The 141,083-nt window shown below is 46.2% G+C and overlaps 7 protein-coding genes across 13 annotated transcripts in view; 3 read left to right on the forward strand and 4 right to left on the reverse strand.

The window, feature by feature from the left end:
• The first annotated feature begins 3,063 nt into the window (after positions 1-3,063).
• APOBEC2 (apolipoprotein B mRNA editing enzyme catalytic subunit 2) lies at positions 3,064-15,450 on the forward strand. Its single transcript, XM_081093610.1, has 3 exons — positions 3,064-3,350; positions 11,773-12,336; positions 14,978-15,450. The coding sequence occupies exons 1-2, from the start codon at positions 3,208-3,210 to the stop codon at positions 12,314-12,316; spliced, it is 687 nt and encodes a 228-aa protein (XP_080949736.1). The 5' UTR covers positions 3,064-3,207; the 3' UTR covers positions 12,317-12,336; positions 14,978-15,450.
• Positions 15,451-15,587: 137 nt separating this feature from the next.
• Positions 15,588-23,335, reverse strand: OARD1 (O-acyl-ADP-ribose deacylase 1). Of its 4 annotated transcripts, XM_081093612.1 has the most exons (6): positions 23,231-23,335; positions 22,353-22,432; positions 21,885-22,029; positions 20,611-20,669; positions 19,497-19,609; positions 15,588-17,894 (listed from the first exon to the last, which is right to left on the reverse strand). In XM_081093612.1, the coding sequence occupies exons 2-6, from the start codon at positions 22,389-22,391 to the stop codon at positions 17,792-17,794; spliced, it is 459 nt and encodes a 152-aa protein (XP_080949738.1). In that variant the 5' UTR covers positions 22,392-22,432; positions 23,231-23,335; the 3' UTR covers positions 15,588-17,791. The 4 variants fall into 4 exon arrangements, with proteins under 4 accessions (XP_080949738.1, XP_080949740.1, XP_080949739.1 ...); XM_081093614.1 differs by lacking the exon at positions 22,353-22,432 and having other exon boundaries at positions 23,231-23,329; XM_081093613.1 differs by lacking the exons at positions 22,353-22,432; positions 23,231-23,335 and adding an exon at positions 23,004-23,048.
• A 297-nt stretch (positions 23,336-23,632) lies between these two features.
• Positions 23,633-51,771, forward strand: NFYA (nuclear transcription factor Y subunit alpha). 4 transcript variants are annotated; one of them, XM_081094374.1, is made up of 10 exons: positions 23,633-23,743; positions 31,766-31,913; positions 33,627-33,713; positions 36,684-36,830; positions 40,245-40,376; positions 40,807-40,912; positions 42,365-42,531; positions 44,191-44,364; positions 45,571-45,672; positions 49,232-51,771. In XM_081094374.1, exons 2-10 carry the CDS (start codon positions 31,839-31,841, stop codon positions 49,283-49,285), a joined length of 1,044 nt encoding a protein of 347 aa, XP_080950500.1. In that variant the 5' UTR covers positions 23,633-23,743; positions 31,766-31,838; the 3' UTR covers positions 49,286-51,771. The 4 variants fall into 4 exon arrangements, with proteins under 4 accessions (XP_080950500.1, XP_080950503.1, XP_080950502.1 ...); XM_081094377.1 differs by lacking the exon at positions 33,627-33,713 and having other exon boundaries at positions 23,701-23,743; positions 42,383-42,531; XM_081094375.1 differs by lacking the exon at positions 23,633-23,743 and having other exon boundaries at positions 31,801-31,913; positions 42,383-42,531.
• Positions 51,772-52,659: 888 nt separating this feature from the next.
• Positions 52,660-93,862, forward strand: LOC308521896 (adenylate cyclase type 10-like). The gene is made up of 32 exons (XM_081095049.1): positions 52,660-52,842; positions 53,644-53,748; positions 57,383-57,421; positions 58,160-58,303; positions 62,442-62,647; positions 62,936-63,026; positions 63,120-63,208; positions 63,884-63,958; positions 64,632-64,753; positions 68,318-68,394; positions 68,501-68,690; positions 69,175-69,230; positions 69,962-70,115; positions 70,278-70,467; positions 72,045-72,131; positions 73,515-73,786; positions 74,257-74,393; positions 75,069-75,197; positions 80,055-80,327; positions 81,155-81,484; positions 84,048-84,111; positions 85,292-85,511; positions 85,844-85,969; positions 87,421-87,593; positions 88,172-88,328; positions 90,364-90,568; positions 90,654-90,750; positions 91,328-91,446; positions 91,705-91,822; positions 92,257-92,455; positions 92,967-93,180; positions 93,676-93,862. The coding sequence occupies exons 1-32, from the start codon at positions 52,686-52,688 to the stop codon at positions 93,771-93,773; spliced, it is 4,713 nt and encodes a 1,570-aa protein (XP_080951175.1). The 5' UTR covers positions 52,660-52,685; the 3' UTR covers positions 93,774-93,862.
• Positions 93,863-100,587: 6,725 nt separating this feature from the next.
• TREML1 (triggering receptor expressed on myeloid cells like 1) lies at positions 100,588-105,430 on the reverse strand. Its single transcript, XM_081094795.1, has 6 exons — positions 105,348-105,430; positions 104,827-105,159; positions 102,467-102,599; positions 102,017-102,102; positions 101,495-101,547; positions 100,588-101,141 (listed from the first exon to the last, which is right to left on the reverse strand). The coding sequence occupies exons 1-6, from the start codon at positions 105,388-105,390 to the stop codon at positions 100,830-100,832; spliced, it is 960 nt and encodes a 319-aa protein (XP_080950921.1). The 5' UTR covers positions 105,391-105,430; the 3' UTR covers positions 100,588-100,829.
• A 2,980-nt stretch (positions 105,431-108,410) lies between these two features.
• Positions 108,411-113,013, reverse strand: TREM2 (triggering receptor expressed on myeloid cells 2). Its single transcript, XM_081094878.1, is given in 5 exon segments — positions 108,411-108,589; positions 108,592-108,625; positions 109,604-109,694; positions 110,977-111,327; positions 112,918-113,013. Coding segments are annotated over 5 exon segments (693 nt in total). The 5' UTR covers positions 112,958-113,013; the 3' UTR covers positions 108,411-108,412.
• Positions 113,014-138,933: 25,920 nt separating this feature from the next.
• The window catches only part of TREML2 (triggering receptor expressed on myeloid cells like 2), a gene marked incomplete at its 3' end in the record, with an annotated part of 9,327 nt that continues 7,177 nt past the window's right edge, over positions 138,934-141,083 (reverse strand). The window contains exons 3-5 of the mRNA XM_081093957.1: positions 140,514-140,922; positions 139,341-139,447; positions 138,934-139,118 (exon numbers count right to left, since the gene is read on the reverse strand). Of these exons, the coding sequence (XP_080950083.1) occupies positions 138,934-139,118; positions 139,341-139,447; positions 140,514-140,922 (701 nt within the window). The remainder of the gene's footprint in view (positions 139,119-139,340; positions 139,448-140,513; positions 140,923-141,083) is intronic.

A 141,083-nucleotide genomic window follows, 5' to 3' on the forward strand; every position in this document is an offset into this window, starting at 1 on the left:
CACATCACTGTAGCTGTTGGTAATGGTGTGGAGATATACTCGTCAGAGCTAGCTGGGTGCAGCCCTGGAAATAGGACCTGGGCTCAGAAGACTGGACTTGCCTCGTGTAATCTTGCACAAATCCCTTCACCTTTCTGAGCCGCAGGTCCCTAACTCCCAAAACAAGGCCCATAGCTCACGCCCCGTGTGAGAAGGGTGAGGGGACTGAGATCATGCACCATGGGCTGCCTGATGGTGCCCGAAGGTTCCAGAGACTGGGAGCACCTGGTGAGCCGCGCCTTCCTCGTCTCTGTGTTCCTGGTGTTTGCCGCAGTGCCTGGCATATAGGAGCCCTCAATAAACGTGGATCGATGGAAGAATGAATCAATCTTTGCATTTCAGTGCTGTGTGTTTGTGTGATGATAATAATAATAATCTGTGCTTGCTGCTTAGCAGCTGGCGCTTCCTTTCCTTGTGGACACAGGCACTGCTGTCACCATCCTGTGCTTTTACCCCGGAAAATGCCTGAAAAAGATAATCTCTGGATAAGAATGCCTTTAGTAATAAACCCAATGGGTAGGGTGACATTATAGTTTTTTGTCTATACAGGGCCAATTTGGGAGTGAAAGGGGCACTGGTAGGAATTATGCCTGGACAACAGGTATAAACCATGACTATCCCAGGCAAACAAAACTACCTGGGCACCTTTGGGCACCATGCCGCTCAGCGCTCTCAGGAGAAGAGCGCCCCAAATCCTCCGAACCATCCTGACTCCTATTCTCCAGTCAGACCGTGGACAGGGTCCCCCACCTTCTTATCTCCACCAGCCAAACCTATTGGGAGCTGTGTTCAGCCCAGGTCCCCACCCTTCCATTGCCCTGAGAGTGTTCTAGAATGTTTGTGCTGTTCCAGATGTGAAAACCTGTGGCACCTGCTAAGGACCTGTGGTGAGCACTGCAAAGACATCTATCCATCCATCTCCCGACACTGTGCCAGCTCAGGGATTTCTCGAGGGGCCCCATCTCTCGTTAGTTTCCATAGGCTTGTGACTGGTCCCTCTGCTTCTGCTCTTTCCCACTTTTGGTCTATTCTCAACCAAGCAGCCTGAGCAATTCTGTAAAAACATAAGTCAGATTATGCGTCTCATCTGTTCAAAGACAGCAGCTCCCCATCTCACTCAGAGAAAAACAGCCCATAAGGCCCCAGCCTATTTAGCCCTTAATTATCTCTCTGGCCTCATCTCCTAGGACTCTCCAAACACACAGGTGTTCTGGCTTGTGCCCACCTGAGGGCCCTTGTGCCTGCTCTTCCCCTCCTTGAAACACTTGCCCCTTAGATATCCATATTATTATTTCCCTCACCTCCTTCAGATCTTTTCCCAATTCTCTCCTTTTCAAAGTCCTTCCCTGGCCATCCTATGAGAGTGTAACACCCTCCCTTGTCACTCTGTCCCCCTTCCCTACTTTCTTCCTTAGCATTTAGCTCGCCAAATAGATCATATGTATTACTTACCATGTTTATTGTCCAACCCCCTCAGTCTCTGTGAGAGCTTGGTTTTCGTTTGTTTTGTTCTTTACTATATCCCTGGTATCTGAAACAGCACCTGGCACATCGTATATGCTCAATAAATATTTGTTAAGTGAATAAAGAACTGACTGAGAGGAAACATAGCATTGTGGTTAACGTTTGGCCTCTGGAGTAAAACTCCTGGGTTTTAATAAAATACATAGAAGAAGACATAGGTACTACATTTATAGACCTTGGTCTCAGGGAGGGTTTATGAATTTGACCCTAAAGGCAAGGGAAGTAATAGCAAAAACAAATGAATGGAACTATATCAAACTAAAAACCTTCTGCAAAGCAAAAGACACCATCAACAAACAAAAAGGCATCCAACTGAATGGAAAGAGATATTTGCAACAATACTTCTGATAAGGGGCTAATATCCAAATTATACAAAGAATTCATACAACTCAATAACAACAAAAAACCCAACCAATTCAAGTAAAAATAGGCAGAGAACATGATTAGACACTTTTCCCAAGAATACATACAAATGGGCAACAGACATATGAAAAATACTCAACTCCACTGGCTATAAGGGAAATGCAAATCAAAACCACAATGAAATACCACCTTACACCTTTCAGAATGGCTATTATCAATAAGACAAGAAACAAGAAGTGTTGGAGAAAATGTGGAGAAAAAGGAACCCACATACACTGCTGGTGGGAATGTAAATTGATACAGCTACTATTGAAAATAGTATGGAGCTTCCTCAAAAAATTAAGAGTAGAGCTACCATATCACTAGCAATGCCTCTTCTGAGTACCTACCAGAAAAAATTGAAAACATCTATAATAATCAAATCGACTAAATGGCCGAACAGCGAAACGACCGTCTGGACGACCTTCTGGACGAAGCCGGGGCTGCGAGGGCCTACTCTTGCATGAATTTCATGCATCAGGCCTCTAGTTTATCCATAAAGATATATGTACCCGTATGTTCATTACATCATTATTGTCAGGGGTCAAGATATGGGAACAACCTAAATGTCCTCCAATGGGTGACTGGATGAAGAGGATGTGGTACATACATACAATGGAATAGTACTCAGCCATAAGAAAAGATGAAATACTGACAATTGCAATGATATGGATGGATCTTGAGAGTATCGTGCTAAGTGAAATAAGTCAGATGGAAAAGGACACGAACCATATGATTTCACTCATGTGGAATATAAAACAAAGCAACAAAAGAAAAAAAACAAACAAGCAAAAAAAAAAAAAAAAACAAGAACAAAAAAACCTTATAGACACAGACAACAGTATGGTGTTTACCAGAGAGGTTGTGTATGAATACATATGTCAGCCAGCGAGGGAGGGGAGAGAGAGTAGGTGAAGCCATCCCCACCTGCCAGCTTCCTGTCTTTGCCTACTGATAAATAGGGATACTCATGGCCAGATTTTCCATTCCTCCCCATCCTGGTGCCCTCTGTCACTCAATTAAAAAAAGATAGGAGAGGGCCTGGGGGAGGGGCAGACAGCCTCTGCCTATAAAGCCTGTCTCGGTAGCAGGGTGAGCGCACTCAGCCGGCCTGCCCAGTCCTCTGCCTGTCATCCCCAGCAGATTTAGCTGCTGACAGCTGCTTGGGACTTTGCTGCCAGGCCCTGGCCCAGACCGCCTCCTCTCCTCTCCTCTCAGTGACTCCCCAGCCACAGCCCCGCCATGGCCCAGAAAGAAGAGGCTGCCGCCACCACCGCCGAGGCGTCTGCGCCTGCCTCCCAGAATGGCGAGGATCTGGAGAACCTGGACGACCCCGAGAAGCTGAAGGAGCTGATCCAGCTGCCTCCCTTTGAGATCGTCACGGGGTGAGAGCTGGTGTGGCCTGGGCCCTCCTCCTTAGAGGAGCAGGGGCTGGGGACAGGCCGGGGGATTTAGGACAGTAATAGCAGGAGTCAGGGTCAAACTGTGAGGGTGCGCAGGTGTGCAAGGTTCGGGCTGCTGGAGACACAGCAGCAATCTCGCTTGGCTTCTTGCGGTGACACCCTGGACCCTCTAGTCAGGGGAGGTAGGAGGAGTTCCTTGGAGGCAGTGCAACCACCGCTGAGGCCTCCTGGTATTGGGACATCACCCGCCTCTCTGTTCAGTCCCAGGGAACCTATAAGGACACTGGCACATTTAAATGTGGCCCCAGTCATAGGGCCTCCTCCCTCCCTTCTCTCTGCTTCCGAGTGGGCCTCTCCTCTATCTGCATGTCTCCCTCTTTGGTTCTCAACCTTCCTCATGCCGCAGCCCTTTAATACAGTTCCTCATGTTGTGGTGACCTCCAATTTCATTGTTACAAATTGAACATAATTAAAGCATAGTGATTAATCACAAAAACAATATGTAATTATAGATGTGTTTTCCGATGGTCTTAGGCGACCCCTGTGAAAGGGTCGTTCGACCCCCAAAGGGGTCGCGACCCGCAGGTTGAGAACCGGGGCTTTAGGAGGAGGAGAAGATCCTAAAACAGGATCATCCTTCCCCAGGCCTGAGTGAGAAGCAGTTTTGTCCTTGTTCAGTCTTTTCTGAGCTTCCCCAGGGGCTGTCCACCTCCACCCCCAAGGAAACAGGTCCCAGTACAGATAACAGAGGCTAGGCCAGGAGCTTCTGGACAGAAGAGGGACCCCACCCCTGTAGCCACAGCCCAGCCCGGAGGAACCAGGACCCAGAGCCAAGGGTGAGGAGGCCCCACGCAGGGGCTGCTTACAGGGTCCTTCTGTCTTATCCACATCGTGCGTCTCTAGGAAAAGCACCAAGTGGTCTTCCTCCTCTTCCCTCTGTGTCCCTTTAAGAGAAGACCCTGCTAAGTTTCTAAGCAAAGAATAAGAGGGGGATACGTGAGGCCACATTTCCTCCTGAGCTCAGGTTCCCCCCCCCACCCCCCCCCCGGGGTCCAGCAAGGCGCACAGGCAGAGGACTCGCACTAAGGGGCGTGGTGCCTTCAAGGGGCAGAAGGATCCCTGGGTGGCAATGTGACCTGCCACTTTAAGCTTGGCAAGTCGCTTTCCAGTCCTGCCTCCGTTTTTTTATGCAGGTTATGCTAGCTGATTTCCAAGTTCCCTTCCAGCTCAGGAATTTTCCAATTTCTAAGCGAACCCGAGGGAAATGCATCCTAATTCCAGAGGCAAGAATTCAGGGTAGAGCGTTCACCCATGCCCAACCAAAGCTGCCCTCAACCTAGGATTAAAAAAGCAATGGGCACAGATGAATATAGACATGGGGGCCGCCGAGAGCCGCAGGCCAGCAGAGTCCTTGGTTCCAGGAGCTCGCTATGAAAGGAGACCCTTTTTCTGTCCCCTAAGCACGCTGGTGCATGCTGTCCTGGCCACACAGAAGAGCACACACGTGCCCACTCGATGCAGGCTGTGATCTCCCCACACAGGGACAGGGTAGGCTCTGAACAGAATCAGACTGTGTTTGTTGAGTTAAATAGGCTTTGGAGTCCCAGGGTGGCGGGTCCTAAAGGGTTAAGTCCTCTCGTGTAACTTACATCTGTCCAGGTCTTTATAAGCATGGCAAACGTTCACATGCATGAGCTCATTCAACCCTCAGCACAGTACTAGGAGAGGGAGCTATGGCATTGCCACTCTCAGACGGGGAAACTGAGTGAGGGAGATTGAGTGAATTGTCTGGGACCTCAGAACCAGTAAGTGCCAGGTCGTCTGACTCCAGCCAAGTGACCTTTCCACTGTTCTCTTACTCATTCTGGTTCCCAGGTTTACCAAGCAGAGCTCCACCTGTCTCCATCTGCAGGGCAGCGTGGTTCAGAGGCTTTCCCTGACCCGTGGCTCAGAAAAAGGGTCACAGGTTGGGCAGCTTTCTGGGCAGCTCAGGGGGGAGGTGGAGCCCTGAGTGTTTCCTGGCCACAAGTGACAGCTGTGGAGAGCTGTCTCCTGGGCCCCAGGGGTAAACAGGCAGCTTAAAATAGCCCAGAGGTGCAGCTATCTCTATGCAGGGACAGGATGAGGGAGTGACTTTCCTCTCCTTCCTTCTCCAGATGCCCTAGAGTCAAAGGGGTCCCAAGCAGGTCCTCTCCTAGCCTGTCCCACAGGGGTGAGTCTGTCCATACTATTCCTTAGAAGTGTCACAAACTAGCAGAGAGCAGGTGGCTTTTTAGCAAAGAGTCTGAGGTGAGAAAGGAGTACTGGGTAGGAATAGAGAGAGATACCCTGCTTGTCATGATTCTAGTTTGAAGAGGGCACTCAGGATAGAAGCAGACCTAAGACCATCCTATATAATAAAAGCCTAATATGCTAAGTGTCTGGTCAACCAGTAGGCCATTCAACCAATCAAAGCATAATATGCTAATAATATGCTCAGGTCTCTCAACCGCTCGCTATGACGTGCACTGACCACCAGGGGGCAGATGCTTCGACTGGTAGGTTAGCTTGCTGCTGGGGTCTGGCCTATCAGGACTGAGCAAGATGGGCTGGACACGCCCTGGAGCCCTCTCACAGTCCCCTGGCTGGCCAACCTCTCATGTCCCTCCCCAGCCCTGATTGTGCACCAGTGGGGTCCCTCGGCCTGGCCTGTGCCCTCTCACAATCTGGGACCCCTTGGGGGATGTCAGAGAGCCAGTTTTGACCTGATCCCACAGGTCAGGCCAAGGGACACCACTGGTGCATGAATTCATGCACCGGGCCTCTAGTTATCAATAACTTGGAGGAAAGTGTTAAAAGGGGATCTAAAGCTAAAGTGGTGGGCCCCCACCAGCTTACATTGGCTGAGAGTCGACTGTGCATCTCTCTTCCCAACTCCGAGTTCTTGAAATCACAGTAATGCGAGTGTTTATGACAGAAGTCAGCAAAGTTAGAAATGAGGGTCTTTTCACTTTCTCTCAGTTTCCTGGGTGCTAAGCTAGCACCCCACTGAAAGACAGGAACCTCTGAAAGTGCGAGAAAGAGTAGAGAAGGGCTGAGGTTGGTAATGCTTAAGATGGGCTCTGAGGGTTAAGATTTGAGGCCAAAAAAAGGCCCCATCCATCAATGCTAGGTCTAATTTTTGGGCATCAGCAGTTGTTCAAAACCTCAGGGGTTCACTTACTCAACCTATCTTTCAGATGAGGAAACCAAGCCTTGGAGGGATGAGTAATTTGCCCAAAGCTAGTGGATGGAGCGGGGCGTGCACCCCAGGACCGTCTGACTCCAAATCGTCACGCCGTGTCTAAAAAAGCCATAAAGAGGAGTCGTTTATAGTCAACAAATATTTATTGAGTAGGAATCATTTCTTTGCTGCCTGTTTCCTCCACTACTATTTAACTTCCATAAGGATAGGGATGTTGCCTTTTAACTGCTTTGTCTCTAGCACCAAGAATAATACTCAGCCCATGCCCAACCAAAGCCACCCTCCACCTAGGATTAAAAAAGCAATGGGCACAGATGAATATAGACATAGGAGCTCGCTCGCTATGGAAGGAGGTCCTTCCTTCCATAAGTATTTGTTGGTAATAAATATTTGTTGTTGAATAAAGGAGTGAACTAATGAGGAGCACCTATTGTATGCCGGGCTCTCTGCAAGGCATTGGGATAGGGAATTAATTGCAGGGGAACTTCTCAAGGAGAGAAATTCAGGGTGTATGAAGATCCAGCAGCAGTAGGCCCAGAGAGGATTTCACTGGTCCCTGGCTGCCTCTGGACTCAGCATGCTCTAGGGAAGCACCAGGCCACCAGGATTGGTTGTGTCCCATCTCTCCATCCAGTGATGGGTGACTGACTGTGGCTTAGCCTGGCAGCACCTGTATGTTTGTTTTTGCCTCTAGTTATTTGTTTATGATTTTGTAACAAGCTGAACCTGCTATCAAGGGGTTATTATGGAACAGAGATGAATGACACATGCAGTGATTTCCCTTCTGGACACTGCTTTAGCTTCCAGTAGTTTACTCTGGCTGAGGGACAAGGCAGGGTTCAAAGGAAAGGGACAGGCAAGGAGTGAGGGGCCTTCACACCATTGTTAATGCCACAAGCCCCACACCCCTTACTCTGGACTCTGGAGCATGCTGGGAAGGTTTGGTCCATAAAGAATAGAAGACAGGACGGCATGGCTCAGTGGCTGAGTGTAGACCTATGAACCAGGAGGCCACCATTTGATTCCTGGTCGGGGCACATGCCTGAGTTGCAGGCTCGATCCCCAGGAGGCAGCCGATCAATGATTCTCTTTCATCACTGATGTTCCTATCTCTCTCTCCCTCTCCCGTTCTCTCTGAAATCAATAAAAAAAATATATGGCTCGTATCTCGAAAAACTCGTTACTTGGGACACTCGTAAGTCAAGGCCCCACTGTATATATCAGAGGCCCAATGCATAAAAATTCATGCAAGGGGCTCAGCCCCCGCCACTGTGGCTTCATCCAGAAGGATGATCAGTCTAATTAGCATATTATGCTTTTATTATTATAGACATGTGTGCATATATATTTACACACATGTATATGTGTATATACATACATACATGTATATATATGTATACACACATATGTATATATACACACATTTACTCACATCCCTTCCCCTCCACCAAGCAGACCATCATCCCAATTTTTTTCTAGATATCTGGAGTCTCAGTTTCCTGCCTAGAGAATTGCAATGCCCAGTCCAGTACCCTGGGTCTAAGCAGATGAAGTGTGAATGGCCTTGACTGCAGAAAGTATGAGAAAGTGGTACTTAAAGAGGCTGGGGGTAGGAATAAAGCTATTGGTTTCTGTGCCTGAAGAAGCAACTGAGCCCAGGTAAAAAATTCTACCATCTGCATCTCTCTCCTGACCACCACTCCAACACACACACACACACACACACACGCCACTTTAGCAGTAACTTATCTGCTGGGGTTCAGAGTATAAGTAAATGTGGTCCACCGGCATATCATACTACTTAGAAAAAAATGTTTGTGATAATTTAAGAAGTGTCACTGTTTCCCCTTCTACCAGTGGGCATAATAGTGTTGGCTTAGTTTGTGATTCTGTATAATCACCCAAGATGACCATGTTGTCTTAGCTCCCTGGGGAAGTTTCAGAGCTCTACCAACTCTGTTGCCCTGGTTTCCCTCAGGGGCCCAGCTCTTTCAGTCTGTGGGAAATCCCAAAGAACATCACTTGATCTTTATGCTCCTTCCAGAAGACCAAACTGGAGAAGCCAAGCAAACCCAGTCTCCGAGGAAGCCCAAAGGAAAGGCTAGGAGCCAAGGCCTTCCCTGACTATCCTTTGCCCCTTGAAAGCACTTCCCTCCCTGAGGCATCTATTTTGTCTTTCTATTGTCTCTGCTGAGGGGCAGGGTAGACCATGAGGCTGCTGGCCAGAGGGGTTGGAAAATGATATTTATAGAAGTGAACTTTCCTCCTCTCCCTTGGGTTTCACGTTTCTCTCGGCCCTCTCCCCTTGCCCAGGGAAGGACGAGGGAAAAACACCAGGGCTTAAGAGGGGCTGAGAAAGCAGCAGTCTCAGACCATCAGGCCAACCAGCAATTGCACGCTGGGCCAAATTCATACTCTAGGCTGGACTATACTTGGCCACGTTGGTGCAATTCTTCTGGGGGTTCCAGAAGGAAACCCGAGGGACCACTGACAGCCATTGCTGAAGCCCCCAAGCCAATCACAGTCATGAAAACAGCAGGTCCTCCAATAACCACGTCTTTTTCAACGTTTCATTATAACATTGATGAGATGCCATTGGAACTTATCTTGTTTATATCGTTTAGCCTATGGTAAAATTGGGTTCTTATATATTGTTTTGGTTAAAGTTGCAGAATTTATTGACAACATGAAGTGAGGACTTCTGAGAATCTATCATACAGGTGGCTCTGGATTAGACGCGGGGAGGGATGGGGTGGGGTGGGGTGGCGTGGTCTGGCAAAAGGCCTTGAAGAGCAAAAAAGGACTTGGGAGAGAAAGGTAAGCTCTGTGCTTCTTGGAAGGGAAAAGCCACTCTGGAAGAGAAGGGGTCATTTAGCAACCGCAAAGTTCAGGAGTGGTCTGGTGGGTGAGTTTATTAGGGAGAGCTAATCCCAGCAGGGGCTGAAAGAGGAGAGGGGCAGCATCGGGTCATCCATTCTCCCAGAATACTAAGTCAATAACAAACACATCCAACCGGGGACAGAGGGGCTTAGAGAGCTAAGTATAGCACCCAAAGGAATCCCTGGGGCTGGGTCCTCAAACACATCCATCTCCAAAGTGGAAACTTAACTTGCCAGCAAGGGACACGGAAACTTGGGGAGAATAAAGTTGGTGATGGGAGGAAGGGCACACTGCAGGGCAACAGCTCAAGTTTACTCAGCTCTTTGGCACCTGCTGCTTACCCCTAACAAGCCAAGGCCCTGGGATGCCAGGGATTCCCCGGCAGCCCAGGGAGTTAGCTGACCTCTTTGGGGAAACAGCAGGCAGGGAGAGAAGCAGCAGAGAAGTTAATGGTTGCCTCAGAATATCTTCTGGGGCAGCCAGAGACATTGCACTTTTGTTTTTACTTTTATTTTGAGAATTGTTATGAGTTTATTTGAGCCAAACTGATGACATCTGCTGGGGGGCAAGATCTCAAATGCTTCCCAGAGATGACATTTTTTAAAAAGAAAACATTCAACCTGTTCAGCTGGTGCTAGTCATCCCCTGCTCTCCCTCTGGCACTTTCACGCTCTCCTATTCTAGCCTCCTTGGCCTTCAAACCTGCACAAATCTTCCTATTTTAGAAAAACACCCCCCTACATATGAAGATAGAAACAACCTTCAACTCTGATGTCCTGTCTTGTAGTCTGTCTGCACTTTTCTCCCCTTCTTCTTAACTACTAAACTTTTCAAAGTCTGGCCGCAGTGGCTACGTGTTTGAGTGTCGACCTATGAACCAGGAGGTCACATGCCTAGGCTGTGGGCTCCATCCCCAAAAGGGGGCATGCAGGAGGCAGCCAATCAATAATTCTGTCTCATCACTGATGTTTCTATCTCTCTCTCCCTCTCCCTTCCTCTCTGAAATCAATAAAAATATATATTTTTTAAAACCGGCCTTTTTCTGCTTCTTTCCTTTCCTTGTCATCCATCTCCCCTTGAAGCCACTGGACATATTCACCACCAAGTCTGGTTTCCTCAGACTCTAAGTGGGCTGTCTCTATTTCAGGCTTTCTCCAGCCTCACTCTGTCTGCTGAAAGTCACCACAGTCCTCTTCTGTGGGCATGACTTTTACTGTCTTTCTCTCTTTTCTTTTCTGTGCACCATTCCGGAAGTACTGCAAGAGATAAGCAGAATAGACGGAGCAAGCTCCTACTCCACCTCCCTGCTCCAAAAATTCATTTAATATATCATCCTTGGGTAGAGGCCGCATCGGGTATTAAACTGGTAAGAACAGATACTATGCTCGATCTTAGCCAAAGAGAAGCGATTTATTGTGTCTTTTGTTACTCAAGAACCTGTAACGATTCTCTATTGCCTCCTGAATCAAGGCTAAACTTTCAAGAGCCTTCATATGTCCTTCACTCTGCCTACTCCGTTTTAGCAGTTTTCTATTGTTTGCAGCTGTCTTATTTATATCTCTTCTGTCCAGCTGGAATCTAGCTGCTAGGTTATAAGCATCTGGAGGGTAGGGGCCAAATCTTAGAAGCTAAATCATATCAAGATACCCTTAGTGTGGCCTCCAAGATAAAAATTCTAGGACAACCTTTCTTTCACTTGAGGGAAAAGACAGGCTTGAGAAACAGTCAGTAGGAGAGCGTGGTGGCACTGCAAACTGCAGGCCATTCTGTGGGGAAGATGCAACATACATGAATGACAAGGAGGAGGAACGAAGTATGAAATGTTCTGCGAAGTCTTTGTCCTGCTGTCACGAGAAATTGTATATGCTTGCTACTTTGTAAAATTACTATTTGAACACTGCTTTTCAAACCTGGCCACAAATTAGGATCATCTGGAGAGCTTTTTAGTATGCTGATGCCTGGCCCCTCCTACCCCCAGATGTTTCTGATTTAAATAGTTTTGTGTGGGGCCCAGGCATTACTGGCATAGCCTTCTAGGTGCTTCTAATGTAGAGCCAGCTTAAAGAGACATTGGCTTAGAAATGTAGGCGTGCGTTGTGACAGCAAGTGATGTTGGTTGTTTGGAGACCCTTCCTGATGGGGTGACCAGAATGCACCCCTCACCCCAAATTCTCTTTCCTCCAGAGAAACCCTGTGGGATGCCTTCATGCCTTTTTGTCCCTCATGCCGAGGAGGTCTGGCCCTACTAAGGACTCATCATTCTCTCTTCTTTCCTGTCCCTTTGTCTTCTCCACCCCACAGGGAGCGGCTGCCTGTTAACTACTTCAAGTTCCAGTTCCGGAATGTGGAGTACAGCTCGGGGCGGAACAAGACCTTCCTCTGCTACGTGATTGAGGTGCAGGACAAGGGGGGCCAAGTGCAGGCAACCCGAGGATACCTCGAGGACGAGCATGCAACCGCCCACGCGGAGGAAGCCTTCTTCAACACCGTCGTGCCCACCTTCGACCCGGCCCTGCGCTACAACGTCACCTGGTACGTGTCCTCCAGCCCCTGCGTAGCTTGCGCCGACCGCATCATCAAAACCCTCAGCAAGACCAAGAACCTGCGCCTGCTCATCCTGGTGGGGCGCCTCTTCATGTGGGAGGAGCCCGAGATGCAGGCTGCGCTCAAGAAGCTGAAGGAGGCGGGCTGCAAGCTGCGCATCATGAAGCCCCAGGACTTCGAGTACATCTGGCAGAATTTTGTGGAGCAGGAGGAGGGCGAATCCAAGGCCTTTGAGCCCTGGGAGGACATTCAGGAGAACTTCCTGTACTACGAGGAAAAGTTGGCCGACATCCTGAAGTAGGCGCCTGCGCTCAGCCTCACGTGAGTCAGGGCTGAAGGCTGGAGGTCAGGTGGAACAAGTGGGGTTAGATTTTCCTTGGGAAAGATTTGATTTTTCTGCTTTGGGTTGACTGTAAAAACATTTTAGACCAGCGGTTCTCAACCTGTGGGTCGCGACCCCTTTGGGGGTCGAACGACCCTTTCACAGGGGTCGCCTAAGACCATCGGAAAACACATATAATTACATATTGTTTTTGTGATTAATCACTATGCTTTAATTATGTTCAATCTGTAACAACGAAAATACATCCTGCCTATCAGACATTTACATTACAGTTCACAACAGTAGCAAAATTACAGTTATGAAGTAGCAACGAAAATAATTTTATGGTTGGGGGTCACCACAACATGAGGAACTGTATTAAAGGGCCGCGGCATGAGGAAGGTTGAGAACCACTGTTTTAGATCCTCTCTCCTTTTATTTCCTCTAAATTCCTCTCCCTAAATCCTTTTCCCTCCTACTCTTTTATATCAGACTAACTTTCCCTATAACATGGAATCGTAGGGGGGACAGGAATCTGAAAGCTTTCATGAGAAGGTCTGTATTAAGGTTTAGATGGCACAAGAGCCTACTACTGGAAAACAGCCTAGAATATATTTCAATCCCCTAAATATGCCCCCATGGGCGTGTATCCAGAATTAGTAATGTAGATGCCTTGCTCCCACCTACATTTGCAATGCTACCATTCCATTTTTTCCTCTAAAGCAGGTGTTTCATTCTATTGGGGGTAATTTTTTTTTTTCCATTTTTGATACTTTTGAAATTCCCCAATTTTTGGCCAGAGCAGCTTTCATGTTTTCAAACAAATGATTCTGCTTTGAGGGAGACCAATACTTGCTGTGTGAATGTATAATGCGAGAACATTTTCCCAATGTTGAAAAGACAGAACTCAGAAAAAAATGCTGAATGCAAGGATGGGGATAATATAGCAACGCGCTTTTCCATGCAGGAATGTTTAAAGGGTTAAAAAGATGTTTGTAAATTAGGCCGCCGCTCAGAAGTAGCCTCCTACAGATATCAAGATCTAATAGGAGAACTGGAGGTAAAAATTAGCTATTTAAGTAAATAATTAGGACACAATTAAGGCCGATTTGGCCTCTTGCTGAGGGTAAATTAGACTCTTACAGAAACAGGCCAATTACCCTCAGGAAAGAGGGTAAAGAATTCTTTACTATCTTTTTTTGAATTTGGTCTATTCTACTTTGCTCCCACAGCAATGCTATGTATGACTAAGTCCCTTTACTAGGCCTGAGTTACTGATCAAAGTCCTCCGGTAACAAAATTAAGAAACCTTAATTTTGGAATAACATATTACTAAAACACAAAAGAAGCATGCTTCCATGAAGTTATTCATTTTTGGTGTCTCTCTTAATACTTAAGATTCACTTCATAAACACGTTTTGAAAATATCAATTTCTGGAGGTTGGTGTTGGCAGGAGTGTGCTATTAGACATGCACTCAGGGTGCCTGGTCATCCTCCAGATCAGTGGTCGCCAACCGGTGGTCCGTGAGGTCCCAAAGGTTGGCAACCGCTGCTCCAGATGAGCACTCGCCAATCCATAAAGACACAATTTTCAGCCATTTCTTACAAAAGAAACCAGCACCCATTCATTGAATTCAGTGAGACTATGGTCAGGTAATGTCACGTGGTACTCTATGCATATAAAACAAGACACCACTTTACGTAGTATTACAATCAGATTTCTAAGGGTGACGTTTGAAGATACAAAATTAGCTTTTAAATTCCTTGAAGATTTTATTAGGGTAATTATAAACCCTACATAGATTCTACAGAAAGACTAGTAGCTTAATTTTTAACCCTAGTATACTTCTTAAACATCTTTCAGAGTCATGGGCCACTTCTTCCAGCTGCCTAACTAGCAGGTCCTCAGGGATTTGTGTATGTTGTTGTTGTTTTTCCCTCATTAAGTCAAATGAGATGGCTAAATCTGCTATAAAAATTAAGCATTTCAGGGAAGATTAGAGCTTTTAATTTTAGATAATTGAGGGTTGTACCTTATGCTAATCTAAACAGAAGTAAATAGATAAATCAGCTTGATGGAAAAAGTGCATTTCTAAGTCAAATTCTTCTTGAAATATTATTGGACATTTTCCACATTATAAGCCTCTTTCCACTAGTGGACATACCTATATTATCTGGACCCATTATTAACATGCTTCCCAGTACTCTATTTGAGTTGCTCATGTTCCTGAAGGAAAAGGTTAAAATGTACTAAGTTTAAAAAAAAAATAGAGTTGTTGCCTACAAGACCAAACAAACAACTCTGCTTAATTAAAATAATCCCAAGAAATAGGCATTTGCTAAAGAAAAATTTCCTCATATTTCTTATTCCATCTTTTTAAAAAATGACAGACTAGGATTTAGCCATGTATTCAACTCAAAAGAACAGAGTTAAAACAGATCTCTTCTGGGCTTTTCTGTGTGAACCATACCAAACATGAATGGAACAGATTCAACCCTGGGTAAACCAGAAGTCACAGGACACAATGGAGAAATTCTGGGACTTGGGGAAGGCACACAGAGACAGTAATTAAAACAGAAAATTCTTCATTGTTTGGGGCCAGCACGGCTCTCAGTAACATGTTTTCTGTTTTCTCAAGGTCTGCCTGCTGCCAAGAGATGGCGGTGACATGTATGGGCATCTGGGACACGCCTGACTTCCTAATACCACGTGGAGCTGGACAACATTTAACACCAACCAATCCCACTGCACAAGACCCTCTAAGGACTCAAAATATACTTCTCATGCTATAAATCATTTTAGCGGTGCCTCTCTCTCTAAGGCTGCTCTTGGGAAAGAAGAGAGTTGCAAGGAGAAATAGCAAACATATATGGGCACCAAGTATCATGGGTCTGAGGGTCCTAATTATTCCCCCAAATGGGCTGCTTAAGGCAAAGAGCCTCGGACCCAAGATCTGTGCAGATTTTTTAAATATGTCCAGAAATGCATTTATGTTAAGTTGGTCTTTTTTTTTTTTTAAAGAAAAATAAGCAGCAATAATAAAAGTGGCGTGGTTTTTCTGTGACCAGGTTTTTAAAGAAAGTTGGACATTTAGATGTTAACTATGGACAGCAATGAAGTCCCAGGAATAGGGATTTCCCAGGCTACATTTTAAGTGGGAGGGAAGCTTAAATCAGAACCTGGCTAGGCAACACAGGATACTAACTCTCCCATGTAGACTTCTCATCCTGGTCTTGACCTTCATAAAATATTTCCTTCTAAGATTCCTTAGTAGAGGGTGAAACGAAAGGCATGGGAAATACTTCTAAAATATCCATGTCCCAACAGCCAACTAATAAGCAATTAGCCTCTTGATTAATTAGAGGTGAGTAGGATTTTAATGTTCAGATACACAATATGAGGAGTCAACATGTGGTACTTGATGGTGATGGCAGGATGATGTCAAAGTCTCATTTCTTAAAAGATCTGAGTCCTATGTAGAAGTAAAATTTCACATGTGAATTGCTGGGTAGCTGCCAAACTCTAACTAGGTTTCCAGGAATAATGTGCTTATTCTGATTATCAGGCAATGCCTTTCTCCAGGCTTTGAGTGTGATAAGTCATCGGAATTTGACCCCAGGACTATCTACAAATAACAAAACATTTTATCACATCCCTGCTGAGTCCAGTAATTCCACTTACTGCCAGTTCTCCACAAAACTAAGCTTTGTTAAAAGAATCGTGAAGGTTCTTACTCCGTGAGAAAAAATTGCCCTATGTAGAAGCAGCAATGTTTTCACCCAAGTGTTAAGATTTATGTGCATAGTTTGCAAAATAATTTAATTCTAAGTTTTCTCTTATCACCCATTCTCATTTTCAGTTTTGTGTATTGAGACATTCCTTCCCTTCTTTCCCCCTCAGTTTTACTACTAATAATGAACAGAAGCAAAGCTTCTTCAGGAAAAGCTTAGTCTAAAAGTTTGATCATGAACTTGCTCCTGCCCTACCCCACCCCAACTACATGGAGAGCTGTGTGTTCCACACAGAGGTACAAAAGATGTTGAATACTTTTTTAAACTGCTGCCTCATATCAGGCTGCAATGTGATAAGAACACAAGTCTAAAGTACAAAGGTTATATTTAACCAGTGCTCTCCTGCTGTTTCAACAAGTACATTCTAAAATCCACTTCTTGTCCACTTGAGAAAGCAAGTCCCCTGAAGGCCCAGAATTCACTCAAGGGAGAAAATCAATAGTAGGTCTAGCTGTTTTAACTCATAACACCATAGTACAGGGGACGGGGACGGGGACGGGGGCAGGGGCGGGGGGATGAAAACTCCACTTGTTTTCCCAATACCCCTGATACGGAACCACTGGCTAAATTCATGACCTTTCTTCTCCCACCACAAAAACAAGAGCAGACAAAGTGCTGCTTTCTTAGCTTAAGAAGAGGATTAATATTCACTGCTCTCCCTCCCAGCTGGTTATACCTTAGTGTCCTCGGAGCTTAAAAACGAAGAAACCCGGCCATCGTCCCTAACCCCCCTACTACCAAAATAGAAGTTTTTTTGGAAGTGAGTCTTTTTTGAAGAAGATTCATATGGATTGTGTTGAGAAGTCATTACTCCTCAGTAAGCACTGTGCCAAGCATTTACCATACATTATTTCATGTTTCATGACTGAATTCAGAAAGGTTCAGTCACAAACTATGTAGTGAACAGAAGAGTTCACCATGAGTGGTTTCTAAAATCCCGCCCTACCAGTGAGCTGACCCACAGATGCCATCCATTCCTATTTTTCACCTTGCTGCCTTCCCACTAGACCCCTCTGATTTTTCCAAATTAAATTATAGGTGAATCCTCCGTTATCCAAGTCCAGAACAACACAAACATGTGTACAGAACCTCACTGTAGCCCAAGAAGATATTTATTTTCCCACTTTTCCCCCCACAAATTCCTTGTTAACAATGTAAAAATCCATTTTTGTAATTTAAACAAAAGAAACACACCTCAAAATTCTTTCCTAGGATGAATTTGAGGGCATACGGATAATACAAAGTCAATGCACAAATGACAAAAAATGCAAAATTAACTGAAAGTTATTCTTCCTGAAATTTCTCTGAAACAGCAGAGAAGTAGAATCAATGCTGCCACCTAGTGGCAAGCCAAACAAATTAGGTAGCATCCTGGGGCAAAAAGGATAATAGGGCCCAACACCTGGTTCCCTGCCTAATATCAGGCTATTACCTACCTTCCTGAAAAGAAAAGAAAAAAAATCACAGCAACATTTCCCAAGCAATCCCTCCTTCGGAGTCCCAGTCCAATCATGGGAATACAGAAACCCAAGCATGGCCTGTGACACAGACAATTTCACATGAAACTTTCCTCTGATCATTTTTGAAGTCAGTTTGCCCAGTCCTATGGCCCAGTAGGAATGACACAGGAAAACATGGTCACATCCAAAATGCTCATCTGTTCAGAGTGTGTACACAGTAATTCTGATGTCTGTTGCCTCAAACACCTCCTCAATTATTGTGGATACATTTTCCCATTGCAGACGATCGAGACCACACCCAATCCTGAAAAAGATAAAACATCTCCATTGGTTGCCATGAAGGTGCCTGGGAAATCAATCCTGCTCTCTTCCTTTAGGCTGCATTCCCCCAGAGCATGAGAACCAATGATCTGATCTCACACTATAGGCAGCTATGGTGGAAGCTTGGCATTCCTGTTGTGAGTCACCCAAGGCTGTTCCTGACAGCACCAACATCCCACAGCTGTCACTTCTCTTTTACCTACTTGTTGCCACTTCCCCATTGTCCAAGCAACATTGAGCAACGTGTAACTGCTGTGACACGGGACACACACTATCCTTCTATGTCTGCTGATGAAAACTAGCTGTGGGAGGATGGGGGAAGACTGGCATTTTAAAAATACTTATGATCATGGAAAGTTAAGCAAGATAAAAGAAAAAGAGGACAAAGTACAGGATCTCTGCAAAGAAAGAAGATGGAATGCTGAGAAATGTCAAGCTGACTGCAATTCAGTTCTTTGCAACACCCTGGTGAAAAACCTTCATTGACCCACAAACTCTATTATCTAGCACCTTTCTTCTAAGATGTTGCTTTATTGATCCTCAACATCTCTGGGAGGAAAAAGAAAGGCTTTAAAATGCTAATCTCATGTAATGTGATAATTAAGTCCCTGAAAAAATATTGTGATTTAAAAAGTTTATGATACATAATCCTTAAGTATATTAAAGACCAGTGTAAGACGAGGGACCCTGTAGTCACTTAAGTAACTTAGAGCTTGAAATAAACCCACATGCACGGTCAGCACTGACTCAAAACTAGACTGACAGAAAGAGAGGTGAGCCCAAGCCTATTTCCTGAAAAGGATACAAAGGGCCCACTGAAAAACCCCAACGTCATTCCTTAAGTTCCCAATAGGAAGGGTCTAAGACAGCGATGGCGAACCTTTTGAGCTCGGCGTGTCAGCATTTTGAAAAACCCTCACTTAACTCTGGTGCCGTGTCACATATAGAAATTTTTTGATATTTGCAACCATAGTAAAACAAAGACTTATATTTTTGATATTTATTTTATATATTTAAATGCCATTTAACAAAGAAAAATCAACCAAAAAAATGAGTTCACGTGTCACCTCTGACACGTGTGTCAAGGTTCGCCATCACTGGTCTAAGACATTACCTCGGGGATATATCCTCTGGCTACTGCCCAAGGTGACCATCAACAAGCAGGCAGTTTATAAGGCAGAGATCCTTTACAGCTTTTTTTGCACAGGATTAACAGGTTTGGGACACCTGCAGTGGCCCAGAGGGAAATCACAATTGCTCTGTCTTGGTTCTTAAGCTTACATTGCTTCAGGAATCAAAGCTAAGATTCAGGCAGAGGACACAGAAACTTAACAAATGTGACTGAGCAATGGTTCCTCCCTGCTACATAGGTTGAGGCCGGTGTGGGTTTTAATTATCCTGAGTCACTCAACCCAAGCTAAGAAACGGGTATGCTTTGGTCTAAGGTCTGACGACTGGTTCACTGGTGATATTTTTAAAGTTTTGAAATTTGCCCACCTTTAAGTCTGTATTTTGATTAAGCTTGTAAGTCATTTGTCTAAACCCCACCAATCAGGTCCTCACTTAGGGCCCTGGATTTCCTTGCCTGGGCATGGAGAGGTCTGTGACTCCATTCTTCAGACAATGGGACTTCATGGCCTCTAAACTCTTCTGTAAGTTTTCATAAGTTGGCTTGTGTGAAGCCCTTTTCTTTGTAATCTGAGTAAAGAAAGAATTCAAACTTCTATTAGTCCAAAATGATAGCCAAAGTAAAGCCATCATATCTCCCAACATCCTGATAATTGAAACAAAAAGTGTATTTTTATAGAACAGTCTAAAGCAGGGATGACAAATGTCATACTGTCCCTTCCAGTTATGCGAAGCCTTCAGGAAAATCAACGAAATAGGGCCTGAGAAACCCAGACACTGCCAGGTAATAATCTTTCCTTCTCTCAAGCCCAGGAGGTTAACAGGCTGTACCTATTGTGTATTGTTTCTAAGCCAAGTAGGTGAAAGTCTTTGTGCCACTTCCAAGAGATGAGCTGCATATCTGTAACAAGAACCCATACCACTCAAAAGCGTCCTAAGTTTATTTACTTAGAAACTATGCTTGCTTGCCCTTTGTTTCTCCATAAAAGAACAGAGACAAGCTGGAAGTACTCCAAATAAAACTGAAGTCCCAGCAGCCTTACAGACAGCTTTCAAAGACATGACACCCTTAGTGCGCTGTCCACACCAAGCTCTTAGTGGGCTGGCTGGAAGTCACCCAGCACCATTGCCAAGAAGCCACTCTTTCTGGGGCTGCGGACCATGTGCACAGGGGAAGACTCCCCACTGAGGCAGCAGGCAGGCAAGCGGCTGAGTGCATTTGATGGAGAAGGATGAAAAACTGCTTTGGGCAATCTGTCTCAAGACATGATAGTTTCTCTCTCTCACTTTGAGGAGGAAGGAATTCAAGTACGAGAGGCATCCCTAACTTTTCCAGGTCTTAGAGCACAGGTCTTGGGAAGACGTCACAGTACTCCTTCCCATGGAGCTGGAGGCTTCTCTTCTAACCCGGAGCTCCACACAGCCTCCCCACTGGACCTGAGCTGGCATGAGATCAGACGCTTTTTGACATCGTTGGTTGTCTAGAATGGACTATCATGATCAACACAAATTCAGTGCAGCCTATCTGTTCACCAATCCTTAGAACATATTGAGAATAGGCCCCATCTTACCAAGTAATATATGTATCGCCCATCTCTCTTCAGAACAGCCACTTCTCCAGATTTCTTTTCTAAGAAAAAATCATTTAATAGTAGAAAGAAAAATGAAAATCAAAACACTGAGCTCCATTCTTAGATTTTAAAAAAATCTTTACAGAGTGGTTTACCTAAACCTATTGTCGCCTATGAACACTTTGCTCAGCAGCTTTCCTAAATACTGTATTCCTTAGCATCCAGCTTTCTTAATCATGTTTTCTCAACCCTATTCTCCTCATACCCCATCTCCTGTCCTGCTCCTATTTTCAAGTACACCCTTACTGTTCACTTAAAAACTTTGTCTACTGCCTAGAAATGTTTTAGAATATACAGCATTCTTCCTTTGCCAAATGCATGTTCATTTTTACATACAAAGAGCTAATGTTTAGCCCAGCCAGGTGTAGCTCAGCGGTTGAGTGTCCACCCAGGAACCAAGAGGTCACCAGTTCGATTCCCGGTCAGGGCATATGCCCGGGTTGCGGGCTCGATCCCCAGTGGGGGGCATGCAGGAGGCAGCCGATCGGTGATTCTCTCTCATCATTGATGTTTCTATCTTTCTCTCCCTCTCCCTTCCTCTCTGAAATCAATAAAAATATATTTTTTAAAAAAACAAAGAGCTAATGTTTAAGCATTATGGGGAACGTAAGTGTACAAAAAAGTTTCTAATTATAAGCTTTCCATCAAGAAAAAGTGTCATGTCCAAATAATACAATACAAAGCAGCAAGAAATTGCTTTTTTAAAGGCTGGGATCAGAACCACTGGTGGAGGTGATTGAATAAGCCCGGACTGTGGTCTGAGCGACTGCTTCAGAAGCTCCACATGACTCTACTATGCACCTCTGGTTTTAAATCACTGGCGGGAAGTGACAGGAGAGGTATGTAAGCAAGAGGATTCTAAATTCCTAAAGGCAGTACGGGTAAACAGAGGCTCTTGAATGCCACACTAGTAACTGTGGGTTTTGCTAAGCACTTCAAAATAATTAAGGTTTCCAGAGAAGTGGAGTATTATCAATAGAGCTTTATGGTAGAGGAAGAAAAGAATAGAAACTTTTACAAGAACTTTGGGCGTAATAAGGACCCAAACTAGAGGCTATTTTTGTGGAGGAAAAACTTAATCTGATGAGTAAAATGAAAGTACTCAGTGGTCAGGAACCTCCTGTTTACATGTATATCTTGTTTAATGAGTATAACAGGAGGTCAAAAGATGCTCCCGCCAGGGAATAAGAGTTCAACTGTTTTTCAAAACTCACGTTGATTTAACAGTTCCTGCACCCCTCCAAATTTCTTCTTGAAGAGGACAGCTATCCCAGCGCCCATCCGACAGTCCTCACTGATACAGTGGGCTAGAGAGTCTGTTTTGGGGCATGCAAAAAGGTCTCCTTTCACATAGGTGATCTAAAATGTGCAAAGGGGGACAATGTTTTATTAGCTGCAGAAAAATACTAGTTCTCCTTTACAGTACCCACCACCCCTCCCCACCTTCTTGATCAAAAGCCAACTCCTTAGAATGTAAGCAGTGAACCACGCGAATTAAAGCCGATGTCCAAGGAAAGTGACGGCCGGTCCCTGTCTAGGTGGCATTAGCCTTTCTAACATAAATCAGCTGGGGCGGGGGGTGGGGGGACAATTCAATTATTGGTTTCATGAAAAAGTGTTTATGTTTGTGACCTCAATTATTCTGAATTTCCGTTCACCGTAAGTGAATGGTTATTACGCACTCTGCTTCCTTCTGCATCCTCATTGGGGCTGCTGGCCATGACGCCGAGTTGCTATCTCCAGGATTTAAATGCTTCTCCAGCTATGAGGAGGGAACAGTCAAGAAAAAGGCTCAGGCAGCCTGAGTATATTACATTCTGATCGCCCTGACCACCCACTTCTTCCCCTTCTCCCCGCTAAACGTCTACCCCTGCATGTGACATCCCTGCACGTGACCTCGGCCGGCCCCTAGGACATCACACAAGGCGCCTGGGGCCAGGAGGGGGCAATGCCCAGCCGGGCCCGCTCGCATTTCGCGCCTTCCCGGGGCGCCCGCTCCGCCCTCCAAGAAAAGGCGGCCCCAGGACACGCCTCCCCGGCGCCCGGCGGGCCTAGGGCAGCCCCGAAACTCGGTGGGTTTGGCCTCGAAGAAAGGAGGGACTTCGCGCCCCAACTCGGGAGCGTACGCGCAGGGGAGGGAGGGTACTGCCCGCGCAGGAAGGAGAGGGAAGGCGGCTTCCCAGGCTCACTCCCCTCTGCTGGGGGAGGAGGGCGGAGCCTAGAGGAGCCTCCCACCCTCGTCTCCTACCCCACGGCCGGTCAGCGAGGGTGCACAGCCTGTCCCGGGGTCCCGTGGGGAGGAGCGAGGAGGCTCGCTCTCAGCCTCAACGTACCGGGGTTACCCTGCACCTGAAGTCGGCCGTTAGGAGGTCCCGCCCCGCGGGGAAGGGCTCCAGACCCGGCCCTGGTAGGTGGGGAACCAATCCCGCCACGGCCCTTGAGAGTACGCACCTAAGATGGCCGCCCACCACCCGGGAGCGACGCGGGAACGGGCCCCTCTAGCTAGCTAGCCCGACCAGCACTCTTTGGTGATGGCCGCCGAACTTCCGGCGGTGCATACCGTGCAGTCTCCCGCCGCCACCCGAGCATGCGTAACGAGACCGCCACCGCGAGCGGGAAGAAACGGCGCTTGCGCATTAGCCCGGGGTGTGCCTCCCCTGGTCGCAAAGAAAGGGGTGGGAAGTTGGCCAACGAGCTAGTTAGCGCCTGCGTAGTAATATGTTCAGGGCAGTGACCTAGTCGAAGGGCCTGGCGCGTCTAAAAGACGCCGGCGTATCTTTTCCGTCGGGCGGGGTAGCTATTCCGGAAAGTGGGCGTGGCTTCGGGGACGCCTGCGCAGTGCTCCTTCAACGAGGGGTGGGGCGTGCCCCGAGCAGGGTGTGAGGGGGCGTGGTTTCCGAAGCGCCTGCGCGGAGGCGGTTGGAGGGAGGCCCGATTCCCCTTTGTTCAGATTCGCCATTTTGCGAGGCAGCGGCAGTGGCGGCGGCAGCGGTGGCTGGAGCCTCTGATTGGGTTTCGGAGTCCGGTAGTGGAGCCAATCAGCGCGGGCAGCGAACCGGGGGAGCGAGGCACGGTGAGTATCAGGAGCCAATATCCAGCGGCCCAGAGCCGGCCCCAGCGCCCGGATTGGCGGGTCTCGCTGACCACTCAGGAAAGGCCCAGGCTCCCGTCGAGCCCGGGGAGTCGAGCTGAGCCTAGCCGAGCGGGGCGGCTGGCGGCCCCGGCCCTGACCCTGCGAGCGCCACGGGGCACTCCCGGCCGAGGCCTTCAGAGGGCAGCCCCGCGCGGGGATGGGGCCCCGGGGGGCAGGCACCTCGGGGTCCTGTGGCTTGCAGGGTGCCAGTGCCAGCTGGGGATGCGTCCGGGCGCCCCCGACCCTGAGGCTGAGGTTCTCGGGGCTCCGGCTCGGGAGTGGCGGGCCGGCCTGTCATGAATGTTCCTACACTCAGGTGCGCACGGCTCGGCGGTTTCCTCCGGTCGTTCGGGCCTCACACTGAAGCCCGTCCTTGCACTCCCCGCGCTCCGGCCCTGGGACGGGAACCTGCCCCCGCGGGGCTCGCGTCCCCCGGGCCTCCGGGAGCCGTGTCTGTCCGCCGCCCTCCGGGCTCGGCAGGGGACCTGGGGAAGACGGCGTCGCGGCCACGGGGCCCCGACGTGCGGCGGGAAGAGGGGGCCGGGCCGTCCCGCCTCGGCGCCGGCGGGGCCGCCCCCGCCGTTTCCCGGGGCCGGGGAGTCGGCGAGTGCGCCCACCCTCCCAGCTCTGCCGGGCCCCTCCTTCCTTCCACCGGGCTCGGCTCGGGGGCCCGGGCCGGCGCCGTTACCACCCCCTTTTGGCTCGTCATTTCCTCTCCCCGCCGCGCTCGCCGGGCCGCACCGCACACCTCAGCCCTGGAGCCCGACCAAGCGGGCTCCCCTTTCCTGCGCGGTCCGCTCGTGCCGGGAGCCTCACTCCCGGGAGACGGCCCGCCCTTCGCATTTCTTTCCCCGGAAGCCGCACAACTTGCTTTTCACACTTAGTTCTGCCTCGTGAACTCGTCCTCCCTTGACCGTGTGCATTCCTTTTCCTTTCACCTTTCCGTGTCGCTTTGAACGTGCCTTAGTTCAATCCACAGCTACTCTTGGTTTATTTTTTTCTAATATACTTTCCAATTCCATATTAACGTGTTTTTTCCAGGAGGTATTGTTGGGTTTTAGGGTAAGAAAACCTCTCTGTTGACAACCAAGTATGGGACAGTTAGCAGCGTGTACCGGGCACCGGCACGTTTGATGGGGAAGGAGTGGGCAGATGTGAATAAGAATCTGCCCTGCCCAGCGGAGATTGACAGGTGAACGGCTGATCAATACCTAAGGGCAGTGATGTAAGGGGGCCAGGTTCCGTTCTGTGCAGGCAGCACTGATGTGGGAGCTGCCCACAGTCTCCTGGAAGCTTTCTGTAGCCGCCCCTTTGCTGGGCCTCGGGACGATGGGGTTCCGTCTGACCGGAGAGAGGGGCAGGGGCACCGAGGTGCTGTCAGAGGGGCGCGGGGCAGAGTAGGCAGAAGGCAGTAGTGGTGAGAGTCTAAGGTTGGGAACACAAGGTTCTGACTTGCGGGATTCTGTCCCATAACAGCGGCTTCTTTGCGGGGAGAAAGGGAGATTTCCCTAGGACTTGATAAAAGTTTTTACTTAGGTGAAGCACCTAGTGCAGTCCCTAGCACACAGTAGACCTTCAGTATATGATGCCCGTTTTTCTAATCACATTTACTAAGGTCATACAACCGGTAGGTTTCAGAAAACAACTAATCCAGTGTTGTTTCATTCTTATCCACATTAATAGATGTGCAGTGTGTCTTAGATATTTTTTAGAACATATCACTTTTTAAAAATATGTTTTAATTGACTTCAAGGAGAGAGAGAGACTCATCAATGATGAGAATCATCCATTGCCTGCCTCCTGCACACCCCCTACTGGGTATGGAGCCGAAAACCCAGGCATGTGCCCTCACCGCCGGGCTATCTGATCACTTTAAAGCCACCAAACACTTGGCTAGACTTTCTAAGACAGCGGTTGCCAACCTTTTGGACCTCACAGATCGTTGTATAATCTGGTTACTTTTTTGCTGAACACCTGGAGCTCCCACCTGTCTACAGAAGCACTTGGAATTTTGAGAGACAGTATCTTTCACTTGCGGTATGGGCCTTTCAGTCTGCTGTTGATATGCTGAAATTTGTGTCCTTGTTACTATGTTGGTTGTTCATTTGGAGTACTCCACCCCTTCCCACATCATCACATATAAATCTTGCTTGCACTTGCCACCAGGTCAGATGCCACGTTTTCCTAAAGTATTCCTTGATTTGTCTATCCCCAGTAGAAGAAATCTCTCCTCCAGATTGCCTTATTACTTTGTTTCTTTTAGATTCTAGTACAGATTTTTACTCCTTTACTAAACTTAAAGACTCTTTGAAGTTAGAATATTTGTTAGAGTTTCTTTTTCTAAAACCTTTAAGACAGTGTCTGGGACATGATACATCATTAGTGGAGAAAAGGAGCAAATTCGAAGCTCTGATCCAGAAACCTCTTGAACAGAACATAAAGGAAGAGGGACAGCTGTTAGTTCTAGTCTTTTATCAAAGAACCAGGACCCAGTTGTTGAGTTGTAAAATCAATTTAGTGGGCTAATGCTGGTGATTTTTATAATACAATAGAAAATATCAAAGTGTATATTTTATGTTATAAAAGATAAGTATTCATCACCTGACCAGCATGGCTCCGTGGTTGAGCGCTGACCTATGAACCAGGAGGTCACGATTCAATTCCTGGTCAGGGCACTTGCCTGGATTACTGGCTCAGAGTCCCAGTGGGGGGCGTGCAGGAGGCAGCCAATCATTGATTCTCTCTTATTGATGTTTCTATCTTTCCCTTCCTGGTGGGTGGTGGGGGATATATATGTAAAAGATAAGTATTCATGAACCTTTTGTTTCAGTTACTTTTTTAATGTTTGATAGGAAATGTGTTTCTTACTGTGAATTGTGGTCAAAGTTTGAAAGCTTCTCTTCTAGACTTTTCCTGCTAGTGATTGTCAAATATGATAATTTTGAGGGCTTTTACATGCTTACAGTTGACTCTAGAAGTTTAAGCTTTAAAAATATGTGTGGGTCCACATAAAATGTATTCCTAGTAATTAGCTACATTCCAGGTTCTGTGCCTTGAAGTGGAAAGAAGAGAATTTTCATGCTAGCCAGAATAAACACACACTCTCTGAGGAAAAACATTCAAAACTTTGAGTTAGAAACAAGAGCTAGACAGGCTAAATCTGGCTGACTTAATTTTGTCAGAATCTTGGGCAAAGTAGCACTTGAGGAAAGACAATGTCAGGTGTATTACAGTTCTGTTATTGGTGAGAGGACTAGATCTTGGTTCGTGTCTTCTTGAAGGAAAGATTTCAATCAAGAGACAGAGTGCAACAAAGCCAGCAAAACTCACTTAGGACAGTGAGCCGAGGAAGGGCATAGAAGTAACAGGAGCCTAGGCTGCGCTGCTTTGGCTCACTGAGAAGTCGGAGAAAAGGGGGCCTCGGAGACAGGTTGGGGGCTCAGCCTGGGACAAGCTGCTGCTGCTCATTGCTCCCCTGGTTGCATGTCTCACTGGGTCTCTTACAACGAAGAAGAGGGTCAGGGAATGGTGGGGGGGGTGCTGCCCTGGGGGCGAGCAGGCACTGGATCCTTTGTGTTGAGGGTATTTCTCTCCCTTGCAGGTGGGAATCTCAGGGGAGGGTCTCAATAGAATCCTCATCCGTTCTCCAGGTGCCGCTCTTTCACGGTCCTGGTCTCCACCTGATCAGCCCCAGGGCAAGAGGTCATTAGTGCAGCTGGTCCTGAGGCTGCCGTGGCATGCTTGTCTGGTTTTGCTGCTTTTCTGGGCCTGGAGCGGAAATACAACAGAAGCCTAGATGCTATCTTTAGGGAGAAAAAAGTCAGGAGTCTAAACCACATAACTAAAGGTATGAAAAGTCAGGAAAGGAAAGGTTACCCTGGGGTGAGATTCTTTGTTTTCCCAGTTTTACCCCTTGCTAGGCATCCAGGGCTTTCTGCCCTCAGGAGTTTCTGTACTAGCCCTTTGTCCTTGCTCTGCTCATGTCTGTCTAACTGCCTGTAACAGTTCTGCTAACTGAAGCTCACAGCAGTAGGACATATGGCTTCACTGAAGCTAGTGGTGTTACTGAATTCACCATTAGCAATGAATGCGGGATGTGCCCGCAACCAAGGTACATGCCCCTGACCAGAATCTAACCCAGGACCCCACAGTCTGCAGACCAACGCTCTATTCACTGAGCCAAACCGGTTAGGGCAAGTGTTTCTGACATTAAATCAATTTTATTAATTAACTTAAATATTTAAATCTACTCTACTCTGAAGGGTAAAAAAAAGAGCAGTTTAAAATCTAATAGCAATCTTTTCTCATATTAATGTGAAAGTGATTCATTCTGGAACATGATATTGAGATTGCTAATGGTTTTTAATTTGGAGCAGTTGTGTTATGAAATAAATTAGTTAAGAAAATCTGCATGACCTATTTATTAGTATTCATATGCTATTTGAGTAAGATGCAAATTTCTGGAAATTAGTGGTCAAGAAAAGAATCTCATACAATAAGGGGATTTGGATTAGGGGAGGTGTGGAAACGTAGAGGACAGTTCTTCTTGATGCTGTGGACGAAAAGGAGTTACATGCTAACCTGACCAGCTCAGTGAAAGTCTGCATGGCAGCCTTGCAAACCCAGAGAACTAAAGTAACCACAAAGAATGGTCTAAAATTAAAACTTTTTAAACTAGAGCAGTTTATGGTGGGTAGTCATGTCCTAGGCCAGTATCTTCCCTGAAAAAGGTCAATCTTTACCTTAACCGAGCCTGTCTATTGTCTTACTGCATCTACGATAACATATCTTTGGATGTCAAAGTAATTCTCCCTTTTCCGGACCCCTCAAAGCACAGGCACCCTCTGCAGAGACCATATGTCCCCTCAGTGTCACTGAGTTAATTGTTGACTGTTAACTATCCCGCACCCATCTATGTAAAAGAAGTCTGTCATTTTACTCTTTTTCCCTGTCCCAGAGGTTTCCCCGCTTGGCTTTCTCCCGCCTCCCTAATCTAGCACCAATGGATTTCATGTAACACACATAAGCCTCCTCTTTTGATTATACTGTAAAATAAGGTGCAAAACCACCATTCTCCAGATCATTATCTCAGTCCCTTGAGATTCTGCTTCCCGGCAGTTGTTGACAGTTTGGGCTCAAATAAACTCACAAAAATTCCTCACAGGTTTGAGTGTTTCTTTTCTTTTTAAAAAAAAAAAATGTTTTATTAATTTTTTTACAGAGAGGAAGGGAGAGGGATAGAGAGTCAGAAGCATCGATCAGCTGCCTCTTGCACATCCCCCACTAGGGATGTGCCCGCAACCAAGGTACATGCCCCTGACCAGAATCTAACCCAGGACCCCACAGTCTGCAGGCCAACGCTCTATTCACTGAGCCAAACCGGTTAGGGCAAGTGTTTCTGACATTAAATCAATTTTATTAATTAACTTTGAGATAAACAGTTTAGATACAAAGGGTAATTATTTTAAATTTACGTTTGGATGAATTTTGACAAATTTATACACCTATGTAACTACCACCACAGTGAGGATATAACACATTTTCATCATACCCTGGCTGATATGCTCAGTGGTTAAGAGTGTCAGCCCTTGGACCAAAGGGTCGTGGGTTCGGTTCCTGGTCAAGGGCACATATCTGGGTTGCAGTTTCAATCCCTAGGTCCTGGTCATGGTGCATGCAGCAGGTAACCAATTGAACAACAACACATTTTCATCACTCCAAAAAGGTCCAAGCGCTCTATCCCAATCAACCTCTCACTTTCCCCTTCCTCTCTTACTCTCACCACCTCCTTCTCTAGTCCCAGGGAACCACTGATCTACTTTCTATCTCTTGATTACTATTGTCCTTTCAGGGTTTAAATAAATGAAATCACATCTATCATGACTTAATTCTTCAGTCCTATTGTGTGCACTGCAGTTAGAAACAAGATAGAGTTTAGGGAGATTGTTTACTTCCCTGGCAGAACCACTTAGCCTGGTTGCAAACCTGATTTTTCTATACTATTCCCAGTGTCTCTCTGGAGCTGACTCAGTCAACCAATTCAGAAGAGACTGATGTAGAGATCAGAGTGCCATTTTGTCAGTGGGTAATGAGAAAATAGCTATCAAGTTTACTTGTGTTGCTGATTATATATACTCCTTATTGGCTAATCTACATATATGTAAATCCAAATTAAAACTACATGTTTGCTTGGTGAGTATTTCATTAGAGCAATGGTAGTGAGTTGGAGAACTGTATGACCTGGTACATGATGCTGTGATAACAGTCATCCTATCCTTTATGGCTCTTCTATACTATATACCATTTTGGTTATGAGTGATAAGCTTAATTTTTGTTAAGATTTTTTTCTTTCAACATTTTAGTATAAAAATGTTCAAACTCACAGTAAAGTTAAAAGAACTTTACAATAAACACGTGTGTACTCACTACCTAGAGTCTGCCATTAACATTGTACCATACTTGTCTTATTCATCTTTCTACCCATTCATCCATCAGTCTTATTTTTTGATGCATTCCAAAGTAAATTTTTGCCATCAGTACACTTCTTCCTAAATACTTAGATATGCACTTGAATATATTTCTATTTCTTTCACAAAATATTGAGACATCTTGCAAGTGATCTCATCCATTATGTATGAATTAATAGAGAGTGGTGCCTTGTTTTGCTGTTAAAATCTGCAGTTTAGTTCTCTCACATATAATCTTATTCATTTTTTAGGATTTATGAAGGCCTAGAGAAAAATAGAGAAAAAAGATTTATCTGCATTTTGTTTATATATCTGTGCCTCCCCCGTATTTCCAAGGAAAATTTCCCTTAAATTTTTTAATCAAGTCTTTATTCATGGTTCTCAAATATCACTTCAATTTACCTAATTGTGTCCTTATTTCAACTGTTAAAGTATATGAGAATGGTAAATTTGGACCTGGACTAGCTATTTGACGATATTACAGACTTATTTATTTTTTAATGTTTGAATGACATAGTAGAGACAATATCATTGTTATAAAATGATAAAGAGAAAAGAGTCTCTTTAGAGACAGATGCTAAAGTGTTTATGGATTTGGGGAATAATACGGTATCTGGGATTTGCTTCAAAATAATCCAGGGGGTGGTGGAAAGTGGTTGAGATACATGTGAAACAAGATTGACTATGAGGTGAGAGTTGTTGAAGTTAGATTATGGCTGTGGGGGTTTATTATAATGTTCTCACTGCTTTTGTATATATTTGAAAATTCCCATAATAAGTTAAAATGATACAATAAAGGGTGGCGTGTTATTAGGCATTCAAATTCAAGACTAGAAAAAACTTAAGGTCTTTTTAGAGAAAACCATAGCCATTTAAAATTTTTCCTTATATTTAATCTGTAAAGAATTATTTTTGGCATTAGTATAATTCATTTTTATTTCTTGCTCTGGATTAAAATGAAAACTCCTAAATCTTTGCTAGGGCTTTCTTACTTGGCGCAACTTAATGGAGATTTTGATAAGAAAAATAAATGTTTGGCTTCAGGTATGGGTAATTTACTTACTAAATAATAAACCCTGAAGTTTTAAATATGTAGGGAACTAGAGTAACATGTTTGGCTTGCAGCACGTGTTATAAATTAAAGAACTATTTATTTTCTAAAGTACATGTGCAGACTTAAAAATCAGTATTAAATAAGCCTGTGACAAAGTGATATTATAACTCATGAGTATTTCTAAGGTACAGGTATTACTTTTTTATTATTGAAAGATAAGATTGCCAGTGAAATGACAAGCATTTTAAAAACATGAAATAGAATTATGATATTGTTGTCATGATTGTACCATGTAACCCTAGTTAAAAATGACACTGCATAAACATTTTCTATTTTCTCATGCTGCTTTCTTACAAATACAGTGATAGGTCTCAAAGTTAATCATCTGGCATAGTGTAATGACAATCTCTACTCTTGTTTTTTTCCCAACATTTTTAATAGGAGTACATCTCACAGTCTTCTATAACCTCCGGAGTGAAGTTCCCTGTGTACAGGATTCTAACGTGGAGGGACCATGGAGCAGTATACAGCGAACAGCAATAGTTCAACAGAGCAGATTGTTGTACAGGCTGGACCGATTCAGCAGCAGGTATGGAAGTAAAACTGCTTTAAATGTCACAGCAATGGAGCTGATAACAGCACTACTCAATTGGGGAATTATTTCAGAGATCCCAGATCTTATAAAGAATGGGTCTAATGACTTGTGCTAACGAAATGCTTTTGAAGATTAAACTTGTGATTTCTCTGCTGTTTTCCGTGTTCAGAACTGTATCCAGCCTGTGACCACTGAGAATTTGCTCTTCCTGGGAGCCTGGTTTAATGTTTTTATTGATTTTAGAGAGAGGAATGGAGAGGGTTAGAGACATAGATACATCAGTGAGAGAGACACATCCATTGGTTGCCTCCCACAGGTCCCCCACCAAGGACAGGGTCTGGGAATCAAACTGGTTACTTCCTGGTTCATGGGTTGAAGCTCAAACAGAGTCACACTGGCCTGGCCTGGCTTAAATTGCCCCTTTTTATCTTATTAAAAGGCAAAACACCTAGTCTGTTTTCAGATGGAAGTTTGGAGTTTTTGTTTTCTCTGGATTCAATTTGGTTGTTTTTCTACTTGATTAAGCTAGTGTGTGATCTACTAAGGTATTAGCCACAATACACAAATCAAGATAGTCAGCGTCTAAGAAGTCTACTGCTCTTTGACTTGATCCACGACAGTGCTTATTCTGAAAAGTTCTAGTTTACCATGAGGATAATAGACAGCCATTCTTCTGGATAAACACATATTAGAAAGCAATCCCCTAATTGGGTTACTTTCGTGAATTTATACACAGCTTACATTTTCTGATGCTTTATAGGTGGCTTTATTTTAGTGAAACTTCTCTTGTTTTTCTCCATAGGAGAAATTACCATGTATCAATTTAACCTTAGGCCAAGATTAGGAGTATTTTGTTTCTAAAATGGATCTTAGATAATATAGAAAAGTAGTTTGTAGGGAGGGCAAAGGAAAATTTGATGGTGAGTTCTATCTAATGATCAAGGGGAAGAGCTACTCTTCGTTAATAGAGAAGTTATTTAAACTCCTTTACTCGTCTTTCCTTCCATATAGCTGCTGTGGCTCTGGCAGTTTCTTTCACCTGCCTTTTTTGTAAAGGGGATTCCATGAAGGGCCCTTCGTTCACACCCATGCCCTGGTGGGTGTATTTTTGTTCTGTCAGAACTTGCCATCGCAGAACATAAAAATTAGGTTGAAATTGCTTCTAAGGTAGTCCAATTGAGTAGAAGTAATCCTAGTTTGGGGACATGGGAACAGTAACCTCATGAAAATTATTTTGATTCACAGTGATTGCTTTTTTCTTCCTTTCTGATGATTGCATTTAAGCCCCAGACATTTTTCATTGTAGCTTCAAGGTTGTTAAGACCTTTGTTCTTGTGAACTTGTTTGAGGAAATAAAAAAAAAACACATTAAAATAACATTGTAGGCAAAAGAATCAAATACCTATTTCTGGAGGGAAGGACTGCATTAACAAGTTTTGTTTTAACGATAACAACTGTTCTGACATTTTTGAGTCGGGGAGTGTGTTTTGAGTTCCACTCTGGGGACAAAGGGCTAATATCTTCAGTCCTGCTACCTTCAACCAAACAGCTTCAGGATAGGGAGTCTGTACAGTTTGAAAGTTCTGTGTAGGGTGGGGTTGTTGAAAGACATCTCTCCCTCCCCTATAAGAGGTAAGGTGATCTCATGCCTTGAACCATACATTTTATTCCTGACACGTTTCAAGCTCTTCCTGTTCCTGTTCTCAGCAGCAGGGTGGTGTCACTGCTGTCCAGTTGCAGACTGAGGCCCAGGTGGCATCCGCCTCAGGCCAGCAAGTCCAGACCCTCCAGGTAGTGGTGCCCTCTCTGACTCTCTGTAAGCACTGCATGAACTTCTCCTTCCCTCATGTCTGGTGCTGTTTGTGGTAGGATCTCAAGGAGGAATGGCAAAGTCAGTTGCATGTTGTTGATGCTAACTTGTCTTTGAGACTTATACCATGCCCGGTTTTCTAATGTTTCATGCCAAGTCATGTAGTGACTCCAGTGTGAATTTTCTGAAAATAGCATTTGGCTAGTACGTTTCTTTGGGAATGCCTTGGAAAGAATTGTCATAAGGGATAGGAAGAAATTCTTACAAGTGACATCAAAACCTATTTAGAGTTCAAACTCTGTCAGATTGCAAGTTAAAATTTCATGAACTTTACTATAATAGTAGAGGAGAAAATATGTGCACATTAGCTAGGATAGATTGTTTTTATTAAAAGGGTAAATCAGGTGCAAAATAATCATTGTACTTGGCAAGTTTTATCTAATCACTAAATCTTGTTAATCTCTTAACTGCTGCCTCTACTATTTTCTGGGAAAATAATGACCTGTGGTTTTTTTATCAGATCTGCAAAGATTATCCCATACCTCTAGATTGGACATACCTGGGATAGATATACTTTGTATAGGTCTTAGGTGTTATAGCCACAATAAGAATTCTTACTTAACCAATGCAGTTCCCTAACATGTTGGCTAAGTTAAGTATCCGAACTTGGCGTCATATTTTGGCCAGCTCCAATATAAGATCAGGAGCAGGAGCATTAGTCTTTTCTGTGTCTGTAGGTTACTTTGACTAAAATGACTGTATTTTTGAGAAACTGGTAAGACTTTGGTGCCCTATCTTTTTTCGTCCACTAAATGGAAATAGTTCAAAATAGGACCTAGAATGTAGAACCGCTAAACATCCTGCAGTTAGCTACCCCTTATTGTAATCATTTTACCTTACCGATTCAGCCCCCCCACCCCCACATCTGTCACCCACAGTGTTTGATGATGCCAATTCTGAACATAAATTAGCCTGAAAGAACAAGAACTTGTAGGTTCTCCCAAACTATAAATCTCAGAGTTCAGCAGCTTGTATTTATGTTTTCATGCTTACTTCATCTTACTGATGTATGAAATAATATTGTCATTAACCACTTGTGGAATGGGAATGTAACATGCTCTTAACTGTATGGCTTTTTGTCTGATGCATGTATCCTTGCAATCATTCGTATGTTGTAAATACAAGTGGGCTTCTTGGAGTCTCAAATGGTTTATTATGTGCACTCACAGCATGTCAAAAAGGGGAGAAGTTAAGATGACAGATCTAGAAAATTAATAGTTACGCCTTAAAACTTGTATTCCCTACATATGTAGATTTTATTTAAAAGAAGTGGAGACAGTTTATGGAAATAATAGAAACTATTCCTTAAAGGTCTCATTATTTTGGAAAACTTTAAGTAGTTCTTTTAGTTATTCATGCAATAAATATTCTGAAAAAAATCTTTTCCTGCTAGAACATATGCAGACGTTGGTGTAACGGGGGATTTGATTCGGGGTGGGGAAGTAAGGGAAGGAGAAAGCAGGGGAATCAGATTGTAAACTTCTTAATATTAAACTGGAATTTCTCAATGAGCAGTTTCACAAAACTAGGATTTCGAATATTTCTAAAGATTCTGGAACTCTTGGGATGGGGTGTTTAATATCGAATTTACTCCTCTATGTCTGATTGATAATTTCATTTGAACATTTTTTCACTGGCATTAAGAATGACTATTTTAGTCATACAAATATTCTTTTATAATATTATAAGTAATTCCTCAAAGATAGAATCTAAAAATGAGTTTTTGACTTTTAGCTATTCTGTTGAACATTCACTCCATTTCACTTTTTTTTTTTAAATATATTTTATTGATTTTTTTACAGAGAGGAAGGGAGAGAGATAGAGAGCTAGAAACATCGATGAGAGAGAAACATCGATCAGCCGCCTCCTGCACATTTCCCACCAGGGATGTGCCCGCAACCCAGGCACATGCCCCTGACCGGAATAGAACCTGGGACCCCTCAGTCCGCAGGCCGATGCTCCATCCACTGAGCCAAACCGGTTCCGGCTCCATTTCACTTTTTAAGTGGCTTATTTTTTGGCTTCTAGAAAGCATTCTATTAGCTAGGTATTTTTTATTGGGACTCAAAATGGTACAACAGAGCATTTATAATGGCCTGCCTTCTAGAGTTTTCTGTTTATTCATGGGAGCTTCAAAGTTGGAATTTGTTTTATATGCTTGAGTGCTTTGTATAATTTCCATATTTGTCATTGCTTCTGTTAAAATTAAAATAACTGCAGGTATTGCAGGGCCCAGAGCGAGGAATTCCATCACAGATACTACAAACTGATCAGAAAATATTTCTAGGCAGTTTTTAGTCGTGGGATCTTTTCAACAACAACCAGACTAGAATTCCCAGAAATATAAGGTGAAGAGGATAAAATATGTACATTCTATCTATGCTTGAGAAAGGGTGTTCTACATAAAATTACAGAGTGGCTTGCTACCCAGCCTCCTGTATTGCTGGGTAGTTTGATTTACTCCCTCCAGGTTATTTTGAATTTGCATTTAAACATCATCACCGCCATTACCTACCCTTCTCATTGCCTCCTCTTCAGCCCTCACTAGAGATCATTCCTGGATATTAGTCTAAAAAGGCAAATAGTCTTGACATTTTGTTTAAATGCTTCTTATGGAGTTAGCCTATATTTGGTGATAAATACCTTATATCTATTGAGACTTCCCAAAGCCTGGATATACTCTATTATATCTGACTTTAAAGTATTCAACTTGGCCTTTAGTCAAAAATACCAAAGATACTTGAAGAAGATAGGTCTTGAGACTTATTATCGCGGGGTCTCTCCTGCCTTTCCCCCCTCTAGCAAGGCAGCAAAATAGTTCCAATAATTGCCCTTTACTAAAAACCATTTTGTGTCTTATGTTATTTCATTGTACTTACTTTATTTCATTCTAGGTCCAGGGGCAGCCATTAATGGTGCAGGTCAGTGGAGGCCAGTTAATCACATCAACTGGCCAACCCATCATGGTCCAGGCTGTCCCTGGTGGACAAGGTCAAACCATCATGCAAGTACCTGTATCTGGGTCCCAGGGTTTGCAGCAGGTGAGTGGTATGAAAAAGTGTTTAGACAGAATGTCAGAGTAGAGGTTTTTATAGAATAGTTATTACAAGCTATTTGACAGTTGATATTGTTGCATTTAATTGCTTCCTACCCTCCATTTGCATTTAGTCAATAGTCCACCTTTGTAGTACCAGTGATAAAGCAGAACTAGACAGAAATTGTACATCTCTGGTAAGGACTAATTAGGCATGATTTTTGGATCAATGTAAAGAACATGAAGAGATGGGAATCTAGTTTTATAAAAGTAATTCATTGCGTGAGCTTTGTTGGCATCTTATGTCAGTAAGGGAGGAAATTTATAATCTGCTTTGGGGGGTTCTTGTTTTTGCTCAGAAATGCTTTCCTTTTCATTTCTTTCCATGTAATTAATAATTTGAATCATCTAGCAAGTAATGAAAAAAAGATATTTCGGTCCATACACATCACAAACACCTTACACTGTATTTGGAGCAAAACTTAATAGCCTTTTTTTTAAAATTGAAAATAAATTAATAATATTTCTCATAGGAACTTAGGAAAAGAACAAAATGAGCAAAAAGTAGGTTAAAATTAGTGAAGAATAAAACTAACAAAAATGTAGAAGGGGTAAATAAAAGCTAATTCTTAAAGAGATCAATAAAATAGATAAATCCACTGGAAAGACTGATTCCAAAACAGAAAAAAAGGTAAAAAGACAAAAAATGTAGAAGAGATTAACAGAAGTAGGGAGGATGTTGTTACATGCAACTCTGGATATTACATGCAAATATTAAAAGTAGAGGGATTTTTATCAATTTGGCAAAAATTAAAAAGAATTGTTATATCCACTTCTACAATGGGTGTGGAGGAAAGGATACACTCATTACTTAGGTAATTTCAAATTCTGAAGTCATTTTGGAAGGCATCTTACTCTTAAATACATAAACCTATCCCACTTTTGAGAATCCTATAGGATGAAAAGCATTGATATATAGGGAGAAATGTACAAATACATTTATTGCAGCATTGTGCTACCAAAAGAGCTGTAGTGTAACCTGAATGCCTATTTATAAGAATAAGGAAGTGGTTGAATAAGTCATACGATATTCATATGTGAAATATTATGTTGTTAAAAAGGATAAACTGTTGACATAGGATGGTGGTTAATACAGACGTACTTCTGGTGAAAAATAATTTGGAAGGAAACATACTATGTGATATTATCTTTGTAATTAGTAGCCAAACCCCTATGTAATATATGTGTTTGTTAGCATGGAAATGGGAATGAGGAAGAACTATTAATTTTTTACTATATAGATTTTGTTTTAATAGTTAAAGTGAACTCATTGGTGTCTTAGTTTCTCTGCAGGAATTTAATACAAGTTGAAAAAAGCCCTGATCACACTGCTTGATAAATCTGACTTCTAATTTCTTCACATTACTTTGGTTTTTTTGTTTTGTTTTGTTTTGTTTTTTCAAATCTTCACCTGAGGTTATTTTGTCCATTGATTTTTAGAGAGAGAGGAAGGTAGGGAGGAAGGGAATATGAGAGAGAGGGACAGAGAAAGACAGAGAGAGAGAGAGAAACATTGATGTGAGAGAGAGACATCAATCAGCCAAACTCCGCCCTGCCTACTTTATTTTATTTTATTTTATTTTATTTTATTTTTGCTTTTATAGGTAAGATTACTATAAATTTATTTGAGCATGATAGTTTTATTTTCAGTTGAATTCTTAGGGTAGTTTCTTTGGAGTAGGGAAATTGCTTGGCAAAGGAATAGTAACATTTTTAAAACTATTGGCATATTTTTGCCACAATAGAGTTGTAGTTAGGATTAAAAATAGTTTCCACATTTCTTCATGAATAAATGTATGAGGCTTTAAATATATTTTCAGTATGTGTACTTTAACTCTTTTTCACACTATTTCATTTCTGTCCTTCTATTGCCTCTTCTTCATACCCTTGCCACAACTTCTTTTCCACTCCTGAATGGAGACCGTGTGATACAGTGTTAGGAGCAGTGTGCTGGGCATGCAGTGATCTGACTTTCCATTCCCAGGTCTGCCATTAAGCAAGCTTTCATATGTCAGTTTTCTCATCAGAAAGTGCAGTTTATATCAGGTGATTTCTAGGGTTCATTCCAGTTCTAAATTCTATGCTTTTATGATATTTATTTATTTACCTATCTCTAAGAGTCTCTGATGGGGTTATTTCATTCTCCTCCCTCCAAGCAGGACTGTATATAACTAATCAAACCAGGGGTTCTCAAACTTTTTAAACAGGGGGGGCCAGTTCACTGTCCCTCAGACCGTTGGAGGGCCGGACTATAGTTTAAAAAAAACTATGAACAAATTTCTATGCACACTGCACATATCTTATTTTGAAGTAAAAAAACAAAACGGGAACAAATACAATATTTGAATTTGCATGTGGCCCACGGGCCGTAGTTTGAAGACCCCTGAATCAAACCATCCTAGAAAAATTCTTTTCTGTTAACATATATAAAGCTCTAGGTAAAATCCCATTGCCTTTCTTAGGATGCATAAAATTTCAATTCTTTTTTAGAAGAATACTTCTTACTCTTTATTATCTTGGATCCTCTATTTTAGAATTCCAGTGAGATCCTATGCCCTCTTCTTAGAAAAGGTGTAGATGTCCAGATAAATGGAACATTTTGCATACAATTTTAGGTTAGGATCCCTGGCTTAATATAGACAGTGGAACTGGAGTAGAGAGTCAAGAATAGTGGAAGTTGGTATATAACAAAAATAGTACAAAATAGCAGTGAATAAATTGTTTAAGAATGAAATAGATATATAACGTGGATGGACCTAAAGGGTATCTGCATTTACCTACTCTCTCAAAAATTATTTTGAATATATAAAATGTCATTTTATCTGTAAAAAATGCTTTAAAAATAATGTGACCATGCCAGCACTATCATCTTTAAAAAACTGACATTGTTACTATAATACCCAGTATCAAGACAGTAGTCAGAATTCCCCATTGTTTCAGAAGTGGAAAACAAATGATCTCTCACAAATAATAGCCAAACAATCCCTAACTGGTTTGATTCAGTGGGTAGAGCGTTGGCTCAAGGACTGCAGGGTCCCTGATTCAATTCTGGTCAAGGGCATATACCTCGGTTGCAGGCTTGATCCCTTGGCCTTGGTTGGGGCGTGTGGGAGGCAACCAATCGATGATGTTTCTCTGTCTCTTCCCCTTCCTTCCACTCTCTAAAAGTCAGTGGAAAAATATCCTTCGGGTGAGGATTAACAGACAAACAAAAAAAGCAGATGAGGACTTCTGTTTTATTGTCTTTTTCCGCTTCACAGCATTTTCCACTTTCTAGAGGAATGTGGATAACTAATACTCCAGGACCAAAAGATACCAATGTCCGCAGGGTACTAACCTTTCTTTGTATTGTCTTCCACAGATACAGTTGGTCCCACCTGGACAGATCCAGATCCAGGGTGGGCAGGCTGTGCAGGTGCAGGGCCAGCAGGGCCAAACCCAGCAGATCATCATCCAGCAGCCCCAGACAGCCGTTACTGCTGGCCAGACCCAGGTAATTCCTCTAGCTCTGAACACAGCACAGCTGATTTAGAAGGGTCAGACAGCTGAGCCATATATTTCACATGTGGTAGAAATGAGTTAGAAAACTATCATTTATTTTTATTTTTATTTTTTAAGAAAAAGACTAGCCCTGGCCAGGTAACTCCATTGGTTAGAGCACTGTCCTGTACACCAAAAGGTTGCAGGTTTGATTTCTGATCAGAGCACATGCCTGGGTTTCAGGTTCGATCCCCAGCCAGGATGCATACAGGAGCAACCAACCAATTAATGTTTCTTTCACATCAGTGTTTCTCTCTCCCTTCCTCTCTAAAATCAATCAAGACACATCCTGGGATGAGGATTTTTAAAAAGAGAAAAAGACTACATGGCCCTTTGTGGTATTTTAGAATCTCTTATATTGTGTTATAATTTCTTTCCTACAGACACAGCAGCAAATTGCTGTCCAGGGGCAGCAAGTGGCACAGACTGCTGAAGGGCAGACCATCGTTTATCAGCCAGTTAATGCAGACGGTACCATTCTCCAGCAAGGTAAGTATGCCCATTCATTTCCGTCTACTTTTGGGGGACTCATCTTCATCCCTTGAGCAAATGATGCTTCAGAAATTTTGTGGTGATCTCTACATGACATATTTTTGAACGAAAAATAAGATTTTCTGTAAGTCTTCATTGATTATTATTATTAGGTCCTTGTCACCAATACATGACCAACATCAATTCCATTTGTAGGAATCCCTAAGTGGTGGTTAAAAGATTGAGCCTAATGAGGATGTAAAGTACAGCATAGGGAATATAGTCAGTGATATCCTAATAACTGTACGGTGTCAGATGGGATCGAGGTTTATGGGGATGTCTAATTAATCGGGTGTACACCTGAAACTAATATAATAATGTATGTCAACTGTAGTTGAAAAATAATTTTTAAAAAAGGACTGCTCATAAGGATTATATAAGCTTTAATCTTATATTAACACTTTCTAAATAGAAGATTGGAAATAGGAGTTGTTGCTTAGGTATATTTTTATCAGGGCCACTTCTTTGTTAATTTATTCCAAAACCACTTATTATGTGCCGGTTACGTATGTAGAACTTTGCTAAGAAAGAAGAGCTTTTCAAAGAAACTCCAGTCTAACAAGAGAGACATACATGTGAACAGATAAACATAGTGCAGAATCCTATGGAGGTATGTTCTAGGAATAAATAATGCATACAGAAGGTAGAGAAGAAATACGGCTCGAGAGGAGAATGTATTTCAGAGAGGAGGAGATGGCTCAATCTGAACTTAAGAGCTTTTGGAAGCATTTGTCTGATAGTTAAATCCGAAAAGGACATCTCAGTTAGATTCCCTGACTAAAGGTTTGACTTGTGATTAAGACTTAGCAGTATGTAAGGTCCAGTGGATGCAGTAACAGTGTGCTTTTGTTATGACTCAGGAGAGGGCCTGAACTGGAATGAGCACTGGCAGGAACTCAGGAAATGGTAAACACATTCTCCTCGGTGCTGATGTTGATAGTTTGGGGACTTGGAATGCTTGGTTTAAGCTTTAGACCTGCAACTGGCTGATTCCTTGTCAGTTTAGGATGAACAATTTATAAGTTCATAAAATTTCCATCCCGAAGCAGATTGTTGATATGTACAAAAATTGGGTATAGCTATACTCAGACTGACCCATAGAAGTGGAAGACTGCAAACTGTCTCGCCACCTATTGAAAACTGTTATTGTAATGCCCAGGAAAGTATCCATTTCAAGGATAGATTTATTCAGAGCTATAACCGAGAAAGTTAATAGAGTTTTAAAGATTGTGATTACATGGGTTTTATGTAGTAAATCAGGCAGAGAGTGTGTGAGTGCTTTTTCCCCCCTTATTCAGTTCCATAATGCTTTTCCAGGGTGAATGAGTGTGTGCCAGATAGAAGAGGAACTAACTGTGTTCCCTTCTTTCTGTGTACCTGTTTGTTGTTTTATGTTTTATTTTCTTAAAGTTACAGTCCCTGTTTCAGGCATGATCACCATCCCAGCAGCCAGTTTGGCAGGAGCACAGATTGTTCAGACAGGAGCCAACACCAATACAACCAGCAGTGGACAAGGGACTGTCACTGTGACACTACCAGTGGCAGGCAATGTGGTCAATTCAGGAGGGATGGTCATGGTAAGAATATTGATTCTTCAGCTCACTGTTCTCATCTGTAATTTCTTTTTCTACATATCTCTCTGTCTTTGCAAAATTCTTGAACTTGCAATTTGATGTCTCTCATAAAGCTTGTTAATAATGTTGACCTCTTGGCATTGAGATTGATCCTTAAGGCACTTACAGAGATCTACTTTTATAATAAACACTAGAGGCCCAGTGCACGGGGGTGGAGGGTCCCTCAGCCCGGCCTGAACCCTCTCCAATCTGTGACCAGTCAGACATTCCTCTCACAATCTGGGACTGCTGACTCCTAACCGCTCACCTGCCTGCCGGCCTGATCACCCCCTAATTGCTCCCTTGCTGGCCTGATCGCCCCCTAACTGCCCTCCCCTGCTGGCCTGATATGATAGTCCCTAACCGCCTCTGCCTTAACCCCCACCACTGTGGCTTTGTCCAGAAGGACATCCTGAAGATGTTTGGTCTAATTAGCATATTACCCTTTTATTAGTATAGATTACAGTGAACCCTAACTCATTGTGAGGACCTATTAGTGCCAGGTGCTATTCTTGGTGCTGGAGATATAGTAGTGATTAAACAGATTAAATGTATGATTTTATGTGATCTTATTCAGAATTCAAATAATGAAGGGAGAGTTAGGCTGCTAATCTTTGGCAGTTGGAAAATACATTGTGTCTAGTGGATGAAACAAGAAATAAGCTAAAAATTAGGTTATAATTAGAGAAACCAAAAAAATGTGTGATATAAATACAGTGAGAAGATAGGGAAGGAAAGTTGGATGGTATCTGAAAGCTAAATCCTCATATGTCAAAATATGATGTCAGTACATAGTACCTAAAATGGATAAATGAAGAATTGAGGAGCAGAAGCCTGCACAGAGAGGAAGAAAGCTACCAGAAGAAACAATACAGACATTCAAAGTTAACGTTGGGAAGGGAGTGTAGCAAAGGGGACTTGTTTCATCATACATTTAGTACAGTGTTTCATTTTGTTTGTTTAGAAAAATTAGGATTAAATTATATAATAAGTTAACTAAATTAGTTGTATAACTATAGGCATTAAGTAGCACTTGGTAAATTTATACGTATTTTCCATTGAACTGTTTTACAGTATTGTCATACTAGAGGCCCGGTGCACAAAATTACTGCACAGGTAGGGTCCCTAGGCCCAGCGATCAGGGCTGATTGGGGCCTTGCGGCTGCCAGTCAGGGCTCCCTTCCCCGGCTGCTGGCTGCCACCTGGGGCCTCCCTTCGTTCCATGCCGCCGCTTGGTGGTCAGTGCACGTCATAGCGAGCGATAGAACTCCCAGTCAAACTCCTTTGAAGACACTTCGCATATTAGCCTTTCATATATATATATATGATTACTGTCTGGATGGCAGCAGACATTCCTAGAGAATGGAGCCATGCGTGGACAAGAATTTGGACCAGGTTATGTTATTTCTAAGTGTGGCTCCTGGGCCCCCAATTGATAGATTTGTAATGTTGGTTTAAAATGCATTTAGTGTAAGTGTTCTCCAGAAAATGCATTTAACTGAATGCCCTGTAAAAGCTACTCTTGTGTAGCATTCAGAAGAAAATAGATTGACACAGATTAAGAAACTTGCCTATGTCTATACTTATGTCACTATTTAATAAACTGGTTTTCTCTCAACACAGATGGTGCCTGGTGCTGGGTCTGTGCCTGCTATCCAAAGAATCCCTCTACCTGGGGCAGAGATGCTCGAAGAAGAGCCTCTCTATGTGAATGCCAAACAGTATCACCGCATACTTAAGAGGAGGCAAGCCCGAGCCAAACTAGAGGCAGAAGGGAAAATTCCAAAGGAAAGAAGGGTATGTATAACATAGGGAAGGATGTAGGAAGAGAATACCAGGGTTCTACTTTAGGAATAAGTCAAACCTTTTATATGGTTTGTTTTGAGTACCTTCCAAACAACTGAAGGTAGGTAGATAGCTGGTTTGTTTTTGTTTTTTAATATATTTTTTTATTTCAGAGAGGAAAGAAGAGGGAAGGAGAGAGAGAAACATCAATGATGAGAGAGAATCATTGATCGGCTGCCTCCTGCATGCCCCACACTGGGGATCAAGACTGCAATTCAGGCATGTGCCCTGACCGGGAATGGAACCATGACCTGGTTCGTAGGTTGATGCTCAACCACCGAGCCACACTGACTGGGCTGATAGCTGGTATTTTTTTATAAAAGTTATCATTTGCTATATGTAGGTGCAACTACAGAAACAAAAAAATAATACTGGCTTAAATTTAAAATTATTTTTAAAAAATTTTTCTTACATAAAAGAAGCCCAGAGATAAATTGTCCTGGGCTGGTAGCACATTTCCACAGTTCTCAAGACTCATTCTCCTCCTGTCTTATTCTAATTTCCTAGCTTGCTATTTGTAGTCCAAGATGGCTGCTTGGGCTCCAGCCTAGGAGCAAATGGAACAAAAGAGGCAGCTCTCTTTTAAGGAAACTTTTAGGAAGTTTTCTATTTCATTAGCAAAAATTTATTTATTTATTTATTTATTTTTTTATTGACTTCATAGAGGAAGGGAGGTGGAGAAAGAGAGAAACATCAATGATGAGAGAGAATCATTGATCAGCTGCCTCCTGCACACCCCACACTGGGGATTGAGCCCGCAAAATGGGCATGTGCCCTGACCAGGAATTGAACTGTGACCTCCTGGTTCATATAGGTCAACAATGAGCCACACCGGCCAGGCTCCTTAGCAGAAATTTAATTACATGGCCAGTTACCTGCAAATAAAGCAAGGAAATGCAGTGTTTTTACTAAGCAGCCATTTGCCCAACAAAAATTTGGTCTGTTATTAAAGCAAAAGAGAGGATATATATATATATATTAAGAGATAGGTAGTTATCTATGGGATACCTTTGGGGAGGGGAATCTTTTTTATTATATTCATTTAACATTTACTTCTTATGGTAGTTCTATATGGCTAGCTATCTAGTGTTTTCTCCAAAGCTTTCTTCATAATTCAAAGTCATAAGTGCCTCTGGTGGCTTTGATTTCTGGTTTTAGAAATATCTGCATGAGTCTCGGCACCGTCATGCCATGGCACGGAAGCGTGGTGAAGGTGGGCGATTTTTCTCTCCAAAAGAAAAGGATAGTCCTCATATGCAGGTAAGAAGACTTCTTACTTTGTATTTTCTCAGGTGGAATCTTCTGCATTGTCTAAGCTTTTTCCCCCCAACTGAATATTTACAGCAACCTAAAGCTCTAGGAGGTAAGCATTTTACAGTTGAATCAAAGGTTTAGACAGGTTAAATAGTTTGCCTAAGGTATAATATATATATAGTTAAGTGTCTGTCCGACCAGTAGGTATGACGCACACTGACCACTAGGGGGCAGATGCCCAGCACAGGAGCTGCCATGGCACGCACTGGCTATTTAAAAATAAACAGCACCATGGATCTGGTACCTACAAACCACACTCAGCTTCCCCCAAGTGTAACACAGGCCCTAGCACCACCCTGGAGCAACAGCCCACCAAATCGCAGCCAACGCTGCCAAGATCCCATGGTGCAAAATGCGGCCCACAGCCCAGCCTGGAAACGGTCGTTGTGGGTGCCGGGTAATGACGTCACATAGCAATGCCCAGCTTCCTCTCCCTAGTGACTAGCCTCCTTAGAGTTTCTTCACCCCAGGAACACAACTTGCTTTATAGCCAGGTGCAAACATTTTACAGTTCAACCAAATGTTTGTGAATTGTTTTCTCATGCTTCATCTCATTTGATCCTCAGAAGTCCTGGCGTAGGTAGATAGGAGACTTGATAGAATCCTTTTTTCTTTTCATTAGCAAGACACAAATAACGATATTAAAATATTTCTTCTAATTAATTTCCTTTCAATGTGCACAAATCCATGCACCGTGACACTAATACTTAATAAAATGGTACAACTGAATTTCAAACCCAGGCAGTACAATTCCATAACATACTCTGTAACTACTATATTGTACTGGTTCTTAAATCTAATTCTACTGATTTTATTGTATTGACATTTCTGAGTCAATATATCTAAAGTAGAACTCTTGATTTTGTTTTTTTTAATGCCTCAACCACTCATCTCAACATGTCCATCCATCCAGTTACTAGAATTATCCAACTCTTGATTTTACATCTAAAATATAATCTGAGCCAGTTTACTTTTTTCCCTCCCAAATGCCAGCCTAGTCTAATCCCCTCTCTTTTGGTTCAGTTAATATAATAGCTGCCAACTAGTCTCCCTTGTTCCATTCTTGTGCTGCTCTGGTCCATTAGCCGCATTTTAGTGTGATATTTTTAAATGTGTATCACATCACATCACCATCTTGCTTAAATTCCTTCTACCCTGCCCTTTCTCATTTACACTTCAGACTAAAATCTAAAGTACTTACCTTGGCTAAAAAGTCCTGAATGATCTAGCTCCTCCTGCCTACCTCTGGCTTCATTTCCTCCTGCTCCTTGGTTTTTATGCTCTTGCTATAGCATTGTTCTGTCTTCTGCCATTAGGACCTTTGTCCTCAGTATAGCCAATTGGTAAAGCTTTTCACTCAAGGAACTCTCCTAATTCTGTGTGCTAACAGTATGACCTCAGTCAGTTTACTTAGCCTCTTTTAGCCTGAGTTTTCTTCACCTGTAAAATGGGGTGCTATTGATACTTCACAAGAATGTTGTGAGAATGTCATGCAGTAAGTCACATTAGGCACCTACTTAGCCTAGTGCATGGTGAGAGCTCAGTAAATGCTATTAGTATTCTCACTCATTGATCAAGACCAAGCTCCTGGCCTACCACCTTCAGAAATCATTCAGCTTATCCTTGGATCATGTTAATTGAGACTTCACTGCCTTGGTGTGAAAGAACTGAAGGTGATTACTATGAGTATTGTAGGAAGCTTCCACAGACAAATCCTTGTCTTAACACTGCATGTTGTAAGTGAGAGGCAGCAGGCAGAGTTTAGTGGAAAGAATATTAAATGGGTACCAGAGACCTGGGAGTTAGTTCTTGCTGGGCTCCTGAGTAACTTACTGATTCTAGTCCAAGAAAATCACTTATACCCATCTGGGCATCAGGTTTATTCTGTAACTTCTAGGTACACTGTAACCTTTTAACAAAGTGCGTCAAAGTAAATAAATCCCAATGTCACTTAGCTCTGCTAAGTGCTCAGCATTTAAATATAATGATCAGAAAATAATGACCAAAAATTATATATTATTTATATATATATATATATATATTTATATTTATATTTATATATATATTTATATATTTTATACACACACACACACACAGCATGTCTGACTGGCATGGCTCAGTGGTTGAGCCTCGACCTATGAACCAGGAGGTCACGGTTTGATTCCCAGTCAGAGCACATGCCCGGGCTGTGGGTTCGATACCCATTGTGGGGCATGCAGGAGGCAGGCAATCTACTTCATCATTGATGTTTCTATCTCTCTCCTTCTCTCTCTGAAATCAGTCCTATATAATAAAATGGTAATATGCAAATAGACCGAACAGCAGAACAACTGAACAACCAATCAAAACGTAATATGCGCCCTAACCAGTTTGGCTCAGTGAGTTGAGTATCGGCCTGCGGACTGAAGGGTCCCAGGTTCGATTCCGGTCAAGGGCATGTACCTTGGTTGAGGGCACATCCCCAGTAAGGGCTGTGCAGAAGGCAGCTGATGGATGTTTCTGTCTCATAGATGTTTCTAACTCTCTATCCCTCTCCCTTCCTCTCTGTAAAAAGAAATCAATAAAATATATTTTTTTATAAAAAAGTAATATGCTAATGATATGCTAAGGATCCCCAACTACTCGCTATGATGCACACTGACGACCAGAGGGCAAACAGTCAACTGGTCGACCAGTCGCTATGACATACACTGACCACCAGGGGGCAGGTGCTCCAACTGGTAGGTGAGCTTGCTGTTGATCAGGACTGAGCAAGATGGGCCAGACACACCCTGGAGCCCTCCCGCGGTCCCTCCCCTGTCCAATCGTGCACCGGTGGGTTCCCTCAGTCTGGCCTATGCCCTCTGACAATCCCGCACCCCTTGAGGGATGTCAGAGAGCAGGTTTCAGCCCGATCCTACAGGCTACTCCCCTTGGGAGGGCGCCAGATGCAGGGCTCATGGCTGGTGAACGCTGCTGTGGCAGTGCAAGCCTCTCCTGATCGGGACTGATTGGGCACAAGCACACAGCAGGCACAGTGGGGCCAGGATGAGCGGGAGTGGCAGGTAGGAGTTGCAGGCGGTGTTGGACTGTGGGTTTCGGCCCGATCCCTGCAGGTCACCCAGAGGGACCCCACCCATGCACAAATTCGTGCACCAGGCCTCTAGTAAAAATATATTTTAATATAGATATAGTATGACATGGCTTTTCTTGGTCTTTCTCTTAGCCACCTCTAAGGACCCTTAAACAGTAAAGGTAGAGCACAACATAGGTGTGCTATCAACTCTGGAGTGTTCAGTAATGGAGTGGCAGGCCAGATCAGATTTTTAATCCTTTTAAGAAAAAGGTTTATTGTCTCATTTCCAAATGGAGCTGCATTTTAATCCACTTATGCAGACTTGCAAGCAGACCTTTGGTTTTCTTGACAAATTTGTATCTATGTCCTTGGTGATAAAGTAGTGAGAGCCACAGTTTCTGTTGCTTTTGCAAAGTACTTTAATCATTATTATGCTTTCTTTGTCTCTAGGATCCAAACCAAGCAGATGAAGAAGCAATGACACAGATCATCCGAGTATCCTAACCCCAGGCCATGTGATGGAGATGATCAAGGTCATGTTCCTCACCACTGTTCCAGGAAATTGATCACTTCTTCCGATGGGACACTGATGATCACATTCTGCCCTTTTCTGCAGGACAGAAACCCACTTAGTTTTTCAAAGTGGCTTGGTATTATAATTGCAGCGGTGTCTGGCAAATTGAAGTTGCAAGGCTTTGTCTCACCCCTTCAGTCAGGACTATTTTAGACTGTTGATGACATTGACGTTTCATGGACTAGGATGATGTGAAGGACTCATGCCAGCCCAACAGTACCACACACAGCACTTAGATGTTGACTGGTGAAGCCAGCCAGCCGTCTGAGCAGGGGAGAACAACCTTCTCAAGCTAAACTACAATCCGGGAAGCTGAAGCCCACTCCTTCCCATGGAATCTAAACACCATCTCAGGCTAAGTGAATGAACACTGTATTCAGAGATGACTTCCAGGCATGGAAGTTCAATCTCATGGAAATAATAAATTCTCTGAGATACATTCATCTAATCTGTGGTAATAATAAGAATGTCTGCGCAGATGATAGGTTGGTATTTTTGGACTCCAAGCCAAGAAAAAGCTAATTCTGGGGATAGAATGATAAAAGAATCAAGCACTAAAAATAATTGCTGAATCTTTTTTCATTTTGGCCAGTTGTGGTCTGCTTGTCCATCTGTTGACAGGTCATCTGGACCATAGTTCTTACTATGGCTACTTGTAAGACAATTTAGAAGGTATTGGACCTTGAAACTTCCTTTCCTAAGTAGAGAACAAAATAATACAACTATGCTGAAGTGCTGAGGACACTTGTAGTAACTCCTAAACTTCTAAACAAACTAGAGATTTTCAATCATAGGCTTAGTGACAGCATTTGGAAAATAGAAGGGTTTGTGTGTGTTTCAGTCTAGAAGAAGAGAGAGAGGTAATATACCCATGTGTTGTCATATAGCATGATTCTTCAGTTGATGGATGCCTGGGATGGATCATTAAGATGAAGAGACTAATTTACATTTACACTATAATCTTTTAACAACCGAAAGAGAGAAGTCTGAGATTTGGTCTTTGACACTTTCTGGAAAGCACTGTTCAATCACGCTGTCCTGGACATTCTCCAGGTTACCTCCTAGAACTTACCGTGGATGTTGGCTTCACTCCTGCAAGTGCTTTGTGCTGGCCCCAGAAAACGGACATTCTCGTTTCCCATGGCAGCTGACTCATTGGTGCCAGCTTCCATTTGCTTCCCCCTTTCTCCATATGCCTTTGCAGGAAGGTTTTCACTTTGCATCTACATTTTGGGGACAAATTACAGACTGGAACTAGAGATGGCTGTAGTGTAAGGAATTGGGACACAGTTCCCAGAATGGGTTGTGTCCCATTTCTTTTCTAGATGTTGAACCCTGGTAGAAAGTGATACTTCAGAAGAGTTTCTGCCTACTCTGGAAACAAAGAAGGAAAACTTAATTCTTTTTGACTTAATAACCAAGAGTAAAGATTGGCTCTTTTTATATTTTACTCTAATTGTATTAAGAGATAAAAAGTATTTCACTCTCTAAAGAAAACATCATAAGCATTGTAATGGTCTAAATAGAGGTACAGAGCTATGCAAAGAAAGCAGGAAGTGAAATATATTTCTAATTCCTGAAATCGAATCATCTCCTGGCTTCCAGATGTCAGAAATGGAGGACTTATTCTTTGGTAGACTCACTAGAAACTTCTGGCTCATTACATGAGTTTTAGATGTTAATTTATCCAGTAATCCCCAAATTTGTCAAATGACAGGTTACTAAAAACAATGAGAAATTTATATCCCTTGGTTTGTTTAGGAATCTTTAAGATGCAGAGTTCAGAAAGAGATTCCTCAGACCTAATTTCTAGTACTTAAGCCAATAGTTCTAAAACGCTATTTATTTGTGTCTGTAAGTTTGTACATAGTAATTCCAGCCTCATTGTTGCGGAATTATTTTTTCATGCATTTGAGTTTTGCTTGAAATTAAATGCTTCAGTTGTCATTATTGTCATTGCATTTCAGCTAATTCATGGCCCTTTTATTGTGGTCATTTTTAGCATATCATAATAACCCACAAAGTGGGGGTGAGGTGGATTAAGGTTTGGATTTTTTTCTTTATTTGTTGCTAGAAGTTCTTTTATTCATTTTTCATTTTGACTGTAGTGATGACTTTTAGATATAGAGTGAATGGATGAGTGAATAATTGGTTTAATAGTTACTTCATGAATGCTTTTTTTTTGCAGGATAATTGTATATATTTTAATTGTATTGGTACATTGAACATGTCAGTGTATATATCACTGGACCAACAACATTTTTGGCTATTGAGTGCCTGATAATAATGTCTTGATTTTCCTTTGGGACTCAGTTATATATATTTTCCCCTCAGCAGTAGGGGGAGTACAGGTGATCTGATCATTGATGTCATTGCAATTGTTATTTTTAAAAATAAATTTATGAGAAAGTGATTGAATTTTGAGAAGTCTACATTCCCTGGGCTTGAGGTTGTTTATAATGTTGAAATTGATCTCTGTAGACACAAGACATATGTAGTGTCCAGGCCACTTACCTAGCTCCTTCCTTTAATCTCTTTTCCTTCCTTTTGGCCTTCCCACTCTGCTGACAATTATTTTCTGTCATCTGTGGTCTGCTCATATATTTGGTGTTATTGGAAGTGTTATAAAAATGCAAAGAAGAATACCTTGAGTAAAATTAGCCCACCAAAATGGCATTGATTTATTAGGTGTTGTAGAACTATAGTGAAAATAAAAATGTTTAATTTCTGCAGGAAAGACAAAAATACTTTTCTGATTGTTAAAAATCCAGTGTACTCATAGTTGTACTGCTTTGTGTTCTCTCTGAATCTGAGCAACCGATTGGGAACTGAAGTATGTCATTATCATACAGAAGTGAGAAAAACAGCCATTGGGAGCCCTCCCATGAGACCCGATAGACCGATCCTGGCAGACCGCAGAAATAGAAGAATCTCTCCCCTAACGATTGAAACGGGCCAAGAGTAAAATAACCGTAGTGTGACTGTTCAGTTTAAAACCATCCTGAGTTTGCGTTAGCCAGATGCCGTGATGTGACGCAAAGACCACTACTATATTCACCCCAGATATTCTTGGTGGTAGAAGCATCTTCACTACCCTGTTTCATGCAAACACGAGGGCATTGCGGCTCTGAAAGCCCTGCTCTTCGCTGCCCGCCTTCCGCCCCGGAAGCCAGAGCAAGGGCAGCGGCGGCGGGAGGCAGGTGGGGCGGTGCCGCAAGGAAGCCCACACTGATTGGTTGGTGGGAGGGCCCCGCCAGGACCGCCACGCTAATTGGCTGCTACTCGGGGGGCCCTGTTTCCGGTAGGTCGGCGGGCAACCCCGCCGCCGTCATGGCGACCGGCGACCGGGAGAGGGCGCCGCTTCTGTGGCCGGTGGAGGCCCGGTTGGCGGCGCTACTTCCCGACCTGCTGGTCTTCCGGAAGCCCCGGGCACCAGAAGCCGAGCTGGCCACGGCCCAGGGCGTCCTCCTTGGCGTCCACGTGACGGGTGAGGGCGAGGGCAGGCGCGTCGCTCCCCGGCCCGTCCCGGCGGCGGCCGTTGGGCCTCCGCTCCCAGAGCCGCGGGAGCTCAGGCGCCTTTCTCTGCCGGTCGCCCGCGGGGACCAGCGCCGCTTCCGAGCAGGAGGACGCCGCTAGGGATGCTCTGGCTTAGCCCTTGGGTTCTCTTCAGAAAGCATGAAATTGCGACTCATAACACTGAGAGTCTGTTCATTTAACGGGTGTCTAGGGAGCGTGTGTGTCCTGAAGATGAGAGATTCAAGGAGCTCAAACTGCGAGCCCTCCACACAGCATGAACCTGTTCCCGTGTGCTGCCTGCCTCTCACGTGGGGAGAAATCCTGAGGGTCCCTCGGCCAGGGCGCCGTAGGGAAGGGTGGGCGAGGGGGCGCTGGCTTCACGGTCTGCAGCGCCTGGAACAGTGAACCCCGACTTCCCCACCCCCTGACAGGACGATGGGGCTGCTAAAGCCCAGACATCTGCTCCCACCCTAACTGGTTTGGCTCAGTGGATAGAGCGTCGGCCTGCAGACTGAAGGGTCCCAGGTTCGATTCCGGTCAAGGGCATGCACCTTGGTTGCAGGCACATCCCCAGTAGGGAGTGTGCAGGGGGCAGCTGATCGATGTTTCTGTCTCATCGATGTTTCTAACTATCCTCTCCTCTGTAAAAACTCAATAAAACATATTTAAAAAAATAAAAAGGCATCTGCTCCCCTTACCCGGGTCTGATACCTGGAGGCAATAAAAGTTGAGGATTGTCAGCTAACGTAATCATCTCTGCTTTGTTGGCTAGGGTTCACAGCATTGATGGACAGGTTCAGCCTGACCTGCAAGTCGGAAGATGACCTGGACACACTGGCCCACATTTTCAGTTATTACATTAGTGACATCATCGAGCGTGAGTGGCCCTTGCAGGGGGGCAAGGAGGCGTGGCCTGGGCTCCCGCGGGTTGGCGATGGAGGGGTCCCGGGGTACCTTAGCAGGGACACGGAGGACCATTCTTTCAGTCTTACTCACATTTGTTCCGGCAAGCTAGCTCTTTGTATCTGCCATTCTGTCCAGTCTCACATCCCGTTGACTCAATGTTCAGGAACAGAACAACAGCTAGTTTTAACTTTGCATGTTTGTGTTTTATTTCAAAATAAAGCATTCCTCAGGCTGTCTCTTCTAACAATAGTGTAACGTGCCTCATGTGTGTATATCAAATATAATTTAGAAAACCCCTTCCCGTGCCAGCATTGCATTTTGGTCCTGTGAGGTAGGAATGAGTGTTTATTTTCTGCCATGTATTAAGCTCGCGCATGTTTGCCTAATTTGGAAAAGAAACTCCTTCTTTGATCAGTAAACGTGTTTTTGAGTTCCCACTCTGTGACATGCACTATAATAGGAACCCTGTTGTTCACCTTTCAGTCTGGTTAGGCCTACCCAACAGAAATTACTCTGGCCCTATACCCTTTAGTACCTATATAACATTCCCGTTCTTGGCGGACGGTGCCCCATGCAGTTATGTCCATCATTCTGAGAGTCACCAGAATACTAACTTTGCGCCGTCTCCTTTAGAAACGATTCTTTGACCGACCCCTAACCCGTGAGGAGCAAGTGTTAAAGGTCTTTCAATTCTTCTCACCAAGTGTAGATGAAAGGGGGAGATAGAAGTTATGAATTAGGAATTGTAACATCAGGAACTTCTGGGTACTAGAAATACAGGTACATAAGACATAGTACCTGTCCTTGTGGGATAGACAAATAATGAACAATTATAGATTATACATTCTTCAAAGGAAATAAATAGGGTGTGATGGTTAAGAAAGAAGGATTATAGGGTGAGCGTTTCTAAATTAGGGTAATCAAAGGGGGTGTTTAGGCTGCGAGGTAAATGATGAGAGGAACACCTTGTGAAGAGCCAAGTGTACAGCATTTCAGACGGAAGAAAGCCAAGTACGAAGTTTCTGAGATGGGAGAAAACTTGGCGTATTCTGGGAAGTGAGAAGGCCAGTGTGGCTAGAGCCAGGGTGGGGAACATCTGGCCTGTGGGCCACAAAAGGCCCACGAAATCATTTGATCTGGCCCTGCCAAGGCATTAGGGGTGAATTAATTAAAGCAGGCTGATTTTTAAGTTGATAATTTTGTATGGCCCACAAATGATGTTAAAAATATCCAAATGGCACTTGGTAGAAAAAAAGGTTCCCCTCCCTGGGCTAGAGCATAGCTAGTGGAAGAAAAGTGGCTTGAGGTGAGATTGGAGATCATCAAGCTGTATAGGCCCGTGGTCGGCAAACTGCAGCTCGCGAGCCACATGCGGCTCTTTGGCCCCTTGAGTGTGGCTCTTCCACAAAATATCACGTGCAGGCGCACATGTACAGTGCGATGGAAACTTCGTGGCCCATGCGCAGAAGTCGGTATTTTGTGGAAGAGCCACACTCAAGGGGCCAAAGAGCCGCATGTGGCTCGCGAGTCGCAGTTTGCCGACCACTGGATAAGCCATTGTAAGGAGTTTGGATCATACATGTCAGTACAAGGGAGTATGATCTGATTTACATTTTTTTTAAAATATATTTTATTGATTTTTTACAGAGAGGAAGGGAGAGGGGTAGAGAGTTAGAAACATCGATGAGAGAGAAACATCAGTCAGCTGCCTCCTGCACATCTCCCACTGGGGATGTGCCCACAACCCAGGTACATGCCCTTGGCCTGGGACCCTTCAGTCCGCAGGCCAACGCTCTATCCACTGAGCCAAACCAGTTAGGGCTGATTTATATTATTTAAAAGCTCATGTTAGCTGCCTTGGGGGGATTGGATTATAGAGAGCTGAAGAAGAGTAGGTGGTAAGAATGGAAGCTGGACGAGATCATTGGAACAGCTGTTAAAGATGATGGAGAATTGGTCTAGGGTAGTGGTTCTCAACCTTGGCGGCATGTTAGATAACCACTTGGGGGAGCTTTTCAAAGTCCTGATGTCTACATCAGTTAAATCAGACTATCTTGAGGTAGGCCCAGGAGTTGGAATTTTAAAAGTTTTACAGGCAATTCCATTGCGCAGTCAAGGTTGAAAATATTGGTCTCAAGATATGGCAGTGGAGTCGTATGGCGAAGGATTGATTTTATATATAGGGTATCCCCAAAAAACATATACACATACTTTGAATAATTATATAAAGACAGTGTCTATTAAAACACATTTTATTTTCAAAATTAAGCTACCAGCTGTTAAAGTGTGTATACATTTTGGGGGGGACACCCTGTATATTTTGCAGGTTCAACACACAGGATTAGCTGATGTGTTTTTTCTTTTCTTTTTTTAAAGATATTTTTATTGATTTCAGAGAGAAAAGAGAGATAGAGATATAGAAACATCAGTGATGAGAGAGAATCATTATTTGGCTGCCTCCTGCGTGCCTCACACTGAGGACTGAGCCCACAACCCAGGCATGTGCCCTGTCTGGGAATTGAACTGTGACCTGGTTCATAGGCCAGTGCTCAACCACTGAGTCACACCAGCCGGGCTGATTATTTTTTCAGGGGAAAGTAGTGAGGAAAGGGACTCTCAAGTTTTCAGCTTTCATAACTGAATTGATGGTGGTATCACCTACCAAAATGGGAAAGTCTGAGCTTTGAGAAAGAAAATCAGAATTCTTTTTTAATATACTGAGCTTGAAATGTCAATAAATCATTCAAACAGAGAAATCAAAGTGAGTTGATGGGGAGAATATAAATAAAGAGAAAGAGCCTAAGACTGAGGCTTGACGAACTCCAGGCGAGGATTATGATTAGGGAGAAAGAGAAATAACCTACAAAAGAGTCGATAAGACAGACAGTAAGGTGTAGAATATTGTGGTATTTACCTAACCAAAGGGGAAGTAGTGTCTCTAAAACAAGAGGTGGTGGCTAGCTGGGTTGAAAATGAAAGGTGTCTAATACAGTGAGGTCAGAAAATACTGAATTTAGCAAGATGAATGCTGTTGATGATCTTGATAATTTTGGTGAAGTGACAAAGATGGAAGTCAGATTGGAGTAAGCTGAGAAGAGAATGGTAGAGAAAAATATTGAATGAATAGGTTATGAGGAGAAAATTGTATATAGTCAACTCTTGAGAATATTTTTACTGGGAATGTAGCACAAAAAAATGGCCCTAATAGCTAGAGAAGAAGGTAAAGTCAAAAATAGGTAGGTTAATTTTGTTGTGTTTTATTTTGTTTTTTAAAATATTTCTAGGAATGATCCAATAGAAGATAAGGGACGGAGTGAAATTCTTGAGAGGGTAAGCCAGGCGAGGATCCAGAGGACAAATAAAGGGGTAGCTTTGAAGAAACAGAAGTATTTCTGCCATTTTAGAGAAAGTGATATAAGTAAAGGTGGATTTGAGGAGAAGCTAGAAGGGAGGGAGAAGGAACCTAAGCCTTGAAATACACAAAAAGACCTGAAAAGATATAAGGAAAAACTCAGTAGGTCATTTTTTGATCACATATGATTCTTCAGTGATCTGGTATAGCTCTGATTTTGACTTATTTTCCTCTCTCCCTTACTCAATTTCAGATGTCCTATGTTTTGGAGGAGATATCCTAAATATCACAGGTATCTTTCAGTTTTCCTGAATATTTTATTGACTAAGGGAGGAAGACTATATTTAGGTGGAGTATGGCATATTTGTTTATTCAAAATTGTTTGGTTATTTAATATGTGCTGGGCCTGGAGAAACGAAGATGAGAAAGACACAATCTCTGGGGTCTCCCAGTCTAATGGGAAAGCCTTGCCCATATTAAGCTCATATTGCTTTACATTTTGCTTAGATTGAATGACAGAAAAACAAGTACCTGTAGAGTATTCGTGAGTAAACTAATGAGAAACTTAGTCATTAGTAGCAGAAACTAAATGTAAGACAGAGAGGAGTAAAAAGTCTCCTATCTGGAGAACTCTTAGGATCATTAACAGCTTTATGCCACACTGTTGAACCATCTTTTAATTTAAACTTAAACCAACCATAAAATTACATTTGAATATGAACCTATATTTTATGAAGTACCCTCATCATCTTTTAGTATATTGGTGGAAGGAAGATTAGCAAAACTATTATTAAACTACCCTTAAACTATCTTAAACCTTAGTAACATTTCAGCTTCTACCTAGTCATCTTTATTTATATGCTCAAGTCATTTTGAGGATCTAAAGCAATATTTTAAGCAAGCATCATATATAGAGCCAAGAAACCTTGCCTGTCACCTTGCATGATACCTTCTGCATTATTGGGGTCTTTGTCCTGGTCAAGTGAGTCCAGATATTTGACCTCTGTCAGCCTATCTTCTGTCTCTGCAGGGAATGTCCTCCTGGCACTCTGGACAGTGGAACAGAATCAACTGAGTGACATCATTACCCTCGTGGCAAAATGCAGTCTGGAGATACAGGAGAAATTTGGGGTCTACCATACCAGAGAAGGCCAGGACCTGCAGCTAAAGATAGGTAGTAGCTACTAAAAGATATCCAATTGGAAAACAACAACCACAGGAAAAAAAAAAACATTATAAAAATTCCAAAAGATAAATTGGGTAAAAATATTTGCAACTTATATCATGTAGACAAAGGATGAATTTTTTTAACATAGAAAGGACACAGAGAAATAAAAAACATATAGAAATAAAAAAACTAACATTCTAAGAGAAAAATGGACATGAATAAATAGTACATAAACAAAGAAATACATAAGATGGTCAACTTCATAATAAGAAAAATGCCAATTGAGATCATTTCTCATCTAAAAAATTCAGATGCTAAACATACTATTGAGGCTGTGAAGAGTAAGCCTTCTTATGTGGTACTGGTAGGAATCAACAATGATATAACATATGGAAGATGATTCAGTAATCAAGATTATAAATGCATTTATTCTTTTTTAAATATATATTTTTATTGATTTTAGAGAAAGAGGAAGGGAGAGGAAGAGAGAGAAACATTGATCAGCTGCCTCCTGCATGCCTCCTACTGGGGATTGAGCCCACAACCCTGGCATGTTCCCTGACTGGGAATGGAACCAGCAACCTCTTGGTGCGCGGGACAATGCTCAACCAACTGAGCCATACCAGCTGGGCAAATGTATTTATTCTTTATCCCAGCAATCCTACTTCTGAACATTTATTCTATAGGAATACCTGAGGATACATGAAATGTCATATGTACAAGATTATTGATTACAATATGGTTTATAATAAAAGGTTGAAAACAATCCATCTGTAGGAGACTGATTAAGCACTAGATATGTCTACTCAATGAGATTCTCTGCAACTTAAAAAATATGTTCTGATATAGCAGTATCTCCAAAATATATATGAGAACAAGTAATATTATATTGTATGGATTTACTACAATTTGTTTCTCCACTCAGTTTTTTTCAAGTTATGGCTAAGAGAAGAATTCAGAGCCAAGACTCAAATTATAAGAGAAAGTTTTATTTAGAAAGTCACAGAGATAGAAGTGAGCTGTAGAAGAAATGGGCTCAGGAAACAAGTTATAGCAAAAGGGCCCTTAGAGATTAGTGGGGAGAGAGAGATGCTCCTTGAAAGATGAAAGATGAAGAGGTTCAGGCATGCTACAGCAGGGAATAGAGAGCCCTGGGGCCAGAAGGGTGTGGGGAAAGGTACGGGTGTGCTTCATAGAGCCGCTATCTACTCACTTTTGCTGGATAATTGAGTGCTCACTTTTGGCTATTACAAATAAAGCTGTTATGAACATCTGTGTACAAGTCTTTGTGTGGACATACATATTCATTTCTCTTGGGTAAATACCTAGGAGTAGAGGGCCTGGGTCATATGGTAGATGTATGTTTACCTTTTTAAGAAATTGCTAATCTTGTCCTGATTGGGTAGCTCAGTTGGTTAGAGCGTCTTCCAGACATGCCAAGGTTGCAGGTTCAATCTCAGGTCAGGGCACAACAAGAATCAAACAATGAATGAATAAGTGAAATAACAAATTGATCTCTTTCTTTCTCTCTCTCTAAAAATCAATCAATAAATACAAGGGAAATTGCTAATCTTTTTTCCAAAGTGATTGTACCATTTTATTTTCCCTCTAGCAATGAATGCAGGTTCCAATTTCTTCATGCCCTTTTCATTGTCTGTTTGAAGAACTTTAACATTTCTCGTAGTATGAATTTGCTGGAGATGTGTTTCCAGTGTGTGTGTGTCTGGAAAAATCTTTATTTAAATCTTTTAATATATATATATTTTATTGATTTTTTACAGAGAGGAAGGGAGAGGGATAGAGAGTCAGAAACATTGATGAGAGAGAAACATCAATCAGCTGCCTCCTGCATGCTCCCTACTGGGGATGTGCCCGCAACCAAGGTACATGTCCTTGACCAGAATCGAACCCAGGACCCTTCAATCCACAGGCTGACACTCTATCCACTGAGCCACACTGGTCAGGGCTAAATCTTTTTTTTTGAAAGATATTTTCAATGGTATTAATTTCTAGGTTGACATATTTTTTTTCTCTCTTACATTAAAGCTGTTGCTCTATCTTCTAACTTGTGATGTTTCCAACAAGAAATCTGCCTTCATCATTATTTCTTTGTATATAATGTGTCTTTTTATTTTTTCTTCTGGCTGTTTTTTTTTTAAATTAATTTCATAGAGGAAGGGAAAGGGAGAGAGAGAGAAACACCAATGATGAGAGAGAATGATGGATCGACTGCCTCCTGCACGCTCCCTACCAGGCATCGAGCCCACAACCCTGGGCATGTGCCTTGACCGGGAATCTAACCATGACCTCCTGGCTCCTAGGTCGATGCTCAACCATGAGCCACGCCTGGTTGGGCTCTTCTGGCTGCTTTTAAAGATTTTTTTCTTTATTACTGGTTTTAGGTCATCTTATGATGTGCCTTGGTATTTTTTAGTGTTTTTTTTTTTCTTTTTTCTTGTGCTTATGGTTCATTGAGGTTCTTTGATCTCTAGGATTTTAGTTATCAAATTTAGAAAATGTTCTGCCTTTATTTCTTCAATTTTTTTTCTGTTTCCCTCTTCTTCTGTCCAGTTACAACATGCTGTACACTTCTTGAAATTGTTCCATGACTCACTGGTGCTGTGTTCACTGTTTTGTTTTGTTTTTCCATGTCTTTCATTTTGGATAGTTTCTATTGCTGTTTATTCAGATTTGCAGGGTTTTTTGCAATTACCTTTATTCCTGCCTTACGTATTTTTTATCTCAAGCCTTGTAGTTTTTATCCTTGGAAGTTTGATTTAGGTCCTTATTTATCTTTCATGTCTCTATTTATTCAGCCTGTTCTCTAGGTTCTTGAATATATGGAATGTAGTTATAACTCTTTTTATATTCTTGTCTACTAATTTTATCTTTTGTGTTATTCTGGGTTATTTTTGATTGATTGATTTTTTTTTCTCACTGTGGATCATATTATCCAAAAAGTTGCATGTCTGGTAACTTTTAGTGTGTGCCAGGCATTGTGAATTTTACCTTGCTGAGTGCTAGATTTATAAAATCTTGCCATAATATTCTTGAACTTCATTCTGAGATGTGGGTAGCTTGATCCTTTAGGGTTTCACTTTTAAACTTTGTTGGATGGGACCAGAGTTGTGTTTAGTCTAGGGCTAGTTTTGCCCCAATCCTGAGGCAAGCCCCTTCAATGTCCTGAGAATTACTAAGTTTGACACTCTGGCCAGTGGGGACAGGAACTATTCCCAGCCCTGTGTGGTATCGGGGATTGTTCCTTCTAATCTTTTCAGGTGATTCTTTCCCAGGCCTCAGGTGGTTTCTTCATATTGATGCACTTACTAGTACTCAGCTAAAAGCTTGAGGGACCCTGTACAGATTGCTGGAGTTTTTCATCAGTAGGCACAGTGCCCTATTGCCTCTAGCCACCTTGCCCTACTCAGACTCCTAGCTTTGTCTCCAATTCAGGGAGTCTTCTGGGCTGCACCTGGGTTTCCACTCCCCAAGATGTGTCCTGGAAACTTGACAGTAGTTGGCGTATCAGAGGGTTCACCTTGTTTTCCCATTTCTCAGGCATCATTGTTTTCCATTACCTGATATCCCAGTATCTTGAAAATTATGTTGTGTATTTTTTCCAATTTATTAGTTCTGAACATTATGGTAAATTCACTACATGTTGTCCATACTGGCCAAAAGCATATGTCTCTGCCATTTTTCCCTTGTTTTTAGTTGGATTAGGTGACTTAGCCCATGTCTGTTAAAATATTATCTATTCATCAGCCTGGGTTACATGCGAGGAGGGATGGTGTGGTCACTGTGACAGCAGTGTCTGAGCGTAACCATTAGGTCTCTGCCAGCAGGCTCTAGTTGTCCATTAGAAGAGCAATTTAGAGACAAGACCCTTAGAAGCCTAGGAGCTCTTGTTTCTTCCCCCATACACCTCTGACTTGTTTGAGTGTCTGTCTCTAGCTGTGTTTGAGACAGACAGAAATCTGAGGCAAGGTGTTATTTTTCAAGTTGAGCTCACCTAATATTTCTGCAACTATGGGCAATACAAGATTGGCATGATGCAGAGAGCAGTGTGAGGATTCCAGACCCCTCCCTTCATATATTCAGTTGAGTTTGGCTATTCACCACTTGCCTCCTTTTTTCTGGATAGGTCTGTCTGCAGGTCGGATTTCCCAGGTTATCGTTGGAGATGAGCGACGACAGTACCTCTTGGTGATTGGGCGGGATGTAGATGATGTCCAGTTAGCTCAGCGTTTGGCTCAGGCAAATGAGATTGTCTTGTCCTGGAACTGCTGGACACTCTGTGAGCAGTACATGTTTGAAGTGGAAATCATGAAGGAGGATGAAGCTGTGAAGGTAGGAGGCTGGCACCATCCATTCCCATTCTGCAAAGGCCTTTCTCCTGCACATGGCAGGCAGCGCTCTGGTGGTGGTACATACTGCCTAACCAAAACAACAACCATCGGATCTCTATTTTGGAGGGAGGTGGGGGATATTTCCCCAGAAAGATAGATGAGGCGGAACAGTAAGGCTGAAAGGATAAATAATAAACAAAGGAGATGGCATCCTCGGCCCTTATGTTAAGGAACCAACGGTAATTCAGTTGATGGGTGGGCACAGAATTGAGCAGTTTTCTTTCTACAGTTAAGAGATATGCGGATCACTGGCCCATTTGATTTTGATGAGCATTTTGACAAGTGCCTCAGTTATCTGCCACATTACCGGACAAGTGCTAGTAAGTTACTTTGTTCTTTCTAGCCAAGCCCAGAATGTTAAAGATTAATTTTCAACAAGGCTGGAGACATTTCATTTGTTTTCCTTTTCTCAGATACTCTAAGAACTGCCCTGGAGTTGGATCCAGACTCCGCACTTGAGCAAACTCTGCGGAAGCACATAATGAAAAACCTCTTGAAGAAGGTTATTTTCTAGTTCTTGAGTCATCGTGTAGACTGGGCATGTGTTTGTATGAACAAGTGTACATTTATATGTGATGTCCTATTTGCACTGACCCAGTTTGTTTGTCTCCTGCGCCAATTATTGTGATGACCTGTCCTAAAATTTTAATTAGATTTCTCAATCCTAGAAAGTAAAAGCCATATTTGTTTTTCAGTTTGTCCCTCAAGAAACTAATATACTGTATAGCAGGGTATAGAGTAAGTATATACTTAATATGTGTTGACTAAGTGGGTATATATAAACATATGTAATGACTAATGGAATTGGAAATATCAAACTAACTCTTAGAAAATATAAAAGCTTAACAAGCTTCAGCAGTGAATTAAAGTCAAACCCTTTCCATTCCAAGTGTACTGGTTTGTATATCTTATATATCTCTCAAACCTGAATTTTCTTTTAAGATTTGGTCTGATACCCTTAACTTATTTTGTCCTACTCACCACAGAAAGTAGAATTAAAATTCCTAAACATGATACTGGCAGTTGGCAATACAGGCAGGGTAACTCACTGTCTTTGTAGATTGACGAAGGCCAACCTATGGAGTATATATCTGAATTTCGTACCGTGACTATGGTTTTGGTCAGCCTAGAATTTCACAAGACAGGATGGATGTTGCATTTGTGTCATCTTATCCAGGAGGCTGCATTGTACATCTCCACAGTCATAGAGAAAGGGGGTGGCCAGCTGAGCCAGATCTTTATGTTTGAGAAAGTAAGTACAAGGGGACCTGAGCCATAAGCATTAAAGGTGAGTGAAAAATAATAGTCTTGTATGACCAGTTTGCCTCTCATATAACACAGGCATAAGTCATATATCCTGCTACTTAATTTTGCAACATGCTATTTTACATTAAAACTTCAACTAGTATTAGTCAAGGAATGGAATATTCTAGTTAATGGTCAGAGAAATCAAGGGTTACTCTCTATATCCTTTTTTATTTAATTCTTGTTGAAAAATCCTTGTGAAAGCATAAAGAATGTTCTTCTGACTCTACTAGTAGAGTAAATGTAATCAGATCTTCCTTAGATAATTAAGGAGCTTGAAAAAGAGTAGTTTCAATACTTGACATTATAGGTGAAGAAAATGGAAGCAAATAGATTTAGCTCAAAGTATGCACTAGAGATTGAATTTTTGAAGTGCTTGCCATTAAATTTCCTTAAGTTTTAAATTTTAATTCTTTGACTAGTTAAATTAAGATTTTATTGCTTCTTCTTAAATCTCAATGTTGGTGTGGCCTAGAGCATTCATTTCATGAATCTTATAGAATCCTATATTCCTAACAGAAGACCAGAAAGGATCTGGCTTCATTCAGGGGAGTTGGTTCATTTGCAACAAGCCATACTCCTTCCCCAGACAAGCTCTCTTCTTTCTTGTTCTCTCCTAGGGCTGCATGTTCCTCTGTGTGTTTGGCCTTCCTGGGGATAAGAAGCCAGATGAGTGTGCACATGCCCTGGAAAGCTCTGTCAGCATCTTCAACTTCTGCTGGGAGAATCTTACTGAGACCAAGTGAGGAGGAAGGTGGGGCAGAGAGGAGCTCCTCAGGCCCCGGGGGCTCTTCGGGCATGGTAGGAGGCTGTGACAGGGTTTGAGGACATCCAGAATTTTCCTAATGGGGAGGGAACATGCTAAGGGAAGTCAGAACACAAAATCTATTAAGAAATCACTAGTTATAGAACAGTGTCCTAGATACCCAGAGCAAATGAAGATAAATTTCTATCCAATGGGGTGGGAGAGGGGGAAGAACAGAATGTACATAGCAAGACTGAAGAACACTGCAAATGTGTGCATTAATATAATACAAATAGTATATATGTATGTGGAGGGAATGCAGAACAAAGGTTGTCTATCTACCTATTAGGCAGGGGAAGTAACCACGCTGGTTAATGCTCTCCTTCTGGCTTTCACTCTTGGTCTTTCCCAGACCCATTAAGTGTTCTGGAATTCACACTGGTATGATCACCCTCCTCTACATTCACCTCGCCTTCCCACCTTCTATAAACTCCTAGTCCTAATTAATAGAAAATTCCATTTTCCCACTAGTTGCACTATGACAAGGTTGGTTGGAATTTTTCAAATGACATCTTTTTCCCCACTAGAAAACTATGGGGAAAGTGTATACATGAATCAATTTGAAAAATAGTTATAGCTAATGTTAGCATTGAGTCAAAGATGATTTGCTTGCCATACGTAGTCAAGATGAATAAAATTATGTCACATATTTATACAATGCTTTAAATTTTATAGAATACTGTAATATACGATACCAGTGTGAAAATTTTCTCTGTCTTTATACATGAGGAAAGTAAGATCACAGAAGATAAATTATTAGCATATAGCAGATCTGGTAATGAAACCCAGATCTTCTGTCCTCAAATTCTGTCATTTTCATTACCCCACAACTGCCTCTTATAAAATATAAATACTCTCCAAAAAAGTAAGCATATATTACAAATATGATATAATTGTAGAGGCATACTCATAGAATGTTAGTACTGAAATTTACATTATTTAATCCAACTCCTTATTTTACAGGTAAAAGATGCTACAGTTGCTTCTTATATACTCCGACTCTTAGCCCAGGATAGATATATGTGCTGGCACTTCTTTTAGGCATGGGGCGGGGGGTCTACAGATGCTTCTACAGCCTGCTTTCAAATCTTTTCTCCACTATGGGTGTGCTGGGCCTTCTCATCCAGTGCTGGTCTGTTCTGCTCTTGAATTTTGCATTGACCTATATATTTATATATTGAAGAAAGAACATATTCTTCATCAATGAAGAACATTTTTATTTTTTAAAAAATACTTTTATTGATTTCAGAGAGAAAGGAAGAGGGAGAGAGCTATAGAAACATCAGTGATGAGAGAGAATCATTGATCTGCTGCCTCCTGCACACTCCCTACTGGGAATCCAGCCTGCAACCTGAGCATATGCCCTGACCAGGAATTGAACCGTGACCTCCTGTTTCATAGGTTGATGCTCAACCATTGGGCCACACCTGCAGGGCAAAAGCATTTTTAAAAGAAGGAAGGAACATGGACTTCCAGGAAGAACGAAGGGGCTCATAAAGTATAATAGAAAGAAATAAGAAGTAACCAAGGGAGAAAAGTGTTATTTGTTTAATTATCATTGTCTTGTTAATGACAAGCTGAGTTTCTTGCATGCATAACTATATTCATTCAACAAGCACTGGTTGAACATGACCATGAGTCATTCATTGTGCTAGGTTTGATGGACATAAAGAGAAATGGGGCACTACCTCCTCAGCTAAGTAAACCACTCTCTTTAATGCAATGAAATTTAACTGCAGGAATAAAATGCTGTAGGAGCTGCAACAAAGTGCTATGGAAAGAAATAGTTAATTCTCACCAGAGATTCCAGAGAAGTCATAACTATAGAAATAAGTTTGAGCTAGATTGAGAATAAAAGGAGTTTAGTATGTGGAGAAAGTGGGGAAAGGCATTTTAAACAAAAGAAGCATGATGAAACATTTTAAGATTTTTTAGTCTTATTCTTGTTATGGCAGAAGAACCAACTGCCTAGTTCTTGTCTTGGGTGTCTCTTTTATTCACCCTGAGCAGTTGGCCCAGTGAATGAATGTTAAGAGTCTTCACTCCTGTCATTCTGGTAATTCTGCAAGAGAATTTTAATGTCTCAGGAGACAATAATGTTAGGATTGTTATTACAATTCATGTTCTATGAACAACTTAAAATTGTTTATTTGTAGATTTAACTTAAAACTATGCTCACTGAACCCTCTTTCTCCATCCACATATCTTGTTATTTCTCACAGGAAATTTTTACATCAGTTAAGTAAATTTACTTATTCTCTGTTCATTGCCACCTTTGAACCTTTGCTCACTAGAACAATATATGACCTCTCTTAAAATAATTCATATTTTCAGTACTTTTCCATCCATCAACTAGGTAGGACCACTTCTCCCTTCACCTTTCTCTACTCGAACTATTACACTCTAGCCTTCTTGAACTATTTATTTTGCAGAAGCACACCGGATTCTTCAAAGACTATGCTTTTCCCACTAGACAGAATGCTGATGCCCCATTTTGGCAGTACTTCAACTTTCAAGATCCAATCATATGTCTTCCTTTATGAAATACTTATTTTACTCTCCAGTTAATGCTTCCCTTCTGTTGGCTCTGTTAATTTGCTATATTGATCTCTAATATGTAGTATTCGTCTTATTAACCTATAATTATGTCTTTTCTCCTTCCTCGATCCCTATCACTCTACTCCTCAAATGAAACTTTTCCAGGGAAGGGTATTCTTGTACAGGTCCGCATTGTATAAAAACCCAGCCCAATTCTTGGTACTGTACATACTCCTCAATGCCTATTAAATGGGTGAATGTATACATGTATGAATGAATAAAAAAATATTACTTATTTTTAAAATGTATATCCCAAAGTCTAATTTGCTTCAGGAAGCCTTCCGTCAGCAGCCTGATGTTTTGGTTATTCCTTTACTCTGACATTCTAGCATTTTTGATCCATTCACCCAGTTCTGACATCGGTTGATCTATTTAACTTTCAGGTTTTATCTGAGGCAGTGTGATACAGTGGAAATAACACTGGTCTAGGAGTCAGAAGGCCTGGGTTCTCATGCTAATTCTGCTGTTGACTGTTGCTGTGTAGCTCTGGGAAAGGGAAATCACTTTTAGTTGTTGGTGGTGGTGGTCAAATGGGGTCCAAATATTTGGCCTGTATACTTCACATGTTTGTTGTTCATTATCCCTTAAAGGATCAGATGAAGTAGTCAATTTGAAAGAACTTCAAAAAGCATATACAAAGTATCTGACAGATATAAAGTATTTTAGCCATTTTACTAATAATTACTCCCCAAGTAAAACTCCTGGAGTAGGGGGGCCATTCTGTTCCTCTTGGTTATTTCCCTAATATTCATTATTTTGTTCCCATCATGTGATATAGACTGACAGCAGCCTCTGGCCTTTTTCATCCTGAGCTCTAGCACTAGCCTTCTGGATCTGAGTAATGGCCAGTCTAGTGCCTGACCTGGAGGCTTCTGACTGTGTTGTTGCTTTTCTGATCCCCAGGCTTGTTTCTATCGGTATCACCAATGGACCAGTATTCTGTGGCGTGGTTGGGGCAGTAGCAAGACATGAATATACAGGTAGAATAGGACACTGGACTGTTAGTTTTCTGACCTAGGGGGTAAAGATGGAGGAAATGATCCAAAAATTCTGCATTCTTTTTTTTTTTCTGCCTCCTTGACACAGTTATTGGCCCAAAAGTGAGCCTTGTGGCCAGAATGATAACTGCTTATCCAGGTTTGGTGTCTTGTGATGAGGTAACATATCTAAGATCCATGCTTCCTGCTTACAACTTCAAGAAACTCCCAGAGAAAATGATGAAAAACATCTCCAACCCTGGGAAGACGTATGAATATCTTGGCCATAGAAGATGTATGTGAGTGTCATAGTGTAATAGTTCATTCCCGTCTCTTTTACAGAATCAGGCCATGGGAGTAATCAGTGTTTGATTGTATGACATTAGAAAGAAAGATGCTTCTAGGACCGGCCTGCTGAAATAAGAGACATAAGAAAAGGGCTTTGTTCCTGAGAGCCTCAGCTTTTATGTTTAGCTCTTCGCTAGTGCCTCAGTGAACTTGTTATCCAACAGGAAGAGAATAGCAATAGGTCATTAATCTAGGTGTTATTATTTCTTTCTGTACTTCATAATTCCCTGAACCTAGAACAATCAATAATACTTCTTTCTCCCTTCTGCCAAATTTTTTTAATTTTTAAAAAACTCTTTTTTACAGAACTCTGTGTCTCTTGAGTTATCTGAAAATACTTAGGGGGACAATTTTTCCTCTGTTAATTGGAGGTATGTTATCTATCTATTCCAATCTATTTTTAATAGACTCATTTCCCTTTGTCTGTTTTCCTAGCATGTTTGGGAAGAGACATTTGATCAGAGTGAGAAATAAAAGTCACCCTTTGTTAGGTGAGTTTTCTTTTCTATCTTAAATTGTATATTTTTCAGCTATAGATGATGGTGATTATGATTTTAAAAATTTCAAGATTAAATGCTTCTAAGTTGTATCAAAAATAGAAAACAGCCTTCTTAGTGCATTTATGTTCATTTTGAAGAGGACTTGCCATTTCTTTTCCATATTGAATGTTTAAATTTCAGGGGAAGTCCTGTCACTTTGCCTGACATGTACCAACATTTAGTGAGAATCTGTGTAAGTCAGAGTTCAGCTATTGAGATCTGACCAGCTTGTTGTGGCTCACCTTTAGAGGGAAATTCTTCATCCTTAGACAGTGAAGATAGCCCCAAGACTATTGCCACTTACACTGTAAATTCTCTCTCTTTATATTTCTTTTATCTGTATATATTAGATAGTTCATTATCTTTATATAGCAATGACAGACTTTGACTAAAAATTATTATTATAGAAATTTTTACAAAAAGCTAAGACATATCCATGTGGTACCTAATTGTCCAGAATGTCATTACTTAGGCTCTGGAGCAAACCACCACGCCCAGCACACATCAATAGAGGCCAAAGTTAACTTTCTGGGAAGATATGTGAAGCTTCACCAAAGAATGGGATTCTGCCAAGAATTCTGGGGGAGAAATGGCATTCTGAGACTTAATTTTTCAAATTAATTCAAATAAATGGAGTCTACTAAAAAGCACAGGAGTGTTAGGTGCTCCCTGTCTCTCTACAGACCGAGAGAAAGAACTAGAAGCCTTCCAAATGGCACAGCAGGGATGTTTGCACCAGAAGAAGGGACAAGCAGTTCTGTATGAAGGTGGAAAGGGCTATGGAAAAAGTCAGCTGTTGGCTGAAATAAACTTGCTGGCCCAGAAAGAAGAGCACAGGTAAAGACACCTGCTTTCTGACTGGACATGTGCTTCTCTTGGGGCTCCTTTCCTTTGTTGGTGAGACTCTTGTATCATTAGATTCCGCATCCTTGGGCTGGTAGAGTGAGTAACCTCTCCATGGGTCAACGGCCTTCCCGTGACCATAGTAACATTCCCCAGGGTGTTGTCATTGAAGCTGAAAGAAGCAGATTCCAAGCAACACTTCTATGCCATCCAGACCCTCATGGCCATCTTCTTTGAAATTGATACATGCCCAGCCTTTTACCGGCAAGAGTGCCTACATAAACAGCTTTGTGGGAAAGTGGAGGAACCACTTCACTGCCTTTTTAATGACCTCTTCTTTGTAAAGGTAAGGAAGGCAGTGGCTTTCTGAATTGGATTACTGATGTTATATATATACTATGAGGCTCAGTGCATGAATTCATGCACCATTGGGGTCCCTTGGCCTGGCCTGCAGGATTGGGCCGAAACTGGCTCTCCAAGGGGTCCCGGATTGCAAGAGGGCGCAGGCCAGGCCGAGGGACCACACTGGTGCATGATTGAGGCCAGGGAGGGGTGCGGGAGGTTGGCCAGCCAGGGAGGGACCGCAGGAGGGTTCAAGGGTATGTCTGGCCCATCTGGCTCAGTCCTGATCAGCTGGACCCCAGCAGCAAGCTAAGCTACCAATCAGAGCGTCTGCCCTCTGGTGGTCAGTGCACGTCATAGTGTCTGGTCAACCTGTCAACTGTCTGTCCCCTGGTGGTCAGTGCACGTCATAGCAAGTGGTTGAGCAGCCTTAGCATATCATTAGCATATTACTCTTTGATTAGTTGAATGGACGACTGGGCACTTAGCATATTAGGCTTTTATTATATTGGATATGGGCTAAGAACACATAATTAGCAATGGTGGAAGTGAGGTTTGAAACCCTTTTGACAGCAAAACCCCGGCTTTCTCCTTTTTGAGGAGAGTGAATTCTAGGATTGACTCTGACACTTGCTAGTTGTATGTCCTGGCACAAATCACTTAGCCTTGCTGAGCTTCAGTTTTTTCACCTGTGAAAATAAGTTCCGTACTTACAGGGTTTTTGCATGGATTTTAAAGGAGATGGTATATAAGAGGTTGCATTGTAAGTGTGAAAGTGCTAAATCCATCAAGATGATCCTGACCAGTTGAGCATCCCTTGCAGTTGTATCCATGTCTTCTCTAGTCAGTTTGCAAGTGTTGCTCTTTAAGCCTACCTTTCCTTTCGTTGGCCATGGAGGATGTCACTTGAACCAGCATCTGAATCTCAGAGGCTTCCAGTGGTCCCGGGTGCATGTGGTACCCAATAGAGTGTAGGCTAAGAATTCCCTGGTCCACATTCTATTTTTTCATCCTCCATCACTTTTTCCAATCTACCCAGCTTGCAAGGCATATATTTAATGGAAAACAGAGAAAACTAAAATCTGTTCAATCCCTCAGCATAGCCCTGTCTTAAGACAGGCCTTGCCTAGGGCTCTGGCTCTGGCCCTGCCAAAGTGGTTAAGGAGCAGCGCCACTTTGGTTCTCAGGTCCATGGTAACTAATGTGCCTTGGCCTTGCACAGGAAACAATGTTAGGTGATGTCTATTGCAGTTGTTTCTGACAAGTGTCATGCACACATTAACCTGGTGTGCTTGGAATAACGGGTACTGGAGCTGTCCAAAGTGACATTGCTAGTCCGACCTGCCATTTTATTCCTTAGTCATGACCCTTTAAGAGTTTTGCAGAGTCTAGTATGGAAAGGATCTATCTCTCTAACTACCAGTGTACCCTCTATATATTGATGTTTGTAACACTATGCTCAATACTGTATAAACCCATTCTCACTCAAAATAGAATCATTTTCGATTCCCTTTTGAGAATCTGCATATTTTATTAGATTGTCACTTTGAATGCTAATATATGAGTAATTTTTCTGCTCAGTTTCCCTTATCCTTCGAAGTTTCACACATGGATGAGCTGGCCAGGCAAAAGAAGATTGAAGAGTGTTTTTTTCAAGTGCTACAGGAGGTGGGTACTTTTGCTACATACCATTAACTCTTAATATGTGGAGATGGCTTATGCTCATTTTATTTTTTTAATGAATTTTTAAAATATTTTTATTGATTTTTTTTACAGAGAGGAAGGGAGAGGGATAGAGAGAAACATCGATCAGCTGCCTCCTGCACACCCCCCACCAGGGATGTGCCCACAACCAAGGTACATGCCCTTGACCGGAATTGAACCTGGGACCCTTCAGTCCGCAGGCTGATGCTCTATCCACTGAGCCAAACCGGTTAGGGTGGCTTATGTTCATTTTAATCTAGCCACCTCACACCTTGACTTAGGCATTTCTTAGCCTTCTTGAAAGATATCTTCATTGTATCTATTTTTAACCTTGAATCCATCATATAGCACAGCATACAATACAGGTCTTCGCTTCTTTCTGTTCCTGTTTCTTAATGAAATTTTAACAACTTGACTTAAAACAGTGGGTTGTAAATGCAGGTGCATAGCTATTACAAATACAGATACTTAGACCTCGTACCCAAAATTACAGAATCTATAAGCGCAAAAACTGTGATATAGCCATTCTGGAAAGCAATCTAGAAGTAACAAGTCAAATTTTAAGAACATGCATTCTCTAGACCCAGCAATTCCACTCCTGGATTCATATCCCAGGGAGTCTGTTTATTGCAGTGTTTGTTTGTAGAGGCTAAGGAGACATTGGCATGAACTCAGAGATGAACACCGTGGACTATATTGCGGAAGTTAGAAGGAAGGGAAGAGATGAAAACATAGCGACACAGAGTGATCTTAGAAACAAAGAGAAACAATGAATCTGTACTATAGTGCCATTTATATAAAAACAATATTCTTGACAAAACAAGTATGCACATTTCCAAGGACAACATACAAATGAAAGGTTGAATGATTAACACATTAAAATAGTTCCATGTGGCAGTGGGGAATGTGGATAAAACCAAATACATTTTTTAAGTCTACATGAGTAGGGCTTGGAAATTGGTAGTTTTAGCAAGTACTCCCAGGAAATTCTGATTTGCAGCCTGGTTTGGAAATGACTAGTTTAAAGAATTATGAATTCCCTTTACACAGGGAAATATTTGAAAGCTTTAAGTTTCATTTGGAGAATATTTTTGTTTATTTTTTTGTTAGAGTATTTTCTTGTCCAAAGAAACTCAGTACATTTCTTTAGAAGTTAGATATACAGGCTACATTTTGTATTTATAAAGTAAAATACTACCTGGACTTAGGTTACATTTTACTCTGAAAACCCCAGGCTCTATTGACATTTTATTTAAATTATTGATGAGAAAGTCATGGTAGATTTGCAAGTCAGGTGACTTCATTTCTAATCAGATGTTGTCATTGTCTCTTTGCTGTTATTTCCAGGCAGTGAGGGAAACACCACTGATATTCCTCATTGATGAGGCCCAGCATATGGATGCAGCTTCCTGGGAGTTTTTGGGAACATTACTCTCCAGTGTTCCCATCATCATGGTGATGACATTGATGCCTACCTCCACCCTGTGTGGTGGAGCCCAGCATGTCCTGCAGAGCCCTCAGGCTATGCTGAAGCCCATTTCGAAGTTAGCAGCAAACTCACTATTGAAAATGGCATGTTGGGAACTAGGGGCGGTGAGCATCCCCCAAGAGCTGCAGATGTGAGTGGCTGGGACTAGCTGGGCATTTCATGAAGGGAGGAATGGCATTAGTAACCATGATGAGACCCAAGACTAGATGTAAGGGTAGACAGTCCTATAAACCAGTAAGGGCTACTTCCCTGGGCTATCCACCAGGTTTTCACAGGATAGATAGGACTTGGATGGCTTACTTAATGCGTCAGTTATATGTGGTCAGGCCAGTTTCTGCCAGGCCATTTAGCAAGGGAACATTAGTTCCTTTTAACATCAATAGAAGCAAAATAGTTAAAAAAGAAAAGTTACTGCCAATATAACTTTCAAAGCCAATCAGAATTTTGTTTACTTTTCTGGGTTGTTGCTTCCCTCTGTTACTGTATATCGAGAGCTGACTTCAACAAAAGAAGAAATATTCCTATTATGAAATACCCTTATGTGTGGTTCTCTTCAAGTTGGCATCTTTAGTTAGCAATCCCGTACTTCCCTCTCTACAGCTACCTTCTTCGCAGGTGCTTGGGAAACCCCCTCTACTGTAAGGTTCTATGTCAGGACCTTCTCTCTAAGGACATATTACTCTTTCATGACCGACAAAAGAGAGAGGAGGAGAACAGCAAGTGGGAGACCCTCTCAGGTAAGCTGAGCTTGCCAGGGTTCTAACCTGGTCCAACTGCATCTCCCAGCCCTTATAAGGTACATGCCTATTCTCTGCTGACATTATAGGTAAGATTAGGCCTCCCTAGCTAAGTGAATTATACAAATAATATGAAACTATGGTGAAAATACTAAATACCTGCCTCAGATAACTTGAGTCAATCAATCTATTATAATTCCTTTTTTAGCAGCGCAGGAGGTAGGAATGGGAAATATGGGGCCTATCAGCATGACAGTCCACTAGAGAGGATTTCTAAACACGAGAGTTCAGTAGAGAATTGCACATTACGTAGAGAGGTATGACTTGAGGAGTTGGATGGGGGAAATGGGAGAAGGGAGGGTGGTAGGAGAGGAGGAAAAGAAGAAAGAGTAAATCGAGAAAGACATCCTAGAACTGTGGTATAATAGAAGTAAGGGCGATTGGCAGGTAAACAGGAAGAGTGAGAATGTCATACCACATGGTGCAGAAAATGTTAGTTTCTAAGAGAAAATTAGAGAACAGGCAGGATGGGTGGGGTAAACCACTTAAAACGTGATAGGCTCCATTCATCTTCATCCTTTCAGTTTCTTGACTAAATTCTTGCCTTTTTGTGCCTTTAAAACTGCAGTCACTGAGCATGGTGCTTGCCTCAGTCGTAGTGTTCTTTCCCTGCAGCCAATGCCATGAAATCCACCATGTACAGTATTTCTCCTGCCAGCTCTGAAGAAGACCAGAAATTTTATGTCTGCACAGTCAAGGATGAGGTGAACTTGGACACAGTGCTTCTCCCACCATTGTTAAAAGGCACGTTCCTCGAAGAACTCAAGTAAACCAATAACAGATGTCATTGCAATTAGTAACTTTGTGGATGACTGAGTATAGGTCTCTTATTATCATGCTAGTTTCATTTTTTTAAAAAAGTATTTTTATTGATTTCATAAAGGAAGGGAGGGGGAGAGATAGAAACATCAATGATGAGAGAGAATCATTGATTGGCTGCCTCCTGCATGCCCCCCACTGGGGATCGAGCCCGTGACCTCCTGGTTCGTAGGTTGAAGCTCAACCACTGAGCCACACCAGCCAGGCACTAGTTTTATTTTCTTCTAAAAAAAAAAAAAAAAAGACAGAAAACTGCCTTCCAGAAAGAAGTTCTGACATTACCCGAAGAGCCCCTTAAATAATTGTAATGCTACTTGAGTAATGGTTTACTAAGGGAGCCCATTGTTTTCTTTGGGACTGACTGATGATGGAAACGTTTTTTAGTTGTTTAATAAAAGCATGTCTTGAGTTTCTCTTTGTGCATATTCCTGTGCTGGAGGAAACAATAAGCAAGGGAGAAAATGTTGCTGAAACTTAAGAAACTCTGGTGCTAGTGAAGAGACAGTGTTAGGCACATAGCAGGAGTTTAATAAAAAGAGTGCCAAGTAAGTTTATAATGACTTACAAGATAAAGAATTAGGTAGGCATGATTAGACAGGGATGTTTTTCTTTTTAGAGATGAGTTTTTCTTTTAATATTCAAGCATTTGATGGGCATTGTACTATAGGAAGCCCTCTGGAGGGATATGATAATGAATAAACATACTTTCAAGTTAAGGATGGTCTTGCTGAGAATATGAGACATACATATGAAATAACATGGTAGTTAAGAGCCAGGACTCTGGAGTCAAAAAAATCTGGGTACTGTTGGCTCCTCCACTGACTGGCTGTGGAACATCAGATAAATTAATTGACTTATGTAAGTCTTAGTCTTCTCATCACTCAAATGAGGGTAATGATAGCTCCTATCTACCTCATGGGGTTAGTTAAGGATCAAATGAAATAAATCATGGTACATTGTAAATATTCATTGTACGTCCACTTTTATAAGCTATTCTGGAGGTTTTAAGTCCATGTAGACAGTTCATACTCCTATAGCCATGATAGGCCACACTTGGCAATGGCTTTACTAACATAGAAGGACCAAGTCAGGAAGTACAGCATGCTAGCAGAACAGCAGCGAGTGGTTTTCTTCAGAGGGAGTCCTCACAGCAGTTTCCACCGCTACTCTCCAGAGCCCCAAGGAATAGCTTAGGTGTGATGGAATGAGATCATGATGGATGGGTGCATGTAAGCCCCATGCCCCAGCTAAAAACTGGTATCTCTTGTAACAGCCCCATATGCATAACTTCCAGGCCCTGCAAGGGACATAACCTATTAAATGATTTACTACCCCCCCCCCCCCAAGGAAGCCCAAAGCTGTGGTTTACCCCTGCTGTTTATAGCTTCTTCAGTTTTCTTAATCCAAATCCAGCTTCCAATCCGGGGTCATTTTTAGTGTAAGCAATGTTACCTGGTAATTCAGATGCCATTTGTCAGGATCCTGGGAAAGTGCTAGGAAGTGAATCCAAGGTCAGCACTGTCCACAGAGAAGAAAAAAGGATTTGTTAGCTCATAAGCTAAAATTAACAGCTCAGTCTGCAAAGCCTTGGTCTAAATCAGGGGTAGGGGACCTTTTTTCTGCCATGGGCCATTTGTATATTGATAACATCATTTGTAGGCCATACAAAATTTCCAGCTTAAAAACTAGCCTGCTATATTTGGTCAAACATTTAATTAACTCACCCCTAATGCAGGGAGAGACCAAATGATTTTGCAGGCCTTATACAGCCATTGGCCAGACATTTCCCTGATCTAAATGAAAGGCTAAAGCTACATTGTGGAAGGCCACATAAATTATAAAAGTATTTAAAAAGAAGCCCTAGCCAGTTTGGCTCAGTGGATAGAGTGTAGGCCTGCAGACTGAAGGGTCCCAGGTTCGATTCCAGTCAAGGTCACATAACTGGTTTGCAGGTTTGATCCCCAATAGGGGCTGTGCAGGTTTGATCACAATAGGGGCTGTGCAGGAGGCAGCTGATCAATGATTCTCTTGTCATTGATATTTCTATCTTACTCTCCCTCTCCCTTTCTCTCTGAAATCAATAAAAAATATATTTTTTAAAAAAGTATTTAAAAAGGAGATTGACATGATTATATTTGTACTTTAAGTGTATAACTCGGCCAATAGCTAATATGTTATTAGGATAAGAATGAGGAGAAGTTGGGGAGAGTCAAGATGGCGGCATAGGTTAACGCCGGAGTTTGCTGCCTTGAACAACTACTTCAAAAGTGAAACCAGAAAACGGAAGGGACATCACCCAGAACCACAGGAACGCTGGCTGAGTGGAAGTCCTACAACTAGGAGGAAAGAGAAACGCATACAGACACTCAGAGGAGGCGCAGTGCTGAAGTCAAATTCTGAGGTGCGGAGTGCGCGCGCGGAGCGGGCTGGCGGCGGAGGGCGCCGTTGGCGTTTTCAATCAGGAGGGAGTCGCAGACTCTGAGCTCCAGATACAGGCGAGTCTTTAGGGACCCAGACTCAAACGGGAGAAGCGGGACTGTCTGGCTTCGGTCAGAGCGAGTGCAGCTTTCTCTCGGAGGTGTGCAGCGGGGCTGGGACTCAGAGAGGCAGAGCCCCTGGGGACAGGACTGAGAGCCGCCATAACTGCTCTCTCCAGCCCACCCTGTTGATCCTGTGCGACCCGCCCCGCCCAAGCCCTGCACAGAGGCATTTGCCGGATAGCCTCAGGCAAAGGCTAGATTAGCACCTCCCTAGAGGACAGAAGTTCTCTCACTGCAGACACAGCTGATTCTCACAGCCACTTGGCCTGGAGGTCAAACCCTCCCTGGTATTAGCTACAACAATCAAGGTTTATAAGACTGCGAACAAAGACCACTAGGGGGTGCACCAAGGAAGCATAACAAAATGCGGAGACAAAGAAACAGGACAAAATTGTCAATGGAAGATATAGAGTTCAGAACCACACTTTTAAGGTCTCTCAAGAACTGTTTAGAAGCCGCCGATAAACTTAATGAGATCTACAAGAAAACTAATGAGACCCTCGATCTTATATTGGGGAACCACCTAGAAATTAAGCATACACGGACTGAAATAACGAATATTTACAGACTCCCGACAGCAGACCAGAGGAGCGCAAGAATCAAGTCAATGATTTGAAATGCGAGGAAGCAAAAAACACCCAACCGGAAAAGCAAAATGAAAAAAGAATCCAAAAATGCGAGGATAGTGTAAGGAGCCTCTGGGACAGCTTCAGGCGTACCAACATCAGAATTATAGGGGTGCCAGAAGAGGAGAGAGAGCAAGATATTGAAAACCTATTTGAAGAAATAATGACAGAAAACTTCCCCCACCTGGTGAAAGAAATGGACTTACAGGTCCAAGAAGCGCGGAGAACCCCAAACAAAAGGAATCCAAAGAGGACCACACCAAGACACATCATCATTAAAATGCCAAGAGCAAAAGATAAAGAGAGAATCTTAAAAATAGCAAGAGAAAGACAGTCAGTTACCTACAAGGGAATACCCATACGACTGTCAGCTGATTTCTCAACAGAAACTTTGCAGGCCAAAAGGGAGTGGCAAGAAATATTCAAAGTGATGAATACCAAGAACCTACAACCAAGATTACTGTATCCAGCAAAGCTATCATTCAGAATTGAAGGTCAGATAAAGTGCTTCACAGATAAGGAAAAGCTAAAGGAGTTCATCACCACCAAACCAGGATTATATGAAATGCTGAAAGGTATCCTTTAAGAAGAGGAAGAGGAAGAAAAAGGTAAAGATACAAATTATGAACAACAAATATGCATCTATCAACAAGTGAATCTAACAATCAAGTGAATAAATAATCTGATGAACAGAATGAACTGTTGATTATAATAGAATCAGGGACATAGAAAGGGAATGGACTGACTATTCTTGGGGGGGAGAGGGGTGTGGGAGTTGCGGGAAGAGACTGGACAAAAATCGTGCACCTATGGATGAGGACAGTGGGTGGGGAGTGAGGGCGGAGGGTGGGGCGGGAACTGGGAGGAGGGGAGTTATGGGGGGGAAAAAAAGAGGAACAAATGTAATAATCTGAACAATAAAGATTTAATTAAAAGAAGAAAAAAAAAGAATGAGGAGAAGTTGGAAATGTTCAAAACAGGGTAATATAGTGGTCCAGGTGAAAATGACTTTTTATACTAAAATTGTTTAGGAGGAAACATGCAAAAACATTTAGAAGGAGGGTAAGTGGGTGACCAGTTGGTTGTGAAGGAAAGAAAAAGGTTTAGAATTATTCCAAGATGTTTGGCTTGGTGACTTATTGGTTCAATAAAACTGCTTTAATATATGGGTCATAATATGGAGAGATTTACTCTAATGCTTAGAGTTAATTAGCATCTTTATAATTACTTGAGTTCTGGGACCAGGAAACCTGGCCTCCATGTTTAGTTCCAAAAAGAAGAAAAAGTCTAAGTACTTATTAAACATGAAAATGGGAAGAATTGTTAGTTTAGCTGAATGATTCAGGGCATACCTTTGGGTTTACCAACAAAGGGTTTTGGTGACCATGGTTGAAGAGTTTAAGTGATGTGGTGAAAATCTGACTATAGTTGGTTGAACAATGAATGAATCCTGAGAACGAATGAGGACATGGAAATAAGGTTCTCTGAAGAGGTTTGGCTGAGGAAGAAGGGGTAGACAAAAAAGTGAGCCTTTATATTTTGTTAAATGAACAGATTATCAACAAAATGCATTATATGTTGTAGAAAGCTTGTTCGTTGCTGATTTTTTCCTCTAGAAATAGCTGTAAACCAACTGGATCAACTGAGCCCAGAAGAACAGTTGCTGGTTAAGTGTGCTGCAGTCATTGGTCACTCCTTCCACATCGATCTGCTGCAGCACCTGCTGCCTGGCTGGGGTGAACAGAAGCTACTGCAGGTGCTGAGGGCTCTTGTGGATATGCACGTGCTCCGCTGGTGCAGCCAGAGCCAGGAGCTTCCTGCTGAGCCAAGATCAGTGCCTGTTTCTGTTGAGATTATTGAAAAAAACAAAGAGGAAAAGAAAAATTCAGGTGAGGAAAAGCTGGTCCCTTGTTCTCAAGCCTAAACAGAGAGCCTTGGTGGGAATCGGGAGGGAGTGGTAGGGGTGGGGATGGAATCTGTGTTGAGAAAGAGCATCAATATCATATATCAAGGGCCTCAGTCTCTTAAAGCTTATAACTAAGAAATGGGGAAAATAATTATTTTAATCATGAAGGAACCATCGTTATAGTGAATGAATAGCTTGTATTTTTTCAGAATTAATTTCAAGAATTCTAACTTCTTGTTAGCACCATATGTCAAGTATTTGTGTTTTAATTTTTGGTTCAGAAAATATTGCCATTATCCTTTATTGGCTTCTAGGTCGAAATAATAAGAAAGAAGGATAAACTATTTCTAATTTTAGAAATTCACAAAAATATGTAGTACTGAAATGGTATTCTCAAATTCTCCACATGAAAGAATAAAATTGTGACATAGAAGACCCAAATTACATATAATCCAAAAATAATTTTCTTTTGACTTTGAAATATGTTTGGGACTTGTATTTGAACAGAGCATTTCAGATAACTTGATGTTTATAATAATTTGTAATACAAAAGCTCATTTTAGGAGGAACAACTAAGAAATCTATCCAAGTGTACTTCAGTAGCCCTGATCATTTCTTCGCCATGGTACTTTGTACTAGATATGGTCACTATCACTCTCAGGTTGGTGTAAAATCCTTTATACAAAGCAGGCGAATGGGAATTGTAAATGAAATTTCTTTAAAACTAGCAGCATGTGCTTAGGAATTTGCTACGTGGTAGCATGCAAGGACTTTAAGGGAGGCTGTCACTTAGATTTTTCTGTATTTCAGATGCTGGCTCTCCTCTCAGGCAAAAAGAGGAACTATTCCTACCTCCTCCGGAGGTGCTAGAATTTGATGTGCCTCTATTACGGGAAGCTGCTTGGGAGCTGTGGCCCAAGGCACAACAGAGAGCCCTGCATCTTGAATGTGCCTGCTTTCTCCGACACTTGGCCTGCCGCTGTGGCAGTTGCAGGGGCGGGGACTTTGTCCCCTTCCACCGATTTGCCATCTGTTCCATCAAGAGCTCCAGAGGGTCATCCCGATTCTGCAGTTACAAGGATACTGGCTCGGTGTTAACACAAGTGATCACAGACAGATTACAGCTGCCTTCTCCCCAAGGTAAACCCAGGGGGGCAGAAAGAGGATATATGGACAGCACCTCTCTTTATTCATAAGCTCAGATCTCTTCATCCAAAAGGTAAAATTACATTAAGGTAGAAAAATAGGTAGAAAGAGCCATTTATCCCTGAAGTACCAGAGATAAGAAAAGTATAATCTCTGAGTTAAAAGGAACTTTAGAGGTCATACTTGTTTGGGTTCGCAATCTGGGGTAATCTTTGGTAAGTTCCTTAACCTCAGTTAATTGAGAAAAATAGCAATATTATTTTATAGGGTTGTTGTGCCAGGCACATGGTTAGTACACATACATCTTAATTATTGTTTTTATTGTTATAATTATTCCACTCAGCACACATATATGGAGTCAGTGTGTATCAGATGCGGTTAAGAATACAAAATGAGTGAGCCTTGGTCCCTAAAATGATCAGTTTTGGAGGTGATGCAGACATATAGAGAATTCCGACATGGAAAAGGAGATGAAAATGGCATGCATAGGGGCTGGGTACCTAGAGAAGGGGCTGTTAGCTGGCCCAAGGAATGAGTAGAAGACTCTTCCTTCAAGGAAATACTGCCAGAAGTTAGACTTGGAGCATAAGTAGGAGTTAGCTACTTCAGGAAGGTTGGATTAGTGGACACATGTTCCCCAAAGCCTATAACCCTTCTACCACATCTCAGATAAGAGTTCATGCATCTTTGTTTTAACATTTTCAGTTCGTTTACCTTACAGGACATCCTGTTTCATTGCCAGCAGCTATTAGAACATCTCTTCTTTCATCAGGGTGAAATCTACCTTCTTGCAACTTCACCCATTTGTCAGAGTTGTGTCTTCTTCTATAGTTGAAGACAGCTATCAAGATCCAACCACTCTTCTCTTTTTCTACTTTGACAGAAGAGAAGTTGGTATTGGTGTTGGCAGGGGAGAGGGATATGAAAGAGATGGTGACGTATTGGAGGTAAAGGATTAAAATGAAGGATTTGATCTATGATCCTAATACCTCTTCTGTAACATCTGGTGACTCTGTGAAGGTAGACCAGTAACTTGGAGACATTGGTCATTGACTGGTGAACTCTATGAGCATTTGTACTTTTGCACTTTCTGAGGGGAAGAGGACAGGAACAGTGAGTGTCCTAGTCCGCTATTGTGATGAGTTTATACTATCATTCACATTTCCGATGTGGCCTTCGTTTTGAAGAGGTCAGTTTCAGCTTTAGATTAGACAGCCTGGTCAATCTATATGAGAAAGGCTCCTGACCTTCCCAGCACAGCCGAACCCAGAAGAGGCCTCTGTGCCTGGCCATACAGCACAGGTTCTGCACAGATCGAGAGGGTGCTGCTCACACAGGCTGTGAGGGGAAGGCTCCCTGGGAATTGTGTATTGCCGTAGTGCTGCCAAACTCCAGTTTCTTAGTTACCTTATCCTTACCTGACATTATTTGACATCAGAGAGCTGGCACTTTTACCTAACACGTGTCCTCTTTACAGCAGTTCTGTTAGACTCCTTCCTTTTCAATCCCACCACTGATGCTTCTGAGTCCTGACCCTAATATGTAACACTAGAGGCCTGGTGCATGAATTTGTACACCAGTAGGGTCCCTCAGCCTGGCCTGCGGGATCAGGCCAAAACCAGCTCTCCAACATCCCCCAAGGGGTGCTGGATTACGAGACGGCACAGGCCAGTCTGAGGGACCCCACCGGTGCATGATCAGGGCCAGGGAGGGACACGGAAGGTTGGCCAGCCAGGGAGGGATCACAGGAGGGCTCTAGGGTGTGTCCAGCCTGTCTTACTCAGTCCCGATTGGCTGGACCCCAGCAGCAAGCAAACCTACTGGTTGGAGCGTCTGCCCCGTGGTGGTCAATGCACATCATAATGAGTGGTTGAGCAGCCTTAGCATATCATTAGCATATTATGCTTTGATTGGTTGAACGGCTGACCGGTCGACCGGACACTTAGCATATTAGGCTTTTATTATATAGGAGTCAACATCATTGCCAGTGTAGTCCCAGTCTTTGTTTTTGTTATCTTGGAGAAGGTGGCTGTAGAGGAAGAGTCAAATCTGGAGGATAAAGGCTGTTGAACGCCAACTAAGTAAAGTTGAAAACTTCTATTGGCCACTGACACTCTAGTGGACTGTGGCATCATGTGTTCTCATGATTTTCTCACTAGGTCTTAGGTTTTGTAGTTCACTTTTCTGTGTCCATAAACCCAATCACGACATTTTCAGGGATTCCTACTATTAGATGTAGCTATCAAACCAAGTGGATACATTATATATTTCTTTATTAACTGATAGTGAGTACCTCCTGGGATTTAAGAACTGGCTTGGAAGGTTTGAGAACTAAAGGAGTTACTATTTGAATGACAAATCATTGCTTTTAAGGAATTTGCAATCTATTATCCTAATTTTGTGTGCAGGCAAATATTAAACCTAAACTTATTATCATAATAGGGAGGGCGTGGAAATTATGTCGTGAACTAAGCTGCAGAGGAAAGATAGAAATCTAAAATGTCCTCAGTTAATTCAAACATAGGTACTAAAGATAATCATCTTTTTCTCCCTATAGATAGTTTTCAGTTCCAGACAGAACTGTCCAGAAGTCGGGAGGCCTTCACAAGTGCACCCTGCAGGTAAATGGAGATGCTGAGACTGGGCTGGAAGGGCAGAAAGTGAGACGCAGCTGACCACTAAACTGGGCTCACCTCACCTGCAGACCAGGAAGGCATCTGACACCCAAAATCTCTATTCAAGTTAATAGAGATTTCAAAATGCAATTTTTGATTCTTTGTAGAGAAATTATTTCTTAGTGGTTAAGAAAAACTTCTAATAGCTCTCAAATGCATTGTACACAGAGCAGGGGTTTTTATGTTCAGCTATAAATTTGCCTTCTCAATTATTTTTGACCCCAGCTGATATTAAAATGAACTTACGCCTTCCAACCATATACCTCTGGTTTTCAAATGCCTGTCCCACTGATATTAAATGTCCCTACCTTGAGTTCACCAGCCACGCTGTAGTCTTCTCTCTCTTATCCAACTTGATATTCTACTTTTCAAACATAAATCTATCCATATTTGACATGAATCACCTCCACACACACCTGTGTGTCTGGCTCACACAATTCTCCTTTTTTAAAATACTAAGTGGCCTCCATCTCCTTCCACTTATCAGAATGTTCACCAGCCTTCAAAGCCCTTCTCAGTACCTAATTTTTTCGATCATTCCGTCTCAGAAAGACCTGATCTCTTTTGAACTCATGGTACCTGTGGAAAGTGCACTGGACTTTTCAGTGCTTTTTCAGTCAGAGAGGTGAGCTACTAGGAGTTTTGAGGCCCTATATAAATCACTTAAGCTCTCTCAATCTCAGTCTCTTCATCTGTAAAACGCTAGTAACTTTTGCCTGCTGGAATGACAGGGTTATTTCAGGATAAGATGGTGGTGGTATATAAGATAATGTTCAAATGTACTGTGACAACGTTCAAATACACTAAGAGATAAATGTATTATTACTGATTGCTTTGTATCACTTTGGTGATTTTATTTAACACATTGTTAGTTTACTCTTCAGGTGTGGTCGTTTCTCCATTTAGTTTGTGAGGTATTAGATTGACTTTAGGTTTTTAAAAAATCTGTAATAGGACTTTGCCATTATAGATTAGGCTTCTGACTTTTAAGAGTGATGGAGGGGAAGGACAGACATAGAATTAATGAGTTCTAAAGGAAAGCGTCCTGGGAAAGTGGCTTGGAGACCCGGTAATGCCTGACAAAGGTGGCTGCGCCTGGCCACTCTCATTTCTTCTCTCCGCAAAGGTCAGAGGAAGAGTTCCTGGATCGAGTGAGCAGGAAGCTGGCTCAGGCCAGCCCCGAAAACGACCTGCTGACCACGAAGCCCTGTCGCTGTGAGGAAATCCTGAAGTTAGTGCTCTCGCCCCTCATCCAGCACTGCCTGGTCATCGGAGAAAACACCTGTGCGTTTTATTACCTGCTGGAGGCCGCCTCCGCCTCCTTGGACCTGCCAGACAACTACATGGTGAGCAAGCTCTGCTCTCTGAGATGAGCCCTTTTACTTGGGGATTTGATTGGGTTTCTTAACTATCAAGTGACCTGGAGAGAGAGTGGGAGCGAGAAAAGACCTGGAAAGGGTTTAGGAGAAAACATGAGTGGGAATGTGGGAATGAGAGGACACCAAGCTGCCGGCCCTGCCCCTCCCCGGCCAAGTGCAGTCCAGCTCCCCATTTCTAACTCGAAATCCAACCTGATTGACGTGCATATCTTGACCCTCATCATATCCTTACTCCAGTCTTCACCTCTAGCATCATCTGAATCCTAATCCAGTTCCTCCATCCCTTGTCTGGTTTGAAGGCCTTCTTTTATTTGAGGAAGGCAAGCAGTCTTCGGGGCCAGCCCTCTGCATTCTCGTTTTTGAAAAGGCACAAGGTGAAGATCTGTCAGTTTGAGGAGGCCACTTTCTGCCGTCTTCGGTCAGAGGTGAGAGTGGAGGTGACCTTGAAGTTTGGGTTATTTCTCCTTGACGGTTACCCTATTATTTCTTTTAAAATCCCTTTGATTTTTTGGGTGTGTGTTTGTGTATGTGCAGTTATAAATGTGATAATATGATAAAAGGTGCACAAATTCAAAACATGAAAATATATAATATGTAAAAAGTGAAACAACCTTCATAATCCTATGCCACCCCCAGCATTGTTAATAATCTGGCTATATGCACAGTCATATCGTTATTATTTTATTTTAAAAATAGAATCATATTCCTCATTCTCTTCTGTAGCTGACTTTTATTCTTAATAGTGAAGATTGAACATATTTGTGTATTGGTATACATCAATCACAGTTGTAGCTGCCAAGTATTTCACTGTATGCATATATCAAAGTTTACTTATCCATTCCATTCTTCAGGTGCACTATGGTGAATATTCTTGGAAATAGCTCTTTCTCCTTTTGTGAGAATGTTTCTGTAAAAGAAATTTCCAGAGGTGGAAATAGTAAGGCAGAAGACATGATTTTACATTTAGTAAATATATTGCCAAATTGTTCACCAAAAATATATCAATTAGAGTTTTTTACACTTCTTTACAGCCTTACCAACATCAGATACTATTAGTCTTTTAAAAACTTGCTAATACATAAATGAAAGTTATCTTAACTATGTAATATGGTACATTATTTTTACATGTTTATTAGTCATTGATTTTTCTGTGAATTGCCTAGTAATGGGGTGTAATGTACAGTGTGATGATTATAGTTAATAAAACTGATGTATAATTGAAAGTTGCTAAGAAAGTAGATCTCAAAAGTTCTCATCACAAGAAAAAGATTTTTATGTGTGGTGATGGACATTAACTTATCGTGGCAATTATTTTGTAATATATACATATAATGAATCATGTACAACTGAAACTAATACAATGTTATATGTTGATTAGATCTCAATAAGAAAAAATCACATTGCCCACATTAGTATAATTAATAAAGCTAGAAGAAAAAACATAGAGTTGAAAATCTCCCCAACGCTGTTACTTAGCCACTGTGTCCCTTCCCCAGTGTCCCTCCCCCAGTGTTATGTATCTTTATATGTGAGGTGATATTTCAGGTGCTTTCCGCAGCATCTGAATCCTTACCTAAATGACAATCCCACCTCAGTCTAGCAGCATCACTTTCTAAACTAGAACCTTCGTCTACTGCTCACTGACAATGTGGGGGGTACTTTCTCCTTAACCCTATTTTCTCCTTTATTTGCTCATGGCCCTACTAGTGCTTGATAGTGTAGCCAGGCTCTGCTCCAACTCAACGCACTCACTCTAGCACCTCATTAGCCCTAAGTGCACATCCCAAAATAGAAGAGCCAGTGTGTTATATCAAGGACCTTGACCAGGTTGCTCTTCCCACGTTTGCATTACTGTTTCTTATTTTCCCATGTCTAGGTCTGTTTCAACATGGGACAGATCACCTTGGCCAAAAAACTGGCTAGGCAAGCTCTCCGACTGCTGAAAAAGAATTTCCCTTGGACCTGGTTTGGTGTCCTTTTCCAAACATTCCTGGAAAAATACTGGCATCCCCGTTCCCTGAGCCAGCCTGCAGACAACCCTAGTGAGAAGTGAGAAGCTGGCCAAGTTGCACTGGTCCCCTTTAGGGCCACAGAGAAACTAAAGTAGGACCCAGCCTAGAGTTTTGCCATATTGACCTCAGACTCCCTTTTTTAAGCATATCACAGACAGTTCTAGTTCTGCCTTACTTCCCTAGCCAATTAGATGTAACAGAATGAGGACTTTTGTTTTGGGAGTGTGGTGTTACCCTGTCTCTTCCAAATAAAGATAGGTGTGTGTGTACATACATGGATATACAGATATGTAACTAGGTAGCAATTTAATATTTGTCTGATATAAAAATTGCTACCTAGTTATTGAGCTATAGTCATTTAAAAGAAATATATTCAATCAAAATGGCAATTCAAAGAGTAAACTTTTATTTAAAAACTTCTCTGAACTTTTCCTGGTCAAGAGGGATGAGTTAAAAAGGTCTAAGCGGTTAGAAGTAGTTGGATCCCAGAAACATTTCTGAGTTTGGAAGACTGTAGCTGGCCCACGGGGGAGTAGACTTGGGTTTCTTGTGGGGAGGGATAGTGGGGCACTGGTGAAGAATAAGGCATGCTAACCACCCTGTGCTTCACAACAGTAAGAAGAAGTTGGCAGTCCTGCAGCAGCAGGTGCAGTGCCTCTCCCTGCTCTGGCAGCTCTATAACCTGGAGGCCACAGCCAGCAGCCGCAGGTTTGCCTGCCTGGCCACGCTGATGCAGAAGAATTCAGCTGAGGAGTTTGCCAATGAAGCCCAGGTAAACCAGTCCTTGCTTTACCCCCAGACCTCCTCAGAAACCTGAAATGCTAGGGAGACAGACGCTGCCAAGTTCCTGGGTTTTACATGGTCCCACAATAACCCACATTTAATAGGACGCCACTGACCATCGGTTTGAGCAGGGTTTCTCAACTTGCAGTTTATAGATAGGTTTTCCAGGCATGAAGCTGCCTAGAACTCACGGAACTAAATGTAGAACTGTGTGTGTGTGTGTGTGTGTGTGTGTGTGTGTGTGTGTTCAAAAGAGCATTTGGGGAGTGGTGGAGGTCGGGAAGGGGTCATAGCTTTCATCAGATTCTCAAAGAAGTTCATGATCTAAAAAAAGGATTTGAATTGCTAACTTAGGGAAAAGAAGGAAGAGAAGTGTGTCTTCCTAATTTTAGCCCCTCTCTCTCCTCTCTCTCTCTCTCTCTCTCTCTCTCTCTCTCTCTCTCTCTCTCTCTCTCTCTCTCTTCAACAAATATTTGATGAACACCTATTAGGTCCTGGCACTGATCTTGGTTCCAGGGAAATAGGTAATAGAAAAGTGAAATATATGGTATGTTAGGTGATAATAAATGTCATTGAGAAAAAGTAAGTGGGAGCAGGGGGACCTGGGGATCTAGGAGTGGTGGGTGCTGTTTTAAATAAGGCAGTCAGGGAAAGCCTCACTGAGTAGGTAACATTTGGGCGAATATCTGAAGAAGGCGAGAAAGTAAGCCGCATGGCTATCTGGGAGAAGAGTGTAAGGCAGAGGGCACCGTGAATGCATAGGGCATGCCCTCTGTGTTTGAGGAACAGCCAGTGTGACTAGAGGGGAAGGAGGGGAGGAGAGAGAGGAAGGAGATGAATCAGAGGGAGAGGTGGGTGGCAGATCCTGCAGGCCCTATAGGCCACTGTAGTGGTTTCAGCCTTTATTGTAAAGAAGCTGGGAAGCCTTTGGTGGGTTCTTAGAAGAGGAATGACAGGATCTACTTATATTTTAATAAGATTATTCCAGCTGCCATATTGAAAATAAACTGAAAGGGGCAAGAGAGGAAGCTGGGAGACCAGTTAGGAGGCTATTACAATAACACAGGCAGGAGGTGGTTGGCTTGGCTTGTGGTGGCAGAGGAAGTGGGGAGGGGTGGTCTTCTCTCAAGAGAGAACAGGATTTGCTCACAGATTAATTCCGCGATGTGAGAGAAGTGTCAAGGATAATCCCAGGATTTGCAGTGTGGACTTCCAGAGGAATAGAAATGCTCTTAATTGGGATGGGGAAGTCTGTAGAAGGAAGAGATTTGGGGGAAGATTGGCTGCAAGGTTTTGGACAGATTTAATTTGAGATGTCCATTTAGACATCCAGGTGGAGATGTGTAGGCAGCTGAATATAAACTGTGGGTTCATGAGAGAGGTCTGGGCTGGAAATAGAAATATGGAATCATCAGTGTATAAATGGTATTTAAAGCCAGGAAATTCGGTGAGATCACCAAGAGAATGAGAAAAGGTCCGAGGACTGAGTTAATAGCTCCAGTGTGAAGAGGTCAGAGTCATAAGGAGAAACCAGCCCAAGAACCTGAGAAGTTGCCAGAGAAACAGGAGGGAAAGTGAGAGAGCATGGTGTCCTGAAGACCTACTGAAAACTACTTTGAGAAGAGAGTCATCAGCCATGTCAGATGTGCACACATTATACCAGGAACCTAGCAGCAATGCTGAAGAGCTCAAAGAGCAAAAATCGGAGACCTTAGTTAGAGACAACACTGATGAGGTTTGGCCAGTGTTCTAAAAGGGAGAGTCTGGGATTGGAGAAAAAAACGAGGGGTAGGTTGAGAAAATGGTTTGTCTAAAGAACAGGCAGTGAGAATAATCAAGTTAGAAGTGTAAGGGTGAGGAGGATATGTCTTCATAGCTGGAGTGGAGGTGAGTGTAGGGACACCAGGAGCCCTGACCGAATGAGCAGCATGGCACCAGCATGGGCAGTTATGCAGAAGAGGGATGGGATGGAATGTAGTGTAAATGCACAGTCAGAATGTTTTGCCCTATGCTCTGCCCCGCAGGTTGTCTCTACCTACGTGGCCCTCTCCCAGTTCTCCCAGAACGTGGGTGACACGGAGAAGTGGCTGCACTGCGAACAAATGGCCATTCAGAAAAGCAGCCTGTGTTGGTTCTCCAGAGAGGGGTTGTTGGCCACCGCACAGCTCATGCAGACCTTGGCCTACACCAAGCTCTGTCTCGGCCACCTTGACGTCTCCATCAAGCTGGGTAACGGGGCTTGGGGCTGGTGAGCCTGAGGCCTTCAGAGAGGCCAGACTCACAGCCAGACCTCACAATGCTCTTACCTCCTTAGGTTTTCAAGCTCATGAGATATGCGGGCACCTCCAGAAACCAGCTCTGCAGAATCTGGTTCTCTCAGTTCTCTTTAGATCTGCATTTCTCAAGAAGAAGTATTAAGATCATTTTTTTTTCATCTCTATTCATTGCTTAAGCGGGGAGGGTCTGATCTCCCATAGGAGATGAGATGAGAAGAGACAGCTGTTCATTCCCACAGCTGTCTCTTCACCTGTTACTACAGGAAGCACTGTCTTAGGTGTGGGGGTTAGCAGTGGGAAGCGCAGTCTGAGCTCCTTTTCTTTAATAATTTTTTTTTCATTTTATTTTTTTCCATGTTCATTTATCCCCCTATACCCTCTTCTACCTCCACCTACCCCCACTCCCCAATCCCACAATCACCACACTGTTGTCTGTGTCCATGAGTTCGTTTTCTCTCTCTCTCTCTCTTTTCCTTTAAGGAGGTAGAGAATTGCAGTAGTTCAAGACCCTGGAAACTGTCTTAGAGGCATTTCCCCACTTGTTTTGCTTAGAGAGAGCTCTGGTCCCAGGTACAGATGCTCTCTGTATAAATAGAGCTGTGGAGAGGAGGTGCACGGGATGTTAGGCTGCTTGGAAGGCGTAAGATCCCCTCCCGTCCTGCACTGTGCTCCCCACTCCCTAGCTGGTCCCAGTGGCTCTGTCTCTTGGCAGATTTGATCTGTGTGTCCATGTGCTGGACAGTCAGTGGGCGCTCATTTCCCAGGGTCATGATATCCTTGGCCTGGCCTGCTTCTATTCCGCTTGCTTAGATCTGCTGCTCTACGGAAAAGGTAAATCTTGTGCATGGCTCTTTTGTACTCCTGAGGGATTCAGACCTTAGATGGGGCCCGAGCTTGGGAACACAGCCAGTCATGAGCTGGCCCCTGGCATGGCCTCTGCTCCCAGCTCCTGGCTCTGCAAAGTCTAGGAACCACATTGTGATTCAGGGGTGTCTGCCTTACATATACCTCCTCCCTGTACCACACACCTTCGAAACCCGTTCCTACATGGACAACTTCTAATAGCCTGGCTACCTTCTCTGTCCACAGGATTGCTGTGCCGGCCCTTTGGAGAGTGTCTACGTTTCATTCAATACTATGAGCATAGCTGCGTTCTAACCTCTCAGAGCAATGTCATGCTGGGGGTCCACTCCTCTCTGGCCATGTGGTAATGTGTGGTGCCAGTCTTACTCCGGGTCTATGGGAAAGGGTAGAAATTTAAGGACACAATGAAGTCATTATTTCACATCTCTGACCCACTTCTAAATACTGTCACCTCCCATCCCCACCTTATTAGAAGAGATCATCTTCTTTTTCTTCACCAGGTCTAGGCCTATCGGTTGAGGGTTAAGTTTGGGGATACATGTAAGTGCTAGGCAACCCACGGCAAGGCTGGATATCAATAGTCTCCTTTTAAATCTTGCTTGCGACTTACGTGCAAGAAAGTAACTTGTATGCGAATTAGTAACCTTGGCCACTTCCCAGCATCACAATTCTCACTATCAAGGAGATCTCAGAGTTTTAGAAAATGAGGCTTCTATGAAATAGCAATGGTTGGTAAGCAGGGGACAGAGCCCAGAGCTGCGATGTTTTTCCCTCTAGGTTTGCCCAGGACTCACGGTGGAACCTGTTTGAGTACCACTTCTCCAAGGCTCGCCAGCTGGTGAAAAGAACCAATGCCTCACTGTTTGGTTCACATGGCTTTGTCCGGTTCCTAGAGTGCCATGTGCTGATGTTACAGAAAGTGCCAGAGGGTGTCTTCATGCACATTCCCCCAGAGACTCCGAGTCAAGTCTTAAAGGTAGCTGTTTCTCTACTGTCCTTCAACTAACAGTTAAGGTAGCGTTTGACCCTGTGATACTCTTTCTGCCACCTGCATCTGTCCCTTACTCTTCTCTTTGCTGCCTGTCTCTTTTGTCCCCTTGAATTCTTTTGTCCCTCCACCTAGAAAGTCTTTCTGCCTACCTCATGTACCCTCCCAGATATTCCTGCACGTAGGTCAGGACTGGATCCCAAAGGCAGGAGAAACTTTTGCACAGCTACTGCTCAACACCATTGAAACGTTAACCATCAGCCCTTCTCAGTGGACCCGTTCTGGCCAGTCTTTAATTTGGCACATCTCCCTACAGCCCTGCTTTCTAGTTCCTCTGTTCAAACCAACTTTCTGTGCCTACTTTGCCACCAATAACTCGTCCTTGTTCCCCCAGCCTGAGTGAGTGTGCTGAGTGGGGGCTCTTGTAAGTGCTGACAGAGCGGGGTGGAGGGAGGGAAAGTGCTAATCCCTGAGCTAATGGACCCTCCTTTCCTTTCAGTACTTTAAGGAGTTCTTCTCTCGATGTGTGACCTGCCCTGTCTATCACCGGTGGGTCTCAGAGCTGCAAGCCTCTGTAATGAGATATGGAAAGAGAGAAGTCATGTCCTTGACTAACATCATCAAGCCTTTGGACACCTGCTTGGCCAGGATTTGGATAGAGGGAGAATTCCTGGAGGAAAACAAGTCCTTTGATGGAAATTTAGCAATTCAGAGTAAGCATTCCTTCCTGGAACCCTTGTCTGAGAGACACACAGAACAGTCTCCGGTTCCTACTCACGAGCCGCCAAAGGCTTCACCTCCAAAGTAAGCAGGGACACACAGGTGTAAGGAGTTAGTCCTTGCTCCAGAGGTGGTTACTGTCTTCTCACGAGTGCTGGGCCCAGCCTAGACCCATTGCTAAGTAATGTAAGAGCCTCTCCCAGGCCTTTGTTCAGCATCTGGAACCCTAAAGTGTAGGAAGTTCCTCCTTGGTCCCAGCTTACACAAGATCGTTCCCTCAAAGGTCACTAAGGGAGAACGAAGGCCTTAGAAATCACAGTGTAATGTCTTAATGTCTGTGAAGGTAAATGGTAAGATATGGACAAGAAAAAGAGGGGAAGGAATATAGTATCTTGCCTCAGGGCTCCTTTTGCAGGGTCATGAGTTAAATCTGTAATTGCTAAGAATATTCTTTGTGTTTGTGATCTTCTTTATGTTCCTGGTTCTAGGGTTTGACAGAGTGACTGATGTCAAGGAGAACAGGGATGAAGAAGAAATTCAAGAATGTAATATTAAAACAAAAAAAAATCATCTGAAGGGATCATGATTCTCTTATTTATATAACAAAAAGAAATGCCTCAAGTTCTCCTTTTTAAGATACTGTATATTTTAATAAAAGCCTGTGTTTCTGGCCCTAGCTGGTTTGGCTCAGTGGATAGAGCGTCGGCCTGTGGATTGAAGGATCCTGGGTTCGATTCTGGTCAAGGGCATGTGCCTGGGTTGCCCACTCGATCCCCAGTAGGGGTGCGGGGGGTGGGGGGGGGGTGCAGGAGGCAGCCAATCATTGATTCTCTCATCATTGAAGTTTCTACCTCTCTTCCTCTCCCTTCCTCTCTGAGGTTTATATATATATAAAAGCCTGTGTTTCTGAAGCATGAAATTTAGATCTTTCTTAACTCTGGACTGTCAATTGCACAACTGTAGAGAAATTAAAACTGGGATAGACCAGTGGTCTGGGAGCCCTAATGAAGAGGTTGTCATTACAAAGGAAGGCTGGCAGTGTGGGTGCTTTGGTGCTGACCACTTTTGGCACAGGTGTGGAAATGGGCTGCTAAGAAACCAAGGAATTCCCTGGCTGGTTTTTCTCAGTGGTTAGAGCATCGGCCTGCAGACAGGAGGGTCCCGGGTTCGATTCTGGTCAAGGGCACTTGCCTAGGTTGCGGGCTCAGACCCCAGTGGAGGGTGCGTAGAAGGCGGCTGATCAATGGTTCTCTTTTATCATTGATATTTCTATCTCTCCCTCTCCCTTCCTCTCTGAAATAAATAAAAATAAATTATATATATAAAAGAAACCAAAGAATCTTGAGAGGTACACGGTGGGAATTCATTTCTCCTTTGTGGTATATGATTTGGGCATTTCCATGAGAAACTGAAATTGCCAGAGGGTATATGACTCTAGCTCTTTTCTTTATTCTCCCCTTTGGAGCTGCTGTCTGGCCTTTATCTGTTCGATGGTCTTTCTTCCACAGAGTACAACCTTCCCACTGATTTTTATGCTTATAACTCAATCATTAGTGTTCATAGTCAGTTAACTAATGATATGATAGCTACCACTGTGTGCTTGAAGTACATTCTTTAAATCCTCTTACCAATTCTGTGAAGCAAGTATTTTTATTCCCATTTTATAGATGAAGAAGCTGAAGCTTAGAAAGGTTTTGCTCTAAGAAACAGCCACAAAATGGAGCTGGGATTCCAAATCCAATGTAATTCCAGAGTTTACACTCTTCACCACTAGGCTCACTGGCTTTCCTGGGACCGAGCCTACAGTCAGCTACCCTGCGCCCAGGCTTCAGTATTCTGTTCAAATGGCCACAGTCAGAACTCCAAGGATGTTTGGGAAAGGGAGGCCTGGACTTCTTTTAAGTTGTCCTGTCAAGTCTGCACATACCCTCCTCCCTCCTCTTGTCACCCTTCTTCCTCCTCTTCCTCCTCCACTCCCCTCTTGTTTCCCTTCCACTTTTCTGCCTCTTACTCCCCCCTGCCCCCTGCTTCCTTTCTCCTCTTCTACTCCTTTAAATTTCTGAGAGACAGTATAGAGTAGTGGTCAGGTGCAAGGACTCTGAGCCAGGCAGCCTGGGTCAGATTTTAACTTCTACATATTAGCTGTGTTACTTACGTCATATAATTTATTTTCTTTATGCTTCACTTTCCTTTTCTGTAAATAAGGATTAAAAAGATTGTCATTGTGAAAATTAAATGCATATAAAGTGCTAGAACAGTGCCTGGCACAGAGTAGGCACTCAAGAGATGTTAGCTGTTATCGATTCAATTCTTATATTTAAAAATAGATCATGCATTTATGTGGTACAAAATTCAAAGAACAAAAGTATGTGACAGTGAAAGTTTCCCAATCCTGTCCTCCAGCCACCAGTCTCCCTCCCCAGAGCTGAGGTGCTCGCTCCCTCTCTCTCTCTCTCCCTCTCTCTCTCCCTCTCCCCTCCCTTCTTCTCTCTAAAATCAATAAAAAAATAAAAAATACATTAATTAATTAATTAATTAATTAAAAAGTAACAAATTTTATACCACTCTTTACCGCCTTTTATATTCTGAAATTTATTCTCCACATACACAGAATAATTTGATATTGTAATAACATTGATTAGAAATCAATGAAGGTTTAATTCTACCTACTACAAACTAGCAATGTAATCTTACATAAGATATTGAACCACTTTAATAAAAGTATTAGTTTAAAAGATTATAATTACATGTGAATGAAGTGAACTTTCTTGATGAGTTTTTGTTGAGTTTTATCAAGCGTTTTTATCATCTATGCCGATGTAGTTATGTTTCTTTTCCTTATTCATTTGATGTGCTATATCATGGTAATGTTTTCTAACAGTAAATTATTTTTAAAGAAGGGAAAAAAGAATTTTATTGAGATAAAATTCAGCCTTTCAAGGTGTGCAATTTAGTACATCACAAAGCTGTGCAACCATCACCACTAAGTCCAGAACATTTTTAGCACCCCAAGAAAGGAACTCAGTGCCCATTAGTAGTCACTCCGCAGGCCCCCTTACCCAAACTCCTAGGTTTGGATTATTCATTGCTAGTGTATAGAAATAAAACTGATTTTTACATATTAATTTTGTACCCTAAAACTTTTCTGAACTCATTTACTAACTCTAAGTTTTCTTGTGTATTCCTTAGAATTTTCTGTGTACAAGATTATATTCTGTAAATAAAGATAATTTTACTGTCTCCTTCCCAATCTGGATGTCTTTTATTTCCTTTTCTTGCCTGACTACACTTGCTAGACCTCTAGTACAATGTTGAATACAAGTGGCAAGAGTTAACATTCTTATTGTTCTCAATGTTAGGGGAAAGCTTTAAGTATGGTGTTAGCTGTGAGTTTTTGTAGATGCCTTTTATTGGGTTAAGAAAAATTCCTGCTAGTTTGTTGAATGTTTTTATCATAACAGGGTGTTGAATTCTGTCAAATGCTTTTTCTTCATCTATTGAAATGACCATGTGGTTTTTGGTCCTTTTCATGGCATATAATCCTTTCTATTTGTTTCTTGGTCTTTTTTACTGGTATTTTGTTGAGGATTTTTGGGTCTACATTCATAAGAGATGTTTTCTTATGATTTCTTTGTCTTGTTTGTGCATCAAGGTAAAACTGGCTTCATAGAATGAGTTGGGAAGTATTCCTTCCTTTCTTTTCTATTTTTTGGAAGAGTTTGTAAAGGACTGGTTTTAAAAGTCTTTCAGTATTTGGTAGAATTCACCAGTGAAGCTATCTGAGCCAGGGTTTCTCTTTGTGGAAATCTTTAAAATTAATTAAACCTCAACTTGTTACTAGCCTATTCAGATTTTCTATTTCCTCTTGAGTGAGTTTTAGTAACTTGTGTCTTTCTAGGAATTTGTCTATTTCATCTAGGTTATCTAAGTTGTTGTTACATAGTTGTTCATAGTATTCCTTATAGTCCTTTTTTTTATCTCATAAGGTCAGTAGTTCTTCCTCCACTTTCATTTCTAATTTTGTAATTTGAATCTTCTCTTTTTCTCTTGGCCAGTGTAGCTAAGTTTGTTAATTTTGTTTATCTTTTTTCAATGGGTCTTAAAAATAGAGAAAGAGAGACATAGGTGTGAGAGAGAAACATTGCTCAGTTGCCTTCCATATGTGCCCCAACCAGGGACAGAACCCAATAACCTAGGTATGTGCCCTGACTGGGAATTGAACCCACAACATTTTAGTGTACAGGATGATGCTCCAACCAACTGAGCTACCTGTCCAGGGCATTTAGAAATGTTTTAATTTTTTTACATATTTGTTAGTTTCCAAAGTTATAACTTCAGTATTTGGTAGAATTCACCAGTGAAGCCATTGTGGTCAGAAGACATACTTTGTATGATTTCAATCTTTTAAATTTATTGAGACTTGTTTATGGTCAAACATATGGTCTGTCCTGGAGAATGCTGCATTACATGCTGTTGTTAGAGTGTTCTACAGGTGTCTGTTATGTCTAGTTGATTTATGATGTTGTTCATGCCTACTATTTCCTTGTTGATATTCCACTTAACTTGTTCTATCCATTATTGAAAATGGGACCTTGGAGTCTACTATTATTACTGTTTGTCTATTTTTCCCTTTAGTTCTGTCAGTTTTTGCTTCAAGTATTTTGAAGTTTTGTTAGAAACACATATATTTATATTATTACTAGAGGCCCAGTACATGAAATTCATGCATAGGGTGGGGTCCCTCAGCCTTGCCTGCACCCTCTCACAATCCAGGACCCCCTGGGGGATGTCTGATTGCCAGTTTAGGCCTAAACTGGCAGTTGGACATCCCTCTCACAATCCGGGACTGCTGGCTCCTAACCACTGGCCTGCCTGCCTGCCTGATTGCCCCTAACTGCTTGCCTGCCTGCCTGATTGCCCCTAACCACTCGCCTGCCTGCCTGATCATCCCTAAACACTCTCCTACCTGCCTGATGGCCTCTACCTGCTCACCTGTCTGCCTGATTGCACCTAACCACTTGCCTGCCTGCCTGATCGCCCCTAACCACTCTGCCTGTCTTCCTGACCACCCCTAACCACCTCTGCCTCAGCCCCACTACTGTGGCTTCATCTGAAAGGACTTCCGTATGACTTCTGGAAGGTTGTTTGGCTGTCCGGTCTAATTAGCATATTATGCTTTTATTGTTTTAGATTGTTACGCTAGAACTCAGTCCCTGTTTGGGTGCCATTTGTGCCACGCCAGCACGACCAAGGGTGATCCCGAGTGGGGGGGCAGGGGGAGGGTGAAAGGATTAAGGAAAGACAGACAAGAGAATAATAGCTGGGTCTCAGTGGGACGCTGCCTCCCTGATGAGGAGACAATGACAGTGCCCACAAGCCATGTCTTTATTTTATAGCAGATGCCACAAGGCAAAGTAGGAGTGTGATCAAGTTGTTTACAGCATTCTCGTGAGTTTCATCCTCACTTAACTACATGCACCTGAACTCTATCACAAGGCACATGGGGCTACGTGTTCGGACCATAGGTTAAAGCTTACAACCAGAGCCATTGGCTATGATTGTGCTGGGAGGGCCCTGCCCTCCAGCTGGGACTTGCACGTGGCAATGAGAGGACCCTGTCCTTTCATTAGTCTGAGACTTGAACTTGGCCAAAACACTGTAGCCACGCCCCACAATAGATATCTTCTGTATGGATTGACTCCATCATCATTAGAAGCTATACTTCTTTGGTCACTGGTAAAAATTTTTGTCCTAAAATCTATTTGATCTGATATTAATATAATCTCTCCAAGTCTCTTTAACTAGTTTGCATGATATGTTTTCCATCCTTTAACTTCCAACCAACGTGTATTTTTTAATCTAAAATTTATCTCCTATAGTCAGCATATAGATGGATCATGTAGTTTTTAATTCATCTCCAATCTCTGACTTTTAATTGGAATATTTAATCTGTATACATTCAATGTAATTACTCATAAGGTAGGATTTATGCCTGCCATCTTACGTTTTCTATTTGTCTTACATTTTTCCCCTCTATTTCACCACTGTCTTTTGTTATATTAAATGGGTACTTTTAATTTAATTTAATTTAATTTGTAATTCCTTTATCATGAGCAATGATGGAATTAATGTATTTCCCTTCCCTCTTCTCCCACTCATTCTCTCCCCCAGCCAGTTGATCCTCTTCCTTCGTATTTTCCTTTGTACTGCTAAATATGCTTTTGCCTCTGTTGGGTTCTGAAAAGTTCAAAATACATTTAGGTCAGGGTAAGTTTTACCCAGAAGAATTCTTTTTAGACTTCTTTCTGCTCTTCCCCCTCATCCTCTTCCCACCTTTTACCCCCTCCCCTCCCCACCAGGCAAGTCCTCAGCCATCTTAGCCAGGGAAAAATGAGGGCTTAGTGATTGGTGGACTGTTGTCTCCACAAGGGTCAGAAGTAAATTTAGCTTCTGTCACCAACTGAGTCTCTATCAGGGACACTCAGAACATCCTGCCAGAGCTCTCTGAAAATAGCACCCCTAGGCTTACATAGCTGGAGCCCAGGGCACAGGCCTGCTCTGTCCCTTCTCCTGAGGTGCCTAAACCAAGCTGGGGTCCCTCCAGATGGTGGCAACTCTTTACGCCTAGCTCTCCATGATTGTAAGAAAACTGGATTCCTGAGCACCTCCTCCTCCCCACTGAAGTCTCTCATCTCAATATGGGCTAATGTTTTCAAATTGAACTGTTTCAGGAGAAATCCTAGCAGAATCTTAAAGGCCCTCCACCCCCAGCCTAGATTAGCTTTCATTTATACTTAACCATGACCACAGCCTTACCGTCCACGCCCCTCTCCCCCATGCCTTTTCTCCACTGGGCTCTGCCCAAGCTCCCGAGTTCTGGCCAAAGGGAATAGTGCTGGATAGCCACCCCGAGAGAGGCAGCTCTGCTCAAGGTCTGCAAAGAGCCTTCTCTCCTGGCATTTGAAAATTCAGGAATAATACTGATGCATATTTCCACTTCTGTCCTTATTCCTGCTTCTTTTCAGCCCCCTCTCTCACACCCTGATTCTCCTTGAATCATTACCCCACCCCCTTGAATCATTACTCCCCTCCTCTCATATATTGTCACACAGAATATGTCATTTGTTTGCAAGGTGTACAGCAGGAACAAAAGATTTCTAGCTGCAAGGAAATGAATCTATACTTTCAGGTACCATGAGGAAGGTGGGACATACTTTTGAAAAAGCCTTTTTTGTGCCCCTTGAATTCAACTGCATTGCCATGTCCAGACCAGGGAATGAAGCCCCGCCCCCTGGCAGGACAGGCAGGAGATCACGCAGCACCAACTGGAGTCTTCAGTTCACAGGCCAAGTAAATAGTCAAACTCAGGCCCTTCCTTTCCCCTCAACCACCAAGAGCGCATAGATCATTGTTTAGTTTATTTAGCCCAGTGTTGTAATGGCAGAGGTGCCAGTGTGGGAGGCTCCCCCAAGACACCCGGGTCACACCAGTCATCACTTTGCAGGTCAGAAGTCTAGACATTAGATTGGACCCTAAAGTCCCTAGTTGCTCTGACACACTGAGGATGCAGGGCACGGGCTGGCTGGTGGGCGCACAGAAAGAACCCTGATGGTCTCTGTGAGCACACAGCGTGGTGAGCAGGTCAGCTGGGCGGAGCCTGGCCCTGGGGAGGATCCTGCACTGGCTCCCGGGAGGGCCCTCCCGCCCTGTCCCCTCCAGGGAAGATGACCGTGGCATATGTCACAGGCTTGGAGCAGCTCAGGACCTTAGGAGGCAGAGGGGGCGATGAGGATGGGGCTGGGGCTGGGGGTTTCCTTGACGGGGGCTCAAGAGATAGGTTGCTATAGGTGGTGCTGTCAAAGGAAGGTGGCGAGTCGAGCCTGACATATGGTACGTCCAACGGCACGTCTGCAGCCAGTCCAGAGTCATCGGTGTGGACCACCGAGGAGAGCGCCTGTGAAAAAGCAGGCAAATCAGGCAGAGCACGCCTTCCTCGGCCCCAGCCCCCGGGGGCAAAGCCAGGACCACGCTGCCTCTTCTCTGGAATCCTGAATATGTCAGCGGGCAAGAGGACTCCTTGAAGATTTCCAAGTCCTAATTTTTTCCCCAAGTCTGGGAAGGTGGGGCCATGCATCAATATTATTCCTTGGCAGGACAAAGGGTTTTCAAAGGACCATTCGGAAAATGGTTTGGACCCCAACTGGGCCCCAGTCCTCCCTCCACCCCATCAACCTGGCACCTCTCAGGGAGCGTGGCTGGCGGAGAGCCTGGGCAATTGGCTGGGAGCGGCAGAGGCCTCCCTCTTACCATGCCTGGACCTCGGCTGCTGTGGGATTGGCCAGGGACGCCACGCCTGTTCCCTGGTAACACAGGACAGCAGCACAGTCCGCCTCCTGTGCCGGCTCAAAGCCTAGCCCTCGTCCCCTCGGAAACCTCAGGCTCACCTTCCCCACTCCCACCACAGAGCCTTTCCCCCCGGACCCACAGTTCCCCCAGCCCAGCCTGCCCTGACTCCCCGCCCACCTGCTGCTTCCACAGCTCCCGGCCAAACCTGCCTGGACACCCACCCTAACTCCACAGCCCTTTCCCCACCTCTCCAGTCCCCTGTCCCCAGTCCCACTCCCCCACCCTTTCCAGTTCCTGTCTTCCCCCAGGCCTGCTCCCACTGAACTCCTTCCTCCCCTCCACCCCTCAGCCATGGGAACTCCAGAGTCTGGGCAGCCTTGCCAATGCCTCTGTAGGGGATGGTCTAGATTCCAGGGCTGGTCTAAAGACCGGCTGACAGGCCCAGGGGGCCATGCTTGGCTAGAAGAATGGACCACCACCTACCTTTCCTTCTGGCCACCACAGCGAGCAGCGCCACCGCCACCACCAGCAAGCTCAGCAGGAGCACAGAGCCCCAGATGAAGGGAATGCTGAGGGACACGAAGGGACAGGTGAGCTGGGCCCTGACTAGCTGGGAGCTGCGGGCCAGGACTCCTGAGCAGGAGCTCGGGGTGCAGTTCTTGGGGGGCCACGGCTGGGAGAAGGAGGTGTTTGGAATGGAGTGAGGAGAACAGGCTCGGGCGGGGCAGACTAGAGACATTATCGAGGTCCCGAGGGATGAAGGGACCGCTGTTGAACTGAACGAAGGGGTCTGTCTGTCTGTCTACCTACCTGATCAGAAGTTCCCCAGGAAAGGAAAAAAGCATAGGGTTCCCTTTGATTTCCTCTGGGGCTCTGAACAAGCTGTAACCTCACCTCCACCCTTGTCCCAGCCACCCAGGGTCCCGTCTGTACCTCTTCTCATGCGGGCTGGGCTCCAGAGGGCTGGCACTGCCGAGGGGGTCTGAGGAGGGGGCGTCAGTCTCACTGCCAACCTTGTATAACTCTGCTTCCTCCTCTTCCTCCTCTTCCTCTGCCAGGCCAGGAGCTGAGCAGAAGGAATATTTAATGAGCACATACCCGCTGTGGGCAGGGCTCATGGTCCTGTGGGGGTGAGTGGTGAGCGCTGAGGGGGAGCTGAGGAGAAAGGAGCACAAAGAAGGGGCTGGGGTATTCCTTAGGGGCATGCACTCTGGGCACCAGGGGATGGCATTCCTTATGCTTCTCCCCTCTGCTCCAGCGCCCACCCGCTTCCCCTGCATGGCTCTATGCGGGCTCCTCCGCACAGCCTGCGAGGCCTCTCCACACCCCTGCCACCTCGTGGCCCCTGCAGGCCACTGAGCCACCTCCGAGCTCTGCCCTCAGGGTCTGAGGAGCTCCAGGGTCAGCCCTGAGTTGATACATGCCAACTGACCTTGCTGGGGGACCTGCTCACACCCTGAGACTCAGTTTGGTGACCATGTGCTCAACTGAGGGAGGCAGCACTGGCTCCTCTGAGCCTGGTGATCTGCCTGGGGGGCCTGGCCAGTCCTTCAGCCTCTGGGATGGGAGCCTCACCCGTTCTCAGGAGATTCACTGTGTCTACTCCCCACCCCAGGCCAAACCAGGAAATGGAGGTGCTGAGGCCCACTCTGGCCACATGTGCCTTCTAAGCCCCCATGGGTGGGCCTCCCTGGAGCTCCTTGTCCGAGCTGCCCCACATCCTCCCTGGATACCAGGCTCCACCTTGGCTGTCGGCCACACCTGCCACTGCAGGTCCCGCCTCCCTGCCCCTCTTCCGGTGCCTCTGTCTTGTCCCAACAGAAGAGTTATCACCTTGACTTCCCAGACCTCAGCATGTCAGGGAAGGAGGGGACAGAGGTGACGAGGACAAACAGGGGTGTATTTATAACAGAAAATGGTGATTATGGACTCCAGCGAGGAGGGATTCTCATGGCAACTTCATCACCTTCTTAATTAACAGACGGGAAAGCAGAAGGAAAGTGCCTGTCTTCATGTTGTTGTTTGGGGATTGGCACAAAGCACTGAGAAACGGCAGCCCTGGGAATGAATATTGTCAGCAGCCACGAGAGAACCTCAGCAGCAGCATTCTCTGCCCCAGCAGCTGCTGGCTGACCGTTTTTCCTTCCGAACAGCTTTTTCACAACAGCCCATCTTACTGGGAAAAATTTTTAACACTTTAAATTTTTCTTTAAATTGATGCTTAGATGTTAGATGGCTGTAGGCTTTGTGAGTTAAACCTATAAAAATAAAGTGCTTTCCCTACTGAAATTAGGGTGGAGAATATTCGCTTCCATACTGCGGACACTTTAGGACTGGATGGTTGGGGTAGTTGAGGCATTGCACGTACCCCACCTGTGGGTGAGCAGGGACTGGGTGCTCCGTGAGGACTGAGAGAATTAAGTAAGATATTTCAGGCCATCAAACCCATTATTACAGGAATTTACAAAAACCTGGATGATATAAAAGAGTAATTCAAGTTGATATGCCTGAATTCAAACTTTAAGACATTTCTACGAGAAAAATGACCTCATTCTCCCAGGAGGCCCAGGCCTCGGGTGCAGAAGAGGACACGCCTTCCTGGGGGACCTGCCTGTGCAGGAGGGGGAGGGGCTGCACTGGCTGTTTTATCTCAGATGCTCACCCAGTTTGGTTTCCGCTCCCTGCAGAGCTGTCAGAAGGATGTCCCCTCCCACGTCCTCTCCCCCAGCAGCCACCACCCTCAAGGACCCAGGGGCTGCAGGTGGGAGTGGGAAGGGCAGGTCTGATGTTGGCGATGTGGGCTAGATAACTCACCTGCCTGGGATAGGCAACTCATCTGCCTGGGCTAGATAACTCACCTGCCTGGGATAGGCAACTCATCTGCCTGGGCTAGATAACTCACCTGCCTGGGATAGGCACTCACCTGTCTGGACTAGATAACTCACCTGCCTTCTATAGGCACTCACCTGCCTGGGCTAGATAACTCACCTGCCTGGGCTAGATAACTCACCTGCCTGGGATAGGCAACTCATCTGCCTGGGCTAGATAACTCACCTGCCTGCGATAGGCACTCACCTGTCTGGACTAGATAACTCACCTGCCTGGGATAGGGAACTCACCTGCCTGGGCTAGATAACTCACCTGCCTGGGATAGGCAACTCATCTGCCTGGGCTAGATAACTCACCTGCCTGGGATAGGCACTCACCTGTCTGGACTAGATAACTCACCTGCCTTCTATAGGCACTCACCTGCCTGGGATAGATAACTCACCTGCCTGGCATAGATAACTCACCTGCCGGGAGGACCTCCAGAGCCACCCTGTGCACTGTCTGGGACCCAGTGGCCGTCTCCACCACGCAGCCGTACTCCCCGGCATCCTCCTCCCTCAGGGAGGTCATCTCCACCTGCAGCAGGCCACTCCCCATGTCCGTGAGGAAGGTGCGGCTGTGCCCTGGGGCTCTGCGGTCCACGGCTGAGGACACCAAGGGCTGGCACCCCTCCGGCAAGAACCGGCACCACACCTTCCGAGCCCTGCCATCCTGGGGTCGGTAGTGACAGTGCACCTGGATGGAGCTGCCCACCCGCGCCTGCAGCTCCTCGGGGAGGCTGCCAGCGGAGCCCTGGCCTAGGGAAGGAAAGGACGTAGGGGTGTTAGACAGGCGTTGGGGGAACCTCCCAGCCCACCCACCGGCCTAAGGGCACAGGGACCCCTTCAGGCCCTACACACGGTATTGTTGCCACAATCATGTCAATGGTTTCTAGGCATGGAGCAGGGTAGAGGTGGCCCAGAATTCGGCACCTTCTGAACCTCACCTGCTAGTCCCAGGAGCAGCAGCAGGAGCAGGTTGGGACCCATCGCTGGGCTGGGAGATGTTGGCTGGGGCCTTGCTGGGCACTGACACAGCACTCCCCTGGGGCAGGAAACATCTGCCTCTGTCACATGGGGCTCTCGGTGACCACGGGGTGGGAGACAGACACTGGTGGGGCCTCCATGGGTGGGGATAAGGAGCCTCCTAACCCTGGTTGGCTCAGGGCTCAGGAACAGACCTCACCCCGAAGGCAGGGCTGGGCAGGGCAGGCTGGGCCCAGCTAAGGAATGAGGAGGAGGATGAAGGCAGCTGGAGGGCATTAGGGAAGGAGGAAAGATGACTTTGGGGGTCTTCCAAACATAGACTCTGAGGATGCAGAGCTGGGAGGGTCGGAGGGAGTGTCCTGCCCATGATCCCAGGCCTTCAGGTCCTAAGTTCTGTGTGAGTGTCCCCACCCCAGCTCTCAGGCGACTGTCTTTCTCCTGGGGTCCCACCTCAGGACAGGAAGCACCACCTGATGTGGGCGGGGCCTGTCTTGTTTGATGGGTCTGCTGGGAGACCTTTTCAAGGTGGCCCCAAGGCTTCAATTCTGGGAAGTGCATTATTTCTTTGATAATCACTCCCCCATTTTCTTTCTCCCCCCCACACCCCCTCCAATGTTTTTCTGGAACTCCTTAATTAGTTGGATATGAAACCTAATGCATTCATTTTCATACCCTTTCTCTCTTATTTTCCTTCTCTTGTGGTCCATTTCATTCTGATTTCTGGAAGATAGCCTCATCTTTTTCTTCCATCCCTTCGACTACTGGCTTTTAAAGTTTTCTTTCTTAGTATTCTTCATTCACCAGGTTTCCTGTTCTCCAAGCAGCTCTTCATTCGATCACACTTTTGTCTCAGGAATGCACTCCCCGCTCTGCTGGGGAGACAGTTCTTTGTGAAGATGTTCCCGTTCCTGCCTGGCCGGGGCCTCCTGAGCGAGGGCCCGACCAGGGTGTCCAGGTGGGTGAGCAGCTAATACGCCAAGAGACCGTCTCAGCTCCAGCGAGGTTTGCTTCCGTCCTCTCCTCCTCCCTGGGGAAGCTGGGGTGGTTTGGTTTTTGCTTAAATTTTATTTTTCAATGGCAGTTTACATCCCATATTATTTTGTAGCCAGGTGGGTACTTGTTTTGTTTTCAATAGAAGAGGACCCTGAGCCTCAGGAGTTAGGAACTTGCTTAAAGTTTCTTAGTAAGAGGCAAAGCTGAGGTTTGAAACCCAAGTATCTGACCCCCTTCAGCCCAGGGTGCCCCCAGAGGGTCCCATGGCGAGGAGAGTTCCGCCTGTGCCCAGGCCCCAGGCCCTGGGGCCCACCCCGGCCCAGCAGCCTCCCTGCCATCTCATCGACGCAGTGCCTGGGGAGGGGCGCCCGGGAGGTGGCACCAGGCTCAGTTTGGGCTCCACCAGTCTGTTCTGTCCTGTGCTGCCTAGGGACATGAGGAGGAAGTTTCCCTGCCCGAGTCAGAGGCCAGGGAAACAGATGGAACCAGTGGAGCCACCTGGCTGGGGAGCTGACAAGGAGGGGCTGGGCCAGGCGGGGCGGGGAGGGGCTGAAGGGGCTCTGAGGCTGCACCAGGGATCCAGGGTCCCAGGCGCCCAGCCCCAGTTAGTGGCAAAGCAGCCACGTGGCGGCGGGCGGGAGCTCCTGCCCCTCATGTGAAGGATGCCTTTCCTCCTCGGCCCCGCGCCCTCCCGGGTGGTCTCGGCCAGGGCTCCCCTTCGCTCGGGGCCTGGCGGGTGTGGGTACCCGGAGAGCTGAGGTTCACTCCCTCACCTCCCACCGCGCTGCCTCTGACACCTTTATTTTTTTTCCATCCATTTAAATTGTACATTGAATGTGTACCACTCAGTGGCTTTTAAACACTTGCAATTTTAGGACGTTGTCATCACCCCAGGAGGAAGACCCAATCCCTTAGCACAGTCACTCCCCACCCCCAACAACCGCTGATCTCCTTCCTGCCTGTGGATTTGCCTTTTCAGGACATTTCCCAGCAACGGGTTGTACGATGTGGTGACCGGCTTCATGCGCTGATCATAAGGTTCCTCCACGCTGTGGCTGTCAGCGCTTCGTTCCTGTTGTCAGATAATGTCCATGGTGTGGGTGGACGTGCTTTAGGTGGTGGATATTGGGGTTATTTTTCCTCTTGGCACCTGGGAACCACATGGTCGTGAGCTCTCTGTACAGGTGTGTGTGTGGGCGTGTTTTCTTCTGCTACGTTTCTCGGAGGGCGTCGCTGTGCCCCATGGTGACGCTCCGGTGACTGCTGGAGAGTGTCCTGACCACCTTTAGAACGGCACCGGCCCGGCCCTTCTGCACACCTCGGACCCCTGACCGCTGACCGACTTGTCCACTGTCGGCTCCTCTCCCTCCATTAGAACTCGGCTCCTCCTGGGCCGACATCGCTGCCTGTTCTGTTGCTCTGTCTCCAATGCCTGGCACAGAAAAGATCTGTTGACTAAATGACTGAGCTGGAGGAAAGGGCACCTTGAACGCCAAATGCAATTGGATTTCCAGGCTCTACTGGGACCTTTGGGTAACCCTCACCCTTGTGAGCCTCAGTTTCCCTTCTGTGCAATGAGGGCCTTTGGTCAGGAGTTCCTGGTTCTGGGGTGCTGCCCTCTGTGACTCAAGGCCTGGAGGGAAGTAGCGTGATGAAAGGGCAGCTCCAGGGAGAAGAGGGATGAGTCAGCTGGGAGCTGGATGGGCGTGGGTGGGGTGGGAAGGGAGGAGGGAGGCTGGGGCGGGGGGCCAGCAGTGATCCTGGGGACTTCTGGACGGGAGACCAGAGGAGGAGAGGGAGAGAGGCTAGAGAAACCCCAGAGGAGGCAGGCCTGGGCAGTGAGCTCTAGGAAAGGGAGCGAGAACAGAGATGGTGGGTTTGGAGCCCGTGAGAATGGAGGTACAGGATACCCTAAGGTCTTAGGTCCCAATGAGCCAGTCACTTTTCCTCATTGAGATTTATTCTCCTAACCCTGAAGCAAAAGAGAACTCCGTGATGCCCCAAACAACCAGTTAAACATGAAGTCTCAGATTTATTTGTGAGAATGTTTGCTGTCCATCACACACACACACACACACACAGCCCTGGGCCCGGGGAAGCAGAGGACAGGCAAAGTGGTGTTTTGCCAAAGCAGAACCAGGAGTCTTGGTGGCCGAGGGGCGAGTGCACAGGCAGGGTGGTTCCCGCAGACCTCTCCAGGCGTCTTGTTCACGTGGGGTCCTCTCCTCTCAGGTGTCTCTCAGCCCTGCAACACACCGAGTCCTCCCTCACCCCTCTCAGCCACCACGCCCTCTCTCCCCACCTTGCCCTCTGTGTCCCGTCTGCCCTCTCTGCCCCATCCGCCCAGCCGCACTGCTCTCCAAGCTCACCTGTCATGGCCACAGTCTGGAGCTGGTCACCTGGGTCACAGTCAGGCCCACTGGTGTGGCGTGTCCCCCGTGTCTGCCCACGCCAGGCCGCAGCCCAGAGGGCGCTGGCCGCAAGCAGCTTGCCGAGAAAGATGCAGGCCAGGAGGAAGAGGATGGAGGTGGGTGGGAAGGGGATCTCTTCCGGGAGGCTCCTTGGAGAACAAGGAGAGCATGTGGGAGGCCTCGGGATGGCCTCAGAGAAGGATGGGGAGACACCAGGAGCTTCTGGGGCTCAGAGTACCCCCACCCCCACCCCTGGGATGGAGCTCCGTGGGGCTCGGGAAGCCTGGAGTCAGGAGACCCGAGTTCTAGGCCAGGCCTGCCTGCCGAGTGCATTGTAACACATCACCTCCCTCGCTGCACAGCGTCTGCCCTGCGTGATGGACGGTATGAGGTGTGTGAGCGTGTGGAGGGGCACATGTGTGCTCCAGGGTTATATTAACATGTTTAATACCAGTACATGGACATGAGCCAATCAGACTGATTCTGGTCCCAGCAAAGGAGCGGATCTGGGGACCCCAGTTTTGTACTGAAGCACTAAAACTTCACTGTTGCTGGATTGTGGGGATGCAGGGGGCTGACCATTCAGGATTCTTGGAGCCACCGCTATTTACAAACTGTTGTGAAAGAATTTCAACGTTTTAGCGCCTGGCAGTCAGGCCAACACACACAGGCCGGCAGCCTGTTTAGACAGACCCATCCCGGCCCTTACGCTCTGACTGCCTTGAACCCTAGTCCTGGGACCCGCAGGCCCCACCCCCAGGCCCTCTGCTGGGCGGGGTCTGCGGGATCTTAGGGGAGACCTGTCACTGTACCTGGAGATGCTGTGCTCCACCTGGACGTCCTCAAAGCTCTGGGACTGCTCGGGGATCCAGAGCTCACCGGGGTCCTGGCCATCGAGGGGGTCTGTGGAGACAGAGCCGGTGACCTTGGGGAGGACCTCCTGGGTGGGGTGAGGCCTGTGGGGGTCAAGTTGTTAGCCCCCTGAGCCTCCGCCCCCTCGCCTGTGAAGTGGGGCAGTTAGGAGCCCCCCTCAGTAACAGTGCTGCGGACTCAGGGGAACAGCCTTCGCAGGGCCCACCACCTCCCAGCGCTCAGTAAGTCTCGGGGTCTTTGGGAAGATCATGGGAATAATGGATGTATTTGCAAGTCCTGCGTGAAGTGCTAAGCCACCAGCCTTGAGTTATTGTTGTTATTATTATCATTGTTCTGCCACCATCTAGGGAGTCGGCTGGGCCTTAGACCCAGATAAGGCTGAACTTTTGTGTCCTCACCCCCTACTCCCTCTTCCCACTTCGAAAGATGGTGAAAGTGGGGCTTGGGGTCTGGGCAGACAGTGCCCCTAAGCTCCCTCCTTAGACAAATGCTACCCTGGAACCTCGTTCCCATGAGAAAGCACATGCTGGTGGAGGAGCTGGGAAGAAGAGAGTCAGAAAAGGAATGGTAACCCCGATCTTTCCTTTAGGACACACTCACGTTCTCCCTCCCCCAACCCCCCTGCCAGAGGCTTCCCTGGAGGGTATCCCCCAGGCAAAGCTTGGGTGGGGAGGACCTGGGCAAGCCTGGGTGAGGATGCCAGGCAGTTCACAGCCGGAGGCTGGGGCGAGGCTGTCACACACACACACACACACACACACACACACGCACACACACACGCACTTTTAACTGCATCTCCCGGGTGCTTCAGAGGAGCCCTAGGTCAGCAGGACTGACACCATCATCTCCACTTAAAGATGACGGGTTACAGAGGTGTGCACGCTGCCCAGGGACACGGCCGTTCCTTTCTGCACCTGCTTGTTTTTCTGCACCTGGTTGGTGCTGAATCTATGCTGGTAGGTCCCCTGGGAGGTTGGGTGCGGGAATTCAGGAACCTCCTCCTACTCCTTCAGGACCCCCTACAGTGTTCGCTTCCCACCGATGGGCATGGAAGCAGGACCACAGGTGGTGCCCTGTGCGAATTAGGGACGGGTCCCCCTCCTACGGTGATGCAGGGGGTGGTCTGGACGGGGGAGCCGGGTGGGACCGTGGCTCCTGGTGCAGTGAGCAGCCTGCACAGCCCCCCCCCCCCCCCCGCGGCCTCGGTGGGGCTTTCCCAGGCCCCGGGCCCCAGATGGGGGTCCTGTGCACAGACACCCACCGCACGGGCCCGGCCTGGGGGCCTCTGAGGGGCCGCTCGCTGCCCACTCACCAGCCAGCACCTCCACCAGGACCTTCCTGAGGGTGTCGGCCTCGCCCCCACGGAGGCTCTGGCACTGGTAGAGGCCGGCGTCCTGCGCCTGGAGGTTCCGCAGAGTGACGGTGAGCGAGCCGCCCAGCGCATCGTCCGCGATGGCCGTGCTCCCGTTCCGCATCTTCAGGAAGGACAGCAGCCAGGAGCTGTGGGTGCTCACCACCCGCCCGCACGGGCCCTCGGCGTCCAGCTGGCGGCACCAGGCCTTGCGGCGCCCCCAGTGCTTCCGGGAGTCATAGGGGCAGGACACGCGCAGGGACTGGCCTGCCAGGCCCCGGAGCACCGTGGCGTTGAGGCCTCGGCACAGCTCTGGGGAGGAGACATTCCTTCACTCTCACTCATTTATCAAGTGTTAATTGAGCACCTACTATGTGCTGTGAACAAAAGAGACAGAAGTCCTGCCCTCACGGGGCTTGGGTTCTTAGAGAAGCTGGAGGAAGGGGGCGCAGCCCAGACTGTGTTTATGGGAAACTGGGAGCCATGAAACCGAGTCCGGGTCTGCCTCTGTCATCTGGACAGAGGAGTCGGGTGGGGTGGGGCCCGGTGGGCAGTGAGCAACCAACCGCACAGCCACCCACGGGGCCCTCGGTGGGGCTTTCCCAGGTCCCTGGAAGCCCGAGGGTGGTTCTGCTGAAGTAACGGACCCTCTCGGGGCCTGTTTCCAAAAACTCTGGGTCTTAGAGGCCCCTCCAGCTCTTTCTGCACATCTTCTCCCCATCACATGACACGAGGCTTCGCCTCACCCCACTCCCGCCCAAGAGAGACGGCTGGGGACCCCCTCGGGCCCGGGGCTGGTTCCACGGGGGAGGGCAGCACCCCGCCCTGGCCATGTTGTTCCCGTGCCGCTGCCCACGCCGGTGGCTCTGCGCTCTGCTCTCTCTGACCTTTAGCTTCCAGCTTCCCTATTTCTGCGGCTCTGTTCCCCTTTCAGGATGGACTCGTCTCAGAGTTATTTTGGGGGAGACACGAGGCTGCTATTTTGGGGTCCTCCTTGGGGTGGGGGAGATGGGCTCAGAGCACCCATCCACTTCCAGGGCAGGGGCTGCAGGGGAGCCACCCAGAGCCCTCTGCCTCAACTTCCCCTCTCGGTCCTTCTCCCTTCACCCATCTTCAACCATCTGGGACAGACACGTGAAAGCTAGGATTGGGGGGCTGATGGCCTGCCTTTTGGAGCCAGAGAGACCTGGTGAGCAGCGGCCCCTCCACACGTCTTCCCATTCACCCCTCCGCCTCCAGGCCGGCCCCCCCTGCCTCCTCCAGGCCCCCCAGCTGATAAACTGCAGGAGCCAGTCTCCATCGGGACAGGCTCCTCCCACCCAGGTTTGCCTATTGTTGGGAAGTGAGAGGCACCCCTCCCCCAAGGAGGAAAGACTGTTGTGGGCAAGAACCGGGGGTGCCAATCCCCCCAGCTCACAGACAGAAATATTTGCCCCCCCCACCTCCCTCCCAGGGCTGAGGACGGAAGGACCTTCTGAGCCTGGGAGGGGGCACCCAAAGGACACGAATCTCAGCCCCAGGTTCTTCTCCCCCCCACTACCCCCCACCGCTCCTCTGGGGCTAGTCCTATGCTTACATGGTTCATAAGTTTTGGGGCTCTTACCAGTGCCCCCAAACTCCCCCAGCTACTAGCTAGTGCTGGAGATGCCACCATCAGAACTCCTTCCCCTCCTACGCGGCCAGAACCCGCCAGCCTTCACACCTGCCCCTGCACAGAGTCTGCGGGCTCTGATGCCCGGGTGGGGGGGGGGGAGGGTTGCGGGGGGAGCAGGAGGATGTGGGGCAGTGGGAAGAGAGGGGACTCGCACCTCCTTCGGCCCAGTGCCACCCCCCCACCCACCTGCCAGGTACTCAAGGGAGGGGAAGGAAAGAAGCCCTCCACGGGGCAAGGAGGGACTCTACCTGTGACCGAGAGCAGGACGAGCAGCCCGAGAGGCCCCATGGCAGCCTGCCCTGGCGAAGGCAGACGCAGAGTGCCTTGTGCAAGATCCCGTCTTTCCCTTGAACTGCAGAAAGGAGAGGGTCGGGCAGTCAGGCGCTGCCCACAGGAACTGGCTCCTGGGGGTTGAGCAATAGTCAGGACTGGGGTCTGGCTTTGTGATTCAGGGAGGGGTGGCGGGTAGGGGAGGAGAGGAGAGGAGGAGCCGCTGCTGCAGACCTCTGCGAGGCCAGCCTTCTGTCTATGCCAGCCAGGGTCACCACATGGCTGGGGCTGGGCAGGGTCCGAGGCTGAGAGCCTCGCCGGGGATCACTGACCCGTCCGCACAGCTGGGGTCAGGCCCTCCTCCAGGGCCACTGCCTGCACCCTCTGGTTCCGGCCTTGCAAGGGCTGGAGAAGTGTCTCCTCTTGGAAGAAGCCAGGACCCGCCCCAGCCCCTCTAGTCCTTCCCTCTGGCTGGCGTCCCCGCGGTGTGGAGCATGCAGAACTCGGGCTGGAGCCAGACTTGTGGCTTTAGGTCACTTCTTACCTCCTGTGTGTGCAGTCACAGTCTCTCTGTCTCCCTTCCTGTACCTGTGAAATGAGAATAATAACCGCGTACGGGGTTACTAGGAGCATCACATGGACTTCCACAGGCAAAGTGCTTTAGAACAGGGCCTGACACACAACAAACATGCAGCACAATTAACTAGTACTGTTACCCTAGCTGGCAGGACACACTTCAAGCACTCAGCACAATTAACTAGTACCATTATCCTAATTAGCAGGACACACAGCAAGCACTCAGCACAATTAACTAATACCATTATCCTAGTTAGCAGGACACACAGCAAGCACTCAGCACAATTAACTAGTACCATTATTCTAGGTATCAGGGAAGAAACAATGGGCTGTCTGCAAGAGGGAACATTTTTTCTGCCACCTGAACTCTCCTGCCCAAGTTTGGCCTCCTTAGCACAGCCGGCGCCTCCCGGGGGCACATGCTCACATGACCAGTATTTTGTGCACACATATACCTTGAACTGCTCACCATCCTATGGGAGAAGACAGGACACGATATCTTCTGGAGCTCTGGGGGGGGGGGGGGGGGTCGGGTCCTATGAAGGGTGAGCCAGGCGAGATGGCCGTGTGAGTCAGGACGGGGTCGGGGAGGCAAAGCAACTCCCAGCGGCAGGAAGCTGAGTCGTGCTGGTGCAGGTGCAGGAGAGGCTGGGAGCCCAATGCTGCCCTCCATCCTCAGGGTCTGCTTTGGTTTCCTGCAAGCACCCATTTGTTCTTTCATTCATTGATTTGCCCATATTTGCTGTGCATATAGCATATGGACAGGGAATGTGTGTGGAGACGGGTAGTTAATGGTGAACATAAGGTAGCCCTTCACTTAGACAGCCAACCGCCCAGCCTTGACCTAAGGGCCTAAGGGATGAGGGCCTGAGGTTACCTGAAGATCACTGTATAAGGCCCTTCAGCATTATTGGCATATAACTTAACACACAAAAATTCACCCCACCAGGGTGTCCAGTTCTATGAATTCTGACATCCTCATACATCTATATAACAACCCCCACAATCTAAATGTAGAACGCGTCTGTCAGCCAAAAAACATTCCCTCGTGCCCCTTCAGCCAGTTCCTTCCTCTCCAATCCAGGCCTGGCAGCTACTGATCTAACTTCTGTCCCTAGAGCATCCTGCCCCTTCTAGAACGTCATACACACGAAATGACACCGCATGTCGCCTTTGAGTGTGGCTTTTTTCACTTATCATAATCCATTCAGCATGCATGAAGTCGCACTTCTTGGGACTTCATTCATTTTGTTGTTGAATAACATCTCACTGTGTGGCTGACCCACAGGTGCTTTATCCATTCACCAGCTGATGAGCATTTGAGTTGTTTCCAGTTTGGGGCAACTGTGAATAAAGCCACCAGACACATTTATGTACACACTAGAGGCCCAGTGCATGAAATTCATGCACAGGTAGGGTCCTTGGGCCTGGCCGGTGATCAGGGCCGATCAGGGCCTTCTGGCTGCTGACCAGGGCCTTCCTTCCTCAGGCTGCTGGCTGGGACCTTCCTTCATTCCACGCTGTCCCCTGGTAGTCAGCACATGTCATAGCAAGTGGTCGAACTCCCGAGGGGACAATTTGCATATAAGCCTTTTATCATATAGGATATTTTATGTGGACATTTGTTTTCATTTCTCTCAGATAAAATCCTAGCAGTGGGAGTGCTGGGTCACATGGTGAGTGTGTTTCACTTTATGGAAGCATTGCACTGTTTTTGCAAAGTGGTTGCACCATTTTTGCATCCTGGTCAAGACCTGACATTGTCAGGTTGTTTTTTAAGTCATTTTAATAGATTTATGGTGATAGCTCATCATGGTTTTAATCTGTATTTTCCTAATGCCTAATGATGTTGAACATCTTTCATTGTGTATATCTCGTTTGGTGAAGTATTAGTTTAAATCTTATGTCCATTTTTAATTATCAATATTATTAAGTTGTGAGAATCCTTTATATATTCTGTATATAAGTCCTTTGTCAGATTTGTGATTTTCCAGTATTTTTCCAGCCTCTAGCTGGATCACTTCCAAAGGGTAGAAAATTTAATGTTGAGAAAGTCCAATTTATTGATTTTTGTTTTTGTTTAGAATTTGTGCTTTTTGTGTCCTAAGAAAATTTTGCCTACCTGAAAGTCACAATTTCTCCTGTTTTCTGTTAGAAGTTATAGTTTTAGGTTTTATATTTTGGTCTGTGATCCATTTCAAATTAATTTTGCATGTGATACAAAATATGATTTGTGGTTGTTGTTGTTTTGTTTTGTTGTTTTGTTTTTTGGTTTTTGGTTTTGTTGGGTTTTTGGGGGGGTTTTTTTGCCTATAGATGTCTAATTTATCAGCATCATTTGTTGAGGAAGCTATCCTTTCTCCCTTAAATTGCCTTGGTATCTTTGTCACAAATCGACTGGTGTGTAGGTCTATTTCCTGATTATCCGTTCTGTTCCATTGATCTATGTGTCCATCTTTTCACCAATATATCACCATCTGGACTAGTCACTGTAGTTTTATGACAAATCTTTAATTCAGGTGGTGTGGGTAATCCAATTACATTGTTCTTTTTCAAAATGGTTTTGAATGCCCTATACATTGCCTTGCCATGTAAATTTTAGAACCAGCTTGTCAATTTCTTTATCACACCTCCCTCCCCACTCCTACACACACACCAAAAAGAGAGCCTGCTGGAATTTTGCTTGGGATTATTGGGTCTGCAGCACAGTTTTGGGGGAGGGGGAGACTAGACATCTTGACATCCCTGAGACTTCTAATCCATGCACACAGCTTAACTCTTCATGTATTCATTTCTTCTCTGCTTTCTCTCACCAATGTTCTATAGTTTTCAGCATACAAATCTTGCACATATTTTGTTAAATTTCCACCTAAGTATTTCATGACTTTGCTGTTATTTTAAATGTTTCTAGCTTCTTACATCTTAGTCAGAAGCAGAACTCAAAACTCCCATAAATCTTGCCCAGACTGGTGTGGCTCAGTTGGTTGGAGTATTGTTCTGTACACCAAAAGGTATGGTCAGGGAACATACCTAGGTTGTGGGTTTGATCTCCAGTCAGAGCACATACGAGAAGCAACTGATCAATCTTTCTCTTGCTTCAATATTTCACTTGCTTTGATCTCTCTCTCTCTCTCTCTCTCTCTCTCTCTCTCTCTCTCTCTCTCTCTCCTTCTCTCTCTCCCTCCCTCCTGTCTCTAAATCAATTTAAAAAAATATATTCTCAGATGAGGATTTTTTTTTAAGTCCCATGAATCTTCATTTTACTTTCTGGCCCATTTATGCTCCATTTTGACCCCTTCTTCTCACTTCCTTTCTACCTGAAGAAATGGTTCTTTTTCTTTTTTTCTTTCTTTAAACCTTATATCAAAGGGCAGGCAACAAGAAATCTTTACTAATTCTTCTCAGCACATGCATATCAAATGTCCTCATCTTTTAGCTTGCGCTAACGTGTGGTTCAAGTTCCTGTTCTGCCGGGGCTGACCAGCAGACCCTGAGTGATGGATGAACAGATTGCTCTGACACGCGTTTCTGTGAAAGAGAGGGCTAAGGGACTGTTCTACTTTAGAAATAAAAAGCAGTCCTGTTCATCTGCCTTCTTAGGCTTTCATTGTCACAACAGCTTGAACTAAAATTAACCTTTAGATACAATCAGCAGGGCAAGTATCCTTGAAAAAGTATATGCTTCTACAAGGTCGGGTCTTTAAAGACTAAATATAGAGATTCCAGCAAAACACCCCGGGGGATCAGACTTGTTTGGAAAAGTCAAGGCAGGGGCTGCTGGCTTCGGCAAGGTCCCCTCAGAGGCCCCGACCTTTCAGAGAATTCTCCTTACAGACCTTCCAACCAAGTCCAGTGCTTCCCCACACTGTTCCTCATATCCAAGCACAAGAATATTTGTGCACCACCCCATCCCAAGCAAGAATCCCTCCTTTCTCTTTGCTAAATCTGAGTTCCAAGTTACCTGCCACCTCTTCCCCTCGGTCATTATATCTGAACGTCATCATTCACCAATGCATGCATTTAACCACCGTGAGTGTGCCAGTCACGGTGTTAAGGATCTCTCTCTCTCTCTCTCTCTCTCTCTCTCTCTCTCTCTCTCTCTCTCTCTCTCTCCTCAAACTCAGTATTCCCAGAAATGATGGTGACCGTTGTGGAAGCCTCAGAACCAGGAGCTCAACTGCACACATGAAGTGGTCCTCATGTCTAACTTTGGCTGAAACTTCATAGCTGCCTTTTCAGAATGCTTGGAGATTGCCTGGTCAGCCCCAGTGACAGCTGTCCCAAATAGACGAGCGTCCTCGCCCTCTTTCAGGTCCTCCATTATCCTCTCACCCCCAATCTAGCCAACCTCAGCAGCTAGAGAAGAACCACAGTCTGGTCAGGACCATGGCCAGCGCCCAGCCTGCAGGGGCCTTGGGAAAGGTGCAGCTGGAACCGCTGGCCTGGGACCACTCAGACTATCAGGGCAGCCATCAGCCCAGCCTGGGAAAACCCCTCCAGTCCTGCTGAGAAGTGGGCTCCAGAGAGTCAGTGGTGGTGTCCACCCAGCCTTGGCCACCAACCTCAGATAGCAGAGCCCACAGATTTCATTTTCTGATGAGCAGCCCTTTAAGACTTTCCCAGTTCCCTCTTTGGTCTTGTCTTGATTTTATTTGATCGCACCTTCCTGGATCCAAATCCCTGTCTTCAAGCCCCAACCTCGCTCTTACCTCGGACCGCTTGCAGACTTGACCTTCTCTCACCCCCTCTCTGTATTTGTACCGTCACTGCCTGGCACTTCCAGTTGAGGCGATTCCCTATTCTAATTGAGGACCTCAGCTCTTGTCCAAGGCCAATGAGTCCTCTTTTCAGGGCCGGGAATCTCCGAGGAGGTGAGTGGTAGAGGCAGGGACCCAGGCACTGAACCCGGTACAAGGCATCATAGGGCTGGACACAGCGTAGGGCCTCTCACCTGCTGCCTGCTTGGGTCAGGGCCGGTCCAGACTCTGGCTGGAGAAAAGGTCTAACCCGGGGTCACCGTGTGGGGACTGGAAGGCTGAGTGGGACAGAACCTGGAGTACAGAGTAGGGGTGAGGCACCCAGGCTTTGGGTTGTTCTGCTGTTCACTAGCTAGGTGGCCTTGGGCGAGTTTCCTAACTCTCTGTCTCTGGCTATGTAAACTGATGGCACATTGTTAAGTGCTCAGAAAAGTAGCTGATATGACTTTCTTTCCTCTTAATACATTTTTTTTCAAAAATCTATCTTTCTCCTACCTATCTTCATCCCCAAATTTCATTTCCTTTTCCAAAATTGCCTCTCTCTCTCTCTCTCTCTCTCTCTCTCTCTCTCCCTCGTCCCTTGGAACCTGCTTTCTCACCTACAGCTTCTCTCGTCCTCTCCAACAGCACCCCCCAGCACCTTTCCCCCATATTCACACGGGACAGTCTCACCTGCTCTGAAGACCCCTCGCTTGTCTTGGAGTCCCCTTCCATTGCTGCACTTTCATTGCCAGGTACCATGTTTTGCTATTCACGCTCTTCACCCGCTCCTTTGAGTCTGACCCCTAGAAGTTACCCATGGCCTCCTTCCAGCCCTCCCTCCTTGGCTTTCCTGCTGCCTGGGGCATTCTTGACACTGTGCTCGTCATCCTCAACTCCTGGCCCACCCTTGACCCATGCTCTGCCTGCTCAGTCCTGCTCTGCTCCCCGGAGACTCTCCTCTGGACCCCATGACCCAGGCTCCCTGCCCATTGGCTTGCTGCTCGGTCTAAGCAGAGGGCGAGATTGGCGAGTTCGGACAGGACTGCTCCTCTGGAGCCACAGCTCCTGCAGGTGCCCCTTTTCCACAGCTTCAGCGACACTGCTCTCTCCCTGTTCCTCCAGGTCTGGGTGTTAGCAGCTCCCTGTCTTTAGGCACCACCACCCCCTGCTGCTCTCTGTCCTGCCTGTGCTCTGTAAATACCCGGTCAAAACTGATGGACACTTGGATCCTTCTGTGTGTGCACCTGCTCCCAGAAGGGGACCTGGCCTCCCATACCCTCTCCTTTTCGGTGTTCATTCTACTCTTCTAGAGGAACGGACAGTCCGGAGCACTCTTCCCAGGGGCACATTCACTTATTCCACGCATCTTTGCCAAACGCTCACCGCACCCGGGCACCACGCAGGGTCCTGGAGAGGCCAACAAACAGGAGAGGCACCTCCTCTTGTCATTGGCCCTGGCAGCGGTGCTGTGATTGTAAATCTGTAGCAGCTGGATCCTCGGAAGTCAATACCGTGGGTTTCAGGAAGTAAAGTGAAGCCCTCAAATGCATCGTCAGAGAGTCTGGCACATACCTGGCCACCTCGGCCAAAAAGGCACATTCGGGCATCTAGTCTGAGCGTGAGCTGAGGAGTCAGGATGCCCACCAGGGTGGAACTGGGGACCCCGGCTCTGACCCCAGAAGTTGCATCCTGAAGATTGTTCTTGCCATGGCTGGGAGCACAGTGTATTAAAAATGAAAGAGGGTGATTAGAGAATCGCAGCCTTTCTGAGGAGAAAGAAAACAAGTTTCTCCGGGGAGAGGCTGGTTCCCGCGCCAGCACCATGGGGACCCCACATGGTGGCACTGTTTCCCCACAATGCCCGTGCCTGGGTGCGGTCACCAGTCCCTTCCCGGCACCCCATCCACCAGGAAGTGAATCCTGAGGCCAATGTGCGTCAGGGGCGCCCTTCCGGACAGCCTCTGACCACAAAACCCTTTTAAAATTAAGTTTCCAAGACGTCAGCAGGAGTGCAGGGGTCACCACTTCTGCCCGGATTGGAGTAGAAAGCAAGAATAGTTCTAGAGACAAATCATTGGCTTCAAGATTGGATCAATTTCCCAAAAATTTTTAAGTAGAGACTTAAAAATTACAATTTAGAAACATTAGACAGTTTTTACAGACCTAGTGTTGGCATTGTAAATATCAAGCTCTACCAGCGCTTCATTAAGTAGATGGCATACATCAGGGTTACCAGCAAGCAGTCACTCGGCAGCTGACACTCTACCTTCAAGCCACAGGCAGTCAATCACCTGCCACTCTGAGCGGAGGCACCCCGAGAGGGAGATGATGTCTATGATAAGAATAACTATGTTAAATGTGTTCAGCATTTTAAAAATCTTTTAAAAACTACATTGAATTCATTTTTACATGAAAAATATATAAAAGTTTACTCTTAGAAGGTGAAAGTTGTCCATAAGTCAACCACTTAAACACATGAGCATTTATTGAGTGCTTACTATGTGCTAGGCCTTATCTTACACACTTTAAATGTGTTACATCATATGTATTAGGTAATATTGTGACTAAGATCCAGAGAAATGAAATCCCTTGCCCAGGATCAAACAGCTAGTGCAAGGTGGAAGTTAGATTTAGATCTGAGTATTCTGGCTTCAGAGCCAGTCCTATCAACAATTTCTCTGAGTGAAATTTCTTCCCCAGAGATAATTGCTAGTACTGTTTTGCTGTATGTTCATTTAGTCTTTTTTCTTTGGTCACACACAGAGACACAAACACAAACAAGCTCACACTAGATATATTATTTTGTGACTTGCATTTTTTTCATGTAATATATCTGGGTCATCTTTCCATTTCAACAGAATTGGTTTTATTTCACTTTTGTAATGTCTACATAATATTCCTTAGTGTGGATATTGCCTAATATATTTAATCAGCCTCCTATCTCTATCTCTATATATAAAAGCCTAAGTGACCAAATGACTGAACGACCAAATGACCAGTCGACCAGTCGCTATGATGCGCACTGACCACCAGGGGGCAGCTTCTGTGTTGAGCATCTGCCCCCTGGTGGTCAGTTCACTCCCATAGTGGGAGTGCCACTCAGCTAACCAACAGGCACCAGAGGTAGGGCTCATGGCTGGCGAGCGCCACTGTGGCAGCACAAGCCTCTCCTGATTGGGACTGACTGGGCGCAAGCCCACGGCAGTTGCAGCAGGGCCGGGATGAGTGGAAGTGGCAGGCAGGAGCGGCAGGCGGCGTTGGACAGCTGGGTTCCACCCGATCCGCACAGGCCACACCAAGGGACCCCAGTGGTGCACAAATCCATGCACCGGGCCTCTACTATATATATAAAAACCTAAGCGACCCGCTGACTATTTGGTAGCTATGACACGCACTGACACCAGGAGGCAGACGCTCAATGCAGGAGTGGAAACTACAGGCATGGAAACATAAAACAGACTGATGAATCTCAGGGAGAAGGGGGAAGGGGGGAGGGTGGGAAGAGATTAACCAAATATTTTATATGCATACTAGAGGCCTGGTGCATGGATTCATACACCGGTGGGGTCCCTCGGCCTGGTCTGCAGGGATCGGGGCTGAAACCGGCTCTCTAACATCTCCCAGGAGTCCCGGATTGTGAGAGGGCACAGGCCAGGCCAAGGGACCCCACCGGTGCATGAATCGGGCCTCTAGTTAATAGATATTAAGAGAGTTGACTCTTGCAAATTGTGATAAGCATAACTTATATTTCCTTACATTCAAATATTTGGAGAAAATATATTACTAGCATTGGTTATTTTCTTGCTTTTTTTAAAGACTGGCTTATTGATTTTTAGAGAAAGAGGAAAGGAGAGGGAGAGAGAGAAACATCCATGTGAGACATCGATAGGCTACCTCTTGCACGACTTCCATTGGGGACTGAACCGGCAACCCAGGCATGTGCCCTGACCGGGAATCGAACCGGTAACCTCCTGGCGCAGGGGGCAATGCTCAACCAACTGAGCCACACTGGCCAGGGCTGGCATGGGTTATTTTCACATGACACTTACTAGCATCTCTTAAAATGCTAATGCTTTGTGGGGCACTGGGAAACAAACTGAAATACTTCAGAAGCTGTAATAAGCTTCCGTTTGTGAGTTCCTCCTTTTGTGTCACAAGGCCGTGGTCATGCAGCAGAACCACCTGTAGCCAGTCTCCTGCCCCACATCGCCAGCCCATCCCCACACACTCACACATCACAACTCCTGAAAGACAAGACTGAGCTATCAGGCAACAGAGAGGCAGAGGACCCACACGTTCTCCAGCCTCAGGCCCAGCATGTTGATCTCTACATTTCTGGCCCGAGGGGACAAGACGTCAGTGGGTGGGCAAAGGACTGATGAGCCAGGAAAATTGGCTCAAGGAGATGTGAGGAGATAGCTACCAGATGTTGACAGCAAGATACATGGGGACTTTGAAAATGTGCCCATCCATCAGCTTTGTCAAATCTAAATATTTTGCTGTATTTGAAAATGAAGAAAAGAAAAAGAAGAAAAAATAGTTGAGATGGGGGGCGGGGGGGGGGGGGAGGAGCTTGTTATCTCTTACATTCTGTTAGATGGAAGTTCACTGGTAAAGCATCCTTATGTAACAGCAAAATTTATATATAATGCCATGTGTTAGTTTTCTTCTGTTCGTCCCGCTATGTTACATAAATCTCTAAGTGATAGAAACCTAGTGTTTTTATATGCTTTTTTTGGGGGGGGGGGGGAGCCATTTGAAATGCTTAAATTCATATATAGAGTTAGATTTTTTAAAAAAATAGTTTATTGATTTTTAGAGAGAGAGGAAGGGAGGGGGAGAGTAAGAGAGAAACATCAATGCGAGAGTAGAATATCAATTGGCTGCCACCTGCATGTCCTTACCAGAGATCAAGTCTGCCACCTCTGCACGTGCCCTGACCAAGAATCCAACTGGCATCCTTTTGGTGCATGGGACAATGCCCAACCAACTGAGCCACACTGGTCACGGCTCCGTGATTATTATTACAGGTTCTCAAAATTAGAAAATGTTAGGTTATCTATCTATGAATACCATATATATATATATATATATGCCTAACCAACCGTCCAACCATTCAACCATCCAACCAGTAGCTATGACATCCACTGACCACCAAGGGGAAGACACTCAACACAGGAGCTGCTGAGCTGCAGTGACTTGGCAACTGTGGTTCTCAGGTGACACACCCGGAACCAGAGAGAAGAGAGCCCGATTCTGGGGGGTGTCACCCTGTCGCAATCTGGGGCCCCTCGGGGGATGTCGGAGAGCTAGTTTCAGCCCAATCCCTGCAGGCCAGGCTGAGGGACCCCACCTGTGCACGAATCCGTGCACTGGGCCTCTAGTTTAAATAAAACATTGCAGACATATCTGAAGCCCCTTTCCAGCATACCAGGTACGAATGTATTTACTTGAGATTTGCATTTCTTTGAACACTAGTGAAGTTAAGCGTTACTTATATGCCATTGGTTTTTAAATTTTCTTGTTTGTGAATTTCGTACCTATAACTTGCCAAGTAAAAATGGTTTGGCCTTTTAATGATTAATAAATTCTGGCTACTAACCCTGTACCAGTTATAAGCATTGCCAATGCCATCTCCCTGTCTGTGCCTCATCCTTCCTTTTATTCCTGGTGTCTTCCTTTGTACTCGAGCTTTTCATATGGACCTAGTCAAGTATCTTACATCCCCCCCCCCCAACCCCTTTACAGTGATGTCTTGCTGAAGAAGTCTCCCTGCATCCTGAAGTCATAAAAACTCTTATATTTTTGTCTAAGCATTTTATTGTTTGGCGAATGACATTTGGGTTTAGAATTGGTCTTTGTGTAAGCCATAGGGAGGAATCTCATGTTCTTTTCCTATCTCATGTAGATAGATAGTTGCGCCCTCCCCCTGGGGCAAAGGGAGCAGGAGAAACCCAAGCTCTCTTATCTGAGGCGACTGGTTCATTGGGAATCTCTCCTCTTGACTCCCAGCTGAGTCAACCACACCCCTCCATCCCCTCTTGGTTCCTGGAAGCACCTATCAGAAAAAGCTATGATGCCCCCTACCCTCCCAGCACCTTTAACATCCCTCCAGCTATAGCCATGATTACTTTGTATTGTCATTTTTTTCATCTATCTACTGTGTACATGTGTGTGAACACGCACACACTGCAATGAATTCTTATGGGACCAGAGACCTAGAAGCATTGTGGTTAAAACTTCAGGATCTACCATTGACTAGCTGGGTGACTTTGGGAAGTTACCTAATCTCTCTGTGTCTCAACTTCTCCATCTGTAAAATGGGGGAAGTACTGATCTAAGAGGGATGTTTAAGCCACTAACCCATGCGGAAGGATGCAGCCCATAAGAAGCACTCCATAAATGCTGGCTTACCAGAGTGATTCTCTGTATCCCCGATCCTGAGCAGTGTCTGGCAGTTGGCAGGCACCCATGAGAACTTGTCCAGTGAATATAATTATAGGAACTCTAGTCTGAGCACATCCTTTGGGTTTTGTTCATTTGTGAGGAACATGACCCCTGGATGGCTACTGAGGCTGCGGCCAGAGCAATGCCAGCAAGAAGCCCACGTCGGGAGATGGTGGTGAAGGGGGGCTTCCTCATGGGTTTGTAGACTGCAATACAGACCCAGACAGAGCGCTACCAGAACCCGGAACTATGAAGGAGCAGAGGTCAATGAGGTATAATTAATGCCAATGACCTTGTCAAAGCCCAGTCAGGTGTGAGGTCGGGTACAGCCATGGCCCTGCCTCCCGCAGTCAGACCTGGTTGCAGGAGGAGGACTCGGTGGGAAGGGCAGTGCTGAGCACCGAGGAGCCAAGGTGATGCTCAGAGTATTTGCACCCTCCATGCTCCCCGCCTCCCTCACCCCTGTGCCTGGCCCTTCAGGTCTGTGTGATCACACTCCCCTGGAGCCTCAGACTGGGGACAGACCGTGTCCTCCAGGCCGGGAACCTGGGAGAAGGTGATCTCAGCAGGGATGTCACAAGCAACAGTCATCCAAGAACAGACCTCATCCTCCCACACCAGCCTGCGGACCTCAGCCCCCACCCCTCTCTCCCTCCCTTCCCTCCCTTTCTGGTCCTCAGGTTCCATCCTGTATGCAAGGCTGAGGTCCTATCGTGACTGAAGGTGAGCAAGGTACTGATGGAAAAGTTCCAAACCAGCCACCTGAGCAGGAGGCAGCGAGCTCCCAGTCCTGGGAGAGACGGGAGCAGAGACCGCCTGACACTGGAATCTCACAGAGGGGTCTGGGGTCCCTGTTGGCTGTTGGATTCGATGACCTTTAATGTCACTCTTGAGAAGTGATGAATCTGTGATTCCAAGTCGTCCTCCCCCTAATGCGGCAGGACACAGCCTTTCTGCCCACAGGCCCTGGAGTTCCGGGGCTCAGGGTTCCCCTTCAGGGCCTGTCTCCAGAGGGCCCTGTGGGCGTGGACTTCGGGAAAGCAGGCACCTCACTAACCCTCTGTCTGCCTGAGACGCAGTGGGCGGAGGGGTCGCGGTTTCCAGGGAAGGCAGAGGAGCCCTGGGCAGTTCTGATGAAGCTGTGTGGGCCCCAATAGGCAGGAACGCTCCCCTACCACACCCTGCCTGGCAAGGGCAAGGCTGAGCGGGACCCCTGAGCAGTGGGCACTGAAGCGTCCTGGCAGGGCCGTGCGTGAGGATGGATTAGAATCAGGAGGCCAAGAAGGAGGAGAGGAGCTGGGTTGGCAGATAGAACTTTCCAGCCGGGCCTGGAGGCCCTGAGAGGACAGTTAAGGGAGGGGCTCTCACGGAGACAGTCACCAGCAGAGGAACTTTCCTAACCGTTAGCATTTCACAGCCTGGTCAGGAAGGAAGTGAGACCAGAGAGGGGGGTGAAGATTGGGTTACTCAGAAGCACTGGGCCCCAGGCCCTCTCCAGTCAGAGGGGAGTGGGCAGGTATCCAGAAACCCCTTGGTCCCCACCTGCCCCGCAGCCCTCAGACTCAAAGCTTCTCTCCTCTGGGTGAGAAGGCTTTTCCTCCTTTGCTCCCCCTTCATCTCCTCTGCAGGAAAGGATGGCCCCTGATGGTTTGGGGCCGTCTCGGCCACAAGAAGTCGCCCGTCCCTGGGAGGGCAGCCCTGTGCCTCACACAGGTGCTCACTGCGAAGTGACTTCTGCCTGCTGATCCTGGGCTCCTCCTGGGCAGCCGGCTGGGGCGCAGGGCTCAGTTTTTAGCGATGCTGGCATATTCCACAGCCAGAAATGGGTCAGCTGTGGGCCTCAGGCCGGGGCGGGTGTTGATGTAGATGGGGTCCTCGAGGCCGAAGGGGTCCAGGTTGGTAAATGAGGCATAGTGGATGTCCCCAGTGTCCTTGCCGGGGCCTAGCTGCTTGTCGGAGCCCTGCGAATCAAAGACAGACAGATGTCCACTGTATGGGTCACGGCGGGGAGTGGTCAGGGCCCCCCGGGTGTCCAGAGCTGTGCCGAGGATAGGGACAGGGACAAGGTATGGGACAGGGTGTGGGTCCTGCAGGAACTCTGGCAATGGCAGAGGCAGCAAGGACACCCTGACTGAACATGATTAGAATAAGGAAGGTGAAGAACCAAGATGTAGGTAAACATGGTACTCGCAGCCTCCCACAACCACATCACAATTATAACTAAAATACAGAGCGGCCATCATTCAGAACCCCAGAAAGCTGGGTGTTGGAAGTCCTACAATTAGAGAAGTAAAGAAGAAAGTACATTGAGACTGGTAGGAGGGGGCGGAGGTGTGGAACAGGCTGGTTCAACAGACACGTGTAGCGTGTTTTTAATCAGGAGGGATATCTTGGCTGTGGAGGCCTCTTGTGAGAAGCCTCACACCACACCCTTCAGCTCAGGTTTCCAGTGCTGGGAGGAGAAGTCTCCTTAACTTTGGGCTATAAAAACCAGTGGGGATTGTGGCTGAGTGACACGGAGGCTGCTGGAGTCCCTCTTAAAGGGCCAGTGCATGAACTTACTTGGACTTGCTCCCTCTGCACTCCAGTGCTCAGGTAATGGCTTAGGGGGATCCAGGGACATACAGAGAGGAACTGAATTGTCTGGCATTGGAGCAAGAACTCGGGGGTAGCTTTCTCTCAGATAGGGGTGCTCACAAGGTTCATTGTTCCTATGCTGAGACCTCCACGGTCACAGAGTTGACTAGCAACCACATCTGAGTCTCCATCAACCTGATTTACACTGTTTGCTCCATCCTGGTGATTTCCTGAGATCCTGCCTCATCCAATTTGCCACCCTACTCAAGCTGTTTGCTTCTTTTTCATATGATTGACCTGTCCTGGCTCAGGCTTTCCTAAAATCTCTCAAACAATCAGCAGTTGGTGTCAGCATGCCTCATATTTATCAATAAGAGGCCCAAGACCAGGCACTAGCAGCAGCCTGTCTTGCTTCACAGCTTGGCCTCTCCTGGCTACTTCCAAGCTCAACACAAGTAGCAGCTATCTGCAGATCACTCTGTAGTTCCTGGGGGCAGTGGGGAGTCGGGGGTGGGGAAGGCAAGCAGTGGCTGACTTTGCACCTCCTGAGGCCCCAGAGCCAGTGTACCCAGTGGACATTTTCAGACCACAACAGATTACAACTCTACACACCCACGAGTGACACATTAAGGGGCAAACTCAGTGAACACCAAAGCCCACTGAAGCAAGTCCTGCTCCATAGGGGTATCTCCTGCACAGCAGCTCTTCTGCTGTAGTCACAGTGGGTCTTTGCAGCCAACTAGCCTGGAAGTCAATTCCTCTCAGCAATGCCAAGAGCAATCAAGGCTCAACTATAACAAGACCATGCACACAGCCCACACAGGGGTGCACCTAGAGTGCCCAGCTCAGATGACTGGGGAGGCTGAGCCAGTGGGCCCTACAGGACACCTACTACACAAAGCCACTCTACCAATTCCAGGAGACATAGTAGCTCTACCTAATACATAGGACAAACACAGAGAAGCTGCCAAAATGCAGAAACAAAGAAACATCTCACAAATAAAGAACAAAATAAATCTCCAGAAACAAACAAACAAACAAACACTAAATGAAATGGAATAAAACAAACTACTAGATACAGAGTTCAAAACAATGGTTATAAAGATGCTCAAGGATCTTAATGAGAGCTTCTAGAAACTTGATAATTTCAAGAATCTAAATGAGAATTTCAAGAACCTTAGTGAGAACATAAAAAAAAAAAACATGAAAAAGGACCAGTCAGAAATTAAGCCTGCACTAACTGAAATAAATAATAATTCACAGGGATTCAACAATAGAGTAGAGGACACTGAGAATCAAATCAGTGACTTGGAATATCAGGAAGCAAGAAATACCCAGTCAGAAGAGCAAAAAGAAAAAAGAATCCAAAATATGAAGATAGTGTAAGGAGCCTTTGGGACAACTTCAGCATACCAACATCCTCATTATGGTGGATGCCAGAAGGAGAAGAGAGAGAGCAAGATATTGAAAAACTGTCTGAAGAAATAATGACAAAAAACTTCCTCTATCTGGTGAAATAGTCTTGCAAGTCCAGGAGGTGCCGAGAGTCCCAAACAAGAGGAACCCAAAAGAGGCCCACACCAAGATACATCATAATTAAAAGGTAAAGATTAAAGACAAAGAGAGAATTCTAAAAGCAGATAGTTACCTACAAGGGAGTGCCCATATGACTGTCAGCTTATTTCTCAACAGAAACTTTGCAGACAAGAAAAATTCAAAGTGATGAATAGTAAGGACTTACAACCAAGATTACTCTACCCAGCAAAGCTGTCATTTAGAATTGAGGGTCAGATAAAGAGCTTCACAGACAAGTAGAAGATAAAGGAATTCATCACCAACAAACCAGTATTACATGAAATGTGAATGGGTATTCTTTAAGAAGAGGAGGAGGATGAAGAGGAGGAGGAAGAAGAAGAAGAAGAAATATGAACAAAAATGGCAATAACTACATACCTGTCAACAACTGAATCTAAAAATCAAAAGAAACAAGTAATCTAATGAACGAAATAAACTGAGGAATAAGATAGAACCAGAGCCATGAAACATGGAATAGTCTGACAAATCTCAGAGGGAAGGGGGGTGGTGGGGAGAGATTAACCAAAAAATTTACATGCAGATGTGATTTACTTATGGACACAGACAATAGGGTGGCAAAGGCCTGGGGCAGGGTGGGAACAGGTGGAGGGGGGCAATGGGTGGAAAAAGGGGGACATCTGTAATGCTCTCAACAATATAGATATAAAAGAAGAAAAGAGAAAAGAAAAGAAAAGAAAAGAAAAGAAAAGAAATGAAAAGAATGAGGAAGGCTACACAGAGTGCAGTCCGGTCAGAGGGCCAGCAGCGCCATCTCAGTCCCCACCCAGATCTATTAGCCCAAAGTCTCCGGGGGTGGGACCCAGAGTGGCTGAGCCACTGGCCATCATGACCCAGCAGATAAGTTGGCATTAAAAGCTGTCTCTCACAGAGGGGAGCTTGGTCAGTCAGCTTCTCCCTCCCTCTCTGAGGAGTTTGAATTGGGAAATTTGGGGAAAAACATGCATAGACAAGGCATTAGGGGCATGACCAGTCACAAGTGAGTCCAGAAACTGTAAGTAAACAGAAGCCAGGAAGTTGGAAGAAGAAGAAAAAAGAGGAGGAGGAGGAGGAGGAGGAGGAGGAGGAGGAGGAGGAGGAGAAGTAGGAGAAGGAGTGGCAGCAGTTCAGCTGGTGTGGCTCAGTGGTTGAACGTCAACCCATGAACCAAGAGGTCACCAGTTCTATTCCTGGTCAGGGCACATGCCTGGGTTGTGGGCTCGATCCCCAGTAGAGGGCGTGCAGGAGGCAGCCGATAGAAGTTTTTCTCTCGTCGATGTTTCTATCTCTCTATCCTTCTCCCTTCCTCTCTCTCTAAGATCAATAAAAATTAAAAAAAGAACAATAATGAAAACAAAGATACCCAGGAAAGCTGAGAGTCCCTCTGACGTGCGGGGGGATCCGTCCGATGCACAGTCTCATCCTCATGGGTGGAAATGCCATGGATGTGATGGGCTTTGCCCTCACCTGTGAAAAAACAGGTTTAAAGGAGAGACCTCTCTCTACCTCTCTCCTGGCAATTCGGGTGACGCTGGAGGACCTGACTGGGTAGAAGGGACCCTGCCTGACGGGGGAGAGGCTGGGCTTGGCTGGGAAGTGCCATCCTGCGGGAGGTCCTGGGCGGCCAGCACAGATCAGTGCCAGAAAGCAGATGTTAGTGCTAAACGAGGGAGCAAGTCCGATTGGCTGTCTGCATCTAATTTGCATCAAACCAGTAAACTTGATCAATTCTAGGTCCACAGACACATCACTGGGTATGTGGTTACTAAACACAGCGCGAATGTGCTGAACAAAGCAACAAAAAGCAAGGTAGGACTCATCAAAGGGCACGGGACAATCATCCTGCACAAAATGCCGTAGATTTTACACGTGCTCAATGCTGAAACTTAGAACTTGATTATTAAAAAGCTCTCCAAGTGCTTTTAGGAAGGCGATGTTTAAATGTGATAGCGACGATGAAACACATGATGCCACAAACCAGAGAGGCCTTCAGATCAATTTGTTGTAAAATCCTGAACTACAAAATGATGATAAAATATCTGGTCTCAAATGGACACTAGAATACCCAGCGGTAGGCAAGTTGGCGCTGGCCTCTCAGCCCGTTTCCTCGTTGGTAACAGCCTGTCTCCCGGCTCGCGGGCACCTCCCATGGGCGAGCACTGGGCGGTGCGCTCAGCCCCAGCGGGTTTACCTGCCCGGGCTCGTCGCCGCTGCCAGAAGTACAGGATCAGCAGGAGGGCCAGCACCACCAGCAGCAGGAGCACCACCATCACGCTGAGGATGACATTGCTGTGGCCTGGGGGGCTTGGGAACAAGGACCAGCCAGGTGAGGCGAGAAGGCGCCAGGCTGCTGCGGGGAACTCATCCCTCCCCAAGCCTGTGGTCAGGACGCTCCTGCCGAGCTGGCCAGGAGACAGCCCCAGGCCAAGGTCTCTGCCTATCCCGCCTCTGGGTGTGTTTCCTTCCTCCTCTGTAAGCAGGTTTGCTCTGACTGCGTGCTGTCCCCTATCTGGCCTTCGGGGCCGCTGCCTTGGGATCTGTGCTCACCTCTCCGGCATCTTCCCTCAGCTGCTCTTGGTCCCAGCCCCTCACCCTCAGACCTTGGCTGAGAGATGCAGTCAGCTCTCGGAGAATAGGGTGTCCTTTGACAAAGAGCTCTGCACACAATAAACGCATTCTCATAGGCCCTGTCTTTAGTCAGAGGAAGAAAAGGTAGACTTTCTCACAACACAGCAGGCTCCCAGCGAAGGTGCCTGGTGTGTCAGGTGTCGTGGGGCGAGGCAGCAGCTCTGGGGACACCGACCACTTAGCTACACTGACCAGCACCCTTAGTTTCTGGTGCAATGCCTTGGAGAAGAAACTGGAGTTCGCAGGGGCTCAGGATTTGCATGACAGAGGGTGGAGAGAGGGTGGGCAGACAGAGGTGGGAAGAAAACCAGCCCTCAGGCCAGTCGCAGTGCGCAGTGCGGTGGAGCGGGGCGGGGCGCCTGGGAACCATGCGACAGAGGTAGAGGAGTCAGGCTATGGGCTGTGGTCACTGCGATGAGCCTTTGCCTGGACCCTGTGGCTCCCCTGAAAGGAGGAGACAGGCTGGAGCAGGGAAAAGGGAAAAGGAGCCGGCCAGGCACTGGGTCCTTTGTGACCCCAGAGGCTAACTTGCCAATGTCTGGAGACATTTTCCGTTGCATGGGTACCTGGTACAATGGGTACCTGGGGGAGGTGTGTGCTATTACTGGCTAGTGGGTAGAGGCCAGGGATGGACAGGATAGCCCCTCCCAACAAAGAATTGTCTGGCCCCAAATGTCAATAGTAGCAAAGGCAGCAAACCCTGTCGTACGGTGGGAAAGTTACTGACTCCATTTTGCAGATGAAAAAACTGAGGCTCAAAGAGGTAAAGTGACCTGAAAAGGCCCCATTTCATCCCCCTGAGAGCCAGGTGTCCATGGGAACGTGTAGTTGGAGGTATCTGGCACGGCTGGCAATGGATGGGAGGGAATGGAGGTGTAAGAGGACAGGGAGGGGGGGCAGTACCTGTCAATGACAGGGCTGATGGCTAAGGTCCTGGCTGTGGTCCCAGTGGTCCCAGTGGTCACAGTGGTCCTGGTGGTCCTGGTGGTGGACGGGGTTGGAGCTGTGAGAGACGACAGTGAGGGGATCACTCCTCTCTGTTTGCCCCACACTCCAGGGCTCAGCCTTCCAGCCCCAGCCCTGGGCGGGAGGAGCCCACGCATGGCCTGGACCAAGCGAGGCCTGAGAAGCACCGCATGCCCTGCGAAGGCATGGAGGCGGCAGTGCCCTCAGGAAGCGGCTGTAGAGGAGACGTCATGCTGCCGCTTGTATGCTGGCTGTATTCCACGGTCGCCTCTGTTTCCATTGTTTTTTAGCGTGTAGTGCACGTTCAACCTGCAATACCGCCCTCCTCCCCTCCAAACCCTTTTCCCTCCCCTGGATAAATTCCTGCTCATCCAAGCAGGCCCCTGTAGTGCCACCTTCTCTGGGGAGTCCTCAGGCAAGTCCATACTCCTGGCCTCACCAGCAACCTGGCCCCCCTCCCTCCTCTGGGCCTCCATCCAACATGCCTCCCTTATGCCACCCACACCCTGCATCATAGCCTTTTATTTATGTCTCAGGGTTCCAATCCCCTTCCAGGGCCTAGCCCCGTGCCTGACATCCAGTGGGCAATGAGCCCAGGCTTGGGCCGAGAATCACCAAGCAGCTGCTGTGTGTGCCAGGCCCCCAGCTGACCAAACAGCTGGGCAGGCTTGGCAGCCAGGCGGGGGTCTCGAATGTACTGCTTAACCCTTGACCATCACGGGGAAATGTAGGGGGCCTTTGCACCTCTGAAGCTTTCAGGAGGCGTATGGGGGAGGGGCCCGGAGTTAGGAGGAGCCTCAAGCTTCCCAAGCTGAGGCTGAAGATCACTCAAGTATCAGGGGCGGGTGCAGGGTGGGACACGGGCCCTATGAGCCCTCGGCCCCTGCAGCTCCCAGCCTCACCCCGAATCCCACGTCTGCTCACTGTGGCTGTCCCCTGCCTGTCCGCATTCCCTGAGCCCTCACAGTGACCTGTGACCCGCCTCAAGCACAGCCCTTGGAGAGAAGGTGGGATTAGGGTCAGGGGGAGAGGTGCCCGGAATGGACCCATAAGCCAGACTTGCCCAAGCCTGAGGCAGCTTCGTGTTGGGTACGAGTCAGTGGGGAGCCCTGTGAGCAACAACAAGTGTTCGGAGAAGTGTGTGCGCTGGGGAAGGGAGAAGCCGGCAGTCTGAGTTCTGGCGCTGGTTCTGCCTGTAACCAGCAGCGACCTAGGGAAGGGCCCGGGGTTCAGCCACGGGGGCTGGGGGACCTGACTAGGTCCTTTCAGCATCAGCTTCCTGTGGTTCAGGGACCCTGAGAAGCACACACAGAAGGAAGGACTCACCCTGAGAGACCGCCAGACGGATGGTCCTGAGAATGTCAATCTGGGAAAATTCATAGAATCCACACCAATACAAGCCCGAGTCCTCTCTCAGCGCAGTAATGGTGACAGTGAAGTACCCCTGTCGGGGGTAATTTCTTATGACATATCGTGGGTTTCCAGGCCCCCGGACAAGACTGGGACTGGTGACTAATAAGGTACAAGTTCCTGCTGATGTTACTCTGCACCAGGTTTTCGTCTTCCAACCTTGCTGGCCTCGATAATTGCACCTTATGGAGACTTCTTCCCCTTCCAGTATCCGCAGCAGCTCTGGCTGCTGTTCCCAGGAGCCTGAGAATAAACCCTCAGGTCAGGGAGCCCCACTGCCTGCCACGGAGCTGAGTGGGGCCCCCTCCTCAGGAAGTCCTCTCTGCTCCACTCAGTGCCCCCCATTCCCTGCCCCCCCTCCAGCCTCTACCCTCCTCCCCACGCCCCTCAGGCCACCTCACTAGCATCCCTCCTCCTCTTCCCCTTGCCTCTGCCCTCACCTGAGTTCAGGAGCAGCAGCAGGACAAGGGGCAGCAGGTGCGGGGCCTCCCAGGCCATGGCCCTCTGTCTGAGGTAGGGTGGCAGTGGCTGCCCTGAGGAGAGGGTGCCAGAGCTGGCGGGGTTAAGCAGCCGCCCAGCCTGTCTGGGAAGAAGAGCTGAGGAAGGCAAAGACTGCAGGTGGGAGGAGGGCCGAGAGGCGGGGAGGCCTAGGCCTATGGAGGACCCGCCCCTGTCCGCTGCCTCTGGGCCTGGCTGGGGGCTCCCTGGGCGAAGCTTGTCCCCTGTTCCCTCCCCTGGGGCGGGCGTGGGGAAATGGGTGAAGCCCCGGAGGAAATGGTGGTGAAATAGGAAGCCATTCCCCCTCCCTAGTACTCTGTGTCCCACCACTTCCTTCCCCGCCTCACCTGTCTCCTGGCCACCAAGAAAAGCAGGGCTGAGGGTGAGTGATGGAGGCAGGGACCCTCTGGAGGCCCCAGTGCTCAGAGGCCTCCTGCCCAGGCTGCTGGGAATTGGGGTGTCCTGTGGGGACTGGAGGGGCAGGAGGAGGTGGGGAGTCATTTCCAGGGGAGGAGGTGCAGGGCAGGTCCCTGGCAAGAGTGGGAGAGCACAGCAGACCTTGTGGGTGGGTGGGGGCAGGGCGGCCGGGAGATGGGTGCGGGAGGACGGGAGGAGGGCAGAAAGGGGGTCTCTGCCCTCTGTGTCCCCAGCTCCCAGCCGCCATTATCATCACTCCTTAAGCATTTGCTAAAAGACCATACTAAGCAAGCGCTTTTAGAAAATAATTTGTATGTTACATCCCTGTGACTAATACTGCACCTCACCAACAATATTGCAGTAACTGGGTGTGGTGCCAGGGGGCACTGACATGCTGGGGGACCACTTTGTAAAGTATGTGACTGTCCACCTCTATGATGTACACTTGAAAGCAACACAAAATCACACAGAATGCAAACTGGAACTGAAAAATAAAAATCCTAATATATAAAAACCCTAGGTCCATCATAACCGAAGGCTCGACCAACCAGAAGTCAGTCCTGCAGTCAGCCTGGGTGCTGAGGGGGCTGCGAATCAGGCCTGGAGAGAGGCCTGAAGAGAGAAGCAGGGTCTGATCTGTAGCCTGTGTGGCAGCTGTTGATCAGCACTTGCCTCTCTCTTTCTCTCTCAGCAGGGCCAGCAGCTGCGCCTCCATTTTTCTCAAGGCCTCCACTGGGGCTGCTAATCAGCCCTGCCTTTCTGATCAGGCCCCGTTGATAGGCCCAGAGACGCTGACTGCATAGAAACTGACCAATTAGAACCAAATCTGGGTGAACTGTGAGGAGCCAATGGCTGCCTTAGAGGCAGAGCTTTTGACGCTGACTGGTTCTTCCCCTCCCCTCTGCCCTCAACAGAGGCCAGGAACACTAGCAGGATAAGGGGCAGCCCCCAACTGCTCTCCCCTGCCAGCCTGATCTCCTCACCAACTGTTTAACCCTTGACCCACTAGCCAGTAATAGCACACACCTTCCCCAGGTACCCATTATACCTGCAGGGGAGGGCAGTTAGGGGCGATCAGGCAGGCAGAGATAGAAACCGACCAATCAGAACCAAATTGGCCGACAGAGCAAGGCAGTTGGGGGCAAGATCAGGCTGGCAGGGGAGGGCAGTTAGGGGCAATCAGGCAGGTAGGCAAGTGAGTGGTTAGGAGCCAGTGGTCCCAGATTGCGAGAGGGATGTCCCCGATTGGAGAGGTTGCAGACTGAGCTGAGGGACCCCCGCCCCCCGTGCACAAATTTCGTGCACCGGGCCACTAGTTAAAATATAAAAGAATCTGTCATTAGAGGAGCTACAAGAAAACAATTGTCACGGCTGCTTATAGTCACTAGACAGACAACCAGGTCAGAGAGCCCTGCACACGTGCAGTGTGGCCAGCGGGGCCGGCAGGGGCAGACTCCCGAGGCAGAGACTGGCGGGGGGGCAGGGGGGGGGGAGGCGCGGGGGAGGGGCACAGTGCTGGGACCAGGCTTGGAGGCATGGGCAGGTGCAGCCCTCGGCCACCAGGAAGCTCTGGCCACCCTCAGAGGACAGGCTGCCCCTCCGGACCTTAGTCCCCTGCTTCCCATGCAGGGGCGTGGGTGGCCATGGGAGAGGTCACCTGGGGAGGGCCTTCCACCCTCCCTGCTCCCAGCACTGGGGCGAGTCCATCAGCCTTACAGGACTGGGGGCGCAGCTGAACCCCCACCAACTGTCTGACCCAGAGGGAAGCCATGGTGAGCAGCAGTTGCAAGAGCTGGGAGCCTCGAGCTTGCCTGCTGGCTCCTCAGTTCAATTATCTGAATGTGCCAGGGGTGCCAGGGCTTGTCCATCCTTCCCCTGGCCACCACAGGTCACCCTCCACAGGACACCCTGTCTCAGCCCCTCGGTTCTTACACCCTGAGGCAGCCACGACCTTGGGCTGCCTGACACCCGGCCCTGCCTGCACCCCTGCCCTGGATCTGCTGGGACCTGGTCCCCTGGAGCTCGGGGATAAGGGTAGGAGAGGAAGACGGAAGTGAGATGCTGGGACCTGGGGGAGGATGTCCCAGAGCCTGGAGCTCCAACGAGGTCACCAGGACCCGGGCACCTGGGAACCCGGGGCCGGTATGACCTCCTCTAGGTGCTGGGTCCTTCCTTGCCACGGGGTCGTGTGGGAACAGGCTCTATGGATGGGCAGTGTGTGCGGGTCTGCCTGGCCCAGGAGCCCTGATCGTGGGCAAGCAGGGTCGGTGGCCACCCTGCCTGACACTAGGGCACACCCTGGCCTCTGCCTGGGTCCTGCACCCACCACCTGGGGTCCATGTCCCCCTCTGCCCTCCCTTTCCCCTTACAATCCAGGACAAAACAGAGAAGTGGGGACCAGCAGTCTTGGAAAACATCGTATATGACACACAGTATTATAACTTGAAAAGAACTTGAGGACCAGCAACCACAACGCATGTGCTCAGTTGCATAAAGTTTGTGTTGTTTCCTTTCATTCTGAAAAGTCTTGAGGTAGGAATGAGTGTCCCCTTTCCCAGGAGAGGAAACCTGAGGCCGGGAGGGTTAGGACCTGCGCAGGGTCACACGGGACAGGTGGCAGCCCTGGTCCCTGGTCCTGGTCCTGAGCCCTGTGCAGCGCTCTCCCCGGGACAGCCTGCCCTCCAAGGAGACAGGGCAGTCTGGCTGCTGTCAGGGTCCATGGAGGGGAGCTGCTGGGGACCCGTTTTCCCCAGGGGAGTTCACCTCCCTCCAAGTTGCATAGCAGGTGGCAGCCACACCTTCCTGGTGGGGAGGACAGATGTCAGTGTGAGTGTGTGTGTGTGTGTGTGTGAGCACCAGGCCAGCCAGTTCAAGTTGAGTCTCCCCTCTGGCGCCCTCTCCTGGACACAAGGAAGAGGTGCCTCCTCTCTATGGTCCCATAGGATTCCCCCAGTCCCCCTTCTCTCCCCATATCCATCTTGGAGTGGCCGCACTGAGGCCCTGGCTGTGTTGGTCTCCTGACCATGACCTTTGCTCTCCCGCCTGGGAGGTCCCTGTCCCAGGCCGAGTAGAGATGCCGCATCTAGACCCACATGTTCTCCAGTCCGTCCAGGCTGCAGACCCGTCTTCAGGGGACAAATGCAGCCCTGATTGTCCAGCCTTCCCTGCAGGAGGGGCCAGGTCAGAGCCAGGAGCCTGTGAGGCAGGGGCACTTGCTGGCTGCCACCTGCCAGCCAGCCCCTCCTGGGACATGGCAGGCCACTGGGCCAGGCTCCTGGGCTGCATCCGCCCCATTGGCCCCACCCATCCCCACCAGGCAGTCCTGGGCTGTGGGAGCTCTGATCTGTCTCCCTGTGTCACAGTGGCTCCTCTCTCCCCAGGGGAGGACACCCTGGGAGGGAGGGTGTTGGGGGTGGCAATGCCCCCTCACTGAGCTGTGGCCCCCCTTCAGGGGACTCTGAAGGGCCTTCAGAGCTCAGACCTGGAGCCCAGGTGGGATTGGGGAGACAGTCTTGACTTCAGCCTCTGCACCCCAGCCTGGGGTCAGGCTGGTCCTGCTACTGAGGGGGGGCTCTCAGCTGCCCATCACACCTGTCCCAGGAGAAGCTGGCCAGCAGGTGGCAGCAGTGAGAGGGTGGGCTCTGCTGGCTCCCAGGACTTGAGGGGCCAGCAGCCTGGACAGGGCACATGGGAGGTCAGTCGGAGGGTACATGGCCGCAGGGCGGGCTGGACAGCTCTGGGGCCCCTGCTGCCGATGCCTCTGGGACCCCCAGCTCTTAGTCACTTTCTCCTCCTCCTCCTCCAGGGGGGCCGCTGGGACCCCGCTGCCTCTGGGACTTTCTTCCCCACGTGCATGGGGAAGCTGGAGGGGAGCAGAGGGCAGCTGAGGACACAGAGTCCAGGTGGGCAGAGGGCAGCTGCCCACCCCACCCTGCTCCCCTCTGTTGGACGGCAGGGGTCCGGAGGCCGTGGGAGCTGAGGCTTTGTCTGTAAACAACACCAGGCAGCTGGGGCCGGGCTCTGAGCAGATTCTGTCAGGGGCTTCCTGGCTTCCTGCGAGGTACCCTCTTGGGGGCCCCTCCCCTGGTTCCTGGCAGCCAGGGACTGGGCGGGTGAGGAGCAGCCTTGGGTTAGGGAGGCCTGAGCCCATCCGTGTAAAAGTCCTCACCCCCCAACCTGGCTCCAATCCAGACAGGTCCCCATCTTCACTTCTGTGACCTCCTGGGCTCCCTCGGGGAAAAGCTCCCCCACTCCGTAAGTGGCCTTAAACCACGCAGGCTTCCACGGAGGCTCCGGCCTTCCAGGGGGGGCCCTCCAGGGCCTGGCAGGGCTCCTGCAGATGCTGTAGCCTGTGAGGACGGAGAGGGATGAGGGGCGGGCTCCTGGGCGGGACCCCCATCTCCGGGCCCTGCCCCCACAGTTGCCAGGTCAGCCAGAGGGGATGCTGCACTGTCCCCGCCTGCCCACCCCCCTCCCTCACCTGGTGCCCCGCAGCCCTCCTGGGACACAGGCGAGGACACACTGCCTGGGACCCACTGCCCTGGGAGGCCGGGAGGAGGGGCTCTACTCACTGCCCACGTGTCTCTTCTTCCAGAAGCCATAGGCCGCGATCATCATCACAGGCACCGAGAGCAAGGACAGCACCCCCGCCAGCACAGTGGGGTTAGCATCCCGGGGCCTGAGGGGATGGGAGGGAGCGGGACGTGAGCACCAGGCCCCCCACCCCCTTCTTCAGCCCCCCCAGCCACATCTTTACACACACAACACACACTCACACACACATGCACATACACACCCCCCACACACACGAGAGGGGAACCCTGACAGCTGAGGGGAGTGATGGCCTCTCTTCCTTGGGGACCCAGCTGCGGGAGAAGGCAGTGAGGCACTGGGGGTCAGGGGAGGACGTCCCAGGTCGGGGGAGCATCTCTTCACTTTAGCACTCCCCTCCACTTCCCCCCAAATCTGCTCACGGTGAGGACAGGACTCTCAGAGACCACACTGGTGACAGAGGGACCAGGGCTCTTACTCTTCTCATGTCAGAGGCGGGAGGTGCCCGGCCTGTATTACCTCCGTCCTCTGTGTCAGAGGCGGGAGATGCCCGGTCTGTGTTCCTGGCCATGTCACCTCCATGTACACCGCCTGCAGCACCTCCATTTACTTTATTTTCTTTAGCTAGGGGACTTTCTCTTGCCACTGGCGCCCTCCATGCCACACATGCCCGGCAGCCCTCTACCGATGACCAACAGAAGCGGGAATATAAACACGCCAGCTCCCTGGCACCCCAGGTGGCTGCTGGACTCTGGCGCCCAGAGTTTCCAGTGGAACCCAGCTCTGCTGCCCACAGAGGCCGCCCTGGCTCAGCTTCTGCAGCCGCGGTCCCCTCCATCTCATGCTCCTTCCCCATGCTCCCCCCACGTCCTGGTCTCAGAGTCCGCTTCCGGGGAACCCAGATGAAAGCATCCCCATTTCCCACTCCCGAGCCACCTCCTTGCCCTGCCCCACCCTCTGCATCCACAGAGCCTCATGCTGACCCCTCCCCTGCCCTCATTCCCACGGCCCTGCTCTATGTCCTGTGTGTCCCTTCTCCATATCAGCTCCCAGGCTCCCACCTCCCATCCAACAAGCCAGCCCGAACTTCAGGAAGGCGGGGAGGCCGGCTGTGACCTGTGCACCGTGAGGTGTTCAGGCACCAAGAACTGTTGCCATGCCTGGCATGTCACTCAGCCCCTGGCCCAGGGTACCTGATGGGCGGTAATTTGTTGAGGAGTGACCTGCTGGTGCGGCAGGTTCTCATGGTGGGCGATGTGGTGCGCAGCGGCCCAGCCTCGGTGGAGACGGATGCGGGGGTCGCCGAGGAGGCTCTGGTGTTGCTGGGAGATGCAGTCGCCGTCTGGGCCTTGTTCCACGTGGGCCCCGGGGTGGAGGGGCTGGTGAAGCTGTAGCCTGTCACGGAGCTCAGCCTGATGGTCCCCGAGGCCGGGGAGGGCACGAGTCTGGCCAAGGTGAGGACCCCGGGAGTGAGCATCGTCACGCTGGTGGTGAAGGCGGCCCCCGGGCCTGAGGTCGGGGCGTGGCCCGTTGTGACGACAACGCCACTCTTGAGGATGTCGGCCAGCTGGGTGAGAGGAGTGCTTCCCTCGGCTGTGGGGACTGAGGACCAGACAGGGAGGAACGTTAGACAAGTTAGGGGCCCGGTGCTGGGAGCAGATGCCGGCAGCCCACACGGCTGCCTGGATGCCGGGGCGAGGCCTGTCCTGTCTCCCCTCCTGACCTGGGGCCTAGGGTCTGCTCCGCTGAGTGACCAGGTGTGT

This window comes from Myotis nattereri (genome assembly GCF_964212035.1).
Source record: "Myotis nattereri genome assembly, chromosome: 6".
NCBI classification, from domain to species: domain Eukaryota; kingdom Metazoa; phylum Chordata; class Mammalia; order Chiroptera; family Vespertilionidae; genus Myotis; species Myotis nattereri.

Excerpts from the sequence above, each read along its gene's own strand:
- APOBEC2 (XM_081093610.1), top strand. The coding sequence starts at position 3,208 with ATGGCCCAGAAAGAAGAGGCTGCCGCCACCACCGCCGAGGCGTCTGCG. Across the intron at positions 3,351-11,772 it reads CCCTTTGAGATCGTCACGGG|GGAGCGGCTGCCTGTTAACT; the intron begins GTGAGAGCTGGT and ends TCCACCCCACAG.
- OARD1 (XM_081093612.1), bottom strand. The coding sequence starts at position 22,391 with ATGGCCAGCAGCCCCAATGAGGATGCAGAAGGAAGCAGA. Across the intron at positions 20,670-21,884 it reads GCAGGAACTGTTAAATCAAC|AAAAGAAATCTGGAGAAGTG; the intron begins GTGAGTTTTGAA and ends ATTTTTTCTTAG. Across the intron at positions 19,610-20,610 it reads GGCGATACATATATTACTTG|ATTACAAAGAAAAGGGCTTC; the intron begins GTAAGATGGGGC and ends TTCTTTACTCAG.
- NFYA (XM_081094374.1), top strand. The coding sequence starts at position 31,839 with ATGGAGCAGTATACAGCGAACAGCAATAGTTCAACAGAGCAGATTGTT. Across the intron at positions 40,913-42,364 it reads CGGTACCATTCTCCAGCAAG|TTACAGTCCCTGTTTCAGGC; the intron begins GTAAGTATGCCC and ends ATTTTCTTAAAG. Across the intron at positions 45,673-49,231 it reads AGGATAGTCCTCATATGCAG|GATCCAAACCAAGCAGATGA; the intron begins GTAAGAAGACTT and ends CTTTGTCTCTAG.
- LOC308521896 (XM_081095049.1), top strand. The coding sequence starts at position 52,686 with ATGGCGACCGGCGACCGGGAGAGGGCGCCGCTTCTGTGGCCGGTGGAG. Across the intron at positions 75,198-80,054 it reads TCTCCCACCATTGTTAAAAG|AAATAGCTGTAAACCAACTG; the intron begins GCACGTTCCTCG and ends TTTTTCCTCTAG. Across the intron at positions 92,456-92,966 it reads CTCCGAGTCAAGTCTTAAAG|TACTTTAAGGAGTTCTTCTC; the intron begins GTAGCTGTTTCT and ends CTTTCCTTTCAG.
- TREML1 (XM_081094795.1), bottom strand. The coding sequence starts at position 105,390 with ATGGGTCCCAACCTGCTCCTGCTGCTGCTCCTGGGACTAGCAG. Across the intron at positions 102,600-104,826 it reads TCTGGAGGTCCTCCCGGCAG|CTCCTGGCCTGGCAGAGGAA; the intron begins GTGAGTTATCTA and ends CCTTCTGCTCAG. Across the intron at positions 101,142-101,494 it reads GCAGCCGAGGTCCAGGCATG|GCGCTCTCCTCGGTGGTCCA; the intron begins GTAAGAGGGAGG and ends GCTTTTTCACAG.